The 144,179-nt window shown below is 42.8% G+C and overlaps 1 protein-coding gene across 9 annotated transcripts; it reads left to right on the forward strand.

Moving 5' to 3' along the window:
- The first annotated feature begins 2,120 nt into the window (after positions 1-2,120).
- RIMKLB (ribosomal modification protein rimK like family member B) lies at positions 2,121-116,965 on the forward strand. 9 transcript variants are annotated; one of them, XR_009757756.1, is made up of 11 exons: positions 3,854-4,587; positions 5,278-5,719; positions 16,997-17,216; positions 51,798-52,028; positions 75,967-76,053; positions 91,929-92,132; positions 93,193-93,338; positions 97,771-97,941; positions 100,105-100,263; positions 116,478-116,533; positions 116,799-116,965. XR_009757756.1 is itself a non-coding variant. In XM_061583136.1 (8 exons), the coding sequence occupies exons 4-8, from the start codon at positions 17,042-17,044 to the stop codon at positions 93,654-93,656; spliced, it is 1,161 nt and encodes a 386-aa protein (XP_061439120.1). In that variant the 5' UTR covers positions 3,774-3,792; positions 4,550-4,587; positions 5,278-5,719; positions 16,997-17,041; the 3' UTR covers positions 93,657-96,502. The 9 variants fall into 9 exon arrangements, 8 of the variants coding, with proteins under 8 accessions (XP_061439148.1, XP_061439139.1, XP_061439120.1 ...); XM_061583136.1 differs by lacking the exons at positions 97,771-97,941; positions 100,105-100,263; positions 116,478-116,533; positions 116,799-116,965 and adding an exon at positions 3,774-3,792 and having other exon boundaries at positions 4,550-4,587; positions 93,193-96,502; XM_061583110.1 differs by lacking the exons at positions 97,771-97,941; positions 100,105-100,263; positions 116,478-116,533; positions 116,799-116,965 and adding an exon at positions 6,583-6,648 and having other exon boundaries at positions 3,852-4,587; positions 93,193-96,502.
- Positions 116,966-144,179: the final 27,214 nt, after the last annotated feature.

Below are 144,179 nucleotides of genomic sequence, written 5' to 3' on the forward strand. Positions count from 1 at the left end.
GAGCTTCGGCTGTGGGGCGGCATATAAATGTAATAAATAAATAAATAAATGTATTTAAAAAAGAGAGGCTAACACAAACATTGTCTCTGACTAGCTAGAGAAGGAAGTAAAGCCTGAGGAAAAACAAGTAGTTATTTAGAAAAGAAATCAGCAAGGGAAGTACAGGTTGCCCCCCCCCCCTTTCAGGTTACATGTGACAAGTGTTGGTGCTGTATTTCTGACACTTTCCTTTTTTTTTTTTTTCAATAATTTTTATTCAGATTTTCATAAAACATACAAGACAAAATCATAAAACATTCAAAGACAAAAAACAAAATCAAAAATAGTTAAACAAAAAGAAAAAAAAGAAAAAAACAAAAAAACAAAAATAAAAAATAAAGAATAAAATATTGACTTCCCATTTGTCAAAGATCAAATCAGTTATAAGTCTATAATATATAACAATCCTGTCTCTTAAGTCATATTATAAAATCACTTTCCTCCAGTAGTTATCTTACTTAATCATCAAATCTCATAAACATTACTTTATTCTTTCCACAAAAAGTCAAAGAGAGGTTTCAATTCTTTAAGAAATATATCTATCAATTTTTTTTTCCAGATAAGCATATCGATTAATCCATCTCATTACTAATTATGATAATCTTATTGTCATAACCATAGTCAAAATAAACATTTCAATTAATCCATCACATCAGAATCTGTTAGGTTCAATAATTTCAGTAGCCATTGTTCTATTATCTCTATTAGTTCCATTTTCCATCTTCCATCTTCAGTAGTCTTGTTAAGTCCAGTAATTTCAATATCCAATCTTCCATTATCAGTATTCCATAATAATCTTGCTGTCAAAGCCATAGTCATATAGTAAGAGTCTGATGGGGATTACCTCTATCCCAAATATTTTCTTGCCATCCATTCTGAATAGGTTGCTGAAATACTGCTGTAAAATCATATCTCTGTTCTTTTTTTCAAAATACACTGGGTCATCTCTTAAAAGTTTTTCCATTGTCACATGGCTGCAGTTAATTCCATAGATTTTCTCTATATTGGGCTCCATCACATCATTCCAGTCCAGAAGATTATCCATGCCATTGATAACTTTATCTCTAGAATCTTCATTCATTTCTTCAGAGATAACATTGAGTTCCAAACAATAGATTTTATTTCTAAAGTCCATAGACTCCAAATCTTGTTCCTGTTCCACGTTGGTTCCAATCTCCGGGATCTCCTCTCTCACAGGGACCCCTATTCCAGTCTCCAGGGTCACCTCTCTCACAGGGACCCCTGTTCCAATCTCCGGGGTCTCCTCTCTCACAGGGACCCCTTCCAGGGTCACCTCTCTCACAGGGACCCTTATATCTTTAATCTCCTGCTTCATTTTACTCAATTCAATTTTCATTATCTCAATCTCATCCATTATTTTCTGAAACATAGTTATTTCCAGATTTTCAGCCACTTTCTTAATTGCCATTTTAAAAGAAAAATATAGGAAAACCACTTCTTATTTCAGCAACAATTGGGTTAATACTCCAAACTTGGTGACATCACAGTATAAACAGAGCAGACAGCCTTATCTCTCCAATAGTTAAGTAAACAAAATGCAGTTCCCAGGATCGAAACAATTAATGGCAATCGTCAAGAAACAGATTCGTCAAAATAAAATAGACCAAAAAGAGAGTAGTCTCAAAACAGTATAATATTTTTCAAAATAAAAATCTGGAATAGAAATCCCTCTTCTGTGTATATCTTTAGAATGCAAATCCAGGACAGCTTTTTGCAACAAAAACAGAGATAAGCTATTAATTAGTGCGTAGCAGAGAGAAGTTATGGCTCCCCAGTGAGATGTCAAAAACCGATCAATCTGGCAAATCTCTTTTAAACAGCAACAATTTAAGTCAAGTAAAAGAAAAATATAGAAAGAAGGGTGCTTGCCTGTTAGTGCGTTCTCTCTTAGAAGATAAGGTGAACGTTCGCTTTATCAGATAGAGCTTGCTGTTAAAAATCCGTCCCACCTCCGTCGGCTGGACCTCGTCCCATAAATTAATGAGATCTGGTCGTCCCAACAAAAATAGGCTTTGAGGTTAATCTCTTCGTTTCTCCCTACCCGGGAGAAGTTTAATCAGTCAAAAAAAAAAGAAAAAACTGACTGATATATCTGAATAAGCTTCTTTTGAGGCAGGAGCCCGTCTCAAAAGCAGGCACAGGCTAAGTCACCCTTCCCGGAAGTCATTTCTGACACTTTCCTGATGACCTTCTCTGCTTCTCATGGGTAGGAGGACATTCTGCTCACCCCTGGCTTTTATTCTAAATTTTTTTTTGAGTGGGAGCTCTATGGTTTTCTTTGTTCCAATTTATATGACCTGTTGGTTTTCATTTCTTCCAGTTCTATGGTAGTGGTTCTTTACTTTGTGGCTCTTTCTACTACAGATCATTTTTTCCCTAACTCACTATGTAATTGAGTGTACTGAGCAATTTTCACCTTACAGGAAGTCCACCTGTAATGGAATAATACTGGCCTTCTTTATAAAGTTGTTGTAAAGTGTTTAAACAGAAGGGAGTAGAAAAAGAGGAAGACCAAACAAGAGATGAATTGATTCCATAAAACAAGCCACAGACCTGAACTTACAAGATCTGAACAGGGTGGTTTACAACAGATGCTACTGGAAGTTGCTGATTCACAGGGTCACCCTAGGTTGTAATAGACTTGAAAGCACATAACACACACATGCACGCACACAGTGTTTATTTAGAAAAAATGTTTACTGGGCTTCTCTTACAGAGTGGCTTACAACAGCAAGTGTAGCATGAGCCATACAAAGCATTTCTGACGTGTTGAAATAATGGGGAAGTGATTTGATGAGGTTTTTGGGAAGTTCAGTTTAAAAATAAGAAATTTATGAGGATCAGTGCTCTGGTTTCATGTTTTTGTAGTATGGTGGCACAAGGAACACATCTATGTTTTATGTGGTGCAAACTGTGGGCATGGATATGATTTGTGATGAGTTTCGATGGAATCCTAAAGTATGCATGTGGATATGTGCACCTGATCCATGTTTCTCAACCACAGTGGTGCTGTCAAAATACATGTGATGTGTGATATGACGGTTTTTGGGAAAGCATATGTGAAAAAATAATGCAAGTTAATGGGGATTCACACATCAGATCCATGTTTTTGTGCCATGATAGCACTGAGGTAAGGGATCTGCGGTCTTCAGGGTTCAGCCGACGTGTAATTTTGCAGTGGTTTGGGTGGCATCCTGTGTAAAAACCGGGAGGATTCATTTTGTTGTGGCGTAACATTGGATGTGTAATTTTTCCGGTTGAGTTTGTAGAAACGTGAACTGTAATTTGGTGGCACCGGGTGGGGTTATTCCATTAAAATACCGTGTTTACTTAAGAGAATCAGTTACTGAATTTCTGGATCATTTATCCAGATCTCCAACTCTTGTCTTATTGTAATTCATTTGCATTAACTCCTTTTCCAGCGTGGCATTGAGACATTCATATCTTTTCGATTTGGTCTTGTTTGGTGATCTGTACTTTTCATTACAGAGGCTTACGAAATGGATAGTGGCGGTGGCAAACATTTATTGGCGAAATGGCCACAAATTCTTGGGAGAAAAATCTTCCCTTCGCTGGCGTTAAGCAGCCCGCGTGGGGAAGCGAGGCCAGAAGAACGACGGTTGCTCGGCTGGCTGATGAGCTCGCTTCCCCTTGTCCCTCACGTGCACACGCCCCCTCCCCCTTGAACGATTGGCTCCACCTCGACGGCGGCAACACAGCGGCGCGCACTCGGTATGGAGCAGGGAGGGGCAAGATCTGCGCGCCTTTCTCGCTTCTGGGGCGGGATTGGTTGGAGGAAGGGGAGGAGGCTTTGAGACAACGGGCGCGCGAGGAAAGGGCGGGCGCGGCGTTCCTGAACTCGCTCGCGTGTAGCGGCCTCCTCCTTACCACCGGCGTGCGCGCGCGCTAGCTGCGTCTTTCCATTTCTGCGCTCGTCCGTCCGTCTCTTCCATTCTTCTCTTTCCTTCTTACCCGGCTAGTCGGGCGAGCGAGCAAGCAAGCAAACAAGATCGGTGGTGGCGGTTTCTGAGGGACTGCGAGCGCGACTCAAACAGCCGCGGGAGGGCGGCGGCTCGCTCTGCGGAACAACCGCAAGGTTGTCTCCCTCCCTTTAGTCGAGAGGAGGCATTAATTACTCGCCCCTTTGGCTCATTTGTGCCTTTAACGAGGACAAGTAGCCCCTCCCCCCTTTAGGGTTTTAGTCGTGGTCTTGCGGAGGGGGGGGCAAAGCGCGCGAGGAGGGCGGGGCAGATTTCGCCCTTTTTTCGTTTTTCAGCCTACTTTGCAGTTTTCCATTTTTTAATAATTATCACCGGGAAAAAATTGGACAGGATACTAAGGAGGGGAGATCATTGTTGTGACTCAAAGGACAATCTGATAGCTTTCTAAAGCAGTTAATCCTTATCGTTCTGCTGCAGTTTCTCCCCTTCCATTGATATTTCCCCAAATTTATTTCATTAACCTTCTATCTTCCTTATCCTAAACCCAGAGTCCTGTTCAAGAGGAGTAGACGGAAAGGGCAGTCAGGTTAGTCACTTGCGTAAATTGCTGAAATTGTCTTCTGACTCATTTTCTGTGTTCAAGATGGGGAATGCACGTGCATATTTTATTTTAGAATTCTTTGTCTGACTACAAGATGCTTAAGCGTTTATATTGATGTGCAAAAGATACCCTGTGGGAAGTATTTCTAGGTAGTCCCTGCAAGTCTCTTTTTTCTTAAAGCCCCTTCTTGTGGACATTATGTGCTCTTTGGTATGCTGGCTTTTAAAAAACTGTAGTTTGTATAGAAAAGGCTTCTTGCTGTTAATAGATGTTTTGTGCTAATTATTCTCCTTATACTGTGTAAACAAACTCTGCTGCTGAAACAATGAACTTTCCTTTCTTATGGGCATGCAGTTTTGCGTATTGTTAATTTGGCTGCTCTTGTGTTTTCAGTTGGACTCTGTGTAGTAATAGTTCCCTTTAAAATATGGGCATAGAATACAAGTTTTACTGAAACAGGCACAGATTTTGTCTCTTCAATCATACTCATCTTACATATGTGTCAAAAATAAAAAACTGTTTAGGCCGATTTCTTTTCCCTTTGAAGTTGCTTTAGATTGCATGGGGCTTTGGTAATTTGAGAATTTAACCATGTAGTTTGACTTTTGCTATGCACCATTGTGTTAAGCCTTGAGTGCAGTAAACTAATCTGGATTTTTTCATTCTTTTTCTTAGGTATTGCTGGTGCCAGGTCTAGCCTTTTTAGGGGCCTAGTTTGGAGGGAACAAACACACAAGGAGTTTTCTGTACTTTAAATACTTAGAACGTAAGATTTTTAAAAATCCACCCTTCCTTGGAGAGAACAGCAGCATTAAACACATACGCGTGTGCACGCACACCCACCCACACAAAAAACTTTAATCTTCAGGGCAATAGTGAGGCATCGCCCATTGGAGTACCAGGATAATACAGTTCACATGACATCTTCCTTCTTCTGGAGGCTCTGTGACCGAACCACGCTCGAAGAGCCAAAAGGTGCTGAGAGGACTTGATTGCCTCTCTAGGGGGTGGTAAAGGGGGGGGGGAAGAGAAAGTCCCAGAAAAATCTCTTATCACTGAAGGGAAGTTGAAGCAACAGTCTCTGGATATTGCTGCCCTTCCCACCCCCAAGCGTTGGGTAAGTTACACTACCATTATTCATTTATTCATTCACTCACTGTATTCTCTCTCGCACCACCTCAACTCCATGCCATGGTGAAGAGATCTAGAGATGTGTCTAGAAGCATGGTGGGGGAAGGTGGCAGGGATGCCTGTGTGTGTTATTAAAAAGCACTGAAAAGTAAGTTTGGGATTAAAGTTATGCACTATAAATATGGAAATAGCTGGCACCTTCAACAAAATGAATACAGGTTTAATGTGTGTAGAGGGACTTTACCATAAGGCGGGAATAGGTTGCATAAGTGACTGAAACAAATTAGTTGGGTTTTCCCAAATGGAAGAGAAGACATGATAGAGAAGGAATTAGAGGAAAATAAGGAGGGTTTTATGTTTCTGTCCAGAAAAGGTTGCTGAAAAAGACCTTTCTTTCAAGACTGGTGTCTTTTGCAAAAATAAAAGGGAAGCATGGCAGCGGTGGCATTAATATATTGATGTTTTCAAAGAAGTGTTCAGTTAATCACCGGATGCAGTGGCTATTCTATAATGAAGAGAGGATGAACAGACAGAATATATCACTGCTATTCTGGCTGTGCTGGTTGTGTTAACATTTGCTTGATTTAAAAATGTGCTTCATTTTATGCTTTTCATATTTTGTGTTTTCATATGTTGTCAGCTGTCTTGGAAGGTGTGTTCCTGAAAGTCACCTATAGATATTTTAATTATTAATTTCTTTCATTTTTTATGTTCTAAGAACCCCAAATAGTTTTTTTATACGAAAGATGGAACATTTATTTCAACCAGTAAGTTATTTATGGGCTAGTTACAGTATCTGTGATGTGATGTGGAATATAAATACTGAATTAGCTTCATTGGGTTATTCAGATGTAATGCCAAACCTGGATGGACCCTAAGGCATGTCAACTTTGGTTGATTCTCCTGGCTTGCTGGGTAAGCACATATAAACAATTTGCTGGTTTAAATGAAATGGCAATCTATGGTTTACTTGGTACTAGGAGAGGAAGTAAGGATTTGCTGTGCAGGAGGCAGTGCAAATGGGAGGAGGAGTATGTGAGCCTGAGGGACCAGCCAAGCTAAGGCACAAAAGCCAAGCCATGCTTTGGTGTTTCATCTAAATGACCTCATTGCATCTAAATTCTTATATAAGTTTGCTGGAATTCTGCACTTGTGATGTGCGTCTCCTGGATTTTGTAATGTTTAAAGTAACCGTTTAGCTAAATTATTTTAACATTTATGCAACTGGGCCATGATTTTAATTGAAAATGTTGTAAGGAGCATTAATTATCTTATGTGGCAATGGATTTTTTGGGGCTTGTTCACTGCATGGTGGCTGGTGGGATTCAATCAGGCTGACCTATATCCTCTGTCATGTATGAAGTGTTGCTCCTATACATGACATTTATCGTGTAGTTGGCTGTGCAAGTTTTTCTGTCATAAATTGTTAAAGTGGGTCCCCAATCCAGACTGAGACCATGTCCTGATCCAGATCGGCTCCCACCATCTTCAGTTTGTATTGGGGGAGGGGGGGAAGTAGACACAGGGGACCTGATCCAGATCAGTAGGGAGCAAAGTGTTAAAAGTCTCCTAAACCTATGCCAGGGTTCTGTTACAGATTGCCCCCTGCCCACACTGGCAATAGTGAAGGAAAAATCTTCCACTCAAGGGCAAATTTAAATGATATTGATAAGGTACAGTAGGCTTTAATTAACCTACTTTCTCATGACTGATTTCTGAAGAAAGCATGTACCATGGAATAAGATGACTTCTCTTTTCAAAATTCCCCTTTTAAAAAGATCTTTTCTAGAAGCAAAATCCTGTGTCAGGGAGATGGATTAAGGCGTAGGGCCATGCACACGGGCTGGCTCAGTCTTCCCTTTGAATTCTGTGAGATACAGTGAACAACTGCAATTTGGAACATGGTTGAATAGATACACTGGGTCAATGGGATAGTTTCCCCCCCCCTCCACTGGTGTCCCTGAGTGCATCCATTTGCATATAGAGGGGCCATAGCTCTGTGGCAGCGCTCATACGTTGCATAGAGATTGTCCCAGGACTTTTGCATCTCCAGTTAAATGGATCAGGTAGGAAAGATCCCTGCCAAAGGCCTCAGCATTTATTCAGCAGCAGCTCCAGTCAAAGGGTGTAACGGAGCCTGAGGCCCATCCTGCAACCCAAGATTGGACAGTCAGAAACAGGTCCATCCCCAAAGGTTAGAACTAATTTAGGACACCTTCTAGTGATAAAACACCCTTGCTAACTTTGAGTTTTAAACTATACAAAACAATATTAAGGAATGAAACAGCGTAATGTAATGAGGTTAGCTAAAGGGTACTCGTTACTTCATATTATTGTTTTTGTAACATGATTGATGTCATTTCTTTACTCCCACTTTTTTCCTTCTAATGGAAAGGAAAGGCACAAAATATACATAGAAACTTACTAAAAAATAAAATTTCTTCAGTTGACTAGTTCAAATAGACACTTGTGAATCCTAGAATGGGGTCTGTCGGCAAAGAAATAATGCTGGTCTTTCTTGTTACATTTTCCCCTTCCAGATATTTGCAGAAGCAATGAAAGAGCAGGGTACAATTACAGATCATATGCTGACCTCATACCAAGTGGTGTAGAGTTTCCAGGGTTGATAATAATCAATGATTTTTAAAAATAATAATTAAAAAATCCACTTTTAAAAATTTAAATCGGAGTTCAACATTTTCTTAGAACAGTTAGTAAAAAAAAAAGAGCTTAGGTCAAAGATACCATCATGAATACTGCTAATTATATTCTGTGAATATGTTAACAGCAGTTTATGGAGATGGGAGATAATCTATTCTGCAGGTGATGTACATGAAGTGCGCGTTCTTGCTCTTGCCTTCTCTCAAGGCCTTGCCTCTCTTGTAAGTGCAAATATAGAGGAGGTCAATTAAAAGAGAATTTGGGGAGATGGAGTAGGTCTGAACAAGGGAGGAGACCACTGAAGTAGTAATTGAGCTCTTACCAGTAGCCTCTTCTGCCAGGTATAGAGAGGATTTTTTCTTCTTTTGGACTAATTCATTCTAGATTGAGAAATAAATTGCAAAATGAAAAAGCAGGAAAGCTTGTATTTCTATTCCAGACAATAAACAAGGAAGTCAAAGGTGAAGAAAACTGAGTTAACTACCACCCAACATTTTAAAGTTATCATTGACATGGTCGAAATGACCTAAATTTTATTTTTAGGGAACTTTGCATTTATCTGAAAACTGAAATAGTTTACCATTCAAAAATCCAAGCGCATGTTTTGTTAATGTTGTTTGTTGAAGAAGAAAACTACCCAGAAGAACAAACATGATCACATCATTCCATGTCCTGCACTCTGGGATGAGCGAGAAGAGATCCTGGCCCTCATCTGTATGACAAGTACTTGAAGAGTGCTATCATATCTCCCCTCAGTTTTCTCTTCTCAAGGCTAAACATGCCCAGTTTTTCTAGTATCTCCTGATAGGACTTTGTTTCTAGTCCCCTGACCATCGTTGTTGCACTCCTCTGAACTTCTTTCAGTTAGTCTGCAATCTTCTTAAAGTGTGGTGTCCAAAACTGGACACAGTATTCAAGATTAGGCCTAACCAGTGCCAAATAGATGGGAACCAATACTTCACATGATTAGGAAACTATACTTCCGTTAATGCAGCCTAAAATAGCATTTGCTTTTTTTGCAGCCACATCACACTGTTGGCTCATACTCAGTTTGTGACCAACAACAATCCCAAGATCCTTCTCGCATGTAGTATTGCTGAGCCAAGTATCCCCAATCTTATAACTACATTTGATTTCTTTTTCCTAGGTGTAGAACTTTTCACTTATCCCTGTTAAATTTCATTCTCTTGTTTTCAGCCCATCGCTCCAGCCTGTCAAAATCCCTTTGAATGTTGTTTCCGTCTTCCAAGGTATTACCTATCCCTCCCAATTTTGTATCCTCTGCAAATTTGATAAGCATTCCCTGCAGCAAGTCTGTAATAAAAATGTTGAAGAGCTCTGGACCCACTCATTACTTCCCCCATTTGAGAAGGAACCATTGATAAGCACTCTTTGAGTATGATTCTGTAGCCAACTGTGGAGCCACTTGATAGTTGTTCCATTCAGCCTACATTTAGCTGTACCACCATTTCTGTTCTCTGTCTTTTATTATGCGTTTATATGAAGAAAATGTTTTGGTTGCTTTTGGCATCTCTCACTAACCTTATTCTCAGCTTTATTCTTCCTGACAGCATCCCTGCAATTCTGTGCTATGTGTCTGTACTCTTCCTTTGTATCCTGGCCTTCCTTCCACTTCCTGTATATGTCCTTTTTTTATGTGAAGCCACATTGGCTTATTTTGCTGTCTTCCTCCTTTTTTTTCTTGATGAAATTGTTTGCCATTGCGTCTTTAGAATTTCCTCTTTAGAATAACCCACCCGTCTTGAACTCCTTTTCTCATTAGGGTTGCTTGCCACAGAATCTTACCAATGTTCTGAGTTTATTAAAATCGGCTTTCCTGAAGTCCACGGTACACGTATGGCTACTCAGCTTTTGCTTCCTTTAAAATCAAGAACTCTAGTATAGCATGGTCATTTCCCCCAGAGTTCCCGTAAGTGTCACTTCATCCATGAAGTCATCTCTATTGGTTAGAATAAAGTCAAGGATAGCTGTTCCTCTAGTTGCTTCCTCCATTTTCTGTAGGAGAAAGTTGTCTCCAACACAGGTCAGGAATTTCTTGGAGGGGCTGTGTTTGGTAGAATTCATCTCCCAAAGGATATCGGGCTAACTGAAGTCCCATATTACTACTACATAATTTTTCCTCGAAATATTGGCAATTTGCTTTTCAAAAGTTTCATCATCTTCTTGATTGGGTGGTCGGTAGTATACTCCAACCACTATGTTCCTTTTATTCCTTGCCCCATTTATTTTAATCCAGATACTCTTAGTGGAGCTACCAAGCTCATCCTTCTGTATTTCTGTGCAGGGATATGTATTTTTAACATATAACATGACTCCACCTCCCTTTCTATTCCTTCTGTTCTCCTTGAACAAGTTATATCTTTCAATCGCTGTATTCCAGTCATGGGATACATAACTGTGCACATGGCTTCTTTTTCCTAGGTGTAGAACTTTGTACTTATCGCTGTTAAATTTCATTCTGTTGTTTTCAACCCATCGCTCCAGCCTATCAAGTTTACTTTGAAGTTTGTTTGTATCCTCCAGGTTATTGGCTATCCTTCCCAATTTTGTATCACCTGCAAATTTGATAAGCGTTCCGTGCACCTCCTCATGCAAGTCATTAATAAAATGTTGAAGAGCATCGGGCCCAGGACCAAGCACCATGGTACCCCACTCATTATCTCTCCCCACTTTAAGAAGGAGCCATTAATAAGTACTCTCACAATTCTATAGCCAGCTGAGTCTACCTGATAGTTGTTCCATCCAGCACACATTTAGCTAGTTTGCTAATCAGAGTATCATGGGATACCTTGTCAAAAACTTTGCTGAAGTCAAGATACATTATGTCCACAGCATTTCCACAGTCTACCAGGAAGGTTACTCAGTCAAAAAATGAGATAAGATTAGTCTGGTAGGATTTATTCTTGATAAATCCATGTTGGCTTCTAGTAATCACTGCAATGTTTTAAGGTGCTTACAGACTGATTGCTTTATAATCTGCTCCAGAATTTCCCCAGGGATTGATGTCAGGCTGACTGGTCTGTAGTTTCCAGGTTCCTCCTTTTTGTCCCTTTTGAAGATAGGGACAACATTAGCCCTCCTCCAGTCATCCGAACATCTTAATTGAACAGTTGGAACTGGTTCATCTCTTGAATGACTTCACAAGTTCTTTCTGCTTTAGTACTAAAACAACCGAATTGTCACCCCATGTTTTGATAAAAAATTAATCTGAAAACAGTTCATAATTGCTTAGTCTACACCTGCCTTGTAATGAAACCTACATTTCTGAATATCTGTTAAGGTTATAGTAAACAATAATGTACTTCTACTAAAAATGGTGATTAAATAGAATCTTTCTAACTAGTGTTGTTTAAATTATTAAAATTTATTCCTTCAGAGAAGCAATTTAAATCATAATTTAAATCAATTTGATTTAAATCAAATCAACCCTGAGGATTTCTAAATTAAATGTGAGATGGTATCTCTACAGATGTGAAGGCCCAGAAAAAAACCAGACAAATTTGGGAAAAGCCCCTCTCTCGTCCCCCCCCCCCGAATTTTTCAGGAAAACAAACAAAGAGGCTTCAGAAAAAAACAGGGAAAACCTTTTTCCCTTAATTTTTCCATTTTTCTCCTGGGTCTTCATATCCCTAGGTATCTCTCTTAACATCTTTCATGTTTAAAACTGGCTTAAACTCAAACGAGCTAGACCATTCTTAACATGTCCTGTGTCATTCTAACTACAATTGCAGGAAGTGAAGAGAGTGTTGCAATATTGGGGTAAGGCATGGTGTCTCCATTTATAAGCATTTTTAAGCAAAACCTTAAGGTGACACTACTTTCTAGCCAGAGCAAAATTGTTAGAGGCTTTGTGAATGTCTTCATCCCTCTTAAGTAGGAAAGGCTGACACAGTTGGACTAGCAACCATTTTGAAATTCACTGAATAACATGAAGCCTCTTACAGTTGGCTGGGAAGCATGGCAAAATTAATTTCACTGTGGTTCTCTTATATGTTTTGTAATTAAGGGTGTTGAAAACACATGGTATCTAAATATCGGGTTGGGAACGAGATCATTATCTCCCCCAGTCTTTGTGGGCCAAGGGTGACAGATGGGTGGAGCCACCTATCTGTCAATCATCTGACATCAGGCAAACCTTTTTTGCCCAGAAGGTCTTCAAAAGCCCCCTTCAAAGCACTCTGTTGCCCAACGTTTTGCATAGGACTTGTGCTTGCAAACCCCCTTTCCCCTGAGCCAGATTTTTACCTGCCCCACACCTGACACCACATATAATGTCAGGTGTAGGGCAGGCGGGCGTAGTTTGGCTGAAATGACCTTGTGAGCCAAATGTGGAAGACTGGCATGCCTAATTAGGTCTGTGGACCAGTGGTTCCACACGCCTGATACGTATTTACACAATGATCTCTACATCAGACCTGTAAAGTAGGTTATCTTCATGATTATACCCTTGTTCGTCCTGTTGTTTCCTTCTTAGTTTGTCCAATAGTGCAGCAAGCATACGAGGCATACAGTGTAGCCCATGGGTGGGGAACCTCTTGCCCATGGGCCAGATTAGGCCCAGCAGAGGTCCTATTTTGGCTTGTGGGGCTGTTACCCCCAAACCATGCCCACCTGCTCCACCCCTGAGTTAATTTGTGACATCAGGTGGGAGGCAGGTAAAGGCATGACCTTCTCTTTTAAGTGTGTTTCCAAGTGGTTTCTGTTGGAAACTCCAAAGGTGTTATCACCTGACAACATTATGACCCACCTGCTGTAGATAAGGATCTTGGCTTACTGTGCTGAAAAGGTTTCCTATGCCCTGGTGTATTCCTTTGTTTCCCAGAGGATGGGTTAAAGCCCTGATAGCAACTTGTAGCATCTCTGGAATTTAGTCCAGAATTTAGTCTTGCTAATAACAGCAAATTTCAAGCAGAGATCTCAAGCAAAGAAGATCACACAAGGAAGTGAGACAAAGCACAGAATACAACTAACGTCACAATATGGAGACCATACCAGCATCTTGTGTGACATATTTTAAAGTTTGGGCATAGAGACAGATGATCCAAAAGAGTAGCCAGTTATTTGATAAGTTTCAGGGAGAGGCTGGCACTGCACTGTGCAGTGAGTTGAATGGGACCGTGGCAGAACAGATGGTCAAACAAAGAAGGAATGGAAATTCTGTCACTACCCGTTTTCCTTTCTAGGAGAGAGAACACAAATGCACTCCCGCATGCAGATGTAGGCACAGCAAGCTGTGTGTGTGTGTGTGTGTATTTGCGGGCACGCGCATTGTAGCAGTACCTGTTTACTATAAATGCGTGCCCATGTAGCAGGAGCACTTACCTTTCCCTGTGTGGCCCCCTCTCTCTAACCCAGGGGTAGGGTTTCACACAACACTCAGCGTAATGTCATACACGTTGGGGAATCTGGAAGGAGAGAAGGGCAGGGGAAAAGCCAAAATGGAAGGAAGAGCAGATTGGAAGTCCCCCTGGCAAGAACAATTAGTCACTTTCCCCAGCAGCTTGCTGGGCAAGAAGGATGAAGTTGGGGTGGTGGGAGGAGAGAAAACGAGCTAATCCCACCTCACTGTTGTTGGCTTTGGCTTCTCCCACCAGCATTTTGCAACCCTTGATAGCGTAGTAGAATAGGAAACCTTTTTTTCTAACTGCTGCCATCCACTATTGTAGTCTCTTCATTGCTGGGCCATTTTCTCTTGGGGAAACAGGTTTCACTTGGTCTCCAAGTGGGTCAGAGGAGACATGATAGAAGTGTATAAAATTATGCATGGCATTGAGAAAGTGGATAGAGAAAAGTTCTTCTCCCTCTCTCATAATACTAGAACTCGTGGACATTCAAAGAAGCTGAATGTTGGAAGATTCAGGACAGACAAAAGGAAGTACTTCTTTACTCAGCGCATAGTTAAACTATGGAATTTGCTCCCACAAGATGCAGTAATGGCCACCAGCTTGGATGGCTTTAATAGAAGATTAGACAAATTCATGGAGGACAGGGCTATCAATGGCTACTAGCCGTGATGGCTGTGCTCTGCCACCCTAGTCAGAGGCAGCATGCTTCTGAAAACCAGTTGCCGGAAGCCTCAGGAGGGGAGAGTGTTCTTGCACTCGGGTCCTGCTTGCGGGCTTCCCCCAGGCACCTGGTTGGCCACTGTGAGAACAGGATGCTGGACTAGATGGGCCACTGGCCTGATCCAGCAGGCTCTTCCATTTAGCAGTCAGTTGTGTTGCATAACTTGCCTTTAGATCAGTTAACATTGGTTAAAATGAGAATTGGAACTTGTAACTTCAGGAATACACAATAGGTTCATCAAACAAGTGAAAGGGAGAGACCTGCATTATACTTGACCTTTTTTTGGACATTTTAAATATGTCCCATAAGAGGAATTGTTTGGGCAGGCAAAGTAACCATTACGCATCTTTCCCATGGTGGGTTTGTCTGAGACCAGGTACCCCAAAGTTATTTTCTTCCAATACTACTGCACAATAAGTGTGAGTGGATTTTAAAGAATTCCCTCCTCAAATACAAAACTTGAAAACTTTGCAAAAAGGGTTAGACATGCCTTCCGCTGTGCAGGAGTATTCATTAAGAATTCACTGCATTGTTAACTTCGAGTACAATGGTATACATGTATATTTCAGAAGTAAGTCTTTATGTTTAATGGAGCTTACTACCAGGCAGAGTGGGTGCAGGGTGGCAGCCTCGGCTTTGTTTGAGGATTAACATTGGGGGAAATGGGGCTCTTGTGCATTTAACAGCTGCTTCTCCACAATCAGGAACAACAGGACATAGCTGGCTTCCCTAAGCATGAAGTTGTCTAGGGGGTGAAAAGAAGGAGAAATTACTGTACTGTCTCTAATTTTGTGTAATGCCACACACCCCATGGCAACCATTTTGTGACTGGCACCTGCAGCACTTGTTCAAAATTCAAACTATGCCCCCTGCTCCTAAAAACTTGGTGACCCCTGTCTTAAACTATAAAGCCACTTTCACAGTTCTGTAATAAAACCTAGATCCAGAGTTCTGGTTTTTGCCACATTCCAGCATGACCAGTAAATGAAACGCATGGTTGGGCTATGCAACTCATTCTTAATGACCCACTTTCTGTGGGAGGCAGTGAATGAGCTGCCTTCTGGGGGACTGTGTCTGTCTGCCAGTCAGAGGGTCCTTGGTTATTTGGGCTCTCCCACCACCTTACTGTAATAATGGGTAATAATCCTTGAGATATCTTGGGCTATCTGGGTTTGGTATATATGGGTTATATAAATGACAAAATTCTCATCGGGGGCATCCTGCCTCTTCTCCCCCTTTTGTGCCTGAGATGTTCAGCTGAGGCATTTTCAGTAGTGTTGCTAATTTTTTTATTTAATTTATTATTTGATTTATATCCCGCCCTTCCTCCCAGCAATCTTCCTGATGCTGGCATATTTTGCCGTAGAGAAACTATGTTAACTATGTGTTGCTCATCAATCTTAAAACAACCAAACAACATAAGTAGGCCCTGGATCCTTGAAGGATGTTGTCAAATACTAATTATATATGAAAAATAAGTGAATGATGAAACAAATGTATCAAAAGCTGTTTAGTTAAATGTTTCAGCTTTCTCCTTCCTCAATAACATACTTGAGATTTCAAATGAATAGAGCCAAGATGACAATTTTAAGAACACTCAGGATAGAATCATTCTAAGGAGTATGGCACATGCAAAATTAAGGACTAGATTCAAATTAAGAGTCTTCCAAATTAAGTCCATCACTAAAGATGCGAGGCTCAGAAAAAGTAGGGAAAAGGCCAATCCCCCCCCCATTTCCCCCTAAAGATTGTGTTTTGTTTGGCTTTTTCTGAAAAATTGAATTGAAATGAATATGTAAAAGGGTATAGAAGTGTGTTTCATTCTTGGCAAACCTTCAATTTTTAGAAATTCATGATAAATATGACAGATACGAAGAAGCAGAAACTGATAACAATAGCTCAGAAATAAGACTGATCATGTAGTATTCAGTGAGACTTGGTTTTCTCCTATTTTTCTCAGCACTTTTCATGGAAAAGAGTGCTTTATGTCTGTTTGACACTCTGGAAGGCCAGAGGAGACATAATTTCCATAATTCATAATTTCTTTTTTTAACATAATGTTAATGGTTACTCCTGTTTTTAATTCTGTTTTATTAATATGTAAGGTTACAAATGGAACTACAAGCTGCTGAACTGTAACAAACATTTAAAAATTTTAAAAAAGTAAATTAAATTTGTGATTATTGTGTGAATAAACTGTAATTTTAATATACCAAACATAATTTAATGGTGAACCAAGTTATACATGATACATTTTATGTTCCTAAAGTAACAAAGTGCCATTTGATCTGTAAGAGGTACTAAAAAAATAAGTATTGGATGTTTCAGTTTTCCCCAAACATTCCAATTTTTCCTGAAAACGGAAAAATGTGCTTTTTATCCATGGCTTGAAAGTGGTCAGAAATCTTACATCTCTATCCATCACATACATTGCTCATTATATACAAATAAATATTAGGAAATGGGAAAGACGCAAACCTTTTTGTGTGCTAAGTTTTTTTCTTTAATTTTCTAGACATTCCTTTCAAAGGAGACCTAACGTCTGTGAGACTAGTTCAAGATGTGTAGCTCTGTTGCTCCCAGGCTCTGGTTTTTAACGGATCGTCGTATTAGGGAAGACTACCCTCAGCAACAAATCCTGAGAGCACTGAAGGCCAAGTGTTGTGAAGAGGATTTGGACTTCCGGGCCTTGGTGATGGATGAAGTGGTCCTGACCATTGAGCAAGGAAACCTTGGTAAGAATAAAGGTGGTATGGAAAAGTGACAGTAGGGGGAGGATATGATGATCCCCAGATGTGAATCTTGGTTAAAGTTGCTCATTCTGTCATTAGAAATGCCATGATCTCATGACCTTTTGAGAAGCTTCTGGGCTTCTAGAAAATAGGATGTAAGAGAGGAGAATCTGGTTGAGATATATAATGGAGGCTGCATCATAGCGGCCCCAAAACTGGATTCATCCAGAGGGCTATATGATGTGTAGTCAGTGTCATACCAAGTGGGCAGTGTAGCGTCACCAACTTTGGCAGTGAAAACATGCCCCTTGTAGTATCAATCAGTTGTATCATGCTATCCTGCCAATAGTACAGCAGCTGGAGGTACAGTGAAAAGCTCTTGTCTTTAACACTTTCTGGATTATTGTTTTCTGTCTCCTCTTTCATTGACAGATTTTTTAAATGTCTCTGGAAAAGGTGAATTAATTCGTCGGCCACCATGCCATATTTAAATTGATATGTGTGCATTCCTTCTTACTTGGACAGACTATCCTTCTTGCAAATACGTCTGTATGTACTACTAGCCAATGACATTTTTTTTACCCTAATGTCACGTGTTCTATCAAGAGCATGAAAGAACCCATCCTCATGCTGTTCAGAAAAGCTCCCCTATCTGGTTACCTGAAGGGAATTTTAACCACAGTTAAGTTCTGGGCACCTCATTTTAAGAAAGATATAGACAAGTTGGAGTGGGTTCAGAAGAGGGCGATGAGGATGATAGCTGGTATGGAGAACAAGTCTTATGAGGAAACGTTGAAGGAACTTGGCATGTTCAGTCTGGTGAAGAGAAGGCTGAGGGGCGACATGATTACACTCTTTAAGTACCTGAAGGGCTGTCACATAGAGGAGGGTACAGATTTGTTCTCTGCTGCCCCAGAGGGTAGGACTAGGTCTAATGGTTTTAAGTTGCAGGAGCGTAGATTCAGATTGGACATTAGAAGGAACTTCTTGGCAGTAAGGGCGGTTCGGCAATGGAACCGACTGCCTAGGAAGGTGGTGGGATCCCCTTCGCTGGATGTCTTCAAGCAGAGGCTGGACAGCTATCTGTGGGAGATGCTCTAGCTGTGGATTTCCTGCTGTGAGCAGGGGGTTGGACTCGATGGCCTACAAGGCCCCTTCCAACTCTAGGATTCTATAAATGGGCCAATAACTATTTACAAACCCTAACACTGTCTTCTAAGAGCAAAATAATGTATTGTCATGTCCATTTGTTTAAGGCTTTTTTAAACAATTGCATGGTACGTTTCCAGCTACACAGGTGTATTTTTGCAGGAGAAAACGGCCATTGCATTTACTTGGAAGGGATCCCAAACTCATTTTCACTTGTCTTACTTTTTTTCTGCCTTAATTTTTGCTAAAGGGATTCTTGCTAAACTCAGGATCAGTGATCAGTATCGGCTGATGATGGTATGATTGTGGAACCTAAACTGTGAGCTCTGCATTCCCATGTGATTATGTGGCAGGCATACTTCTTAGCATAACCTTAAATAAGATAATCCGTTTTTGTTGGGCAACACCAAGATCCCCAAAGTACTGTGCGTGTTTATCCTGCTGAAGAGTTAATACAGTAGTTCTTTCCCTACCTACCAAAATGGCTAAACTTCGTGTTTGTCAGGATCTATAATTAGCGATGTCACTGAACTTTGATTTTTGTCTGGCTCAGGATACAAATTTGTTCATGTTGTACTACTAGGAAGTATTTTGAATATATCTAAGATACTTTCTTTAACTCAAATTGCAACTTCTAAGCAAGCACTTCTGTGCCTCTCTCCTTGGCATTCATCAGGAAGTGGCTGGACTCCATCATGCTGTCAGTGTGGGCACCATCATCCTACCAATAGTGACAATAAGGAGGATGATATGGTCCAAACATCACAGTGGAGTTTGGAGGAAACAAATTACTGTTTTCCAGGTTTAGTCTAGGTAGGAGTATGCATCGGATCTGTATGTGGGCTAAATGACAAGATGAATTGTGATGATTTGGGTCCCTCCCCCTGAGTTGAAGCGCAGTGTCAGTAAACCTGAGTTATATCAGGGCCTCTACAAAGCCTTGTGTTGCTCTGCTTTTCTGTTACGCCGTGCTCTTTGCTTTCTCTGTTTCTCTAGGTCTGTGGGTTTTGCAAGAAGAGAGGTGGCCCAAAATGTTACCTGCAGGGCTCTTGATTGTTTTTTGTTAAAGCACAGTAGTAGAGGTTTTTTAATAACAAAGTTAAAAGCTTCATTTGAATTTTTAAAAAATCCTATGTTGCTCTGCTTTAAGAAAAACGAGCAAACCCAGAGCTCTTCTGAACTCACCAGGCAGAATTCTAGACAACCTCACATTGTAAGGCCTATGAAGAGACCCGTAAAAGAGGGAGGGAGGGATATTATCCTATCTTGGAAAATGGAAATGTGGCCATCTACCATAACACAGAAGCCTGGGCTGTGCTTGAGCTATAACTTCCCTTCTATTGCCCCTTCAGAGAAATCTTGCTCAGCCTGAGCACTGGAGGCAACGCTAATCTGAGGAGGGGAACTCAGGGAAATGTAAGAATTGTTTGGTGTCTATTCAGAAAAGATGTCAGTTGAGCTGTACATGACTTAGAAATGGTCAATGTCATTGGTACCAAATAAATGGTTGGATTTTGGCTCCAAGTAATAACTTTCCAGAAGTCAGTTTTGCCTTGGAGCCAAAATCCAACAGTTTCAAAGTCATTAACTTCTTAGGGTCCATGTTCTCTGTAGGAAAGAGACTTATATGCCCTGTCCTTGCCTGTAGGTTTCTTAGAGGATACTTTCTTTGAAGGTTGATTTTGGAAACACAAGCCCTAAGGAGCAAAAGAAAGAAAAATAGGGAAAAAATCTTTCTTAAAAAGGGAATGAGCTGCGGTTAACATGGAGGTGAGAAAAGAATTGGGCAGAAAGGCACTTCTGCCCCTCAAGACAGGCACAAAAGGGAGGAAAGCTTCTCAATTGGAGGACAATATGAGTGCCAGTTCCTTAGCTAGAGCTGCAACGTTGGATCTGCTTATACAGAGAACCTTTACATGGAAGTACCCAGAGAACACAAAGAGCTGCCTACGTATTAGCGCCCACACCATAGGGAGTGCTTACAAAAAGCAATGGAGTATGTCACCAAAAAGGAATTCTGCAGGTTGCAGTGTGGGAGGAGCTGGTCTCTGGGGGCTGTACACAGAGCAGCCCAAGTTATATTTCCGCTCTAATTTCAGTAAAGAGGTGTGATGGCCCAGGAAAAAAAGAGAAATTTGGGCAACAAAACCCAGGTTTTTTCCTGAAGCTTCTTTGTTTTTTTTCCTGAATTTCTCCAGTTTTTTTCCACGCCTTCACATCTCTATTTAAGACTGCTGAATCCCAAACACTCTAAGCAGTGTACATAAGAAAATTAAATACCATGAATACTATTATTTACAACAAAGCTGGACAAGTACCTAAGTCCTCATTTGACAGCATCTGTCCTTTGTTTCCCCTAAAATAGTCACTGTACACATGCTGAGCAAAAGGTTTGGGACACAATATGTTAAATCTGTGTAAGGACAAATATGCGGGGAATAAAAAATAGTTTGAGGAAAGGAGACATTGAGTTGCTTATAGCTTCATCTAACAGGAAAGTGACTGTGTGTTACATGTACATATATGTTACAAATATGTCTGTTCTGAGTCACCATGTGCTCAGCTGGGTAGGTGGAAAGGCTGAAGGGGCCCTAGCAGCTTGAGTGGAAAGGGTGTGTCCTGATAGCTATTGATTGAAGGGGCATGTCCTGATAATTGCTGAGTGCAGCTATCAGCAGCTGTGTGTACTGGGAGTTTCATTCTGTTTCCCAAGTCCTAACTGAGCATTGCAGAGGACGCTGTCTCAGCTGTTCTAGAGGGTATAGTCTAGAATACTGTAGTAAGCCAGCTCTCAAAGAGCGTGTTAACAGGAGAGTTTGTCAGGGAGGTCCCTAACAAAAAGTTGTTGTAGTGTGCATGATATATATTTGGGGCTCTTCTGTAAACCTTCAAGGAGGGCAGGACAAAGCACAGGCCATTTCAATATACGTAGAAAGATTTAAAAAAAGTAATAGAGACTATGGACGGAAAGCATAGTGATGGTGACCTGCAAAGTGTGTGCAATGTTTGTTTTCTTGACCGAGAACAACATGGCTTACAAGTGCAATCTGGTTGCATTGTTGGAAGAAAACATGAGAGGCCTGGAGCAGGGAGTAGCCATACTCATGGGTATAAGAGATGAATAGCTCTTAGACAGAATGCTGGAACAACAGAAGCAAAGAGATGTACAGGAAGTGGAAGAACAACAGCATGTTGAAGCAGAAGAGGAGATAATGAAGCGGAGGAAACTCCGTGGGAAAGTGTGACAGTTAGGAGCAAGAGAGATAGAAGACACCTCGCACCAGTGGAACTGTGGAACTGCTTTCAGGTACTTGAGGATGAGATTGGAGGACACCCTGCAGAGGAAGAATTACAGGAGACTCTGTGCGAGAGTGAGCGAGTGGCTGAAGCTTGGTCAAGTCGAGGCAATGAAACCACAGCTCACAACAAGAAGAGAAAGGGAGTAGTAGTGGGAGACTCCCTGCTGTGTGTGATTGAAACCCAAGCATGCTGAGAAGACTCATGGACCTGCCAGGTATGTTGTCTCCCTGGAGGATGGATTAGAGATGTGACAGAAGGATTGCCATCACTCATAAAGCCCACTGACATATATCCCTTCTCATCCATGTGGGAATGAATGATACTGCCAAGTGGAGCTATGAAAAAATCGCATCAGACCTTGAAGCTCTGGGAAGGAAACTCAAGGACTTTGGGGCCCAGAAGGTTTTCTCACCCATCCTTCCAGTACTTAGAAGAGACGTAGAAAGGGAAAAAAACACTCCAGGTGAATGACTGGCTACAAAGGTGGTGCCGACATGAGAGATTGGAATTCTTGGACAAGGCCTACACTTCCTGGAAGATGGACTGTTGTCAAGTGATGGTTGCACCTCGCAAGGACTGGGAAGAATGTGTTTGGCCACAACATGGAGAACTTCATTAGGAGAGCTTTAAACTGAATCTTAAGGGAGAGGGAGGCGTAAACTTTTGAAGGTAATACTTGATGAGGGCTTATGCACAGGAACAGGAACTGAGAGAACGGCTCTAATGGAGCCCAATAATAGTCTTCATAGAAATGTAGGAAGGAAGCCAGACCATAAATCATATGGTCTTCAGTTTCTGTCCAGAGTATGGGAAACAAACAAGATGAACTTGAACTCTTAATACAAGAAGGTAAAAACACTTTGATAGGTATAGTTGAAACTTGGTGGAATGACTCCCATGAGTAGAATATAGCAATTGAAGGATATAACTTGTTCAAAAAGGAAGAAAAAATGGAAAGGGAGACGGAGTTGCACTATATGTTAAAAATACATATCACTGCTCAGAAATACAGAAGGATGAGCTTGGTAGCCCCACCAAGAGTATATGGAATAAAATTAACGGGACAAGGAATAAAAGGAATATGGTGGTTGGACTCTACTACTGACCACCCAGTCAAGGAGAAGATGAGGATGAAACTTGAAAAGCAAATTGCCAAAGTTTCAAGGAAGCATGATATAGTAGTAATGGAGGACTTCACTTACCTCAGTATCTGTTGGGAGACGAATTCTGCCAAACACAGCCCCTCGAAGAAATTCCTGACTTGTGTTGGAGATAACTTTCTCCTACAGAAAGTGGAGGAAAGAACTAGAGCATCAGCTATCCTTGACTTGATTCTAACCAATAGAGATGACTTGATGGATGAAGTGACAGTTACGGGAACTCTGTGGGGAAAGTGACCATGTTATACTTGAGTTCATGATTTTAAAGGAAGCAAAAGCTGTGAGTAGCTATACGTGTGCCCTGGACATCAGGAAAGCAGATTTTAATAAACTCAGAACAATGATAAGTAAAGTTCTATGGCAAGCAACCATAATGAGAAAAGGAGTCCAAGTTGAGTGGAAGTTTCTAAAAAAGGAAATTCTAAAGGCAAAATTGCAAACAATCCCAAGAAAAAAGTTGGAAGACAGCATAAGAATCCAGTGTAGCTCCACAGAAAGCTTGGAGATGACTTGAAAACAAAAAGGACACATTTAGGAAGTGAAAGGAAGGCCAGGCCAGGCCACAAAGGTATCACAGAACTGCAGGGATGGCGTCAGGAAGGCTAAAGCTGTGAATGAGCTGAGGTTAGCAAGGGGAGCTAAAAGCAACAAAAAGCTTCTTTCAGGTACATGCATAGTAAAAAAGAGAGGAAAGAAATAATGGTACAGCTACTTAGTGAGGCTGGCAAAATGATAACACGTGACAAAGAAAAGGCTCAATCCCTCCTTTGGCTCAGTTTTCTCCCAAAAGAGGATCCATGACCTGCTGGCAAACATGAAGTTGAAGGGGCAGGATTGTAGTTTGGGATTGCTAGATTGGGATTGGCTAAAGAACTCTCAGAACCACCGTCCATTATCTTTGCGAAATAATGGTGGACGGGTGACATGCCAGATGACTGGGGAAGGGCTTAATGTTATCTTATCCCTATCTTCAAAAAGGGCAAAAAGGAGGAACCTGGGAACTACAGACCAGTCAGCCTGACATCGATTCCTGGGAAAATTCTGGAGGAGATTATAAAGCAGTCAATCTATAAGCACCTTGAAAACAATGCAGTGATTACTAGAAGCCAACCAAGAACAAATCCTGCGAGGCTAATCTTATTTCATATTTGATCAGGTAATTTCCCTAGTAGATTGTGGGAATGCTGTGGACAAAATAATATCTTGACTTCAAAGCGCTTGACAAAGTGCCCCATGATACTCTGATTAGCAAGCTAGCTAAATGTGGGCTGGATGGAACAACTATCAGGAGGATCCACAGTTGGCTACAGAATCTTTTGAGTGCTTTATCAATGGTTCCTTCTCAAAGTGAGGGTGGTGGTAAAAAGTGGGGTACTGCAGGGCTCAGTTCTGGGACCAATGCTCTTCAACATTTTTGTTAACAGCTTGGATGAGGAGGTGCAGGGAATGCTTATGAAGTTTGCAGATGATAAATATTGGCAGGAGTAGCAAATACCTTGGAGGACTGAACTAAAGAGGCAGCTGGGCAGCCTCTTGTTGGGTATGCTTTAAGTTGGATTCCTGCATTGAGCAGGGGATTGAACCTGATGACCTTATAGGCCCCTTCCAACTCCACTATTGTATGATTCTATTCTAATGTGGCTAGTAGTCACGGTGGCTAGTGTTCTATCTCCAGTGTTGGAGGCAGTATGTCTCTGAATGCCAGTTGCTGGGAATCTGATCTGTGGCAAGTGCTGTTGCACTCAGGTGGTTCTTGCAGGCTTTCCATAGTCATAGTGTTCTTTGCTGTACAGGAGGATGCTGGACTAGATGGGCCATTGACCTCATCCAGCAGAGCTCTTACTATATTACTCTATTCGTAAGGGGGCAGGATGGTTCTCTCAGGTGCTAGTGCCATTCCCTATCTTAAGTTATAAATTCCAAAGAGCAAGAGCAAAAAGGTGTCATGTTTGTTTTTAAATTGGGAATGTTGTGTTTTTCTACCTGAGTGCTTTTTAAAGGAAGGGCATCAGTTCTTTAAAAAGCAGCGGCTGAGCCTCCTTCTCCAGGGTTTAAGAGAGACTAGTGGCGTACCTAGCATATTTGACACCCGGAGCAGATCATTTTTTAACACCCCCCTCCTCTATACAACAAAATTATTTTCAGTAATCATGAAATGAAACGAATAATAATAATGGTCAGAAAAGAAACTCAAGACAGTGAAAATGTTCTTTTATTGAACTTCGTATATATAATCATGCCAGTAAAAAAACCAAGAAGTAAAATAAATATCCCTATCAGGGGCACTTGATCCACTCCCAACCAGAGCTACGGTGCCTCTTACTGCCTCTCCATTCGGTTCCAGGGTCTATGCACCCCGAACTCACACCCCCATATCTCTGTTAGGCTGAGATTGAGCTAAAAGATACTCTTGGGACTGCGGGTCTTACGCGTCCAAGGTATGTGTGCTCTGGCCACGGAGGCGCAGGCGCTGAACAGCCCCCTTCCCCCTTAAAGTAAGCCCAGCAATGCAAGGCATGCCATATCCGCGCTCTCCTCCAATACACACTGGGCCCATGCTTCCTCAGCTGCGCGCTCTGCTTTCCCAGCCTTGGAAGCTGGCGCAAAGGCTCTGTGCGCCACCTCCTGCTCCGGTCAAAAGCCAGCCCGCAGCAGAGAGAGTGAAGCTTAGCCTAGCAGGCACAAAGCAAGCTCCAAAGCAGAGCACCTTGTGCCCGTGCTTCACCTACCGCTACTGTCGGATCCCCCCGGCTCGTGGAGCCAGGCTCCCCACTCGCTCCTTCTGTTGCCACCTTCCCATTGGCAGAGTGAGCCCCTACTCTAGGCAGAACGGCATGGAGTCAAGTGGAGCTGAGTGGCGGCCCCCTGCGGCAGCCAGCTGCTTAACCCCCTTGTCACATGACTTGTGTCCCTTTTTTCGTGCTACAGTTGCAAAATTCTTGGGAGTTGATAAAAATTTGCTTGGAACTGAATCACACTACCTCTGTTTATAGAGACTCTTGCAATCCAAATGATTGAGGTTTCCAGTTCTGTTCTGACTCCTGTGATTCTTAAGCTAACACTTCCCAAGCCAATGGGCATGGCTTTACTCCAGCCCAGTTGTTGCATGAGGAAGGATGAGGGCTACACTCACTTCTCTATACCCAGTGCAGCAGGGTAGGGGAGCCACAGGCAGGCTGTGGCCTCTGGCTCTCCCCATCTGCTGCACAGCATCCCTCCTTCTCCCACTCCGCTCCTGCTATAATTAGGCTTGTAAAGAGCTGTTGGAGGCTATAGAAGGCTTTTTGAAAGTCTAATTGCAGTGGGGCTGTTTGGGAGATGGAGACTGAAGTTGATAAGGGAAGTGTTCACCTTCTCCTTCCAATGTGTTGCTCCTCCCCCAACTGAAAACTCCTTCTGTGCTGCAATTTTGTTTGGGGAAAAAGTCAAGCTTGCTTGTTGGGGGATGTTCAGGGTAACTTGTAGTTGGCAACCACTAATTTTGGCTAAGTCTCTGCCCCACTTTGGAGGGGTGATGTCTTGCTTCTGTTGCCTTGAGTTCTCAAGGTTGCATCAGGAACGTCCATGCCCTGTCCCCAGCTCCAAGCTCCTGAAGAGATTGGGAAGGTCATGTTCCCGACAGGTATGTAGAACACAACTGTGGTGAACAGCTTTCTGGTCCCGTGCTTTATGCAGGTTAAAAAATGGGAGTAGACATCTATATAATCTTGGGAAGAGACTGTTATTACAGGATCTCTTAGATACATGCACAGGTTATCCAGCCTCTAAGCATGGTTTTGTGCATGAGATGGCAGAATTAGGGATTGGTGTTGTAAAGAAGGTGCCATTGTAGGACAATTGTAAACAGGACCCTTTCATGTGCAGACAAGTAAATAGTCTCCTGCTGTGCCAGCCTGGAGCTGAGCAGCTGCCCCTTTAAAGCTGTTGCAGTTGCATGGCAAACTGTCGCCACCTGGGGATATGGAGGTCAGTCACTGTGACGAAGAATGTACTTGTGGCAAGGTTACTTACACAGGAGGATAAATAAAAGGGACAGCTGGAGAGAAAGAAGAATCTTGTGTGACAGGCTTGCCAGATGCATGGCTGATGAATTGAACATGGCTCTGGAATGAAGTGGGAATGGAGACAGTTAGGCGAGATAGTCTTGCATAATCATCCTCCCTCTATAATTTCCAATGCCTAATATATTTTGTTATCTTGACTTTTAAACATATGTTGAAATCTATACATCATGTGTACTTAAGAAATCATGTTTTTTAATTGCAATTTATCTATTGAAAGCTTACGTTATATCATTTCTGGTATAACAATTATAGCCCGATGAACCGTGACCTTGAAAAATACTGTTAATCTAAAATCATTCATCTGCTTAACCATACCGGGGGGGGGGGAACAAGCCCTTAATGAAAAGAAACTTTAGATATTTTGAATGTCAGCAGAAAATTGTATTCCAGGCTGATGACTATAATGCAGTACCCAAACAAGAACCCCAAATCCTCCTTTACTGCTTCTCTGGGAACTTCTAGGTCTGAGGCAAGTGGTTGCCTCTGTACTTGAGATCTAGGATATTTCAGGTCTGTGGATTGTAGTGGCAAAGAATTGTGATGTGTGTGCAGGGAGTGGTCACTGATGTGGCATGGCTGGGGGGCAGGCATTATGGTTGGCGCAACTTGGAGTATTTGTTCTGCAAGGAACAGTTCCAGTGGTTCCACTGTATGTAGGAAAGAATTCACCATCTCAGATTCTCTTGGAACAGTGTAATTTGAATGGTCCTGCTTATTATGTGGCCATTTTGAGTCATCTCATCCTCTTACTTCCATTTCACTGACAAAACAAATTAACATGCTATCACGCAGTCTGTTAGATTGAGAGAGAGCGTGTGTGACTGGATCAATGTCCTCTAGTGAGTTTTATGAATGAGCGGAGGTTTGAACTTCCTGGTCTAAGGCAAAACGTTCTATCCACCAAACTGATACTCTCAACTCAAGACCAAAGCTTAGGGTTGAGTTCCCAGGTTCAGCCACCGGGATCTTGTATTAAATGTAATAAATGATCTCAGGAAGCAGTTTATTTATTTATTTATTTGTTTCATTTTTAAACCGCCCATAGCGAGTGGCTCTCTGGGCGGTGTACAAAAGATTAAAATACAGAATATCACAATAAAATCAACCTACCAACAGTAAACATAAACAGCAAACAAAAAAAGATTTAAAATTATAACATTAAACGCTTAAAATGCCTGGGAGCATAGCCAGGTCTTAACCTGGCGCCGAAAAGATAGAAGCGTCGGCGCCAGGCGTACTTCTTCGGGGAGGCTGTTCTACAGTTCGGGGGCCATTACAGAAAAGGCCCTATATATACAAATTCCTAGAAGTACTGTACTCTTTGCTGGTGAAAATACTACTTTCTTTTTTAAAATTACAGTTAATCAGTACATAATAAACTGATTATCTTGAGCCATTTCACTCCGGGTTTGGGCACCAACATGGCTTTGGTTGCTCTGGTTGATGACTTGTGTCAGGAGAGATGGGGTGCTGTTACAAGGCCCTTGCACACCATGTCAAATTCTGGCCTGCATCAACCCTTATCAGATCCTTTCACTTTTAATTTCAATCCTGGTTCATTTTGCTAAGCAACAACCCAGTGGAACAGGGAGGAAAACACAATCCATAACTCAAAATCACAACCACAACAAAGCCACAAACACAAAACTTATAACTGAAATGAATATACCAATCCCTGGGGCTGATGAGAGTTGTAGTTTAAAAAAGTAACTTTTCCAAGATCTGGATTCACGTGGTGGTGATGAAATGCCTTGTGCTACCATTTTACTACAGTAAATGTGTTATTACTAGTTAATATACATTTGCCATTTATGAAGAAGTCGGAATCGGAGTCGGTACATCTCTACCGACTCCACCCAAAATTGCTCCCGACTCTGACTCCACAGCCCTGGCCAGCAAGAAAAAAAGTAAACCAAAGGCAGTTCCTTTCCCCCACCCCTGGAAGATCTTGCTAACCCAAACTTTGAATATCCTTTATAATAACCGACAAACCTGATCAGGAGATAGGAATTATCAAGTAAATTTACATTAATTTCAGTGAGTATGGGTAGATCCCCATAATAGGTAATCCCACTTAGACCATTAATCTGTTTGGAACTACTGAGACCCTGCATTAGTGATTTTCCACTGGCCCCTTTGACACAATTCAGCTCTCAAAAAATGCTACCCTTTCATTTTTGTTTTGTCTGCCAGACAGCTGTATACCAGCTACTCCTTATAAGGAACTCTTTGCTGACAGCAGAAAGTGACAGTGCTAGCAGAAATGAAACAGAATGAACCAAAGACTAATCCATTTTGTTGTTCGTCAAGGCTGCTCCATTCTGTGCATCCACTTTAACATGACTGCCAGATGCAACCCTCATGGGCACTGAATTAACAGGTGCAACCCCATTGATTCTCCTCAGTCTCAGCAGTTTTTGATAACACTGGCCATGGTATCTTCCCAGAGCAGCTCTGCAGTTTGTAGGTTGGGGCCATGGTGGTGCAATGTCTGCAAGGCTCCATTCTGTCCCCAATGCTATTTAACATCTATATGAGGCCACCCTGGAAATTTCCCTTGTAACTATGCTGCCCACTTTTCCAAATATGCTGGGTTACTTGTTTTTACATGTAACAGCAAGTGATATTTGGGAAAGTGCTTCCTTTGGACAAAGATGTATTCAGAACATGTTAACTCTTAGTTTTCTTCTCTCATTATTTCTAGTAAAGCCTGATTCGTAATTTTTTTAAATTGTGGTGATTTTATTTCTCCCATATTCTGTTGAAAAGATTTTATTTGTTCTTTTATCCAGTCTTTATATACAGTTAAAGGGTAAGGTGATTGTACTGGATGCAAAACTTCCCTATATTGATCACAAGTTTCCCTATCCCAACAAATATAGCATTTTCAAATATTTCTGTATTTATATTCACACCAGCCTTGGTGGAGAAGTAGGTATGGGGAATGGCTGATCCATGACCCATATGTAGCCTCCAGTGTCTTTGGATCCAGACTTTAGCCTCTCCACTCTATCCCCCAACCCCTGCAAGACTACTACGCTTGGGGGCAGGGGAACACTCATTAGCACCAATGGAAGCTTTTTTTCTAAGCCTCATTGCTACAGATAGGGAGTGTGGCAGGGGAGGGTTGTTAATTGAGTATAAAAAATAAAGCTTATAGTATATAGAAACATTGGAACAGTTTTGGATGCATTCTAGTGCAATGAAATTAAGTAACAAAAAATATAATTGTATTCCTCATCTCAGAATTACAGTAAAGCTGTCATGTTGCAATTTCTAGCCTGATTTAATTTGTATAATGATTTAAGTCTTCACCTGAAAATACAAGATGTTGAATGCATTGTGTTAAATTATTTTGTGTAAAACACTGGGTCAAGGCCAAGGGAAGCCCCACATAGAGTGTATTGCATTAATCCAGTCTTGAAGTCACTTGTGTGATAAACAAGAAGTGGTGTGGGAGATCTGTGATTTGGATTACGCGTTGCTGTTCGTTTTAAAAAATATAAACAGTATCAGAATGTATTGGGGCTGCAGTAAATTAACAGGTCACCTGGTTCAGACAGCATCCACCTGAGTTCTTAATATCTAAAATGTGAAATTGGTGTTTTTACAACAAATATGCACCTTGCCCCTAAAATCTATCTCTGGACAAGAGGACGAGGAAGTAGAGAATATAACGCTAATCTTTAAAATTAAGTCTGAATTTATCCCCATTAACAGCTTTGATCTCTAATGAAGAAATGCATGGCTGCCATGTTCTGGGGATTGTTGATTTATTGGGGAAAATTGACTTAATCGAGTTGAAAAACTGGTGTCTAGGTGGTGACCCCTAAAAGAGTCATATCTATAGTTCCACATTTGATGTTTGCTGGAGATGCAAAGCTGATAATGCAGGATTACCCCATAATGCAGGGTTACTCCATATTCTATTATCCTGCCCTAAAATCAAAACATTTTTGGAAGAGATTGTCATTCAGACAAAAGATTTAACTGGGTATGATCTTCCCATGGATCTAATCTTAATTTTTGGTTATCTTAAGGATCCTATCCTATCTGATGATAGTAAAATGATCACCCTTCTAATGGCAGCCAGATTGGCTTTAATCAGAAATTGGAAAAAATCAATTACTCCAACAATTAATGCATGGATGATCAAAGTAAGGGACATAGTCACTCTTTTGAAACTTACTAGTATAGGTAGAATAAGGAAAGGAAGACAGTCACAAGACTCTTTTATACACAAATGGAGCTTATTTGCAATGTATTGGAATAATATCAAGCCTTGTAAGATCTTGGGAACTCTTTGATGTTACAAACTATATTTTTCTTATTCTTTTCCTTGATCTAATCTATAACGTATTTGTTTCTCAAATGTGTAAAGAACCCCAATGTGCCTACTAGAAATTATATATATATATTTATCATATAGTTGAATATTATTATTATTATTATTATTATATCCCGCCCTTCCTCCCAGCAGGAGGAATACATTTATATTTTATTACTTTTTTCTATTTTGTAAAAGGTTGGTTAGCCACGACAGTTTTGTTAATCTGTTATTTTTATATATGATTTTGTTTAATAAATAAATGCAAAAGTTAAAAAATAAAAAGGGATGCAAAGGAATCCAGGAAATGGTTAGTGGCCAGTCAGTGTGCCATAAATTGATAGAAAGTATCGTTAAGTATTTAGAAGAACAAGACTTGCTCAGGAAGATTTGACGTGGCTTCTGCAAAGGAAAGTTCTTTCTTACCAATCATTTGGTGTTCTTTGAGAGTGTTAATAACTATGTGGAGTGAAATTATTATTAGACATTATATACTTGGACTTGCAAACTCATTTGACAAAGTCCCGCACCAAAGTCTTTTGAATAACTGGCACAGTGACAGGATAAAACGAGTGGGATCTACAAGAAAACATTGCAGTGTATCTACATCCCCTAATAATGTTCCTGTTCAGGACTCTAACCAGCCTGAGTAGGGCTCCTGAGCGGCTGCCTAGTATCCATCCTAAGCTAGACAGACTTATATTCTGATCTAGTATAGGGCAACTTCCTGTGTTCCTATAATGCTAAAGAGGACTTGGAAATCTGAGTACTGCTTACCAAGTCGGAATCAACTTGAAGGCAGTCCATTTCCATTTTTCAGTGGGGGAGATTTTGGTGGGAAAGGGAAAAGGTGTCTTATTTCCTCCTGAACCATCCCTGTGTGGTACAGGGAGGAATGTGCTTCCTCATGGCACTCTTCTCAACTTCTCTCAACCCAATTCTCCCTCTTAGAATCATGGAATCATAGAGCTGGAAGGGACCTATAATGGCATCGAGTCCAACCCGCTGCTCAGTGCAGGAATCCAAATTAAAGCATACCCGACGAGGGGCTGCCCAGCTGCCTCTTGAGTGCCTCCACTGCTGGAGAGCCCACCACCTCCCTAGTCATTGGTTCCATTGTTGTACTGCTATAACAGGAAGTTTTTTCTGATGTTCAGCCAAAATCTGGCTTCGTGCAATTTGAGCCCATTGTTCTGTGTCTGGCACTCTGGGATGATCGAGAAGAAATCCTGGTCCTCCTCTGTGGCAACCTTTCAAGTACTTGAAGAGTGCTAACATATCTCCCCTCAAGGGTTTCTCAAGGCTAAACATGCCCAGTTCTTTCAGTCTCTGCTGGTAGGGCTTTGTTTCCAGTCTCTGATCATCCTTGTTGCCCTCCTCTGAACCTGTTCCAGTTTGTGTGCATCCTTCTGGACACAGTACTCAAGATGAGGCCTAACCACTGCTGAATAGAGGGGAACTAATACTTCATATACATCACCTGCAGATCAGGTTATCTCCCATCTGCATAGACTGCTCTTAACATATTCATAGAATATAATTAGAAATTGTATAATTAATATTTATGATGATAGCGCTGATCTAGGCTCTTTTTTTACTAATTGTTTTAAGAAACTTTTGAAATCTGATTTAAATTTTAAAAATCCGGTTTTTTTTTTTAAATGATTTTTATCAACCCTGCTTCATTCAATCACATCAGGCCATGCAGATAAGGAAGAACTTGGTTAAGCTTAAGTCCTGATTTTATGTATTGTTGCTGTTACGTTTTATTTGTATGTGTTTTATTCGCTCGATTACGGAGGTCTGTGGACTATGCAATAAAGAATTTGATTGATCACATATTGTTGCTATGCAGAACTTAAATAAACCACAGCATCCTGTGGTCTTAACCTTTCCTACACAAAGCAGACTGTTCAGTGCTTTTTAAACTATTCCTTGACATTACTGCTGCTGATTGATACCGAGGTGCTGAAAAGTATTTTCAGGGTATTGAAAATGCCTATTTGCTAAGGGTTTGAGTGTATGTATGGAGAAGATTGATAGAGGGAAGCTTCAACAAAACTGATAGCAGGAGATTCAGGACAGACCAAAGGAAATAATATATGTCACTTAGTGCCATGTTAACTTAACATGCAATCCTAGAGAGAGAATGTAAATGTCATATATTGGTTATTCAGATGGGTGTTCACTTTCCTCTGTCTTTTTTTTGCTAGCTCTGCTCTCACGGGTGAGGCCCTAGATCCTATAAGCCCCTGAAAGTACGCATAGTGAAGTCTTTTCAACTGGAGAAATGCTGAGGCCAATCCGGCTACTGAGCTGGAATGCTCCTTTGTCTCACTAGCCTTTCTGATCAAATCTGCTATCACTTTGAGGGCTGCATATGTGTTGCTTTGATACAGCAGGCCTTTTGAGGATGAGAATGTTGTAGTATTTATTTGGATGGGAGATGGGATGCTCCTCACTCCCATCTCTAGGAACCTTGTTGCGAGCTGGACTGGTGGAGAGTAAGATGAGGAACAGGTTCAGAAGAGGGCAACCAGAATGATCAAGGGGATGGAGCGACTCCCTTACGAGGAAAGGTTGCAGCATTTGGGGCTTTTTAGTTTAGAGAAAAGGCGGGTCAGAGGAGACATGATAGAAGTGTATAAAATTATGCATGGCATTGAGAAAGTGGATAGAGAAAAGTTCTTCTCCCTCTCTCATAATACTAGAGCTCGTGGACATTCAAAGAAGCTGAATGTTGGAAGATTCAGGACAGACAAAAGAAAGTACTTCTTTACTCAGCGCATAGTTAAACTATGGAATTTGCTCCCACAAGATGCAGTAATGGCCACCAGCTTGGATGGCTTTAAAAGAAGATTAGACAAATTCATGGAGGACAGGGCTATCAATGGCTACTAGCCATGATGGCTGTGCTGTGCCACCCTAGTCAGAGGCAGCATGCTTCTGAAAACCAGTTGCCGGAAGCCTCAGGAGGGGAGAGTGTTCTTGCACTCGGGTCCTGCTTGCGGGCTTCCCCCAGGCACCTGGTTGGCCACTGTGAGAACAGGATGCTGGACTAGATGGGCCACTGGCCTGATCCAGCAGGCTCTTCTTATGTTCTTATGTTCTTAACAGCCTTAAGAAGGAAAATGAGTAAAAGGAGAGACCATGGGTGGTGTCTAGTTGTGCGTTTAGGATCTTAATCTCCTTTTCCCTCCTGCAACAAGAGATAAAAGTGCAGCAGGAGATCTTTCTGAACCATGGAGAACGGGAGGTGGTGAGTAGATTGAAGCTCCTTCATTTGCTAACCCAATCCTGGTGGGGATGGAAGCAATCATCATCTTAGTACACTTCAGTTTGTGGCCAGCAGAGATACCAGATAGACTAAGGCAGTGACTGAATTTAATGATTTCACACACACCACCCAATCCTAACTGTTTAACCTTATGTGTATGTGGACAGGTTACAGTTGGGCTACATTCAGATACTGTGAGAATGTGTGTGTGATGCTGGTTGTATCTTTTGCCCTTGACACTGGGAATTGTGTGGGTAACTTTTGCCTCCACCACAAGAGAAAGTGTAACTTCTGCAATAGGAGTTGGCTCCATTCACTTCTGTGGCAAAGAGTTAAAGGGTAGGGTCATGGAGGCCAGGCTGTATTTTATTGGGGAGACCCCACTCTTAGGTTGTCAGTTTATGTCCTGCTTTTTGGCATCCAGGGAGCCACAAAGCAACTAACAATAACTATGGACTTATGCACACTGTACAAGTGTGACATTTAGACATTAGTCTGTCTAAAGCTGTCTTCATTTTTGTTTAATTGGCATCATCCACATGATGCCCCTCTCAAACAGCTGCTATCCCACTTGTTTCCCCCTGTAAATTTGATTTTCCTGATATGGAGCTAATCCAGTAAGTGCGGGAAAATTCAACTCCAAACCCCTTCACTCAGGACAACAGACACATTGGATCTTTTTTTTCCCTATGGGTGGATCGAGCTTCCATTTTCCCTACTCCTCTTTCCATGTCTCCTACAGTTGTTGTTTTTACTGGCAGTGGTGGTAACTAGTTCCAGCAAACTTCAGAAAGCACAACTGCAGTGGTGTGTGTATATATTTGGTCACCCAGATTTACACAGTAAAGGAAAACTGAAGGAAAAAATACTCTTTCCAAACTCCTCTTTTTTTAAAATTGGTTTTACTGACATTTATTTTTCCCATAGATAATGCAACACCTGTAGACACCACCTTAACACTAGCTTGCAGTGTGTGTGTGAGCTTCTCTAGATGTTCCTCCCTTTGCAAGAAAATTACATGAAACGAGTTCCAGGTTCAGGAGAGAAACTGGATGGGCCCTCCAGTCCCCTTCTCATTCATATTCTCTCTCTCTCTCTCTCTCTCTCTCTCTCTCTCTCTCTCTCTCGCACACATACAATATCTGCCTTTATCATAAGACCAAAGGAGGATGGGCAGAGTCTCCGCTCACTGAATATGACATGGACACAGAATAGACACTGTCAGAGTTAAGCCAATCCTGATTGCAGGGCGGGGGATACTTACTCATGAGCACCCCCTCCTTCACAGTTCAGGAAACTTCCTGGCAGAGTGTGGACCCATTGAAACAAATGACCATCGGTGATTTGCCAGTAGAGGCTTAGGAGCTGGAATGAGACTCAACAGACTCCAGTCTGATTCCCTGTTGCCTCCCACCCTCTACCAGTGAGCAGTAGGTTTGCTCTGGCAAGGTGCTTTTGTATGGACTGTTGATGGGGCCGGGGCGCCATGTGCATTTCCTGCTCTTTTGTACAAGCCTGGGAGATAAAATATCCTGTATTTTGGTTTTTAAAAAACGGGCACAGACAGGTAAGCAAATACCTGTGTGTGCCCAAGATGGACCTCAGGTTTGCAGAACTCATCAAGGGTGGGGAAGCGCTAATTGAGAGGAGGGGGAAAGATACACAGTACAAATACATTGCATCAAGCCCTGCTCACTAGTGTGGATAGGAAACATCTAGATAGAATTCTAAGGCTGTACATTTGAAACTGCTCATTTGTGGATAAAGGTGCGTGAATACACCTGCAGTAATAGCAACCCACATATATATTAATACCCTAGCTTGGACATAGCCCATTAAGACAAAAAATCATTAAAAAGATTTAAATGTTTCTAATTACAGAATAGTAATAGCAGAGGAATTTTGTACATACGGTCTAGTATGTTTAGTCTGTTTAGTATGTCTTCACGTGACACAAAGTAACTTTTAGCCTTTAGGATTTTATGGCATTATGCTTGAAAGAAAGCACAGAAACCTTCTTGTCTGACGCCTATTGTATTGTACACAGTCTTTTTATAATGTACATTTTAATTATTTAAAGGAAACACGGTTAAGGAATTTTATAAATAAAATGTAAGACAAATTATTCAGTGGGATCACTTGCATCTGGTTCAGCCCCGATTCTGATCTGAGCTAAAATCTGGGCAGTTAATTTTTTGCATGGGTAAAACTAAACACATTTTAGATGTTTTATCTAGTCTAATAAATGGATCTCTCTTCAGTGATGGTAGTCTGGCAATTATTGGCTACTTTTCATAAACTAAAACAGAGTTGCTCATTTTTCAAAATGGCAGGTTCTGATGGAACTTTCCAGACTTGTACTGCTAGAAATAGAAGCAAATAAATCATTGTTGTATGTCTCAGTAGTGGTGACTCAAATTATACATTTTGGTATTTACTGTTCTGCTTGGACTATGTTTTTTAAACTGACATTAGTGAAGAGTGTTTTGAGCTATGACCTGGATTTTATTAACTTCGTATTTACACTATAAAACAACACTGAATTTATCGCTATAACAATCAAGTTTATGAAATGGTATGGAATATGTTGTAAGTAACCTTTTAGTTTCCTTTCAACTTAATATTGTGCAAAATTGCACAAAGCTTAATGGCATAATATAATTTTATATTGAAAAGATGGCCAAAACAGTGTTCAGACTGTTAGATCCACAAATCTTAACAAAAGTTATTGTAGCGGCCCTTGATCTAAATGCTGTTTAAACAGAGGGAAGATTTTTCTATTATTCTACATTAGAGATGTGATGTTGAATCCACAGCAAAGAAACATTCTCTTCTTCCAACTCCGCCTGTGAAATACACATTGTTTATCAGTTTTAAACTTAGCTATACGAATATAAAATACTTAGCACATAAAATTGGACATATTCGACAGTTGGACGTATTCTGTTAAAATATAAATGCTCTAATTTATTTAAACAATAATTGCAAAAATATGCACTGTTAAGAGATGAATTAGCAAGCTGTGACACCCGAAGGTATGAAACATATATTGTATTTTATCAATTGGGAAAATGGAAAAAGTAGTGTAGAAAACGGAAGCCATCAAAATGGTAGCAAGCAAAGCGGTGGCGTTTGGGCTTAGAAATAGCCTCCATAGTTAGCATTGTGAAGAAAAGAAACCTCCTAAAATCTATCCACTTTCAAACTGTTTTACCCTCTGAAAAAGAACACGATTTGAATTATTGCCTAGTATATTGCAACTGTATCATATATACATAGAATTATCTTACGTAAAAATTGGAAACCATTTTGAGGAAGCAAAGTGCACCTACCAAAAATGTTTTAAAACCCTACTTGAATAAGCATTGCACTCCCTGTTTTAAAAGAGGCAATAGTGCATACAATTTTTTCACTTGCCTGGTTTTCCCCTAGTAGGAGAGGATGCATCACCTTTCTGTCAAATTGGAATAATCTTCTAGCTTTTGTAGGAGATGGTCGCCTTCTTCATTTGTAGCTATTTTGTAACTATGCTATTTTGGTTTGTGACAATGCTCGAGAGTTTGATCTGAAATTGTGTGCATCTCTCTTTGTAGCCACACTTCTTTACAAGCACACGTCAGCTGCAGTGCGGCAGTGCTTGCTTGCAGCTAATGAAGTGCGCTGCAGTGTCTGTCTCCTGTTGCTCTTTCTGTAAAATTACTAGCTTACTGCATTCTCTAAATGTGGAGGTAGAAAAATGTCCATGTGGGGAGGGCAGACCATATCCTAAGCCACAGGTAGCTAAGGCATTTTGTACCCCAGCAACAAACTGAGGTCTGCAATGTATCTTGAATGCCAAGAGAACACCATTATTATTCCAGGTGTCTGGGAGAGGCAGTTGTTTATTAGAGCTCCTTCCACAGCTTTACAAAAAAATAAACATTTAAAAACATTTAAAAACATTTTGTGTTCTATTCTCTTGCCCTTTCCTTAGCTCCAAGGAGCTTGAGGAAGAAAAATCTTCACAGGAAAGAAGAGGAGAATGCCTTGCATAGCACCACTGTTGTTTTTTCCTGCCCCCATGACTGCGGAAAGCACTTCTTGAGGCATAAATTACAGTGCCAAGATGGCTTTCTTCCTCTCCTCTCTCTCTGCCTCATTTCCCAGGAATGGCCAGTCACCATTCACACGCTCTTACCCCTTGGGTATGGTGTATTCCTGAGGCACAAGTCAAACATGAGAGCAGCCCTCTTTTTCTCCCTACACTTCACCTAGTGCCAAGAAAATGTGGCAGTAAAAAGTGGCAGTCTGGCCACTCTTTGCTTTCTTGTTGAGGGCAAGGAAGGAGAAGGCAGCTGAGATAGCTTTGCTTCCCTATAATTTCATAGGCTAAAAGAGCCTATGGGCGCTGTCTTGATGATGGGACCCAGAGACTCAGCAGTGGCAGTCATCCAAGAACTGCTAAATGCCCCTGAATGGCTTTATGGGGTCATCGTAGAAATGTAGAGTTGGAAGGAGCCTAAATGCCAATAAGTCCAACCTCCTGCTCAATGCAGGAATCCAGTTAAAGCATACCCACAATCTACCAGGGAGGTTACCTGATCAAAAAATTAGATAAGATTAGTCTGACAGGATTTGTTCTTGATAAATCCATGTTGGCTTCTAGGAAATCACTGCATTGTTTTCCCCTCAAAAATTATGTATTCTATAAAGTCCCTTAGCTCCACTCCAATGCATTAATATAGACTTAGAGGATTTTCCATTGTAGGCATTGTAGTTCCATTACATAGAGGAATATATGGCAGAAGAGATAACATTTTGTACCACTATCTTCATACGTCCAAGACCACCCTAGTAAACAGGTTGATAATTTTAGTAAGGCTGCAATCATAATCCTACTTATCTGGAAATAGGCCCCATTGGATTCAGCAGGATTTATTTCTGAGCAGACATGGCTAGGATTGCACTGGAAAAAAAGGTCTGAAAGGAAAAACACCACCCTGCACTCTTTTTTGTGTCACCACCACACTAACCCAGATTGTCTCTGTCTTTTCCTAAATCAGCACTACTAATTGATGTGATTGAAATGCTTTGTAGTATCCCAGCAAGTAAGGCATGGCCATATCTCCCTGAGATGCCTTTTTATACATAGTTTTATTATTGAGCCTAGTTCTATTATTGACCCGGTGTACAAAGTAATTGAGTATCTTTTGCCACTAAAAATATTTCAAAAGGATAACTGGTGGTGGTGTCTGAAATAAGAGTAAGTAAAAGACGTCTTCGTTGCTGGTATCCATCATAGCCAGGGCAGATTAATCATGGACCGCTTCTCTACATCCCTTTTCATTTGACTCAACACAGTCTATAGTTTAATTTTTGCAGCTAATTCAGGTTTTGGGGGATTTGAACTCCCAGATACTTAATTGCCTTTGGGCTTATAGAAAAACCTGTGATTGCTTTGATTTGCTGCTGATGCTCGGGTCCGATGGTATTCAACTAAGGCCTACTCAGAGTAGACCCACTGAAATTAATAAACCTAAGTTAATCATATCTGTTAACTTCAATGGGTCTACACTGAATAGGACTAGCATTGAATATCTCAGATTATCTCAGATTTCTCCACATTAATCTGTAAATCTGTAAATCCATTACTTTGGGTATTGATTTCAGTGGGTCAAAAGACAAAATCACATAATAAGCAAGCATCCTAAAACATGATGCTCACTATTTACCTCACTAACCCATTTTTTAAATTTTAATGTCTGCTGCTAGCAGTTTGATGGACAATGCAAAATGCAACAGGAAGGGTGGACAATCTTGTTTTGTTCCTCTTCTAGAGTTACTTTCCTGGAATTGTAGCTGTTCAGTCTGACCCAAACTTTGGAATTTTGATAGAAATAATGAATGATATTACAAAGGTGATTCCCAAGTTAATCCTTTCTAGCAAGCATTCCATGAACACCCCCCCACCACCTGATCAAATGCTTTAAAAGCATCTAAAGAGAGGGTGGGTAACCTTTTCCTTGACTTGCTAATATATGTTGCATTAAGTATGCATCTTATAGGATCCGTTTTTGCCATCTCAGCATGAGCCTGCTTTATCTGGGCCAGTATATGATGTAATAAAAAGATTCATTCATGCTGATGGAAGAGCCATAAATAGCTCTTCATCCTGCTTCATCAGGGTAATCAATCTGCATAATTTTACAAGCTCCAAACCCTTTCCTGGTTTTGCCAGAACCACTATTTTAGACCCACCAAGACTGCTATAAGTCTTTCAAGAATAACAAGTCTGCTAGATAGAAAACCAAAATTTCCTTGAATTTTTAAAATCAAAATTTTCCAGGAGACCACCAACCTCCAGTGCTTTGTCTTTTGAGTTTTCTCCTTGATTTTTCTCTTCTGTAACCTGTTCATTCAAAACAAAACCCCAAACCCTTACATTCCTCTATTATTAGCCAAATCATGACCCTGTTTAGGACCGCCTGAAGAGGTTAGGCATGGGGGGCACTGTATTGCAGTGGTTCCATTCCTTCCTCTCTGGTAGGTACCAAAGAGTGGTATTGGAGGATGAGGTCTCGGATCCTTGGCCTCTCACTTGTGGGGTGCCACAGGGTTCCATCCTCTTCCCGATGCTGTTCAACATCTATATAAAGCCGCTGGGGGCAATCATCAGGAGATTTGGGCTGCAATGTCATCAGTATGCGGATGACACGCAGCTCTATCATTTAAATCTTCACCAAGGTTGGCTGTAGAAACCCTGTCCAAGTGCCTGGAGTCGGTGAGTGGCTGGATGGGAAGGAATAAGCTGAAGCTGAACCCTGACAAAACCGAGGTACTGTTTGTGGGAGACAAGGGAAGGCTAGGGGATGTGGACCTGGTGCTCAGTGGGGTACGATTGCCCCTGAAAGACCAGGTCCGCAGCCTGGGGGTCATTCTTGACTCCCAGCTGTCCATGGAGGCTCAAGTCCCGGCTGTGAGCCGGGCGGCGCTGTATCAACTCCATCTGATACGGAGGCTGCGCCCCTACCTTCCCAACCATCTGCTCCCACCGGTGGTACATGCCCTGGTCACCTCTCGCCTAGACTACTGTAATGTGCTCTACGTGGGGTTACCCTTGAAAACGGTCCGGAAGCTGCAACTGGTACAGAATGTGGCGGCTCGTCTGATTAAAGGCAGCCACCGGCAAGATCACATCACTCCAGTGCTGAAGGAGTTGCACTGGCTACCGGTTGTTTACCGGGCCCAATTCAAGGTGTTGGTTTTGACCTTTAAAACCCTATACGGTTTTAGCCCAGTCTATCTGAAGAAGCGCCTCCAGCATCGTCAGGGATGCCGCTCAACAAGATCAGCCTCAGAAGACCTTCTCTCAATCCCACCGGTTAAAACAGCTAGACTGGTGAGGACTAGAGAGAGGGCTTTTTCAATAGTGGCCCTCACCCTGTGGAACTCTCTCCCAAATGATCTCCGCCATGCCCCTTCTATGATGAGCTTCCGCCGGGCCTTGAAGACCTGGCTCTTCAGGCAGGCTTTTGGTGTGGGTTAGGTTTTTACTGTTATGGTTTTAAATTTTAACATTTTAATGTATTGTTTTTTTATCTTGTACGTCGCCCAGAGTGGCTGGACAACCAGCCAGATGGGCAACTAATAAATTTAATAAATAAATAAAATAATCAATTATTATCCAGTGCAGGATTTCCAGACTCCTACAGTTTTGAGTAAAATTATAGATTACTTACTACCTTATTTTAATTGCAAAAAAAGTTAAAAATCCACTGCTCTTTACTTTAACCTATTCACCATTTTTGAATTCTTGTTATTGAACTTGTACTGTTTCTTGTTCAGAAACAGAAGAGCATTAGTGATCTTTCTCCATTTCTAATATTTCCACCTCCTTCCACTTTTGCACCATTTGCATATAGATCTGGTTACAGTTCATGCTCTTATGCCATTTCTCCAAAAAGCTTCCTTGTGATCATCCCTCTCTCCCCATCTTGCTCATCTCTGGGAGCTGAATGTTCTATTGTACAAGTTCCCTGATTACCACCTTCATTGTATCCTACACCACCAGTGGCCCACCTCTGGAGTTACGTTAGAAATAACTAGAGAAGTCTTCCTCTACTTTTATATATGAATCATTTCCTATGAGGTATCCTTAAGCAATTTATAGTATAATAATACGTATAAAACCTTTACATACATTAAAACAATTGCAAAACAAAAACTATAAAAACAATTTAAAACAGCACAAGTATAACATCAATTCAAATCCAAGAGAGATACCAACTGGGATAAAGATTTTAGAAGGCTTGTGCTAAAACAATGTATTTAGCAGGCACAAAAAAGAGAATAGAGTAGGTGCCTGTCTGATCTGCATTCGGAGGGAGTTCCAAAGAATAAGTTCTGTTACACTAAAGACCCAATTCCAATATTGTGTGGAATGGACTGTGATGCTCCTGTAAATGTTGTTTAGTAATTATGGTAAGTGTCAGTTTTGTAGGGTAAATGTGGTAAGTAGAGTGTGTGAGAGGGGGGAGTACATGGGTTGGAATGCTGAGGAATGCTGAGTTGTGACTGGCTGAGTGGGTGGTTGAAGGTATAATGAGCGAATGACTTGGAGAGGGAGTTAATGGTTGTTGTGGTTGGTTCTGGGTTTTGGAGGGGTGGATTTGTGTTTAGGTGGGTAGTGAGGCAGGTTTTAGGACTAAGATATATAAAGCGAAAACTTGACTGTAACCACACGCATGTTGACTGAACTTAAAGTAATCTTGTTTATTCCTTGTGTTAATAAATAAATAGTTTTGATTTAACAACATGCCTGATCCTTGGCTGGGATATTACAGACCTGACGGGTGGGCAGAGCAAATACCAAAGCTGGGAACAGTATCAATAGTGGCAGGGGTAAAGGGATAGTGTAATAGCAGCAGGTATCCAAAGCAACCCAGGGCTGTAAACTTGAAAGGCAGAAAGATACAGGGGGGGGGGTTTGTGGCCTGTAAGTGCACCCAGACACCACGTAGCAACCTGTGGAGGAGACTAAGGCACAGTCTCAGGGTAGTATTGCATTACAGAGTGTCAGGTGGTGGCACCTAGTAGTGGAATCATGAGAGACCTGTGCTGGAGCCAGTGTGAGAGCTCCATTACGAGACCAGACTCAGAGTAGGGGTCAGACATGGACCTCCGAATAGAGTATCTCCAAAATGCCATCTGCAGGATGCCCTCCTTCAGAACACAGATCAGTTGTCATGAGCCATTAAGCAATGGCTTAAAATACCAGCCAGAAGTCACTTGCACTGGTGTGTGATCAGACACCCCTGTGTGCCCAGTAGTCAAGCCTAGAGCATCATGCAAGGCCTGGATACCAAGGTATGGTCTGTACAAGAGTAGAAATCTAGGCTAGGTGATTAATATGTAAAACTTCTTAGTTCTGGATTAACAAAGTGCCAGGCATTGTAAATTGTACACCTGAAGGTGTTCTTTTAGGGCAAGGTAACTCGGCTTCTATGCACCTTTGGTGTTTCTCCTCTTACTTTACACATCCTCTTACCATATTAAGGTTTTATTTATTTATTATTTAATTTGTATTCCGCCCTTCCTCCCAGCAGGAGCCCAGGGTGGCAAACAAAGCGCTAAAACACTTTAAATAATATTAAAAACATCTTAAAATACATTAAAACAAAACAGCGTTAAAAACATTTTAAAAGAACTTTTAAAAAGGGTTAAAAACAGTATTAAAAACATATTAAGCAATTCTAACACAGACGCAGACTGGGATAGGTCTCAACCTAAAAGGCTTGTTGAAAGAGGAAAGGTTCCCGCTTACAATTACTTTGTTCTCTCAAATGGTCTAATTTGTTGAATAGCTTATCCATTCATCGGTGCTGGGCCTTACATGGTTGTAAATTGTGACTCCTTTTTTTGCATTCTGTTAAGTTTTATAAATGCATACCTTTATTGTTGGCCTCCCTTCCATTTGCCATGCAAGTGAGCTCACCAGTGGCTCTGTTTGCTTTACAAGACCCTGGCAGCAAATACTGAACCCCAAAACACTTATTCTTCAAAAAGCAGGCAGAACGTTGCAAGGTCTCTCTTGAAGATATATTATAGATGGCTTTTCCTTCTTTGCCATCTTTGATGCCCTCCTTCTTGTGATTGGATTTCCGAACCCATTAACTAAGCATATATAACTCTACATCTTAGCGGTAGAGCATCTGCTTTGTATGCAGGAGATCCCAGGTTCAGTCCCTGGCATCTCCAAGTAGGATTAGAGGGTCTCCAGTTTGAAATTCTGGAGAGTTACTGCCAGTCACTGTAGACAATGCAGAGAAATCTGTCTGGCTTTTTTTAGAGACTGTTTTGAGCTCTAAATCAGTATGAATCGATTGGGTCAACTCGACTTGTTCTGTAGCGATTTGTAGCTGCCTCAATCCAATCCGGATTTGGCACAAATCTGCCCAGTTTGGTTTGGGATTCAGCAGGATATGTTGCACTGCCCTATTTCTGACCCTTCCCCACTGCAAGATGGTCCCCTTTGTTGATGCATACACAAAACATTACTGCCCTGAGGCCTAGCTGAGTCATTAGGCTTCATTCTGAATCTCTACAAGAATTCTCACCTTCTCATGCTTCAAGTTGGGCAATAATGAAACGAACCACTATAATAATGTAGTAATGTAATGACATGAAAGAAGGCTTCTAAACTGGCTACACCAGTTCCAAAATGCCTTGTGCTTCTAAACTCAGTCTGCACCTGTGTTTTTAAGCTCCTTCACTTGCAGTTGCAATCCCTTTGTACTGTTTGCCAGCACTTTAAATTTGCTTTGGGTTTTTTTAATCACTGAGTACAATTTCTCTGTCATCCCACCTTTTTTTTTTTTACAATAATTTTTATTCAAATTTTCATAAAACATACAAAACAAAATCATAAAACATTCAAAGACAAAAAACAAAACAAAAATGATTAAACAAAAAAATAAAATGTTGACTTCCCATTTGTCGCAGATCAAATCAGTTATAGGTCTACAATATATAACAATCCTGTCTCTTAAATTATATTATAAAATCACTTTCCTCCAGTAGTTATCTTAATTAATCATCAAATCTCATAAACATTACTTTATTCTTTCCACAAAAAGTCAAAGAGAGGTTTCAATTCTTTAAGAAATATATCTATCAATTTTTCTCCAAATAAACATGTCGATTAATCCATCTCGTTAATAATAATAATAATCTTATTGTCATAACCATAATCCAAATAAACATATCGATTAATCCATCTCATCAAAATCTGTTAAGTCCAATAATTTCAATAGCCATTATTCCATTATCCATATTAATTCCATCTTCCATCTTCAATAGTCCTGTTAAGTCCAGTAATTTCAGTGTCCAATCTTCCATTATCAGTATTCCATAATAATCTTGCTGTCATAGCCATAGTCATATAATAAGAGTCTGATGGGAATTTCCTCTATCCCAAATATTTTCTTGCCATCAATTCTGAATAAGTTGCTGAAATATTGTTGTAAAGTCATATCTCTGTTCTTCTTTTTTACAAAATGCACTGGCTCATCTCTTGAGAGTTTTTCCATTGTCACATGGCTGCAGTTAATTCCATAGATTTTCTCTATATCAAGCTCCATCACGTCATTCCAGTCCAGAAGATTATCCAAGCCATTGATAACTTTATCTCTAATATCTTCATTAATTTCTTCAGAGATAACGTTAAATTCCAAACAGTAGATTTTATTTCTAATATCCATAAACTCCAGATCTTTTTCCAATTCCACATTTGTTCCAATCTCCAGGGCTTGTATCTTCCCTTTATTTTTTCTTTTCTCATCTGTGATCTCATTCTCCTCTCTCACAGGACCCCCTATTTCTTTAAGCTCCTGCGTCATTTTGCTCAGTTCAATTTTCAGCTCCTTACTGCCCTGTCGCAGGGTTTGTTTCGTTATCTCAATCTCATCCATTATTTTCTGAAACATAATTACTTCCAGATTCTCAGCCACTTTCTTGATTGCCATTTTTAAAACCACGAAAACAAAACAAAACAAAAAGAAGAACCACTTCTTATTTCAGCAACAATTGGGTTAATATTCCAGGCTTGATGACATCACAGTATAAACAGAGCAGCCTGCCTTATCTCTCTATGTTCAAGAATACAAAACAAATTTAGTTCCCAGCATCAAAACAGTTAGTGGCGTCGTGAAGAAGCAGATTCGTCAAAATAAAATAGACCAAAAAGAGAATAGTCCCAGACAATATAATGTTCCTCGGAATAGAAATCCCTCTTCTGTTTATATCTTCAGAATGCACTTCCAGGACAGCTTTTTGCAATAGAAACAGAGATAAGCTGTTAATTTCGTGAATAACAGAGAAGAGTTATAGCTCACCCAGAAGTTCTTTAAAGCTGATTCATTTGACAAATCTCTTTTTGCTGCAACAATTTAAACCAAGTAAAAAAAAGAATAGAAAGAAGGGTGCTTGCCTGTTAGTCCGTTTTCTCTTTGAAGAAAAGATAAACGTATCGCATTAATCAGATAGAGCTTGTTCGGAAGTCCGTCCGGCATTGCTGGCTGGACCTTTTCTCATAAATTAATGAAATCCAGTCCTCCCAACAAAAACAGGCTTTTGAGGTTGATCTCTACATTTCTCCCTGCCCGGGAGAAATTTCATCAGTCAAAAAAAAATGTTCTGACTGATTTATATCTGAATAAGCTTCTTTTGAGGCAGGAGCCCGTCTCAAAAGCAGGCACAAGCGAAGTCACCCTTCCCGGAAGTCTGTCATCCCACCTTTTGATGTCCTCTTAACTGCTCTGCTAAATCCATGATCTTTGATTTCCAGCAGTTAAATAGCTGCCTTCCACTTTATTTATTTATTTGTGGATTTTTAAACCACTACTCAACAAATGAAGCAGCGAATATCTCTCCCTGTATGTGTGTGTGTGTGCATTCATGTGTGCATTGTAAAAATCAGATAGCAATCTAAAAATGGTCCTTAAAAGCATCAAATTACGAAATTCCATATAGTATAAAATGGCTGAGTCACTCTTAAGGGGAACTCTTCTTAAAAAGATGAGTTTTCAGTTGCCCCCTAAATGAAAACTCTAGTTCAATCTAAAGCTGCTTCCATATTGCTAGAGCTGCAGCGCTAAAGTCTTGGTTATAGCTCATGTCAGGCATGCCTCTGCAGCATACAGAAGTCTTAATGTCTTATCAGAGGAACACAATTGCCAGCTAGGAGTATATGGGGCAAGTCAGTCTTTCAGATAGCCTGGCCATAAGTTGTATAAGGGTTTAAATGCTAAAAGCAAAACCTTAAACTGAGCCTTGGCAGCCAGTGCAGTTCTCTTAGCAGATTTGACAGGAGGTGTCCAAGAGAAGCCCTATATGGAGTGTGTTACAACAATCCAATCCTGAGGTTATTTATGCCTGGACCATGGTGCCAAGCTATCCCATTCCAGGAATGGACATGGCTCTGTTATCAGTTGGCAAAAGGCACTCTAGCCACTGAGGCTACCTGTGCTCCAGTGACAGAGGTGGATCCAGGAGCATCCCCAGACTGCATTCTTGTTCCTTCAGATGGAGTGCAACCTCTCCCCAAACAGGTAACCAAACTATTTATTGAACTTGGACACCACTCACCCATGGGACCTCCATCTTCCCAGGATTGAAACTCACTTTATTGGTCCTCATATGGTCCACTACTGCAACCAGACTCTGTTTCAGGACTTGCAGTTCAGATGTTACAGAGATATAGAGCTGTGTGATTTCAATGTAGCGACAACACTTTGTATTCAGATCCCCTAATGACCACTCCCAGTGGCTTCATATAGATATTAAATAGCATTCAGCGTAAACTGGTGCCCTGTAGCATCCAATAGCAGGAACTCGTCCCTCAGTGCTTCTCTTGATTGCTACTTCTTTTAACTACTTGTGAAAGAGAATTGATCTGCTATAGTGATGAAGAGTTGCCATTTCAGATGGCTGTTGGCGTGGTTCCCTCCTTTCTTGACAATTCATGTTGGACTTGCAACTACTTTGCCCAAAATAGAATTTTAAAACTTTTCTCGTGGGGCATAAAGTTTTTAGCTTTACTTAGTTGCTTCTGCAGTGCATTTTGGTTCCTCACTTCGCAGTGAGGGACAGAGTTCTCAAGTTCAGCTACCTTCACTGTCTGGTACATCACCCCCTCTAAACAGCATTTCTGATGGTTGTTGTGACCTGTGAGTTTCAGAGTCTGTGGCTCTTGTCCTATTAAATCTTCCATGATAAAGAACAAAAATGATACATGCTCAGATACTTTAATAAGAGAGGCTCAATGGACCAGGTCTCCTTTGTTAGGGGAGTGGGCACTTGTGCAGTTCAGGGGATGCAGTTATCCTCCTTGTAGGACACACATAATGAAGCTGCATTGTATGTCTTTACAAGACACTTTAAAGCAGACATACCTCCTTCACCAAAAGCATTTGACAGTAGTATAGTAAGTAAAATTTTATTTCAGTCACAGACCAGTACATAGACATCATAAATGAAAACCATTTAAAATACATAAAATCAGGGTTGAGTAAAAGATTACTGTCAGTACAGGCTTCCTATATAAAATCATTTATCATTTTCCGACATACAATGGTAGAAGCATAGAAACTAGCCACTCTTGCTGTAACTTGTAGATTCATGTCTGCCAAAAAATGTGTTGGGTAAAACTCATCAGATTTACCTGTAATGCACTGTAAATTTGGAGTGATAAAAGAATAACAAAGATTCCTATAAAAAGTACAATACAATAAAACATGACCCACAGTTTCCATTCCTCCCATTGTGCATGGGCAGACCTGTTCATGGTGGGGTACCCTTCTGTACCTTCCATCCAGGAGGGCAGATGGCAGAACATTGGACCTAGCTGCTGTGAAAGCTCTTCTGTATTTAGGATATTCAGATATGTCAGGTAATGCATGGGCACCATTGCTCTCCTGTTGCCCCTGAACTCGGAGTGCCTGACAGCAAGACTCAATTGATTTTGTAATTCTGTATCCCAGATTCACTGTTAGCTAGTAGTACTGTATGTACAGGCGTATGCCGCTTTAACGTATGCAATGGGACCGGAGAGTATACTTTAAGCGAAAATAACCTTTAAGTGAAGCAATTGTCTTCACTTGTACTGCATGCAGTCACCACTAGATGGCAGCGGTGTCATGCCAATAGAATCATAGAATCATAGAGTTGGAAGGGGCCTTGTAGGCCATCGAGTCCAATCCCCTGCTCACAGCAGGAAATCCACAGCTTGAGCATCTCCCTCAGATAGCTGTCCAGCCTCTGCTTGAAGACATCCAGCGAAGGGGATCCCTCAGCCTTCTCTTCACCAGACTGAACATGCCAAGTTCCTTCAACCTTTCCTCGTAAGACTTGTTCTCCATACCGGCTATCATCCTCGTTGCCCTCTTTTGAACCCGCTCTAACTTGTCTATATCTTTCTTAAAATGAGGCGCCCAGAACTGAACACAGTATTCCAGATGAGGCCTGACTAATGCAGAATATAGTGGGACTATTACTTCCCTCGACCTGGAAACTATAGCTCTGTTTATGCAGCCCAAAACCGCATTTGCCTTTTTTGCCGCAGCATCACACTGCCGGGTCATGTTCAACTTGCGATCCACTACAATTCCAAGGTCCTTCTCACACACACTACTGCTAAGCCGGGTATTTCCCATCCTGTACCCGTGCATTTTGTTTTTGTGGCCTAAATGCAGAATCCTGCATTTGTCTTTATTGAATGTCATTTTATTAATTTCAGCCCAATTTTCTAGTCTATCCAGGTCCCTTTGGATTTTATTCCTGTCTTCCATTGTGTTAGCTATCCCTCCCAGTTTCGTATCATCCGCAAATTTCATAAGGCTTCCCTCCACCCCATCATCTAAGTCATTGATAAAAATGTTGAAGAGTATCGGCCCCAGGACAGAACCCTGTGGCACTCCACTGGAAACCTCCTTCCAGTCCGAAGCAGAGCCACCGACGACCACTCTTTGAGTATGGTTTTCCAACCAGTTGTGAATCCACCTGACAGTATTTCCATGTAGTCTGCATTTGACGAGTTTGCTAATCAAAAGGTCGTGGGGGACTTTGTCAAACTCTTTGCTGAAATCTAGATAGATGACATAAAGTATACGTTATCGCGAAGTGCACGAACGTTAACCGGGGTATGGGGACGAATGGAGCATGTAAGTTATAGCGAGGCAACGTTAAGCGGGGTATGCCTGTATAAGAGAATGGTGCCCCTGCTGCCTGTAGGCTGCTGGGTATGGAACCCATCCCATGGTTGGCACTGCTTTTGTATATTACATCTGAAATGGCTTCTTTTGAAATGCTGTTTACTGAGGTAGCAACCCTATTTTCTTACTCCATTTCTGAACCATACAATCTGAGATAGGGGAGTTGGAAAGTTTCAGTTCCAGGATACTTCCTTCTGTCTGCTTCTCAATATTTTCTCCTGCATGTATTGTTGTTGAAATGTATCCAATAGGTTTGAGAGACCTTATTTTGCTGAGATTTATCTGGGGAGTTTAATAAACCTCTTCTTGGTATCGTAGCAAATTGGATGTTGCCAAGGACAGCATCAAGATGTAGCCAAGATGAGGTACTCTTTTAGATGTGATATGCCCCTCCTTGTACCTGCAGGTCAATAAAAATTGTATATGTAAGAAAATGTTTCCCTTTTCCAGTGTAGAGCATTTGCATCTGCCATCTGTAACTGCCATTTATATTGGGGCTCCACAATGATAGATCAAGAATGTGCTACAGGCAAGGCAGTATCTTGTATTTTTAACCACTCATTTCAGTCTTTTAACTCCCAAGGAAAACTAGAATACATGCACAACAATAATCAATGAACTGAATTTTAATAATAAACTTACAATTAATGAAATTCTTTAAACTCACTCAAGATCAATCCAGGAACACTAAAATGAGACCAGCCTCTACCTCCATCTCTGAAAGAATTTCTAAATAAAAACATCAAGGACATAAAGACTTCTAAATAAAGACATCTTTGTGCACTGCATAAAAATGTTGAAGGAGCTCTGTCATAGCTAAAGGTGACTTGGCTGAGAAAAAGCCCAACTCTTTATTATGCAAATCAGTTTGGAATATTTCATTGTATTAGTGATTGAATCGATAAGTAGTGTACATCCATGACTAATTGTTACATGGATATTAAAATGGTTTTGTTACCTACGAGCTGGCATTCTTTTTTATACTTTTTTGTGGGGGAGGAGAGGATTGGTCCTTGTTTTTCTCATCAGATTCTCATCCCTTTATTTATTACTGCTGCAGGTCTTCGAGTCAATGGAGAACTTGTCACTGCTTACCCACAGGTAGTGGTGGTTCGTGTGCCAACACCATGGGTCCAAAGTGACAGTGATATTACGGTTCTTCGCCATCTGGAAAAGATGGGTTGCCGGCTAATGAACCGTCCTCAAGCCATACTTAATTGTGTCAATAAGTTCTGGACTTTCCAAGAGCTAGCTGGCCATGGTGTGCCTCTTCCAGACACCTTTTCCTATGGTAAGTCACATAGATTGAAATAATATTCACTAATAGGCAAAAAACCTTGCGGTTTAAGAACGTACCTATAGCCCACAGATATTTCTATCAGACTTTAAAAAGCAGGGAAATTGGGCAGCTATAGTGAATGCACCAGGGGAGCAGGAGACCTGACCTTCTCTCTGATATATTGGAATGCCCTACAAATTTGTAAAAATGCAGACACAATTTGGATTGGTCTTTCCCAGTCTAATCCACTTCCTGTCTAGCTTGGAAGAATTTGGTAACAGGAGGGGAGGGCAGGTTTGATCATTTGCATGCTTTTTGAGTTCAGTGGGATTTACTCCTGTGCAATTGTGCTTAGGATAGGTGAAACTTACCTGGGAGAGGGGAGGGGGAGGGGAGGAGTTTGAATGGGTGGGCATTGGGCAGAGGGGAAGCCCCTTCCCTTTCCAAAAGAAAAAAATTGTGAACAGTATCATTCTTTTTCAGGGTTTCCCTCACCTTTTTATTCTACAGCAGGCACGTGTACCCTCCCACCCAAATTTAAACCAAAGCTGTGCCTGGCCACATCCACACCAGATCTTTATTTCACCTCACTGGTTTTTCTCTCTCTTTTTACACTTTGAGCTCTTGATTCTCTCTGTTTTGTGTATCGCATGAAAATTTAGAGGGTTGTTAAGCAAGCATTTTTGAGTTCAGGACTATAAGTTTTGTAAGGTTTTGTTTTGAAATGAGCTTATGGGAAGGATCAGAATGGCATGGGGGTATTTTCAATTTAACATAGCGGAATGCGAAAAATCCATGCTGGCTGTATAATTATGGTCCAGAAAGAATTGGGAAAAGAATCTGCAACTTAACTAATGACAAATTATGAAGCGGCATTGAAACTGACAAAGGCCTACTTTGCTGCCTACACTCCATCCTTGAAGAGCCATACAGCAGAGTTGTTCTGGGTAGTCTGGTGACTGCTTATACCAGAAGTGGTGGACAGACCTCTGAAGAATTCGGTAGAATGATATGAGCAGTTTCCACACTCTCAAGTTTAAAATCCCTCAGCTCCATAGTGCTCTGGATGCTGAAGTTGCAACTCCAGGTAAGGTGCTCGATGTGGCGCCTCCCCATATTGTATGGGATCAGTTTTAGTTTCTGATCAGTTTTTAGTTTCTGTAGCCTGATGATGTGGACAAAACCCCTGCAATATGACCAGCTTCTTGCTGTCTTGACACCTGGTCATCCTGGCTGGTGAAAGCAGGGGAGGGGAGCACGTAGGCTTAGGGTGTGATGAATGCAATGAATTGTCCCTCCTGTCCTTTAAAAAGGGGGTAGTGTGTCAAATTCTGCACATACCCACCCTGGACTCTGTGGTCTATAACAACTACCACCTGATCACAAGGCAAGGTTGTGGGAGACAGTGGTTGCAGATCAGTTGCTGGAGGATACTGATTATCTGGGTCCATTTTGATCTAAATTCAGGCATGGTTTTGGGACTGAATCAGCCTTGTTGCCCTGGTGGATGATGTATAATGAGAATGGGTCTGGGAGAGTGTGATGCTCCGTCTGCTCCTATGGTTGATCATAGAATCCTTTTAGGTCAGCTCTAGGGATACTGCTTTACTGTGGTACCACTCCTATCTGTAGGGCCTTGTCCAGAGAATTGCATTGCGAGGTTGTGTTTTGGCCCTATAATCCTTTGACTGTGGTGTGGCACAGGGCACTATCTTGTCCCCAATGCTGTTTCACATCTATATGAAGCTGTTGGTCATTAGGAGTTTGGGGGCAAAGTGGCATCAGTACACTGATGATTTGCATCTATTTCTCTATGACATCTGGCTCAGGAGAGACTGTGCATTGTTTGGTTGCAGTGGTGGATGAAGTGAGGGTCAGTAAGCAGAGATTGAACCTTGGGAAGATGGAAATACTGTGGGTAGGTGATTCTTGTGCTGCAAGATTAATAAGTTTCCTGTTTTAAACAAGGTTGCACTCACTCTGAAGAAACTTGTACATAGATTGAGGGGTGTTCCTGGATTCATCTTTGCCACTGGAGGCTCAGGTAGTCTCAGTGACTAGGAGTGCCTTTTACTAGTACAGTTGGTATGTCAGTTACAGCTGTTCTTTGGCAGGGATAGCTTAGTCTCAGTGAATCTTGCATTAGCAACCTCAGTACTCTATTGTTGCAATGTGTCTATGTGGAACTATACTTGGGCCTGGGCAAAAGCCCTAGCAGGCGCAAAATGTCGTAGCTAGATTATGGACAAGGTGCTTGCAATGATGTGACCAGCAAAGTGTCCTCTTGACCCTTGCCCTTCTTTGCTTATTAAAGCTTGCTGAGGGGGCTTGACTGAATAGATCCAAGGTGTGGTCAACGCATCTTTGCGGGAGGAAGTGATTCCAGCTGCCCTGAAAGAGGCGGTGATTCAACTGCTACTGAAAAAGTCCACCCTGGAACCATTGGTTTGTGACAACTACTGCCCAGTTGCAAATAACCCCTTTGTAGGGAAGGTGATTGAGAGGGTTGTGGCGCAGTAATTGCAAGTACTCTTGGATAAAACAGATTATCTTGACCCATTCCAGTCTGGGTTCAGGCCTGGTTATGGGGCTGAATTGACCTTGGTTGTCCTGATGGAAGACCTTTATCGGGAGAAGGACGAGGAGGGTGACCTTGTTATTCTTGATCTCTCTGCAGCTTTTGATACAATTGCTGATTGTATCCTTCTGGGCCGACTTGGTGAGATGGGTATTGGAGGCACTGTTTTACAGTGGTTCGATCCTATCTCCAGGGTCATTTTCAGACAATACCATTGGGTGAGTGTCTTTTGGCCCCCTGGCAGTTGTGCTGTGGGGTGCTGCAGGGTACCATTTTTGTCCTCCATGCTGTTAATAACATCTATATGAAGCCCTTGGGAGTGGATTTGGGGTGAGGTGTCTGCAGTACACTGACGATACCCAGCTCTATTTCTCTATAACATCTGAATTGGGAGAGGCCATGGACTGTTTCCTGGACTCAGTGGTGTGCTGGATGAGGGCGAGTAAACCGAGTCTGAATCCTAGCAAGTCGGAAACACTTGGTGGTTCCCAAGTTCGGATAATTGGTCAGTTGCTTGCTTGGGATGAGGTTGTACTCTCTCTCAAAGAGCAGGTCCGTGGTGGTGCTCCTGGATCCATCTTTGTCACTAGAGGCCCATTTCTGGCCCAGGAAAGCCTGACCACTGTTGCCCATGCACTGGTAATCCCTAGGTTGGATTACTGTAATGCAGTCTATGTGGGACTACCCTGGAGATTGGTCTGGAAGCTGCAGCTGGTGCAAAATGCGGTGGTGAGACTGCTCACTGAGGCAGGATATCGCCAATGTGTCACCCTGCAGCTGAAAGAATTGCACTGGCTCCTTATTAGGTACCGGGCTAAGTTCAAGGTTCTAGTTTTGGTGTACAAAGCCCCATACATCTTGGGACTAGGATACCTGAAATATACCCACTTGATTACTGTCCTCTGCAGGTGAGGACCTCCTGCAGAGAACATCTTACCAGGAGGTCCGTTCTGCACAACATAGGAAACGGACCTTTAGTGTAGTGACACCGACCCTTTGGAATTTCCTCCCCTTAAATACTGTATTAGACAGGCATAATCTCTGTTATCTTTTCGGCACCTACTAAAGACCTTCCTCTTTCAACAAGCCTTTTAAGTGGAGACCTTATCCTAGTCTGCGTCTGTGTTGGAATTGCTTTTTAATATGTTTTAAAAAGCTTTTTTTTTTAAAAAAAAAAGATGTTTTCAAAGCTTTTCTAAAAAATGTTTTTAAAGATGTTTTCTTTTAATGTATTTTACAGTCTGTTATTATGATGCATTGAAGTATTTGTAGTTCTTTTGTTTGCCGCCCTGGGCTTCTACTGGGAGGAAGGGCGGGATATCAATCTAATTAATAAATAAATAGACTGTTGGAGGGGACAGATAAACATCACATAACTCAGGTGCTTGTGTTTATGAGGCAACAATTTAGGCCCAGGTTACTTTAAAGACCATTTTATTTTACCAAAATTATTTAATAATAATAATAATTTACTGTTTGATTGTAAACAGAATCTTTAAGCAGTTTACAAAAAATAAAACAAACATTTAAATTGTCAATAAAAGACAATGTTAAATGGCATATCCTTTGCCTGATCACATAGCTGGTATTGCACAGTGGGGAGGACAGCCCGGCTGGGAGGCCAGAGTCTGTGAGTTCAAATCCCTGCTTGTGTCTCCTGGGTGTCAAGGGCCAGCTAAAGATCACCCCCAGAGTGAGTGGCTCAGGGGTTACATGCCCTGGCACCTGTGCAGCCGTGGGCAAGCTGCATAGTCCCAAGGAGCCCAGTTGCCCTCCAGCTGGCAGTTGAGGACGAGGAAGGGGCTGGCTTGTGCAGCTGTGGCGAGCTGAGCAGGCCCTAGCCAGCTGGGGGGACTAGCCTCAGAGGAAGGCAATGGTAAACCCCCTCTGAATACCGCTTACCATGAAAGCCCTATTCATAGGGTCGCCATAACTCGGGATCGACTTGAAGGCAGCCCATTTCCATTTTTTTTGCCTGATCACTGATACTGTATTGTGTTATTTTTATTGTAGTTTTAATGTTCACCGCTGCTGCTTTTCTAGGTCAGGAAGACAGGAGGTAAGGCCCAGGATGATAGCCCAGAGAGCTGTTGCTAGTCGGGCGGTATATAAGCTTAATAAAATAAATAATAAAAATAAAAATCTTCAGGGAAGTCACTATTAGTGGCCCACCATTGCTCAGACATATGGCTCATGTACACCAGGAGGTGTGTGTTCAGTATTATGGGTCCTACTCTGTGGAAGTCCCTCTTGACTGACATCACACAAGCAGGCCCTTCCCTATTGAACTTCCTGTGCTTGGTAAATACAAATTTCAGCAGAGAGGCAGCATGCTTCTGAAAACCAGTTGCTGGAAGCCTCAGGAGGGGAGAGTGTTCTTGCATTCGGGTCCTGCTTGCGGGCTTCCCCCAGGCACCTGGTTGGCCACTGTGAGAACAGGATGCTGGACTAGATGGGCCACTGGCCTGATCCAGCAGGCTCTTATGTTCTTATGTTATTTTATGTAAGTTTTTCTGATTTTATTGTTAAATTTTATTGATTTTATGCTGAATACCTTTGGTATCCCTCCTATATCTCTGCTGTACACCCTCTAGAAACTGCAGTGTTAAGCAGTATATAAACTATTTTAAAAAATAAAAATAAAAATTCAGAGGAATAGTCATGTTAGTTTTTTTCATCCCTCCACTCCTCTGCCACATCCCCAGGCAACCCCAACCCCCTCAGGCATTCCTACTCTCCTCACCAACCCACTTGCCTCATCTATTCCTCTACCACTGCTGTCCCACACAGCTTCAGACAAGCATTGCCGTAATGCAAGGCACCTGGGTTGCACACCGGCCTACGTAGGTTGTCCCTGCCTTTGCCTTCACTGCACAAACTGTGCCGCAGCCTAGGCCACACATGTCCCGCTGCCTAGGCTGGACAGCAGCCCCTGACCCACTTAGGGTGCAGCCACTGCATCGCTCCTGCCATGCCTAGGCCACCCACTCACCAAGGCTGCCACCACTGCCTTGCCTGCTTGCCGTGGTGAGCAGTACGAGTGGCATGCAGGTGTGAGGAGTGGAAGCATTTACACTGCAGTTCACAGCACTACCTGTCTGTGGCACTGTGAACTGCAGCATTACATTTTTATGTATAAAATTTAATGTGGACTATCATTCAGCCATTTTCGGCTTGCTAAATATGTAGGTAAACAAAACCTTCCTCATCTGTTACATAACATTTTGTGTGCTATTAATGGTGGTTAATGATATAAATTGTCTCACTGTTCCATGTCTTTCCCCCCTGCCCCTCAGCAGGGTAGCTGCTGCTTTTCTGGGTCAGGAAGACAGGAGGTAAGGCCCAGGATGATAGATGTATCCGTCAGACTGTATTTAAGATTCCAATCTGTGGAGGGCTTAGAAATATGTTTTTCTTTATGTGTATGTAAGGAGCTGGACTCGAGCTTTCCTCTTTCCCTCAAGCGCCAGATGGTCAAGATGTGGTGCTGCCAAGAGAAGCAAGATGTGCTACAGTGCACGTATTCCGTTTGAGCAAATATAGTGCAGAACTAATTCCGGCTTGTTATACAAGCTTTTTTAATCAGATTTTCAGTGCCTTCGTTTCTAACACTTACCTCCCCATTTACTACCCTGCTGACACCTAATTTCTCCCCTTTGATTCCACAGCTCTGGTAGTACAGAGGAACTGAAGTTTGTGTTATATGAACCTCTGCTCTAGGTCCCTTTTGTTATTTGTGGAATGCTTCTTTGACATGTGTATAAGGAATGTAGTAGGGCTTTCTTGAGGATAACCTCCATCTACTAAGCCAGGGTGGGGAACCTCAGGCCTGGAGGCCCAGTGGCTTTGAGACTCTCCAAGCCTCTCCAGCCATCAGGACTGTGCCCAAGCCACGCTGCTCATTAACTCTACTCTGTGCCATCCTTGAGTGCTTTAGCCTAACTGAAATGTGTCTTTGAACTGTGATAATGCTTGCCTTAATGTAGGAAGGAAAGGTGTACGAAAGCCTCAGATATTTGTGTGGCAGGAATTTAGTCTACGATACAAAAACAAATTGCATTGTTCCACCCACTTTTTTGCCTCTGGCCTTGCCCCTCACTGGCATGCAGTGCTTGGAAGGCTGCCATGAGGGAATGTGGTTCTCAGACTGAAAAAGCTTTCCTACATCTGTACTAAACATTCCGTTTCTGGCCTGGAAAAGAGCTTGGAGCCTCAGAAGACACATCCTGGTTGCTTGATGAAAGAGGGAAATAAAGGGAGGTAGTAGAACAAGGCTTGATAATGTTTGGTCTGTGTAGAAGGTAGTGGTAGTGAGCTGTGGCATATTTTTAGTTGGAGAGAACAGAACATGAGTTAATCTGGTAACCAAGGGCTATTACTCAATACTTTGTACTCAAGTACCTGAATACAGAATGCCTGCACAATGTTTTTAGTCAGCACTTTTCCAGCAACATGCATAGAATTGATAACTGACTTGGGTAAAAAAAGTGTGCGCATATAATCTATTTGGACATGTATGTGTATTTTGTATTTGACTGTGGACACCTTAGTACAAAAATCTGACATCCCTTGGCAACTGTGTCCTTCAAATATTGTGAAACATCCAGTTCCTACATAATTGCGGTTAAAGTTTACAACTTCTTCAGAACAATATAAGAAGAGCCCTACGAGATCAGACCAGAAGCCATGTAGTCCAGCATTCTAAGCTCACAGTGGCTAACCAGAAGCCTAGAGGGAGTCCATCAGCAGGAGATAAGTGTAATAGGATTACATGTTACCAAATGCTTCCAAGCCACGCAGGAAGTGGGTTGGAGTGTGGAAGACAAACCCAAATTGTGTCTGCATTCTGACAAATTTGTAGGGCAGTCCAATATCTCAGAGAGGAGGTCAGGTCTCCTGCTCCCCTGGTGCATTCACTATAGCTGCCCAATTTCTCTGCTTTTTAAAGTTTGATAGAAATATCTGTGGGCTATAGGTACGTGCTTAAACTGCAAGGTTTTTTTTTTACCTATTAGTGAATTTCCCTGGTTTTTAATCGGGATGTAAGAAATGGGATCCTGTACAAGTTTGCTGAGAATGGATTGCTCATTTGCTCCCCTGCCATCATGCTTAGGATAGGTAAAACTGACCACAGGGGCAGGGCTGTGGAGTCGGTATGTCAAACCCTCGACTCTGACTCCTCTGTTTTTCTACTGTCCGACTCCGACTCCTTCATAAAAAGCAAATGTATATTAATTTTTCTACTGTCTGACTCCGACTCTGACTCCTTCATAAATGGCAAATGCATATTAATGTATTAATATTAATATTTATTTTATTTTGAAGTCGGAGTCAGTACGTTTCTACCGACTCCACCCAAAATTGCTGCCGACTCCATGACTCCGACTCTACAGCCCTGCACAGGGGATGGGGAGGGCGAGGGGAGCAGGCAGGAGGGGGAGGATGAGGACAGGTTTGATCATTTGCATGTTTATTGAGATCAGTGGGATTTACTCCTGTGCAATCATGCTTAGGATAGGTAAAACTGACCATGGGGAGGGAAGCCTGGAGTGGGCAGGGGAGTAGGAAAAAGGAAGAGGGGAGGAGAGGAAGAGGAGAGGGTAAGGAGGGGAAAGGCAGGTTTGATCATTTGCATGCTTATTGAGTTCAGAAGGAAGAAGGGGGAGTGGGGAGCAGAATGAGTATGAGGAGGAAGGAGGGGAGGGGATTGGAAGGGAAGGGGAGGGAAGGGGCAAAAGGGAGGTGATGGGAGGGAGGAGGAGGGGAGGGCAGGTTTGATCATTTGTATACTTATTGAGTTCAATGGGATTTATTCCCGTGCAATCATGCTTGAGAATGAAATGGACTGCATTCAAGTCGATTCTGACTTACGGCTACCCTAGAAATAGGGTTTTCATGGTAAGCGGTATTCAGAGGTGGGTTACCATTTCCTTCCTCTGACGCTGAGAGGCAGTGAGTGGCCCAAGATCACCCAGTGAGCTTCATGGGGATTTGAACCCTGGTCTCCCAGATCATAGTCTTAGGTTAGGTAAAACTGACAACGGGGGAGGGGAGGGAGGAGGAGGGGGAAGGAGGGGATGGGGAAGGGAAGGGAGGGGTGAAGGAAGGGATAGGGAGGAAGAGGTAAGGGCAGGTTTTGATCATTTGCATGCTTTTTGACTTCAGTGGGATTTACTCTTGTGCAGTCACGCTTAGGATAGGTGAAACTGACCTCGGGAAGGGTTGGGGGAGGGGGAGGGGAGGAGATTGGGTGGGTGGGCACTGGACAGAGGGGAAGCCCCTTTCCTTTTCAAAAGGAAAACATTGTGAACAGTATAAAAAAATTAGAATGTCTTAAAGTCAGCCTTGCCAAGGGGGTACAGATTTTTACAATGATGTAGCGTTATCAACCCTTGACCGCATAATAAACTGATGCACTTCCTAACTAAAGTGGTATTCATTTATCAGCATAGATAAATAGATCACATTGAACTCTTATTTAAGTGATCGATTTTTATTATATGGCTTTAAAAGAAGATTAGACAGATTCATAGAATCATAGAGTTGGAAGGGGCCTATAAGGCCATTGAGTACAACCCTCTGCTCAGTGCAGGGATCCAAGTTAAAGCATGCCCGACAGGAGGCAGTTCAGATGCCTCTTGAATGTGTCCAGTGTTGGAGAGCCCACCACCTCCCTAGGTAATTGGTTCCATTGTCTTACCACTCTTAACAGTAAAGACATTGTTCCTGATTCATGGAGAATGGGGCTATCAATGACTACTAGCCATGATGGATAGTGCTCTGCCTCCATAGTCATAGGCCGTATGCTTCTGAAAGTAAGTTTCTGGAAGCTGCAGGAAAGTAGAGCGCTGTTGCAGGTCCTGCTTGCAGGCTTCCCATAATGGGCATCTGGTTGGCCACTGTGAGAACAGGGCTAGATGGGCCACTGGCCTGATCCAGCAGGCTCTTTTGTTCTGATGTCTCCTCAGCCGGGCAGGGAGAGGGTGATCTGAAAGTGGGGGACATAAAAACAGCCCCCATGTCATGGTTAGATCACCTGCTGGTGAGCTTTAGACTTACAGTGGCCTTTTCCCTGTGCAGGGGTTGGAGACCTATTAAGACAGTCTGTCCCCAGAGACTGATAGATCCTTTCGGTTTTTCAGAGAGCTCTAGCTAGTTGACATGGTGGGCTCTTCTGTCAAAGTTCTGGTTGATCTGTGCAATACATAGGTAACTCAGGCGATTGACAAGATTGCACCTGAGCATCCTCCCAACTGGCAGAAAGCTCCATGGTATACGCAAGAGTTAAGAGCAATGAATCAAGAAGAGAGATGGCTTGAGCACAGGTAGAGAAAAAATTTCCAACAAATATAACTGAACACTGGTACGTGCTCACAGGGCCCATGAGAGGGAGGTGCAGGGGGTACATCTTACCTGGGCCCGGGGTCAAAAAGGGGGCCCAGGAGCCAAAGGAGGGGAGCTCCCTTTTCCTCCCTTTGTTAGTCATTTCCTGCAGGGTCCCATTCTGCAAGCCTGCTTCAAATGGTGCTTTTTTTTTTCTTTCCCCCCTAACTTGTGCAAAAAAGTATGACATTGTTCAATCAACTATTTGTATTTCTGTTGGATTCTGAAAATACAAATAATCAAACTTGAGTATTTTTTTCATTTTTTATGAAACTTACTCTGGAAGAAACTGAGCATGCTCGGTGGCCAAGGTAACTAGAGGAAGAGATACTTTGACCTTAAGAGGGCGTGGTCATTAGGAAGCTAGATTAACCCTACCCCTTTAGTATGAAAGGAAATGCAGTTTGAGGGCTCATATAAGGTAAGCAGTGTGAACCTTTAAACCCTATCGCGATGAGAAAGTCATCTCTCCAAAATGTATTCTCACAAATCAGGAGCCCAGAAAAGACAAGACAAGAAAGAACGAGAGGAAAATGAAAAAAGGGGTCAACAAACACGTTCAATTTGGATTAAGTGCAGCTTCAAAAAAATTTTCATTGAACTCACCTACAGAATTGGAGCAAGAAGAAACTGTTGGAAACCTCATCCCCAAACAAGGAGCAGTTGATTTGGGTAATCATGCACAGTATTTTGATGAAGGGGCAGATGCAGAAAATGAAAATGGAAAACAAAGAAACAGACATACAGACGCATGTGGAAGTGAATTTGGAAGATGAGAGGAGTAATCATAATGTAGGCCTTGACATTGGATGTATCACAACCGAGTTTCCATCTCAAAAGGAAATAGAAAAGTATGTTACGAATGGTCACATCCCTCTGCCTAAAACATTCCCAAAAGACACCTGCAATCAAGTGTTCCCAGAAAGCATACTGAAATTTCAAAGCACTAATGGAGAACACATGTAAGAGACTGTCTTGTCTGGAGTCAACAGAAACAAGCTTTATATTGCTTTCCATGTCGATTATTTTGGCTCAAGACTAGCGCTTCTGCGTCTAAGTCTGCACTGGTATCTGCTGAAGGCTGGGTTTCTAATGGGAAGTGGCAGAAACTTTCCTACAGGATCCCAAAACATGAAAAAGGCAATAGTCACAGAGAATGTTAACCAGCTTGGCGAGAACTAGAAAGGCGCCTGCTGTATGAGACGGGAGTTGACATCATCTTAGAAGCTTCAATCAAAACTGAAGCTGTGAAATGGTACAACCTTTTAAAGCGCATCATCGATGTTGTACTCTTGGGAGAACGTGGTCTAGCATTTACTGGTTCATCCCATTGAATTGGTGATTCAAACAATGGAAACTTTTTAGGTCTCATTGAACTGCTCTCCAGGTGGGACCCCATCCTTCAGGAACATATGTTAAGTGTAGAGGAGTCACAGAAAAGGAACGAGCAGCTTCAAGTTTATTATCTGTCCCCTGACTCACAAAATGAATTTATTGCAGAATGCTCGAAACTTGTGAAACAACACATTTTGCTTGAGAGGCAATCTGCAAAGTACTTTGCAATAATAGTAAAGTATATTTATTGCATATAGCCAAAAAGCCGTTGCAACATAAACAGATAAAAATAAAAAAACACAACAAGGTTAAAAACATCTATACAGAGTAAAATTTGCAGCATGAGGGAAGAATTCTGTACATCTCAGATAGTTTTAACAAATGCAGCTCTAATCTTTTTAGCAGCCAACGCAAAATTGGCAACTGCAATTATGATTTGCTTATGTGGGGCTGACAATAAACTAATTACCAGTTGGGTGATGGGAATCCCTTCGACCGTATCTATGAGAGGCACTATAAATTTCTCTCTCGGAGACTGGTATAAAGGGCAGAAAAACATGTAATGGACTAGATCTTTGGGGACCATACAGCCATTGATACAGTGGCGTTCTGCATGTGGTGTGCCATCATACCTGCCTTGTAAAAATGCAGTCGGCATGGTATGGAATCTTAATTCCGTGAAGTCCCTGCGGAGAGGTGCACATGTCAAAATATCAAGATAGGGAGCCCAAGCGTGGTTAGGTTTAATGTATGGGAACCATAAGGAAAAGGGTGCAGTGGCTATCAAAGCCCTGTCTTGCTGCGCATCATAATCAAAGATCCTATTGCGCAGTTCAGCATGGTTAAAGTTCTTAAGATTATTTCAAGTGAGATCGTAACGGGACGCTAGCTCATCAAATTTAGCTGCCCAACCCCCTTTCTCCAATTGGTCTTCCCAACACAGTTTCACAGGAGATGGGGTCTCCAACAAGGACAATTTTTTCCCAAAACGAAGGAATGCAAGGTCGGTCCGGGCCAGTAAAGATGGTAGGCCATGCTCAGCCCTGGTGTGTGCTGAGGGGGTGCCTTTAGGAAGCCCCATAATCTTTTTCAAAAATTTTTTTTGAAGAACTTCAAGATTAGGGCGTACAGGGTACCCCCACAGTTCTATCCCATAAAGGATTTTGGGGAGAATTTTGGCCACAAAGAGTTTGGTCATTGGTCTTATTAATTGGCCACCATGGGAATAAAAGAATTTCTTTAGTTGGCCGCAAGATCTAGAGGCCTGAAGCTTAACACATTCCAAGTGGGGGGTCCACACCAGATTATTGCTGAAACAAATACCAAGATATTTAAAGGTATTTACCTGTTCTAATGGCTGACCATCTAGGGTCCAAATTGACATTGTTCTATTATACTTCCCACAGACCATGATTTTAGATTTAGTATGATTGACCTGTAAATGTTGGGCCTCACTATATTCTTGCAGTCGAGACAGCATTCTTTTGAGTCCAGTCTTATTTAATGAAAGGAGAACCAGGTCATCGGCATAAAGTAATGCCGAGATCTTCCTGAGCTTTACTGTGTGTGTGGGGGGGAAGGCAGGGGAGGTCATTGAGGGAATAATATCATTAATGAAGAAGTTAAACAAAAAAAGGGCCAGGATGCATCCTTGCTTTATGCCTCTTTTAACGGGGATTTCATGGGAGAGGGATCTGTTTAGACCTAAGCGGATCCTTAGGAATGTATCCTGGTGCAGGACTTGGAGGAGCCACAGTAATCTCTTCTCGATACCTGCCTGATTGAGTTTCTGCCATAGTAGTGTCCTGTCGATAGAGTCAAAGGCCGCTGAGAAATCGATAAATGCCAAATATAGGGACTTAAACGCCCCTGTTTTGATCTTGCTTATAAGGTGCTGTAATACAAACACGTGATCGAGACTGCTTCTGCCTTCTCTAAACCCTGCCTGTTCTTCATAAATAATGGAGCGGCTATTTTCCCACTCAAGTAATTTATTTAGTAAGAATCGCCCATATAATTTAGATGTCATGTCCAGCAAGCTGATCGGTCTATAGTTACGTGGATCAGAGGGGTCGCCTTTTTTAAATATGGGTATCACAATGCTGGTGTGCCAGCCTGGGGGAATGGTACCGGTGTCATTGATCTTTGTGAAGAGTATTGCGAGAATGGGGCTCCACCATAAGGGATCGAGTAAAAATAACTCAGGTGGAATCATGTCCTCTCCTGGGGCTTTCCCTGGTCAGAGAGAGGATATTAAGTCTCCAATATCCGCACATGTAACTGGCGGCCAGGGGGGTAAATCATCATCATCATCATAATATTATGGTCAGCGGCCACTCTAGGCGACGTACAAATTAGAATAAAATACTACATATAAAATACAACATGGTAACCAAGCTTCAATCTAAAATTAATCTAAAATTAATCTAAAACCATCCACAGCTGTAGCAAGATAAAATTAATCTATTCCCGGGATCTTGTAGGCCTGCCTGAATAGCCAGGTTTTCAAGGCTTGACAGAAACTTGGCAGGGAGGGGGCATGGCGAAGATCATAGGGCAACGAATTCCAGAGGGTGGGGGCCACAATCGAAAAAGCCCTCTCTCTGGTCCGCACCAGCCTAGCTGTTTTGACTGGTGGGACCGAGAGAAGGTCTTGAGTGGCTGATCTCGTCAGGCAGCATGTTTGGTGATGCTGGAGGCGCTCCTTTAGATAAACTGGGCCGAAACCGTATAGGGCTTTAAAGGTTAATACCAACACCTTGAATTGGGCCCGGTAAACAACTGGTAACCAGTGTAGATCTTCTAGCACCAGAGTGATGTGATCACGGCGACGGCTGTTTTTAATCAAACGTGCCGCTGCATTCTGCACCAGCTGTAATTTCCGGACCGTTTTCAAGGGTAACCCAACGTAGAGCGCATTGCAGTAGTCTAAGCGAGAGGAGACCAGGGCATGAACCACCCATGGGAGAAGATGGACAGGAAGGTAGGGTCGCAGCCTCTGTATTAGATGTAGTTGATACCAAGCTGCCCGGCTCACTGCCAAAACCTGAGCCTCCATGGACAGCTGGGAGTCAAGAATGACCCCGAGGCTACGGACCTGGTCCTTCAAGAGCAATTTCACCCCATCAAGCACCAGGTCTATATCTCCTAACCTTCTCTTGTCACCCACAAGCAGCACGTAGGTCTTGTCAGGATTTAGCTTCAGCCTATTTCCTCCCATCCATTCACTTACGGACTTCAGGCACTTGGAAATGGTATCCACAGCCACCTCTGGCGAGGACTTGAACGAGAGATAGAGCTGGGTGTCATCCGCATATTGGTGACACCGCAGCCCAAATCTCCTGATGATGGCTCCCAACGGCTTTACATAAATGTTAAACAGCATGGGGGAGAGGATAGAACCCTGTGGCACACCACAATTGAGAGGCCAAGGGTCTGAAACCTCATCCCCCAATGCCACCCGCTGATGCCTGTCTGAGAGACAGGAACGGAACCACCGTAAAACAGTGCCTCCTATTCCCATTCCCTCCAGGCGATCCAAAAGGATACCGTGGTCGACGGTATCGAAAGCCGCTGAGAGATCCAGGAGGACGAGGAACACATATTCTCCCCTATCCAACGCCCTCCTTAAATCATCCACCAGTGCGACCAAGGCTGTTTCAGTTCCATGTCCAGTCCTGAAGCCCGATTGGAATGGATCTAAATAATCTGCTTCATCCAAGTGTGTCTGTAATTGTTTGGCCACCACTTGCTCGATCACCTTGCCCAAGAATGGTAAATCGGAAACTGGGCGGAAGTTGTTCAACTCTTGGGGATCCAAGGAGGGCTTTTTCAGGATGGGTTTTATTACCGCCTCCTTGAGGGCTGATGGCATTGCTCCCTCTTCTAAGGAAGCATTCACCACTGCCATGATCCCTTCAGTCAGTTTCTCTTTACAGCTCATAATGAGCCATGTGGGGCAAGGATCCACCAAACAAGTGGTCGGCCTCACAGTAGAGAGCACCTTGTCCACTTCCTCAGAGGGAAGAGGCTGAAACCAATCCCACCGGACCGGAAAGCAACTGGCCGACTCTGGCCCACTTCCTGTATCCACGGCATACGGAATCGTGCTCTTCAGGTACTCAATTTTATCAGCAAAGTGTTTAGCAAATGCCTCACAGGAGGCTTTAGAATGTTCCATGGGTTCCTGCGCAACTGGACCGACCAGACTGCGGACCACTTGGAACAACCTCCTGGGACAACACTCTGCAGACGCAATAGAGGCAGCAAAGAAATCCCTCTTTGTTGCCTTTGTTGCCACTTGGTAGGCTGCTATTGCTGCTCTAACCAGTGTCGGATCATCTTCGGAGCGAGATTTCCGCCACCGGCGCTCTAGTCGTCTCACCCACAACCGTGGTGTATACCAGGGTGCAATCTGAGTTCTATTCAGGGGGAGAGGACGTTTTGGAGCCACCCAGTCTATTGCCCTGGTGACCTTCCTATTTCACTCCATCACCAGGGTGTCGACCGGGTGACCTTCAGGCAACTCCAAATCCCCCAGCGCATTCAGGAATCCCTTAGGCTCCATCATGCGTCTGGGGCGGACCATCCTAGTAGGTCCCTGTCCCCTGCGGAGGTTGTGTGGCATTGAGAAGTCCATGTTTACCAGATAGTGATCTGACCATGACACGGGGTTAAAAGAAGCAGCCCCCATTTTCAGAGCACTCCCTCCCCCTCCCGAGACAAACAAGGTCAAGAGCATGACCGGCTACATGGGTCGGCTCAGTTTTACTAAGGTGCAGTTCCCAAGAAGTCATGGTTTCCATGAAATCCCGAGGGGCTCCTATGAGAGCCGCCTCGGCGTGCAGGTTAAAGTCTCCCAAAACCAATAGGCTGGGGGAGAGTACCCGCACGCCCGAGACAACCTCGAGCACCTCGGTCAGGGAGTCTGCCGTGCAGCGGGGTGGGCGGTACACAAGCAGAATCCCTAAACTGCCCTTTGGGCCCAACCTCCAGTACATGCAGTCAACAAACTTGGTCTCGTGGAGAGGGGCCTGGCAAAAATCAGAGGGAACTACCTTAGTGTTTGGGGATATTGAGACTGAGTTCCCAAAAATTAAGCGAAAATGGGAAGTCCAGGTTTCCGGGAGGATTGGTGGCACCGGTACTGAAACATTTTGGGACAACCCTCCCCGGGCCAGTCTCCAGAACTCCACATCATTCCCTTGCAGAGCAGCAAGGCACAATGAGCGCCAACTACTGGCAATAAAGATTAGTTTTTTCTCATTAAGAAGTTTCTTATATTCCCTTTTCAAAAAAAGGAGACAAGAAACTGCTGCTTCTGAGTGATGGCGTCTAGTGAATCTTATTTGGGTACAGAGTTCTCTTTTTTTGGCTTGACAGACCTTATCGTACCACGGTTTGGAGCCCTGGGAGGGTCTAGGGGCAATTGATGTAGAGACTAGGGGTTTAAGGGTTGAAATGACCTTGTACGTCGGGAGGATAGCATTTGGAGAGGAGAGGACCTTTTGGCGTAGCTCAGTTAGCTTTGTGGCCGCCAAGGATTGTCTTATGGTAGCCTCTATAGCTTGAGACCATTTAAGGCGCCTGGTCCATCGCAAATCATCTAATAGCGGCATCGATGGGTGAGGAATGACGTGGTAAGAGGGCTGCGGAAGGATAGTTTCAGGGGAAGATGGTCACTGTCAGGTCTATCTCCTATAGATAGTTCCCCGACAAGGCTAATCAATGAAGGGGAACCCAATACATAGTCCACCACACTAGCTCCCTTACTAGATATACAAGTGAAGAAACCTTTGGAGGAATCCAGGTGGGTGCCATTTAGGCAAATTAGTTGGAATTTGATCAACCTCCTGAATAAAGCTAAACCGTTTCTATTGGTTAGCCTATCTCGGGAAGCTCAGGGCAGAAGCACTAGCTCGCAGGGGGTGAAGTCAAGAGTATCATAAATTCCTGGATAGCTAACACCCATCCTGGCTTTGAAATCCCCTCCCACAAGCAAAGGACACGGGGAATTCACATAGAACATTATCGATAAAATAATCAAATTCCTGCCACTTTAACATCATTTGTGAAGAACGTAAGGGAGGGAGATAGACATTGATACAGATAAAAGGTGGGAAATCTGAGGTAGGTGTTATATGAAGAGGTTGACAGAAATCGGGAGCTGCACAGGGTAATTCCACGGCGAGCACATCCATAGAAGTGGCTATCAGAATTGCAAGGCTGCCACTGCTACGGCCCATGTTAGCAGAGCGCTTCGCCGGTTTAGACTAAGATTTAAAGCCATCAATGAGGATATGGTTTTCTTCAAGTAGCCATGTCTCTTGTAAGCAGACCAAGTCAAAAGTTTGGAGAAAGGTGGTTAATTCCAGGTCTGCCACCTTATTGTTCCAACCTGCTATGTTCCAAAAGACGAAGTTTGTAAGGGACAGAGGCGAAACAGTGCTGTCTAGGGAGGACTTTATTGGGGGTAAAGTCGACACAACAGAAGGCCGATCTTGTCATTCCCTGTCGTCTCTCAGGGGTGTGATTTGATCCATTTCTGAACTGTGAATACAGATGTTGGAGAATGGCGGGCTATTGTAACATAATGGAGATTGTGGTGCGTGGGAGATCTTGACTGGAGACCCCAATTCCTCCAGGTCCAAGCGGGTCATGTCAATCCATGTCGGGTTGTCAAAAGATTTTGGTCTAGCAGCAATTGTAATCCTGTCTCGGAGGGCTGGAATGTTGTCGGTCCCTCCATGTTTGCTTTGTTTAGGATTGTTGGCTTGCAGATCTGACAAATCCATTCTAAGACGGTCTAGTCTACGGATTATTGCCAGCTGTTCCTCCTTGGGTAAGTCCCCAAAAACTTCCAACAGCTGTAGATCCTCTGGTTCACATGGATCATCGGAGGGAGCAGTTGGAGGAACTTGAACTTCTGGTGAAGTAAGAGAATGTAAAGTGACTGGAGGATGGGTTGGCAGATTCATCTCAGGTCTGACCAATTGTGGAATAGTTCTTGGCTTATAGGTCGGAGATGTATGAGGGAAAGGGAAGAGAGGCTGCGGGGGAGCCGCATTTTTGAAATACCGTCAAATGTGTATACCAGAGTTTCCTAGGCGCTATTTTAGGCTATAGACCATTTTTACAATGGCTGGATTCTTAAAGGTAACAATTGTTTTCACAGTCTTGTAGCTGTTATAAAGAAAGTAGATATGTAGAATATCTGAAAGATGGAGCTGTGCTGGAAAAAAGGGCTCCAAAATTTCCCAAAACTGAAATTTACTAAGATGTTGCTCCTGCTTTCGAGGGGGTTAGGATAATTGAGGAAGACCAGTTTGTTCTGTACCAGGATCAAGTTCCAGTACCGTTTTGCCTGGAAAATACATGGCGGGGCCTCCTGTACTGCCAAAGAAGAACTAGGACTGGGAGCCGGTTTATGGGACAGGGGCCGGGCTGGAGGAGGGGAGGAAGGGACGCTCACCAGTGGAGTTGGAATAGTGGTAGTAATACCAGCCTCGTATTTCCCTTTAGCACTTCACTGTTCCTTAAAATTCGCTGGAGAGCGGGTCCCTCTGGGGGATTGAAAAGTCCGTTGGATAGAGATTTTAGGAGAGCAAAAGCGGTTTAAAGTTTAGTTTCTTGTAGTGAGGTTGTTTAAAGTTCTTAATATTCTTTGTTTTCGTTTGTGATACGTTCCTTCGACAACAAGAAGTTGGATGATGTTTGGTCTTTCCTAGCCTCGAATAGGGAGGCTGGAAGGTGGGCTTCTTTGGCTTAGTTTTCAGCTTCCTGGGGTGCTTAGCGCTAACATCTCCTGCTTGGGTCACGTTGTCAGACTTAAGTGTTTTGGCAGCTGACACCAGTGTATTTAGGAGGGCGTTGCACTCAGAGAGGAAGGTTTTAATACTTTCTAATTCATCCAAAATCAAAAGGGACCATCCTACCAGGGAGGAGTTGTTAGATTTTACTTCCAAGGAAGGGACTTGCAGACTTGGCAGAATCGAGAGAAAGTAGGGATGATCGTGCTGGTTCTGTAGCAAGGAGCATGGGTTCTGGAGAATGATGGTTGTCTGCCAGTGCAAGCTCCCCTGCCAAGGACAGGGAAGGAGGGCCTCCTTTCAGCTCGTAAATATCATTTATGTGGTCCAAGGACCAGTCCATGACAGGAGGCGGAGGAGGCAAGTGAGGGAGGCAACAAATAAGTTTCCATTGAAGATGGGAAAAATTGGGTGATCTTTGGCTGTAAATCAGGTGGAGGAGTTTCAACCAACTGAAATTTCCCCTCAAGTTCTTTGCACCTTTTCCTGGTTAAAACCATGTTGTAGGAAACATAAAACAGAGAGACAAGGTGGAAAAATTATCTGTCTTGGATAATGACTTTATCAGTAGAAAAATGCCTTGCCTCTGGGTTTCTGCTTCTGTTTCAGCTTCTACTAGTAGAAATGTTCGGCGCTGGGCACTCCCCAAACGCTGCGTTTAATGGTGACAGGTTTATGCCCGTCTAACAATAAAACAATAAAACTCTGAACAGCAAAAACACATTCCAGAGGCAGGGAGGCTAAACCGGGAAACTAATAGCCTACTATCTGCTGCAGTAGCCCTTTTTTAAACTGTTAAAATAGTTCATAGGAAGAGAGCTGTAAAATGAGCTGCGTACCTGCCTCCATCGTGCCCGGACGTCTTTGCAATAATAGTAGATTCCACACCAGATTCTTCCCATATTGAACAAACAACATTTCTTTTGAGATACGTACTTTTAAAAGAAACGCAGTATGAGATTCAAGAAAGATTTCTCAAGTTTGGAGATTGTTGCAACAAAAGGGGGGAAGAAATTGCTCAGTTGATAACTGTTACATTGAAAGAACATGCTATTCCTCTCAGTGATTGTAGAGCTCCAGGCTACGATAATGGCACAAATATGGTCGAAAAATACAACAGCGCACAAGCAAAAATACAAGAACAATGCTCAACAGCAATTTTTCACCTTGCGGTTGTCACACACTCAACTTACATGGAATTGCTGCTGCTGAATGCGTACCTGAAGCAATAACCTTTTTCAGAACAATTCAAACTGTGTGCCACCTGTTCAGTTCCAGTGCTAAGCAGTGGGAATTACTACAAAACCATAGTAACTAGAACTAAATTTGATGGCCAAAACAAGAAATGAAGTCCATGAAGTTTTATTATATGTGACATCTTTTGCCTGTGTGTTAATCTCAGCCGTGTGGTACAAAATATTAGCTGGCATAGATATTTGCAACAAGGTCATCCAAGCTAGAGATTCCACACTGGATGTTGAAGTAGCAAGCACAGAAACTCTCCTCACAGAGCTGACAAAACTTCGAAAGAACTGGAAATACATGTGGAATGAAGCCAAATTGGTTGCATTAAACCTAAATATAGAAATAAAACTCTCCCGTAGATGTGATGGAGTTTGGCGCAAGAAGGCAAGGCCACATGACAGCACACCTGATGCTAACTTGGAAGAAATGAATAACACAGATGATACTCCAGAAGAGGCCTACTTCAGAAAGTGTGTGTTTTACATTTTGGTAGACAATGTTATAGCAGGATTAACTGTCCGCTTCAATGCTGTTAAGCAGTTGGCAGAAAAATTTGATTTCTTGTGGAAATATCTCACCATGTCTGAAAGTGATGTGGAGAGAAAAGCTTTATCTTTAACAGAGCAATATCCTGCTGACCTTAATGGTGATGATTTTAGAAAAGAAATGCAACATTTATCCTCAGTACATAAAGCAAATTTTGTAAATGCACAGTTAAAGCCATTAGATCTGTTGAACTTGTTAACAGAGTACCGACTTGGTGACCTGTTTCCAAATGTTTGTGTTAGCTTAAGAATACTGTTAACCATTCCAGCAACAGTAGCTTCTGGAGAGAGGTCATTTAGCAAACTTAAGCTAATTAAGAATTATTTAAGGTCTACAATGTCTCAGTTCGAAATTTTTCACACAAAAAAAGGCCAGGAAAGCTCTTTTTTTAAAGTAAATAGTAAGTTTATCTACCTTGTTTCAATGTGAATTTTTTCTACTTATCTGTATTGTAGCATAAACAAAGATGTTCAAATCAAATGTGCTTTCTTATCTCTGATCCTCTTTTATTTTATTTATATTTATTTATATTTACCATGGAGGGAGTATAAGAGCATAAGGCCTTAAATGCAGAAAATTAACAGAGCGCTCCACTCCACCCCTCTTTCGTCTTCCATACCCTTTTTGACCTTACAGGCTACAGCTCATGGTATAAAACTGTAGTGGATAAAAACAGAATGACTAATGGAGAAGGGAAGGGGCCCAAAAGAAACTTTGTACCCCCTGATAAAATTCCTCTCAGAGGCCCTGCGTGCTCATGTTAGAGCTTACTCAGTGGCAGGGAAGGTGGCAAAGAAAACTTACCCGCCTCCATTGCTTCCTCAGGTTGCCGTCCTGCAGAGCTGTCCCTCTGAAGGAGCAGGTTCGTAGTTTGGCAGTTCTCTTGGATCCATTGCTGTTGCTTGAGGCACAGGTGGCCTCAGTGGTGCAGAGTGCCTTCCATCATCTTAGGCTGGTGGCCCAACTGTCACTATCTGAACAGGGATAACCTGGCTATAGTAATCTATGCTCTGGTAGCCTCAAGGTTGGATTATTGCAATGTGCTTTACATGGGACTGCCTTTGAAAACTGTTTAGAAGCTTCAATTAGTGCAGAATTTGGCTACCCGATTCTTGATGCGTTCAAGGCGAACAGAGCATACAGTAGGGCCCCTCTTTGCAGCGTTTTGCTTTACAGTGTTCCGCTAATACAGCGGTTGTGAATTGTAGAAAGGCCCCACTTTACAGCGCTTGTTCTGCTTTTACTGTGGTTTTTTGCCGCCAGGTGCCATTTTGGTCAATGTAAGTCAGTGGGATCCGCTTTACAGCGGTTTTCGCTTTACAGTGGGGGTCCGGAACGTAACCTGCTGTATGAGCGGGGCCCTGCTGTATAACATCAATACTGTTCCAATTATACTGGCTGCCTATATGCTTCAGAGCCCAATTCAAAGTACTGGCTTTGACCAATAAAGCTGTTTATGGCTCAGGATCCCAGTATCATCTAGAACGCCTCTCCTGATATAGGTTTACCTGGACCCTTAGATCTTCTTAGGAGGCTGTTCTCCAGGTCTGCCCTCTGAGGGAGGCTTGAAGAGGGGTGACAAGGGAGATGACCTTTTCAGTTGTGGCTCCCCATCTGTGGGATCCTTTTCCCAGTGAGGATCACCTGGTGCCTTCATTGGCATCTTTTTGGCTCCAGGTAAAGACATACTTTTTTCCCAGGCATTTGATAGATTGAGATGAAATTATGTATGTTATTTGCTGCCAAAGCTTCCTGTTGCTGTATGGGGGTGTTGTGTTTTATGGTTTTGCTTTTTATAGAATGATATGTTTGTTTTTGTTTTAATGTTGTAAGTCACTTGGAGACCTTCAAATATCATGTGACTAATAAATCTAATAATAATAAAAATAATAATGTTCATCTCTGAGAGTGGGGAAAGTTTCTTAGTCTGAGACTACCACAAAAAAGGCTCTGTCTGTCATGGCCACCAAACAAATTGACTTCACAGAAACACAAGCAGAGTCTCTGAGGCAGATTTCAGTGCCCAGAAAGATTCATATGGGTGTAGGCAATTCTTCACGTAACTCAGTCCCAAATAATTTAGGGCTTTTAAGGTTAAAACTAGCACTTTCAAATGGACCTGGAGGTGTACCACTAACTAGTGTAACTGGTACAGAATTGGTGTTACGTGCTCTGATGACCTTGCCCCCACCAGCAACCTAACAGCATTTTGGAATTTCCAGGGTGTCTTCAAAGGCAGCCATATTTAAGGCACTAAGAAGGCCCTCTCTCTGGTCACCATGTACCTAATTTCAGATGACACAGGATGAGGAAGAGAGACTCAGATGATGAATGAAAGGTTCAAGCAGAATTATGTGGGAGAATATCTTCCTTCAAGAAGCTAGGCCCCAAGTCATTTAGGACTTTATACAGAATGACCAACATTTTGAATTGTGCTTGGAAATGGACTGGCAGCCGGTGCAGCTCTTTAAGCTCTGGTGAGATCTGTAGCCAGTCCTAATTAGTAACATAGCAGCTGTGTTGTGTACTTAGGTTTCTGGGAAATTTTCAAAGGCAGTCGTGCTTATAGTATATTGATGTAGTGCAGTCAAGTGGGTATCAGGGTATGGATCACTGTGGCCAAGCTATGTGTGTCCAGGAGCAGTTCCAACTGGCACACAGCCTTGGTTGGTAAAAGGCACTCTAGCGAAATCTGAATTGAGCTGCAAATCTGATCCTTTGGGAGAAATGTATTCCTATCCAAAACAGCTTGGACACCACCTTACATTAGACCTGTGATTGTTTCTACTATATTCTTAGGCCTTTTGAGATTGGAAAAGGAAAATGGCATGTCAAGGCTATAACATAATGCTGGATGATTTGACATTAGAAAGATGCACTTTAACCAACATGTAAATTAATAGGAAATCTACTTTATCTAGGATACACCCAGAATAGGTAAGTGTAGAATAGACTGCCTTCCTAAATGTTGGCTTTTAGGATACGCTGTTGCTAGAAAGTGGCTGGAGAGTACCCTGGATACTTCATTGGCAACATGTAATTTTTTTCATCCTAGGTGGGCATGAAAATTTTGCCAAAATGATTGATGAAGCAGAAGTGTTGGAGTTCCCCATGGTTGTAAAGAACACACGTGGTCATAGAGGTGAGTGAATCTGTGCATAATTTCTATAAAGTACTGGATGAGGATTCTGCTTTGTCCAAAGCTTTCAAAAAAATTAGAACGTCTTAAAGTCAGCCTTGCCAAGGGTGCCAATCTGTAAAATACAGATTTTTACAATGATGTAGTGGTATCAACTCTTGACGACATAATAAACTGATGCACTTCCTAACTAAAGTGGTATTCATTTATCAGTTTAGATAAATAGATCGCATTGAACTCTTATTTAAGTGATCAATTTATATTAAGATTACTGAATATTTATAACAAAACTTCTTTGGTTTTCCATATTTTTACTGTATTTTATTTTATTTAAAACTATTTATAAACTGTTTAGTATTTTAAAAATCTCTAGGCAGTATACAATATAAAAAACAAACAATAGCATTACAACAAACACACAACCTAATAACAATAAAACAGCACTATAAAACGTGAACACCTATAAAAGCAAATAAAGCAAATCCATGTATTTCAAGCACATAAAACAGGGTCCAGTCTTGTGAGTCAGGGAGAATCTGGGCAAAGAGAAAGTCTTTAGAAGACATCTGAATCAACTGAGTGGCTGCTTCATGTACGACAGAGGCAACAGTATTCCGTAGTAGAGGGGCAAGAGCAGAAAATGCCAGTTTTCACATCGTCACTGCCCTATAATAATCTGTAGAGTGCAGTGGCACAAGTGTTGTTGTTGTTGTTGTTACTCTCATCATAATCATTAAAATTTATTGCCTGCTCTTCACCCAGAGGTCCCAGGGTGGCTCAAACAGTTTTAAAATACATCATAGTTGAAAACAAATCACATCACAAAAAATAGGGTGGGTCCTAAAACTACACATCCCAGGTGTCAAAGACCAGGGTACACAGGTGCATCTTCAGCATTCACCAAAAACTGTACAGTGAGTTTGCCAAATACATGGAGTTCCGGAACTTAGGAGCCGCCACAGAGAATGCCATCTGCCTGGCCACCCCCCCCCCAGCTTCTGAGGGTGGCAGAACTACCAAAAGGACCCCCTCTGCTCATCTCAACACCTGAGATGGTCTGTAGGGAAGGAGGCAGTCTTCTAGATATTTGGGAACGAAATCATTTAGGGCTTTAAACACTAAACGAATTGGCAGCCAATACAGCTGTTTTAAAACAGGTTAAATAAGTTCTAAAGGGAACCCCAGCCAATAATCTGGCTGCTGTGTTTTGTATCAGTTGAAGTTTCCAAGTTGTCTTCAAGGGCAGCCACACATAGAGCACATTGCAATAACTTTCTGGAAGTTACCAGAGCATGGTATGGCCCAAGTCATCTCGATCCAGAAGGGACCAAAACTGGAGAGTCAGCCAGAGCAGGAAAAAGACACTTGTAGCCACTAAGGCCACCTGAGCCTCCAGCAACAGTGTTGGATCCAAGAGTACTCTGAAGCTGTAGTCCTCCTTCTAAAGGAGAGCAACCCTATCCAGAATAGGCCGTCTCCCCACCTTCTGGACGTGAGAACTCTGGTCACATAACACCTCTGTCTTTTCAAGATTCACCCTCAGTTTATTGGCCCACATCCAGTCTATCACCACCTCCAAGCAGCGTTTCAGCACCTCAGCCACATCTCCTGATTCAGATGGAATAGAGAGATAGAGCTGGGAGTCATCTGCATATTGATGGCATCTCACTCCAAATCCTCCTGATGACAGCTTCCAGTGACTTTATATGGATGTTAAATAGCATGGGGGGCAAGATGGAACCCTGTGGAACACCACAGGACAGTTTCCATGGTGCTGAACAACAGCCTCCCATAATTACTTTTTAGAAGCAACTCTGGAGGTATGAGTGGAACCACAGTGCCCCCAACCCCCACCTCTCTGAGACACTCCAGAAGGATACTGTGGTCAACATTACTGAAAGCCACTGTGAGATCAAGGAGAACAAGCAGGGTCACATTCCCTTTTATCTTTTCCCCAACAGATACCATCAGCCAGGGCAAACAAGGCGGTTTCAGTGCCATGGCCAGGCCTAAAGCCAGACTGAAATGGATCCAAGTATTTGGTTTCCTCCAATCATGCTTGAAGCTGGATCACCAGCCACCTTCTCAAGCACCTTGTCCAAAAAGGGGATATTTGCCACTGGGTGATAGTTGTTTAACACTTCTGGGTCTAGGGAGGTCCTCTTAAGCTACGAGCGGACACACCACCACCTCCCTTCAAGGTTGATGGTGCCTCAGTATCCTCCAGTGAAGCATTAACCACTCCCTGGACCCACCCAGTCAGTCCCCTATGGCTTTGCTTCTATCTTCCGAAGATGCGAAGATAGGCAAAGGTCAAGGGGGCAGGTAGTCAGCCACACTTCTTCAAACTGATCCAGTACAGATGGAACAGATGGTGCTCTGGACACCTCCATTGGACTTGCTCCAACTGTAGCATCTAGCTCTATCCAAATCTGAGCACTTTTGTCCCTAAAGTGCCTTGCTATTGTTACAGCAGGCCTCTGAGGGTGTCAGAGCAAAGTTCTCTTGGCCAGATGACAAAAAAACATTCACCACTTGGAAAAGCTCCGCTGGGTGGCTAATTGCAGACACAGCAGTAGCAGAAAAGTAAGTTTTCTTTGCCGCCGCCACTGCCATGGGGTACTGCCATATGGACTGAGATTTATGCCATCTGTATTCCAGTCGCTGACCCTCCTGTTTGATCGCACACAGATCACTGGAGGACCAAGATGACCTGCATGCTCCAGAGCAACAGCAGGAGCACGCAAGAGCTACTGTGTCAATGGCTCTCTCTACGCATCTGACCATTGCACAGAGAGACAAGAGCCTTGACGGCAGTACCAACTATATCAGCCAGAAAATACCCCTGATAATTCAGGAATCCATCAGGTCTCTGAGGGCGGGCAGAGTGGAGTAGCTACATTCAACCCAAACTGTATCAGGGAATTATCTGTCTATTTATTTATTTATTGCACTTGTATACCGCCTCATAGCTGAAGCTCTCTGGGTGGTTTACAGCAATTAAAAACATTAATACAAATATACATTTTAAAACACATATTTTAAAAACAATTTAAAACACAATTTTAAAATTTAAAACAATATAAAAACAATTTAAAACACATGCTAAAATGCCTGGGAGAAGAAGAAAGTCTTGACCTGGCGCCGAAAAGATAACAGTGTTGGCACCAGGCGCACCTCGTCACAGAGGTCTGTCTATGGCAGCTGATTCACATGCCCCCAATCAATGGAGTATTTCCAGTTGGCTCTGTGACAAAGACAAGGTCAAGGGTATGACTGGCCATATATATTGGGCCACTGATGTTATGAGATAGCCCCATGGTTGTCACGGAGGTCTTGAAATCCTGAGCTGGCCCATTTGAGGCAGCCTCAGTGTGGATATTGAAGTCCTCCAACACCACTGTGAAAGGGTTCTCCAACACCACCTGTGAGATTACTTCTGCCGGCTTAGTTAGGAAGCTGGTAGCGCAGTAGCTCCTGGTGAAGGAGATGGAATATTTATGGATGATTGCAACTCCCCCCCCTTCCTCTGACTTGGAATGGTGCTGCACTATGTACCCAGGGAGGCAGAGCTGGGTTAGCAGTGGGCCACTGAGGTCATCCACCCAGGTCTTAGTTATACCTGCCAAGTCTGCCCCCTCATCCACAATCAAATTGTCTATGATAGACGTTTTATTTTGGGCAGATCTGACATTTAGCACCACCAGGAAGTCAGTTGATCAGCATTCCCATATTCTGAAACACAACAGGAGAAGCAGAGGGGACAAGGGTTTTGATGAAACTAGCTTTCCTTCTTTCTCTCTGTGTACCTTTGCCTGCCATCATATCTCCCCCTGCCTACTATCACAGGGATAGCAGTCCCACTCCCAGCCCTTCCCGGTCGCTGGCCAAGACACATACTTCCTGACCCATCTCTAGTAAGACAAAGGAATACAGCAGAGGTTAGCGGCAGTAGAATTTCCCCAGATGGTAAGTGATCTTACAGGTCTGTAAAGGGTCAGGCGGTATTTCAGGTAATCTTATCCTATATGCACAATGGGACATTTTCCCTGGATGCCAGCCCATCACGTGGATAGTAGTGTGTCGTCTGGTCCAAGGACAGGAAATGCGCTGACGTTTGCAGTCTGAGGGGGTGTCGCTGGCCTGCAGACCCCAGTTCATTTCCTGTCCTAGTCCAAGGCAGACGTCTCTGAACTACTCTCCACGTGAGTTGTTTTACTTAGGGTTAATTCCTTGCCTTTTTATTTTAGGGGCTAAGGGGGTTGGAGTTTTCTTCCCCCCGTCCCTCTTTCTTGTGCTTTTCGAGGCTCCCAAGCTTCCCCCTTTGTTTTTTACTGCCCCCTTTAAGTTCAGGGGACCTTTAAATTTTTGGCACGAACGGGCGCCATCGTGTTGGGGAGTCCGACTCAGGCCTTGCTGCCTGGAGGAAGGGGTATACCCCTGGGGGGTGCCTCTTGCCCCAGATCTGACCCTCGCCACCTCACCTCCACAGTCCTACCGGGACAGAACGGCGGCGACCACTCTCTTGGTGGCGATGCTCCCCTTGCAGCTGCGGCTATGGGCTGGGGAGCCAGACAGGATCTGTTCCCCGCTGCAGCAGCTGCCGGCGGAACTGCTCAGCCTTCCCTTGCGGGAGTTGTTGTAGCTGCGGCTGCTGCTGGCGAGCCGCCAACGAGCGGACTCGCTCCTTGTTGCAGCCACAGCCAATGAACCCGAGCAGCCTCTGGGCAACAGGATCCGCTGGCCAGCGGTCCGTTGCACCCTTCCGGCTCCAGCCGATACAGCGGGGCCATGAGTTTGTTTTCCCCGCCGACCAGCGGGGTCCATGTGGCTCGCCGGCGCCCAGGTCCTCCAACTTCGTGGCTGACAGTCACCCGACGCGACCCTGCGGCCGCCTCCTCCCAGCCCCAGCTGGCTGGTGGACCGCTGCAACCACTTCCCAAGTATTCATTGAGGAGGAAGCAGACTGCTTAACCTGCAGCGCTCCCTCCTGGTTAAATAAGTAAATAAAAAATTATAAATAAATAAAAGGAAACAAATTAAAAATAAAGTATATAGAATAAAGAATAGGGGAAATAAGGACTATACAGGTCCTGGCCCAACATTCTCAAGCTCTGGGCAGAGCGCGCCTTGGTGAATTTTTCAGCTTTTCATGCTACCACCGCATACCAATTGCGGTACTGGGCAGAGTGAGCCGTTGCAGACGTTCAGACGTCACATGCTACCACTCCATACCAATTGCGGTGCTGGGCAGAGCGGCACTTGGCCGGTGCTTAGACGTTATGCTACCACCCCATACCAATTGCGGTACTGAGCAGAGCAGCGCCTCTTCAAGCCTTCTGACTACACTCCGCTCTTGAGGAGAGTTAGGACTACCTTGGGCATGGAAGACCTGGGGGTTGATAGGGCTACTGCTGCGGGCTTAGATCCGGTATGGCCTTCACCCAGTCTTGCAGCCCCCATCCCAGCTCCGGTCTGCAAGTCGGACCTGGCGGAATGAAACAATCCCTTACAGTCCCGTAGAAGGAGAGCCCTGGCCAACAAATTATATGTGATTGAAGCTGATGTCATGGAGTTTCTTCAGATCCCGACAGTGGACACTCCAGTGCTGGGCCTTGTTTCTAGATCCGTTCTCCCGAGACACAGCTAAGGGAATCCTACTGAGCGCCGACTGGACTATGCTTTGAAACGGACTCACAAGGCCATCGCCATTGCCTTCAGAGCTTCTAGCACGGCGTCAGCCTTCGCTAGGGCCTCCTTGGTCTGGCTGGACGAGCTACTGGACAACCCAGAGCAGGATCCAGAGCGCACTAAGAAGACGCTATTAAAGCTTCATACAGCAGCGTCCTTCATCGCAGATGCCACAATGGACTCCTCTCAATTCACAGCCAGAGCCTTGGCCGCCGACATCGTGGCACGGTGCACTGTCTGGCTCAAGCATTGGGAGGCCGACAACAGTGCCAGGGCCAATCTCGCTACTAGGCCTTTCGCCGGAGGCAAGCTGTTCGGTGACGAGACGCTCAAGGAAGTCCTTGTGGACCCCAAGGAAAGGAGAAAGTCATACATGGCGACTGCGAGACGCGAGGGGAGTTGCTTCCAGAGAAAATACGCCCCCTACAGCTCTTTCTAGTTTTTTCGAGCCTCTAGACAATCCACCGGAGGTAGAGACTACAAACCCTCCTCCCGCTACTCATGGCCTAGACCCCACTACAACACCAAGCAGCATCCACCTCAGGGAGGCCGCTCAGACTACACAGCCGCCGCCACAATGTGTTGCAGTTGGGCCCATCATCAGTGATGCCTTACACATCGGGGATCGTCTGCTACGCTTCGCCCCTGCTTGGGAGGACATCGGGGCAGATGCCTGGGTCCTCAACACAGTCACTGGAGGTTATGCACTGGAATTCTCCCACCCACCACGTCCCAGATACATTCCCTCCAGGCTCCCAAGGGATCAGTCACGAAGGCTCAATCTGTCAGCGGCTGTACAACACCTGGTGGAGATCCAGGCCGTAGAGGAGACAGAGCAGTCTCAGCATGGCTCAGGCGTCTGTCTTGTTTCTCGTGCCCAAGTGGGACCTCTCATGGAGGGCAATCCTAGATCTCAAGCATCTGAACAGGTCATTGAGGCACCACAGGTTCAAGATGGAAACCCTAGCCTCCATCAGGGAAGCCCTGCAGGAAGGCGATTACTTGGCGTCCATAGACTTGAAGGAGGCATATCTCCACATACCGATCCTTCCTGGGCACAGGAGGTTTTTGAGGTTCTCACTGGGGCACTGTCATCAGTACAGAGCCCTGCCTTTCGGCCTTTTGTCAGCCCCGAGGGTGTTCACAAAGATCATGGCAGCCACAGTGGCTCATCTCCGGCTTCAGAGAGTACACATCTATCCGTACCTCGAGGACCTTCTTTTGAGGGCAAGCACTTTACAGCGCGCCCGGGACCATGTCCACCTTGCCTTAACTCTCCTCAACAGACTAGGGTTCTTAGTCAACCACGAGAAGAGCCACCTAGCCCCTTCTCGACAGCTGCAGCATCTGGGGGCCCTGATAGACACAGAGCGCGGCCTCGTTTGTCTCTCCTCTCAAAGGGTACAAACAATCAGGGAGACTGCTTCCTCCCTCCAACGAAGCAAATCAGCGGACATCATGAGCCTGGCAAGGGCCCTGGGCCTCTTTGTATCAACCATTCAGATAGTTCCGTGGGCACGCCACCATACACGTCGCCTGCAGTGGGCCCTGCTCCCCCACCAGGTAAGCACCACAAGTTGTTGGCACAAGCAGATTCCTCTGTCCAGGGAGCTCCAAGGGTCCTTCCATTGGTGAACAAGGAGGGACAACCTGCTAAGGGGTACCCCCTTCAGGGACCTCCCCAGGACCATAATCACAACGGACGCCAGCCTGCTGGGTTGGGGAGCGCACCGCAACACAGCATACACACAGGGCACCTGGTGAGAGGAGGAGACAAATCACAGCATCAACTGGCTAGAACTCCGAGCAGCCCTTCTCGCCCTCCTTCACTTCAGCCAGCTGTTTCGTCTCGAGACTGTCTTGGTCTACATCGACAATTCAACGACGAAGGCTCACATCGTCAGACAAGGGGGAACTCGCTCAAAGAGCCTACAGGCGGAGGCCTCTCTTCTCATGCAGTGGGCAGAGCAAAACCTCACCTCCCTGTCAGCAGAGCACCTCAGCGGGGAACACAACATCACGGCAGACTGGCTCAGCCGCCAGAGGGTCCTGCCATGGGAGTGGTGTTTACACCCGCAGGTGTTCGCCAGAATTTAGTTGAGGTACGGTCGGCTAGAGATAGACCTCTTCGCATCAAATCTCAATCACCAGCTGCCTCACTTCTTCGTGCGGCACCGGTCTGTGGGAGTGGAGGCCGTGGATGCCCTCTCACAACCGTGGCTGAAGGGCCTTCTGTATGCATTTCCTCCGGTCCCTCTCCTGGGCCGCACCCTACGAAAGGCAAGGGAGGAGAGGGCCCACCTAGTGCTGACTGCTCCTTGGTGGCCACGGAGACCATGGTTCTCGGAGCTCTTCAGCCTCTCAGTCGCAGATCCGTGGAAGCTACCACGGAGGCAGGATCTTCTGTGCCAGGGGCCACTTCATCACCCGGATCCGGATTGGTTGAGCCTGACGGCGTGACTCTTCAGCGGAGAGCCTTGAGACGTTCTGGCCTTTTGTCAGGAGTCATCAATGTCATTTTGTCAGCACGGCGGCCATCCACGACTAGAATCTACCAGGTTATGTGGAGGACATTTGCAGCCTGGTGTCACTTCAGGAAAATTCGCCTGTCTAAGGCCAGGGCCTGCAGATTCTCGAATTCTTGCATAAGGGGCTCCGACTTGGCCTGAAGGTTGCCATGTTAAGGAGGCAGGCATCTGCCATATCTACCTTCCTCTCACCCACTTCCGGTCAGCCAGTTGGCAGCAATCCGCTGCTCTGGCGTTTCCTCAAGGGAGTGGCGGCTTCACAGCCTCTGACCACCCACCGCTTCCCCTCTTGGGATTTGCAGAAGGTTTTGTTTGCACTGCAGAGATCACCCTTTGAGCCTCTAGAGACCATCCCTCTTCAGCTCTTGATCTATAAGGTCCTACTCCTCATTGCCATCACATCAGCCAGATGCGTCTTGGAGCTGGGCGCCCTGTCGGTTGCACGTCAGCTCTGCATCTTTCACGAGGAGTCCGTTGTCCCTAGAATGGATCCAACCTTCATTCCTAAGATCAATTTCACCTTCCACAGGGAACAGGAACTGATCCTACCGTCCTTTTGTCCCAGACCAGTACACCCAAGGGAAAGAGAGCTGCATTGCCTAGACATCACTAGGGCACTGAGGGTGTACATAGACAGAACAAGAGAGCTAAGGTCCATGGAGGCAATGTTCATATCGCTCCACCCCAGGTCTCTGGGCAAAAAGGCCACTCCAACCTTAGCAAGATGGCTAAGAACTTGCATCAGGCTGGCCTACGAGTCCAGCAACTTAGCACCACCACAGGGCATTACAGCCCACTCAACGAGGGCAGCCTCCTTCTCAGCAGCCTTCTCCACTAACGCCTCTCTGAGAGAAATCTGTAGAGCGGCAAATTGGTCTTCTCCTTCTACCTTCATTAGACACTATAAGATAGACCGTTACACCTCGGCTGAGGCCTCCTTCGGGAGACGGGTCCTGCAGTAAGCAATCTCTACAGATTAGTGGGCTCACCCGACCCGCCCAGCTGGTACGGCTTTGGTATGTCCCACGTGATGGACTGGCATCCAGGGAAAATGAACCATTGGTTCTCACCTGAAAGGTGATTTTACTGGATGCCAGTCCATCACGGCCCGCCCGGTTCGGTACATTGGGGCTCGTCCACTATTTCTGGTTTAGAGTTCAAGCTGCTGCCAGTGCATTCGATGGCTCTCATAGAAAGAGAGAGAGAGAGAGAAATTTGAGCTTCCGATCAATTTCCTTGCAATTTATGCAACACTTATTGCCTACGTTATCACCATAGCCATTTCTTCTCCATTAGCTATGCTAGGCCATCGCTGGCCGCAGTATTTTTAACCTTTCTGGATTCGTGCCAGGACTGTACATAAGCTATTCCAGTATTACGCCTCCAGCATTATGCCTCGTTGGACAGCGTCCAGAAATGAACTGGGGTCTGCAGGCCAGCGACACCCCCTCAGACTGCAAACATCAGCGCATTTCCTGTTCTTGGACCAGACGACAGACTACTACCCACGTGATGGACTGGCATCCAGTAAAATCACCTTTCAGGTGAGAACCAATGGTTCATTCTCAGTAAACATTTCAAGTAAATCAGTCTTAATTTATCTAAATTTTACTCAAAGCTGTTAGGTGGTTCTTACTCTTTAAATATAAAACAAACCCAATGTTAATTTAATAGGAGAGTACCTAATTGCACTTAAAATCATGGTGTATTGTTTTTATCTGCTTTCCCTTCCTCTCTGTTTTTTTCAATAAATATTTTGAAAGGTCAAGTAAATGAAATTTTGTTAAACTTACCAGAAATGACTTTTTCTCTAGCCCCTCAAAAAGCAAGAATGTGAAATCTTTTGTGGCATTTGCCCTCTCCTCTGTTCCAGGCAACTTGTTGACTTTAGTTGTATGCCCATAATAAAATAAAAATAGGTTTCAGTTAAATTGAGGGAAGCTGCATCTGATTTTTCCAAATAGCATCTAAGGAAGTTAATTTTGAAAAGCAATCCAACATGGGAGTAATTAAAAGGATGGCATAACCAACATGAATGAAAACTGATGGCAGGCAGTATGAAGTAATCGAACTATGGATCAGGGATTTTTCTTGCACCCCAATACCCCACTGATTTGGGCAGCAGAAGCAAAAATGAGGAAAAAAAATAAGTAGACACAGTACTGGGGTGTTGAGTCTCCTGATGGGGTTGGAAATCACCCCCTCTCTGCTGATCAGATTAACCATTTAATGAGTAGGGAGAAGTGATAACCACCTCCTTAGCTAATCTGCATGGATCAGCTGAGAGGGGACTGTGTGTGTTTGTGCATACGAGAATGTAGGGTGGCATGAGCCGAAAAAGGTTAGCTACTCCTGCTCTAGATACTGTAGAGCCACATGCAGTTCCTTTTGAGGATATCCTGCAGGATAATGCTGTCAATAGCTAGTAATCATGATGGCTGTATCTTAGCTCCAGTATAAGAGCAAGTGAGCCTCTGAATACCATTTGGTGGGGAACACTAGTGGGGAGAGTGCTATTGCACTCATGTTTTGCTTGTGGGTTTCCAGTAGGCATCAAGTTGGCCACTATAACAACGGGATGCTAGACTAGATAGACATGTGGCCTGATCCAGTAGGGTTCTTTTCTCCACATAAAATCACAGATTACATTAACATTTTTTAGATTAAAGCTATTCATTAGTAAGCAATGCTACAGTAGTTGACAGGGAAAAATAATATGCAGATTTAAAATAACAGTAATTGTGATATTATTACACAGGCACAACCACCATATGGCCCCCCTCTCTCATTGGCCAGCTAACTGAAGTGTTACGTTAGCATAGTTTAAGGTGCTATGTACTCCGAGAAGCTAATTTTGAAAAGAAAGCAATTCTTTCTGATGAGAGCTTAAATCTTCTTATACCACATCTGCACTTTTACAGTCTGGAAGAAGTTTTGGAAAGGGAAAAAACAGGGACAGAGAAGGGACAGTTCTGCAGCTCACTGTGAAGAAAGCATGAAGGGACCCATGGGCTCCCAAGAAGGAGGTTTTAGTGCATCCATGAGAACAATGAGTTTTTTGCCAGGCATAGGGAATGGAGAACAAGCAACGCTGGAAGACAAACGACATTTTCACAGGAAACAAACCCATGAACTCAGCAGTAGCTCAGCTTATGGAAAACAGGAAACAAGAGTTGAAGTCCTGCTGAGTGGGGAATGTGGAATTCAGGTAGAACCTATAGTTTGGATGTCTAGCCAGCAGCAATCATGGAATGAGCAAAAGGAGGGGCAGGCAGGGCTAGCATTTGGGCTTCATAGGGCAACTTTCTGAACACAGAAGGACGATACGGGGCCTTACTCAATCCACCACATGCCAGGCCTGCAGACCGAGCCGTGTGCCCTGGACTGAGGTGGTTGCAGATGAAATTGTAGCTGTGTAGAACACCAAGGCAGGTGAAATGTGCTACACACCCTCCATTGAGAGGGTTGTGTCAGAGCTCATTTATTTCATGGACAACACCAGCTACCTAGTTGCCTCTCCCTCACATGATCCAGGAAGTCTTTCATTTTGGCCAACACCTTTATCCTACATGCTTACCTTTGTGGATCATTACACTAACAGTAACCAGTGGGTTATAAGCTTTTAAAGCCCTTGCCCTTGCACCCACTCTAATCCTGGCGCTTGTGGCTGTCTGGCTAGTAGTTAACCCTATTGCACAGACAGCACTAAAACAGGCCAAGCTTTAATTGAGCAGCATATGCAATAGAATGTGATGAACAGAATTACCAACTTTTGTGTTCTAGCAGGACTTGCATTCCTTCTCAAACTCCGTGACAGAAAGTAAAAATAGCAGATAAGGCATTGCTATGTTAGGTGAGGCATCCCCTGCCACTGGGAGGATGGAGCTTCCAGTCCTACTCCATGATCCCCACCAGCATCGGGTCATGGGCTGTGACTGGACAGTGGCATGAATTGCGGAGCAGGAGCTCTGCTCTCCTAGCCAACATCACCCCTGCACATGTGCGGAGCTGGCAGGGGCTTAAATACTCCCATTCACTTCACCTCGGGCATTAGTGTACATGCCTGCCATCACCCAAGATGTTAGCGGGGGCATCAACATGCCCCACTGCCTTCTTGGGTGAGACAGGCATGTACTCTGATGCATGAGGTGGTGCAACCAGACATATTTAAGTGTGTCTGTGCGCATGCGCACACGTTGGGCAGGCAGGGTCTTTGCATCCCCAGTTGAAGCAGTGGAGTGGATGTTGAATGTGTGTGCCTGGTGTCTTGAGGCAAAGAAGAGAATATAATGAGAAGTCAATACAATTTTTCAAGTTTATCATAAAGCAGTGCTGTTTTGTGACGAGTGCTCCTTACCACAATTGCTAACATGAAAGTTTCTCTGTGGGCGCTACAGGTTCTCTAGATATCAGGTGAGGGTGATGTAGCTCTTAAACTCCACTAATGCCACCCATTTTTGGCTCCTTTGCAGGCAGAGTTTCGCCAGTGTTAAGTTTCAAGTGTCAAGTTTACATAGAGTCCACAACACTAGTGCAACCTTAAGTACTATTTGCCTGGTTGTGATAGAAGTCGGGGAATTTCATGCAGGCGAGCATAAGGAATTTCATCCCTGCAAGTGAGTGGACTGACAGATCACTCCATCTCTCTTATGCCAGTTCTTTTGATTTCTTTGATGACCACAAAGACATGTGAACCTCTTTGCATTCAGCAGGAAAACCAAGAGTGCTGACAGATTTGGAGAAGGCAAGATTTTTTTTTAAGTAGCCTGCTAAAGTTTTCAGGGGAGTAACCTTTCTGGTCTTGTATACAAGGCTGCACCAGTGCAGGAGGCTTAGTTTCCAAGGGGTCTCCAACTTTTGGGGGCCAGTGAGCACATCTGGAATTTGAAGAAAGTGTTGTGGATGATGAAGTGTTGTGGATGATGGAGGGGCATGACCATTCACAAAATGGCTGCTGTGGTGGGTATGGCCATTCACAAAACATCCACTTCACAGAAGGCAAAGTGTTGAGGCTGAAAGATGAAGTGGGTTGCCCAGGAATTGGGGATGGGTCTTAGCTCCTGCCTGAAACCCCCTGGAGAGCAGCTGCCACTCACTGTACTGAGCTAGATGGACCAATGGCCTGACTCAGTATAAGGCAGCTTCCTAAGAGCCTGCATACAAAGCAGAGGTGGGTTCTGAGCCCCATAACAAAAAACACTCCTCTGAACTCACAGTTCTCAGAGAACACCAATTTCACAAAAGTTAAAATTTCCCCAGATCACCTCTTTCTGTAAAATCAATTTATTTAGCCAAGTTTAATGGGAAGACTGTATGCTTTGATTTGGATTCCTTCATTGAGCAGGGGTTGGACTTGGTGGCCTTATAGCCCCCTTCAAGCTCTACTAATCTGTAACTATCTTAAAATCATTTCCCCCCACATTCAATGCCCAACCCAGTTCTTGTTCAATTAACTCTCAAACCAGTCTTCCCGCTTTGCCAGCCAACTAACCCCCCCCAACTCCAGAATCATCACTCATACAAATATGCGCATCCTTTCTTTCCCCAGATCCCTCCTTTCGCTCTTGCCTTTCCATTTCACCTTATTTTTATTAAATTCATCCCCCCCAACCTTGACCTCCTATTATCTACTTTTATTTCCTTTTCGTTAGACAAAGGCATAAATCTGGGCACAGGCTCTCTGTGTCTTTTCTCATTGGACACCAGCTATTGCAGCTAGTGACAACAGTTCTGTACTCTCCTCTTCTTCCGTTGGCATTGCTGGATCTAATAACAATGGAAGGGGATCAGAATATTGGAGCAAGGATGAATTGGCACTGCTGCCATTTATAAAGTTAATCTGGTTGTGGAGGGGAGGGGAGACCCTTGTGGGTTCTGTAGTAGTGACGTGGGTGTCTCATGGCGATCCCAGCAGCTAATCTTTTGTAGCCTCACTAGTTTAACTGGACATGGGACTTCGATATTGTCAATATTGTGTTAGTTTGTCACAGCAAAAACAAAGAGTCTTAGGGCCCCTTAAAGACTAACACATTTATTATGGCACCAGCTTTTCATGACTAAAAACTCATTTCATTAAATCCAAGAAAGAAGCGTTATCCTGAGCTGCCAGATACACATGCAGAGAAACAGACAGACAGAGATTGTTTTGTAAAATGTGGGTTTAGAGCTTAAATATATGCAAAATAAACACAGTGACTGCTTAAAACAGTAGTAATTGGTGATGACACAATTATCTCAGTATGGCTCAATAAATTTGCATCTGTAATGGGACAGGAAGCCATTGTCTGTATTCATACCCGAATGAATAGAATGAAACTTTGATCTTCTGCTGGGTTTTCCCTTAGAAATTCCTCTGTTGGAGAATGCTTCTGTTACGTAGCCTGTTGAAAGAGAGTATCTCTTAGATTAGAGGGCTGTCAGCGAGAACTAGCCTACCTCCCAAGGCCTATGAACATAGGATTGTACAAATACAGGGATGAACAATCAAATTCCCTAATGTAAACATTTTAAATAGAGATAACTTGCTTGCCGCTATTGATAGAAGGAATAATGTCTCTTAATTCCACTAGGCTGTCTTGTGTTTCGTGTCAATAAGATGGGTCAAATAGGTTGATTAAGATGGTGGTGTGGGAACAAAAGGCTGGAGATCAAGGATAGCGTGGTGTGGTTAAGACTGTTTCAGAAGCAATATATTGTGAAGCCTCACTGTGCTGAAAGGTATTTTTGATTTTATAGAATTCTCTTACTTTATGAATACACACTCTTAATTATGGTTTATTCAGGGATGTCTGCCTGAAGTGAAGACCAAGTTTGTGCCTTCCCGTTCCACACAGAGAAGCTGATTGGAATGGCAGTTGAATTTTGCTTCAACACTGGTGGTGGGATAATATCCTTCACTGCACCTGAGGGCAGCAGGCTAATTTAGGGGGCACCACTCCGCCCCTGCATCTGCTACCTGAAGCAGATGTCTCACTCTTCTTTTTGTTAGGCTGGCTCAAGGTTCATTTCCCTGGTGATTTTTTTTTCTAAATTTGGTTGTATTCAGCTAAAGGATATTTACAACTAAAGAATGTTTGACAGTTCTAAGTAATATCAAGAACTTATATTTACCATGGATTTTGTATTTGGCAAAAAAATTAAGTGAGCTTTGTATTTTCAATTGCTGCACTAATTATTAATATAATTGGTAACTACCAATTGGAAGTGGTTTATTTTGGGTTCATCAACTAATCATACACAGCACCTTGGAATCGCCCATCATCTCTGGACTGTGATTGGCGCAACCCTCTGTTTTATGTGTCTAGTGAAACCAAAACTTACTGCAAAACGCTCTTGCACCCTAGTACTAGTGGAATAGCATGGAATGGCCCAGGCCAAGCTTGAAGGATACTGGCAGATCTATTCTTCAGGGAGTTGAGAACTGGAATAAACGTTTGAAATTGTGGGTTTTCTTTAAGGTAACATTTTTCAAATTTTGCTAATTTTATAGCATTAAATGTGCAAAGTGCTTTACTATTTTTATTTGTATTCATTCATACACCAGTGCTGCCAGCACACTCTTTACAGCACTGAGATTAAGGCTATACAAATACACTGTTTTTCCTATCCTTCAGAAATATGTAGAAATTTCCCTGACCCTCCTATACCTTCTTGATGCAGGTAAAGCTGTGTTTCTGGCAAGAGACAAGCATCATTTAGCAGACTTGAGCCATCTAATTCGTCATGAGGCCCCTTATCTATTCCAAAAGTATGTCCAGGAGTCCCACGGCAAAGATGTTCGTGTGATCGTAGTAGGAGGTCGTGTAGTGGGCACTATGCTGCGTTGCTCAACAGATGGTAGAATGCAGAGTAATTGCTCGCTTGGTAAGAATGGGAGTCTGCTTACTCTTGATTGAGTGCCTATACAGGAGAGTTCTGACCCTAAATTTAGTGACATGTTTCCAGACAAATCGTGCTATATTAAAAATGAGACCTTGAAATTGGGAATTTTACCTACTTCAAAAGAAATGACAAGGCATTTAGAATACAATATGGTGAGCTGCCTTCAAGTTTATATGGTTGTATCTAGTCACAATTACAAAAGAATAATAATATAGCATAATGTTGTTTCTGTAGTCACTCGGTAAGGCTGGTGCAAACTTACTGCCAATGGACCGTGGTTAAGTGACTGATAATAGGCTGAACTATCACTGATAGAAACTTTGTCTCTTTAGACCACCTCTTTCTTTTTATATACAGTAGGGCCCCGCTTTACAGCGCTTCACTAATGCAGCAGTCTCAATTAGACGCAGTTAGACTAAAGCCGGCACTTGCTCTGCTTTTACGGCGGTTTTCGGGCATCGCACGCCATTCTATTCAATGGGTTCCGCTTTACAGCGGTTTTTGCTTTACAGCGGTGGTCTGGAACGTAACCTGCCGTATGAGTGGGGTCCTACTACATGGCTTTAATTATCCCACCAGGTTTTTTAATGGTTACTTTTATTTCATTCATCCCTTTTGCTTCATCTCACATGGATGAGATGCTGAACCAAATGTGGGGGCACTATCATCTGCCTATAAATCTAACTATTATTGTGAACCATTTTCAGAATCAGTGTGGTTGAAAAGGAGTATACAGATATTGTTAAATATCGTCAGGGTCTGTTTATCTTCTCTCTCCCTCCTCCGCTGCTCCCCCCCCCAGCAGAAATCTGTAAAAAAAGCTTTTCTGTAACCTGTTGGGTTTTAAGCTTTTTTTTTGTTACCCAGGTGAATTCCCATCTTTTTGATACCGACTCTCACACACACTTTCCAGTGGCTAACCAATTTATTCAGTATTAACTCCCCACAATTCTACCTACATGGGTTTTTATAGATGTTCTATAGTGAAAAATAGGTCGTCCTTCAGTAATCCCATTCTAAGATTTATCCTCTCTTTTGTCAGGTGGCATAGGAATGATGTGCTCGCTGAGTGAACAAGGCAAGCAGTTGGCAATCCAGGTGTCTAACATTTTGGGGATGGATGTATGTGGCATCGACCTCCTAATGAAGGATGATGGCTCGTTCTACGTCTGTGAGGCCAATGCAAATGTAGGTTTCATTGCCTTTGACAAGGCTTGTAATCTAGATGTAGCTGGTATCATAGCGGAGTATGCCGCTTCCCTTCTTCCCCCCGGTCGCTTGACACGACGCATGTCCTTGCTCTCTGTGGTGTCCACGGCTAGCGAAACTAGCGAGCCAGAGCTGGGCCCTCCAGCTAGCGCCACTGTCGATAATATGAGTGCGAGCTCCAGCTCTGTCGACAGCGACCCTGAAACCACAGAGAGAGAGTTGCTCACCAAGCTCCCGGGGGGTATATTCAACATGAACCAGCTAATAGCCAATGAGATTAAGCTCCTGGTGGAGTGATGCTACATGTAAATAAAAATGACCAACTTTCTTGTATATATATATTTTTTAAAACAAGAACCAACTTGTAGTGCTGTATATCAGAAGCAGCTTATGGAGGTGAAGGGAGGTTTAATCTGGGGATCAAGATCAAAACGCATGTTCTGTGAATGTTGCTTTTGCTACTTGTTAATTTTGCAGAACATATGTTCAGTTGATATTTTTTACAGCCAATTTTCCTTTGGTAATGTCCAGTTAAAAGCCTGCATTTGCGTGGGGGAGGGGGTTTGAAATCTTTGTTTCATTAGAGATACCACTGTGACTTTTAAATTCTTTGCAGGGTTCATGGGGAAGTGATTCAGCTTGATTTGTGCTTTTGGAGCTTGGAAATTTGAGTTTTCCAAAAGCATTTGTGAACTAATGTCTGTAACTATCCCCTCACCTCATTAGCACACAATCCTGTTGGCTGCTGTATGTCCCTTGCTCCCATGTCCCATAAGAGTTTATAAGTTAGGGCAGCCAATTTTTGTTTCTTTCAAAGGTTCTAAATATTGGCATCTCCCATTTAACATCTGCAGGATCTGAGAACTCGCATTCCTGACAAATAGTCTGTAATGACCTCGGAGGTCTGGCCCTTAAGCAGTTTAACAGGGTGCAACATATATTAGTTCAGCATGAGCTTTTGAAACAAACCTGTGACTTCTGCCATTTCAGTATTAACAGATGGATTTATGTCCATACATTTATATTTAAAACAAAACCATTTTCTTCAGGAGAAAGACTTTAATGTGTGTGGATTTTAAAAATTATTTTAATCCCTGGGGTGGGAGAAGATATGTCTAAATTTCAGTCTTGTTCATTGATGGCAGAAGTGGCATGTTTTCTTTTGCACAAAAAGCAAAGATAAACAGCGCTGTTAACTTTTGGTGTACAAAATAGTGTTTAATCCAATGTGAAAAAGAATAACACTAGTTTAAAACAAATGTGCATTGACTTGTATTTGTTAGTGTTTTAGTCCTTTTTGCAAGATATATGCTATGTTAATGTTTCATTTTTAATACATGCTCGTCGCAACACTTCCTTCTCCATGCCTGCATCTTTAACAGTGGCCAAACTTGAAAATACCCATACTATTTAACATCACCACTATTTAACAAACGAAAACTAGACACTTTTTTATCTGTTATCCAGAAAAATGGGGGAGGGGTGTGGAGGAGGGTTGAAATGGTTGCAAATTTCAAAACTGCTATGGAGTAAACTTAATGTGTTACTACTATTAGTAACTTTTCTTTATAGAAGACATTAAAATCTAAAGTAAAATGTAAAGTGACTTCCTAAGAATAAATCCTGAAGAGAAATAAGCAGGTTTTGGGAAACAATACAGGATACTTTGCCAGTAAGGCCCAGCCAGAATTGGAATATGATTTAGGCCACGCATATGTTGATCTCAGGCCCCTATGTATGTGTCTGTATTTTGCTTTGTTTTGTCATTGGTTTTTTTGTCTGTCCAGTTCGTCACTCTTTTTTCCAGAATGCCTGATGATCTCCTCTCCCAACCCTCATCCAACCCTGATATTTCTGGCTGTGCATTTTCTTATTAAATTTGATAAAAGAACCAAAACAGCAGCTTTGGGTCTGTTTTAATGGCCTCACCTTCCTCCTCCTCACCCATTTCTCACTCATTTATTTTCTTTGGGGTGCATACAGCATTGAAACTATATATACAAAACCCTATTTCTATGAAAAAAACCCACAAAGTAAAATGTTTGCAACAGGAAGATGGTTTATGGAAAGGTTTTGGAGGGTGGGCAGCTTATGTGTGCAATGCTGCTTTTATCTGAATGCTTTAAAGGAATATGTCCTCTCTGAGGCTCTTGGCATTACCCTTCTGGCCCATCCTCTCCACTTTGCAGTCTTACCTTCACTTGGATCCTAAATATACACCAATTGAGGCTAACCATGCAGAGAGGCATCAGGCGGCAACAAACAGAAAAATGTTAACCTGCTTTCATGGAGGTTTGGTCATGCCTGGTTATATGTTTTTAAAAAACAAAAACAAATTTGGATTTTTTTTGGTAGAATTAGATATTATTGAAATCAAGCGGAAGATTGACTGTTGACATTAGGAGGTGAAGCAAAAAACATTTTTGAGTGCCCAGGTTGGAAAGGTTTTCATTTAAAAAACCAACACCAGGCAGAGGATATAACCAAAGCCCAATCTTTTAAGCGTTTTTTTTCCCTGACTCATGATTCATCAACCCTTTGCCAGCTAAACGTGTGTCTTCTAAAATAGAGGTTTCTCTGAAAACCCAGTTGGGTAATGTTTTCCTTATGTGTGCTTTAAAACACTGAGCATGTTACAGGAATCTGAGCAAAGAATTAGCCCTCTGTTAGCTGATAGAACTTTATAAATCTCTGAATCACTCACTCAAAAGAAACAGTGTGAACCCAGGAAGGAGCGGGTAACTTTCTTTGACACTTCTGATGCAGGCTATATTAAGTCAACAGTCTTGAGCAAAACAGATAGTGACAACTGAAATTTTCATACTCATATTTTTTCCCCCTCTCTAAATTCCTAGAACCAGTTTACATCAATATAAATGCAGTGCAATGAAGCACATGCTTCTTTCTGAAACACACATGCAAAAAAAATGAAGGGTTTTTCAAACTCTGGTTTTTCCGCTTGTCATGAGATGGTCATGGGTGCACTGTGAGATTGGAGTAAACTCTGGATACTCTGTGGGAGAAGAAAAGCCACACTAAAATCTCACAGAAAATTGTACTTAAAGAAACAAGACCTTTTTTACCTTACCTATTATATCTCCACCAGGAAAATGTAATGGTAGAAGGTTTTAAAAACATATCTCTCATAGGTAAAGAAAATGAATCAAGCTCGAATCAGGGTGAACTTCCACACAAGTTAGCGCTACATGTTGCACTTTTCTGAAGAATGCTGACTTTCCATTTGGAGCACCAACATTGCTTATCATAGTTTGAACCTTTATGTTGAAATGAGCAATTGGTAAGGCAGAAGCCATAGTATCAGCATAGGCAACGGCGTAACATAAATGGGAGCAAAATTACAGGGAAGTGTGGTGGTGGGTGGAGCTTGATGAATTTCATATTTTTGTGTGTGTTTTAATATGTATATATTTATATATAGCAAATTCTGCAGATAAAAAGTTACACTCATGCACTGTTGTATTGTATAGAATTGCAGATTGTGTTTATAGCTTTGTATATTTTCAGATCTTTCTTTAATGTTTTAATGTTTTGATACATTTATAAATCCTCTCATTCTGGAACACTGTGATAGATCATCAGTAATAAATGGTGGAAGGACAGCACACTCATGGACTACTTTTGTTATTGTTGGGTTGCGCTCACCTTTGAAACTGTGTGATCATACCTCAATGACTTTGCCCAGCAGTGCGTCATATGGAAGATCTGCTATGAAAATTTTTCTGGAACTACGATGCTTATAAAAATAAAAAGGACTCTACTAAAGGTGCTGCACTGGACACTTACCAGACTCAACAAGTGGAATAAATAAATTTAAACTTCTACTAAGCCTCCCAGTTTAAAAAAAACAAAGCCCAAGTAGGTTAAATGTCTAAGGGCTTAAACTCTGTAAGACGTATCAACATGTACAATTCTTTCTCATGGCTCACTCTTTTTGAGAAGGTTATGAGCTATTTGGCTGGTGTGAGACTCACGACCCACTCCTGTTCTCTCTATGGAATTGTAGGTGCTCGGACAGGTAACCTCTGCTGCTACTGTCTCTTTTTATTTTTTAATTTTTCTCTGTTCTAGGAATTCCTAAAGTACAAATTATTGTAGGATTAATAATGAAATGTTACCTTTTTCCTTTTGTTTTCTTTTACTTTTGAGTCTCCTGACCTTGGAGGGTGATTTCTGGGATGTTCTGATGGTGGCTTGGACCATTGTTGGAAATTTCCATACCCCTCATGTACCAGTTTTCAGTTGAATGTCTTTTATTTACTTAATGCACTGTCAATGTTTTGGGGTGGGAATTTGTAGTTCTTAATGTCAATTTTTATATACATATAATCCTTTTTTTGCTTAAGTTTCTAACAGTTCACACTTTCTTACTGTTCTTTGCAAAACTTTTCAGGAGCCAAAAAAGTCAAACAATCCAGAGAAAAACTTCCCTTCTCCCCTTTCTGATGGCAAGAGAAAGAGCTTGTGAAAAAACCTTGAGAATGTTCCTCCCTAAACTTTTCCCCCCTGTGGTAAAACAGTAAACGCAGCAGTTTGGTGGCATCCAGTACCGACCTGTTGGCAGGTAACTTTCAGCTCTTTTGATCACTCCATGTTGCTAACGTTGCTTTCCTTTCTCCTTACACCGTAGTCTTAATGTGATTACTGTCCAGAAAGAACGATACTTAGGAAGATTGTGGAGTTTTTCTTATTTTGTTTTTTACTAGAGCCAGATTTTAATAAACCTTTTTCAGGATCCGTGTGTTCAAGTAGGATCATGGCAAGGATGAGTTTAAGCAACGTTCACTGTGTCAGAAAGGAATGATGGGATGGTGTATAATTCCATAAATTCTACCATCTCTACCCTCCCATGTGCCTATCTTGCTCTTCTCACTCCCCCTCCCATACACATTCTTGGCTTAAGTTTTTACAGGGCTTTGGTGCTTTCCAGGGGCACAATCAGCACAAAACTAATCGGCATCAATTAATAACAGGTATGAAAAAACTAGCTGTACAAAGTTGTATGTAAAATTCATTTCTTCCAGTATAGCTGGGGTGGAGGGTGATTATATTCCTTTGTGAAGACAATTGGAGAGTGGCTTTTTCAGGCATTTTTCGTGTGTGCTACTGAGGATAGTACTTACGTCAGTAATAGTTGGTGATTCAAATGATCTCTTGGTACTTTGAAAACAATTTATTAACAGCCCCAAACCTGTATGGAACTGGAACTGCAGTGATGCAGCGTACATTGATGGGACGTTTTAATCAGGAGGAATATAATGCTTCAGATGAACATTCCTCAAATCATTTTTGAATATACAAGTTGGAAATGTCATTCTTTTTCTAAGGTGCTGTTGAACCTAACAATCATATTTAACATTTTGTGTTCACACTGCCTACAGAAAAATGTGTCTCTTTTTAACCTTACACCAAATGTTTTGAAATTCGTAGCTGGGCTATCTTTTAAACAGGGCCAAATTCTTCTGAACAGGTACACTAGTGCAGCATTTGCCTTTTTTATGTTTCAGATTTCACAGGTGGTGTTGAATATTATTTTTATTGCTTATCCTTTCAACAAACACGAATTTTTCTCTACACATCCCTTGAAATGGTTACTCCCTTAAACATATGCTGAAATAATGGTTGTACCTAGTAGAGCTAGCTGAAAAGGGGATGATAGTCTTGCAAACACTTCGCCAGATGCACCCATTTTGTGATTTTTGTTTTCTAGGAGGCAAAATGGGACAAAAGCATTTGTTTAGAATCAGCTGGTGAAGGGGGCTGTTTTTGCAGTATAGTCCCTCCTTGTCAATTTTCAAGCACTTAGTCAATTTAAAGGAGGTGGTTGAAAGCATAATGGACAATTCAAACCATTCTCTTCCTTTTGACTTGCAAATAGAAAAAGAAAACCTTATGCTGCAAATTGCTTCCTTTAAATTGGCAAAGGCCTTGGGAATCTGAAAGTAGGTAATCTTTCATGGGATTCCTCTCTGTTCTCATCCATTGCAATCCCTTTGCCAGAAGAAAATGTGTTCCTCTTGTTTGGGGATAGTTCAGGAAGCATTGTTGCTTAGGCTCCTTGGGATTACAGGCAGGGTATAAATTTTTAATAATAAATAAAAATAAGATAAAGCATTGCCCCTGCTCTGAGTCATATTTGTCATCGGTGATGTCATGCCCACTGTGTAGCCCCTAATTAGCTGGGATCATTCTAGGGGGGAGAGAAATCCAGGAGGGTAGGTGAGGGATGAGAATGATGTTAACGCAGTAGGAGTCTGAGGAAGCAGTTGAAATGAGATGTGACGTTTTTAGGGAAAGTTCTTTGTTTTATGATGTTCTGTCTGCCTCAGGTCTGTGCCTTTCAGATCTGTCACTAGCAATATACTAGAAGAAAGAATTAATAGCCCACTAGAAGACAGGGTGCTACAGTAACCTGAAACTAGATGAGCTCAACCCAACCAACAAAGCTGCTGCATATCCCTTCTTACTGACATGTATGGAAGTCACATGGTGGCAACACCAGGCGGTATTTGCCTATCCTGTTTTAAGTGGTCCTTTGTCCAAATAGCTCTATCTGTACAGATGGCTTCCGGACTGGGTTTTCTTCTGTCCAGAGCTTTTTTGAAGGGTGTGGGTGGTTATGGGGGAAAGCTTGAAATAAGCCTTGGTGGCTTAAAAGGATCCCATTTGTATGGTTTTTCTGCAAGCTGAACAATAACTTCTTCTATATACCCTTGTGCTGCAACAGAGTAATAAAACGGGTAGGTGGCAGCAGAAGAAGGAACTAATGCAGATGGCACCCGTGAAGTGAGAATGCTGCCATGTGTGAAGAGATGAATTCCAAAACAATTAGCTGGTGTAACGTGCAAAGATGAGAGGCAGCTTTCCTGACTTGTCAATCTGCACGGTGAGTTTGACTCTTGGTCATTTCTTATCCACAATCATGGATCTTTCCACATTTCTGCTTAATCTGGAATGCTGACTAAAAACCATTATGGATGGCTGACAAACCTGTGTGCGTCCCTGATTTTATGTTACAAAAGAGATTGCGGCTGAGCAAACTGCCCCTGTGGCAGCCGTTTCCTCATGGTAAACGTGTAATTCTTCCAAAAAACACTGCTAGATGTATGTACTTTATTATTCCATTTCAAGGGCATTTTCCATGCAATCTTGATACTTATTATGTATTTTGAGGTGAAGGAAATGACTGTATACATATTTTGTTATAACAAACAGGAAGTGAAATTTGACATTTTATCTCACTGTGGTCCAGAGTTTCAATTTCAAGGAATATTTTGCATCATAGAATCATTTGCTCACACTTCATGGAGGACAATGCAGTGTAGAACAAGTAGTTAGAAATAGAAATGTTTTATCTTTTATGTACACCGCCCAGAGAGCCTTTTTGGCTTAGGGCGGTATATAAATTAAATAAATAAATAAATAAATAAAAACCTATTAGAGGAAATGTTCATCAGCTGTATCAAATAAGAAGCAAGTATTTATGATCTTGAAACATGTTAGAATAAGATTCCTTGGGCTTTCAGACTTTCCTTAGAGAACTTTACACAACCATCCATTGAAACTTCCAACATATGGAAACCAATTGTGCAAATGGCTGCAAGAGGTCTTTATAACTATTTGCTAATGATTGCTACTGCATGATGGCCATGTCACAGTTAATCTGGGAGTTAATTTACCACAGCTTTTAACCACAACACAAACATTAGTGTTCTTTGGTGCAAACTCCTCACAGATTTTCTGTGAACACAGTCTGTCATTTTATCAGCTTTGTGTAAAATAAGTATAATTGTCATGCAGGCGAATGGCTGCTATGATTGCAGGAGTTGCTAGAATCCATGCAGTACTACTTGTGGAAGATGGGATTCTATGGAAGCAATTTGATTGTGCTGCCACGTGTGAACTTGTTCTGCGTATGGTTAGAACAAGGTGCTCCCTGCTCCTCAAGAGTTTGAGTGTCTGAAATAAATATTATACTTCTGAGAAGCACAGTGTAAATTGGCTATTGGGTTGCCTGCCTTATTTCATGTTAAGCGTTCCATGGAAATGATGGATGTGCTTACAGGAACAAGGCTTCAGTTAGTAACCATTTCACATTACCAACAAGAAAAGCAAGGCAACCCTGAATGAGATCATCATGCAACAAGTTACCTTTTTCCAGACACAGGATATTATTTCTGCCTTTTATTTGCTTTATCTCTTTACATTATTCACTTTCTCTTGCATGCCATGTGCACTCTGTATATATATATATATATATACATACACACACACACAATTCTTCTTCCCAATTGTGAGAGGATGTATGAAATCTAGACTGTAAAGCACTTTGTAGAACTGATGGCCACTAACAGCGCAAAAGAGAAAAAATGGCTGTGTTACTGACTGGTCTCCCCAAATAGAACAGTTGTGGTGAACTTTTCCTTTGAAGTCATTTAATTAAAATGCTTTGAAGTCATTTAATCAAAATGTTTTCAGTGTAGTGACCCCAAGCTGTGAAACTCCCTCTCAACTGTGATTAGTCAGGCATGTCCTTGTTGAAGTTTAGGCACGTGACTAAGACTTTCTTGTTCCAGCAGGTATTTTAAGGCAGTGTTTGGTTTTATTATGAATTTATTGCTTTGTTGTTTCATTTTATGTATGACTTGTTTTTATGTACATCACTTAGAAATGCAAGTTATTAAGCAGTGTATAAATATTTTAAATAAAATAAATGAAACGTAAGTGGAGAAAAATACTGGGCAAGTCCAACCATATACAGGTTACAGCTCACTTTAGAGTCTACTCTGCTGTGGAGATGGTGGCAAAGAAGTACTTTTGTGTCACTGTCATGTCAACGCAGAACTGTACAGGAAGCTATTTTGGGTGGCAGGGATATGTTTCATATAGATCCTCAGGGTGATCAAATAAAACCCAGTAAGTCACTGAATTATTTGCCAGGCATTTTATAGACACAGTTGCTTGCCTCCAATCAGACCTAGAAGCCAGGTTGGATATAATACATATACCGGACATTCATCCATGCCACCATTGGTTGCCTGAGGATGTTGACAGGGTGCTTGGACAGGAGCAGCGTCCCATTTGTTTTGCTTAACCCTTTCCTGAGCGGGCGATACCTTACCAAAAGAGTAACTGGTTGGGGTTAACAAGATGGTTAGTGGTTACGCTAACTATTGGCTGGTTGTATACCTTCTGTTTGAGGCAAAGCATTGGAGTGGGTGATGGCAACTCCGTCTCGGACTGTTTTAATGACATGGATTATCAGAAGTAATTTCAATTCTGCTTCCAGCCCAGGTTTGGTATTGGAAAATACATGGCCGCTTTCTCCTTTGCTGGAAAGGAGTTCAGCAACTTTCAGTATTACTGGTAAAGGTTTTCTTGTGGGCCACCTTTTTGGGTTGAGAATGGAGGTTAGTAACCTCTGATGATCCTGCACCTACCCCAGGTGTGTGAAACCTGTGGCCTTCTAGTTGTTACTGAACTGCAACTCCCATCAACCCCAACAAGCATGGCCAGTGGTCCGGGATAATGGAAGTTGTAGTTCAGCAACATCTGGAGGGCCAAAAGTTCCACATACCTGACCTACTCTGTACATGGGTTCTAGAAGGTGGTGCTTAAGGATTTCTGCTCTACTCTATCGTATAAAATCATAGAATCGTAAAGTTGGAAGGGGCCTATAAGGCCAAAGCATACCTGATTGGTGGCTGTCCAGCTGCCTCTTGAATGCCTCCAGTGTTGGAGAGTCCACCACCTTCCTAGATAATTGGTTCCATTGTCGTACCGCTCTAACAGTTAAGAATAGTCCTGATACCTGAAATCTGGCTTCCTGCAACTTGAGCCCATTATCCTGTGTCCTGCACTCTGGACAATCAAGAAGACATCTTGGCTCTCTTCTATGTGGCAGCCTTTCAGCTACTTAAAGAGTGCTATCATATCTCTCCTCAGTCTTTTCTTCTCAAGACTAAACATGCCCAGTTCTTTCCGTCTCTCCTCATAGGGCTTTGTTTCCAGTTGCCTAATCCTCCTTGTTGCCCTTCTCTGAACCCGTTCCCGTTTGTCTGAATGCTTCTTAAAGTGTGGTGTCCAGAAATGGACACAGAACTCAAGATGAGGCCTAATCAGTGCCTAATAAGAGAGGAACTAGTACTTCACACAATTTGGAAGCTGTATTTTTCCCCAGGTACATGCCATCCTGATGTCCAAAGGCAGGAATGAACAGGAGTCAAGACCTCGGCTGCTCCTTCTGGGCTTCACCCCAGTCCATTCCTGCCTTTTGTCCTTAGCAGATCGTTTTAGCCTTAGCTCTGTTAGCTTGGTGTGAGTCAATCAATCAATCAAATACTTTATTGCTTCTAGCCATTGGCCATCGCAAAAACACATTTAAAAACACAACAATAACATTTATACAATAAAATGCAATATGTTCTGTCTTGGGAAATCATGGCTGCTCGGCTTTGTTTGTATTGTCTTTCACTGTTTGGGCTCTTAATCTCTTCGCTGCCATGGCAAAGTTTGTAACCGCAATGGTCACCTCCTTAAAATTGTCAGCCAATAGGTCGGTAAGTATAAATTCCTGTGCTAGGCCCTCTCTAGGTTTTAGGAAGGGATCTAAAAATTTATTTCTCGGGGAATTGTAGAGAGGACAGTAGAGCATGTAATGAGGGAGGTCCTCAATCATATTATTCCCACATATGCAGAAACGTTGGTTTCTTGGCACTCCCTTATACCTTCCCTCTAAAACTGCTGAGGGCATTGTCTGAAACCTTATTTCTGTAAACGCTCTGCGTTTCTGTGGACAGGAAAGGGTGGAAAAATAAGCGGCGGGAGTGTGGTTTATTTTGAAGAGCGGGAACCAGATCGAAAACTGGGAACTCGACAATTGGAGTCTATCTTGAGACTCATCAAAATTGAGTACCCAGTTGTTCAGCTCTTTTGGGGTGAATAATTTAAGATCATAAGGTGCTAGATTGTAATGCTCAATTAAGAGTTTCGTAGATTGCGCCCATCCCCCTTTTTGAATTTGTTCCTGCCAGCAACCTTTGACTAATGCGGAATCGTCCAATAATAGGATTTTCCTCCAGAATCTTAATGCTGCCAACTCGATTTTTGCAGTTAATGAGTGGATTCCCACTTCTGTCCTTACATGTGCTGAAGGGGAGCTGCGTGGGAGGCCCAGGATCTGTTTTAGAAAAGAGTTTTGTAAAGGCTCTACAGTGCGTTTGAGGGCATGTCCCCACAATTCTGCCCCATATAGTAATTTGGGAATTACTGCAGTTTTATATATTTTTAGGAGGGGAAGAATTAATTGGCCTCCTCTCGTATAATAGAACCTTTTTAGTTGGCCAAGTGTTTTAGCACTGGTTAGTTTGATGGCTTCCTCTTGCGCTTTCCAGGTGAGTGTATTTGTAAAGACTATGCCGAGATACTTGAAGGACTTCACTTGTTCAAGTCTGCGTCCATTTAAAGTCCAAGTGTTTTTTGTCCTCCTGTATCTACTGCAAACCATGATTTTTGATTTTGCCTGATTTACTTGGAGGTGGTGGGTTTGACAATATTCTTCCAAACCGAGGAGTAATCTTTTTATACCTATTTTGTTCATGGACATTAAAACCAGGTCATCCGCATATAATAGTACTGAACTTTTTTGGGAACCTACAGCGGGGGGAAAGAACTTGGGTGCGGACAGTGCAGGAATTATGTCATTTATAAAAAAATTAAAAAGGAATGGCGCCAATATGCACCCTTGTTTCACCCCTTTCATTATAGGGATGTCACAGGATAAGGCGCCATTCCTTCCTAAAGCTTGGTGTGAGTCAGTTCTCTGTTAGTTTGTTAATTGTTGAATCTCATTTCGTGTTTGTTGTGGCTTAGTCCTGTTTCGTTGTTTGTTTTTAAAGAAGGATCTTTGTGTGTCGGTTCTCCATTCGCAGGCTTCCCTCTTGCGAGGCTTCCTACTGCACCTTCTCCGCATCTTCCTTATACTCTTGTCAGGAGGGTGCCTGCCCTTCCTCTCCAAGCCCCGTGCAGCCCCCCGCCGGACCGTGGAGCTTGTGGCTACGGGTCCGCTCCTTCTCCCATCCTCGGGAGCAGCTCGGGAGCTCTCAGGCTTTCTTCCCTCACTCCTTTGGGTCTCACTGCAGTGGCTCCCTTCTTGGCAGGCTCCAGGCTCTCTCCTCTCACCACCCATCACTTGGAGCTCACTGCTGCGGCTCACTGCCCTTCCTCTCCAACCCCTATGGAGCCCGCTGCTGGGCCTTGGAGCTCACAACTGCAGCTCCACTCCTTCTCCCATCCCTGGGAGTGGTTTCTGAGCTCTCTTGCACTCTCTCCCTTTAGTAACTGCTGCCCGCTGTCCCACACAGCATGGTTCCTTTCCTCCTCTCGGCTACCCATCCCAGCAACCTGCCTCTTCTTCAGCAACTAGGGGTGTGCAGGAGCATCTCCTTGCTCAGTCTGTCATTTTAAAAGCCGTTTGTTCCAGCTTTTTTTACTCTGGTCCTCTTTTCTCTGTCCACCATTTTCTCTCTGCTTTTCCCCTGCTCTTTTTCTCTACTGATTTCTAGTTCTGTATTGAGTTTTTTGTTCCCCCCCCTTCCCTTTCTCTCATCCTGGACAAAGGGAGAAGTAAAATAAGGGGAATTTAAGGAATAGAGAGGATGGAAGCTTCAAGTAGAGAAACGTTTAAAAAAATGCTGTCTCCAATCTGAGGTCAGACCACACCTTTCTCCTGTGTTTGTGTTATTCTGGCCCCCATTAGACCACTGCACCTCTCTACCTGTGTGTGGGTTGATTTTGAACATAGTTTTTCACTATAGTGACTACAGTGCCTCCTTACCTGACTGCTTCTCTCTACTATGCGCGTGTGTCTTTGGCCTTTACAAACCCTCCACACTGTTATACCTGTGCGTGGGTTGATTCTGGATGCCGAATTTTGTGCCTCTACTGTGTACGTGTTGCTTGGCCTCTACAAATCCACTGCACACCGCTACCTGTGCATATGTTGAAGTCTGGGTAGGTTGTGCTGTACTGCTAAGGCTGCTGTTAAGATTGTTCATCTTCTCTTTAGGGAGTCAAGATGTGTGTTTATGTCTGTTGCTGCTCCTTGTAGTCTCCGTTTGTCTGAGAGATGCATAGATCCAGTATACGGTTTGTCTGGCTTGGTGCGAAGCCCAGAAGGAGCAGCCAGTCTTGAGTCCTGTTCATTCCTGCCTTTGTACACTAGGCGTCACTACTACCCACCTGATGGCATGAAGCCTGGGAAAACCACCTTTCAGGTGAAACCAACAGTCCATTCTGTTAATGCAACCTAAAATAGCATTTGCCTTTTTTGCAGCCACATTACACTGTTGGCTCATTCAGTTTGTGAGCAACTACAATTCCAAGATCCTTCTCTTATGTAGTATTGCTGAACCAAGTATCCCCCATCTTACAACTGTGTGTTTGTTTTCTTTTTCCTAGGTGTAGAATTTTGCACTTATCCCTGTTGAATTTCGTTCTGATCTATCTAATTGATTTATTTATATCCCGCACTTCCTCCTAGTAGGAGCCCAGGGCATCAAACAAAAACACTAAAAACACTTTAAAACATCATAAAAACAGGACCCTGTTTTCAGCCCAATGCTCCAGCCTATCTCGATCACTTTGAATTTTGTTTCTATCTTCCATGGTATTAGCTATCCCTCCCAATTTTATATCAACTGCAAGTTTGATAAGCATTCCATGCACCTTCTCATCTAAGTCATTAATAAAAATGTTGAAGAGCACTGGGCCCAGCACCAAGCCCTGCTCTACCCCATTTGTTACGTCCCCCCTCAGTTTGAGAAGGAACCATTGATAAGCACTCTTTGAGTACGTTTATGTAACCGACTGTGGATCCACCTGATAGTTGTTCCATCCACCCAACTTTTAGCTAGCTTGCTATATCGTGGGACACTTCTTCAAAACCTTTGCAGAAGTTGAAATATATTATGTCCACAGCATTCCCACAATCTACCAGGGAGGTTACCTGATCTAAAATGAGAAAAGATTAGTCTAGCAGGATTTGTTCTTGATAAATTCATGTAGGCTTCTAGTAATCACTGCGTTGTTTTCAAGGTGCTTACAGATTGACCACTTTATAATTTGCTCCAGAATTTTCCCAGGGATTGATGTTAGACTGACTGGTCTGTAGTTCCCAGGTTAGTCCTTTTTGCCCTTTTTGAAGATAGACACAACATTAGCACTCTTCCAGCTATCCAGCTCTTCACCCATCTTCCATGATTTCACAAAGATAATACACAGTGGTTCTGAGAGTTTTTCAGCCAGTTCCTTCAATACTCTAGGATGCAGTCCATTGGGCGCTGCAGATTTGAACTCATTCAAAGTGATTTGGTAATCCTTGACCATTTGTCTATCATTTTTAGGCTGCAATCCTGCCCCTTCAACTTCACATTTCCCAGTCTTTTGGGAGAAGACTGATCCAAAGTAGGAACTGAGTCCTTTTGTCTTGTCTTTGTCATTTGTTATCATTTTGCCATCCTCATTGAGTAGCTGTACCACCATTTCTTTTCTCTGTCTTTTACTATGAATTATTTATTTATTTGATTTATTTATTGTTTGATTTATATCCCACCCTTCCTCCCAGCGGAGCCCGGGGTGGCAAACAAAAGCTCTAAAAACACAGCAAAACATAAAAACAGACCTTAAAATACATTAGAACAAAACAACTTTAAGAACATTATTTTTAAAAAGCTGTAAAAAAAATCTTTCAAAAAGGGTTAAAAAACATTGTTTTTCAAAAAAAAAATTAAATGAATCTACCTGAAGAAAGCTTTTTTGTTCCCTTTGGAATCTCTCGCTAACCTCAGCTCATTCTCAGCTTTAGCCTTCCCGATGCCATCCCTGCAATTCAGTGCTACCTGTCTGTACTCTTCCTCTGTGGTCTGGCTTTCCTTCCACTTCCTTTATGTGTCCTTTTTTGTTTCCAGGTCTTCTCTAAGCTTTCTGTGAAACCACAGTGACTTCTTTTGCTGTCTTCCCCTTTTTTCCTTGATAGAATTGTTTGCCATTGTGCCTTTAGAATTTCCTCTTTTAGAAACTCTCATCCATCCTGGATTCCTTTTCTCATTAGGGTTGCTTGGTCTGAGCTTATTAAGATTGGCTTTCCTGAAGTCCAGGGTACATTTATGGCTACTCTCAGCTTTTGCTTCCTTTAAGATCAAGAACTCCAGTATAGTATCATCACTTTCACCCAGAGGTCCCGTAACTGCCACTTCATCTACCTGTCTCGGTTGGTTAGAATCAGTTCACCCGTAGCTGACCTCTAGTTGCTTCTTCCACTTTCTGTACGAGAAAGTTATCTCCAACACAAGCAGGGCTGTGGAGTCGGTATGTCAAACCTTCGACTCCCGACTCCTGTATTTTTCTACTGTCCGACTCTGACTCCTTCGTAAATGGCAAATGTATATTTATGTACATTTCTACCAACTCCAACTCCACCCAAAATTGTTTTCGACTCCACGACTCCGACTCCACAGCCCTGAACACAAGTCAGGAATTTCTTGGAGTAGCTGTGTTTGGCAGAATTTGGCTCCCAACAGATATCAGGGTAATTGAAGTCCCCCATTACTACTATATCATGCCTCCTCGAAACATTGGCAGTTTGCTTTTCAAATGTTTCATTCTTCTCCTTGATTAGGTGGTCTGTTGTTGTTGTTGTGTTCCTTCAAGTCAATTATCATTATGTGTCCAAAGTATGTTAACCTAAGTTTCATCATTTTACCTTCTAGTGATAGTTCTGGTTTAATTTATTCTAACACCCAATTATTTGTCTTTTTCACAGTCCATGGTATGCGCAAAGCTCTCCTCCAACACCACATTTCAAAGGAGTTGATTTTTCTCTTACCTGCTTTTTTCACTGTCCAACTTTCACATCCATACATAGAGATTGGGAATACCATGGTCTGAATGATCCTGACTTTAGTGTTCCGTGATACATCTTTACATTTGAGGTCCTTTTCTAGTTCTCTCATAGCTGCCCTCCCCAGTCCTAGCCTTCTTCTGATTTCTTGACTATAGTCTCCATTTTGGTTAATTACTGTGCCAAGGTATTGATAATCCTTGACAAGTTCAATGTCCTCATTGTCAATTTTGAAGTTACATAACTCTTCTGTTGTCATTACTTTAGTCTTTTTGACATTCAGCTGTAATCCTGCTTTTGTGCTTTCCTCTTTAACTTTCGTCAGCATTTGTTTCAAATCATTACTGGTTTCTGCTAGTAGTATGTTATTGTCTGCATAAATTATTGATATTTCTCCCTCCACTTTTCACACATGTTCCTTTAGTTCCTTGCCCCATTTACTCTCAGATACTCTCGGTGTAGCTACCAAGCTCGTCCTCCTGTATTTCTGTGCAGGGATATATATTTTTAACGTATAGTGAACTCCGCCTCCCTTTCTATTCCTTCTGTTCTTTTTCAACAAGTTATATCCTTCGATTGCTGTATTCCACTCATGGGAGTCATCCTACCAAGTTTCAGTTATATCTATGAAGTTGTAGTTACTCTCCTGTATTAAGAGTTCAAATAAGTCATGTTTGTTTCCCATACATTGGCCATTAGTATACAGGCATCAAAGACCTGGCTTCCTTCCTACATTTTTATGAAACTATCACTGGGCCTCATTAGAGCCATTCTCTCAGATCCTCTTCCTGTGTACAAGCCTTTGTTAGTCGTTACTGCCAGGTTTATGTCTCCCTCCCCCTTAGGATTCAGTTTAAAGCTCTCCTGATGAAGTTCTCCATGCGGTGGCCAAAAACATTCTTCCCAGTCCCTGTGAGGTGCAGTCCGTCTTCCAGGAAGCATAGCCCTTGGTCCCAGAATCCAAATGTCTCTATTGGCACCACATTTGTAGCCAGTCACACCCGGAGTATTTTTCTTTCCCTTTCTTTTCTGGAAGGATGGATGAGAAAAATATCCGGGCCTAAATCCTTTGAGTTTCCTTCCCAGAGCTTCAATGTCTGATATTTCTTCGTAGCTCCACTTGGCAGTATCATTCATTCCCACATGGATGAGAAGAAAGGGATATCTGTCGGTGGGCTTTATGAGTGATGGCAACCCTTCCGTCACTTCACTGATCCATCCTCCAGGGAGACAGCATTCCATGGATCTTCTCAGCATACTTGGGTTTCCATCCCACATAGTAGGGAATCTCCTCCTCCTCCTCTTTTCCTTGTCATAGGGTGTGGTTTCATTGCCTTTGCTCAACTGAGCTTCAGCTTCTCGCTCACTGTTGCATGGGGTCTTCTCTCGTTCTACCCTGCAGGGTGCCCACCAGTCTCATCCTCAAGTGCCTGAAAGTGCTTGCATAGTTTCACCAGTGAAGGGTGTTTTGTCGCTCTTCTGCTCCTAACTGCCACCCTTTCCCATGGAGTTTCCTCCACTTCGTTGTTGTTCTCCACGATAGTCTCTTCTTCTGCTTCAACATGCTGTTGTTCTTTCACCTCCTGTACTTCTCTTTGCTGCTGTTGTTCCAGTGTTGTATCTAAGAACTCTTCGTCTTCTCTTAATACTCTTCAGTGTGGCCACCTGCCATTCCAGGGTCCTTACTTTTTCTTCCAACAGTGCCACCCACTTGCACTTGTTGCACATGTATGCCATTTTGTTCTTAGGCAAGAAAACAAACATTACACACTTTGCAGGTCACCACCACTGGAGCATCTTTCCCGTCCATAGTCTCTACTGCCTTTTGTTTCTTTCTTTCTACATGTATTGGAATGACCTGTGCTTGCTCCTGCCCTCCTTTAGGGTAAAGAGGAGAGTCCCCCTGGTATATGGTGCGCCATACAAGAAAAAAAATTTAGGGACCTCCCCAGTCAAGTTAGTTATCCCTGTTTGCTTGCTCTCTGAGAGCTGGCTCACTTGTATCTCATCTGGACCAGCTGACACAGGTCTCTTTGCTCTGCTCAGTTAGGAGTCAGGAAACAGAATGAAAAATCATAGCACATACAGTTGCTCTTTGTTGCATTCAATAGCTATCAGGCCACACCCCTTCAGCCAGCAGCAATCAGGCTACACCCCTTGCAATCAAGCTGCTATGGAACCTTTCAGAGCACATGGCTTCAGAGCCCTCTTTATCTTTTCCTCCCTATACCTTCTCTGCCAAACTCCTGTTTGTTCGCTCTCTGAGAGCTGGCTCACTTGTATATCCTCTGGACCAGCTGACCCAGCTCTTTCTGCACTACTCAGTTAGGAGTTAGGAAAGAGAATGTATTTGTTTTCTGGAAAGCCTCAGGGCTGTGTTCTCCATGAACCAAGGTAAGCCACTTGGTTGAGGTGATGGATTACACCTGTCCACCTGCCACTTCTGTTGACCACCTACAGGGCCACCCATATGCCAGGTCTAGGTGTGCCTGCTGGCCATTGAGCAGCTGTTGCCAGCCAGTGTCTAGAACCACCACTGCTTTGCAACAGCAACAAAAACTATTTACAATTATGGGATGCTTGGAGACAATTTTGCCTGGTCACCCCAAAACCTCACTCCGAGAAAGGACCGTACATCATAGTCTGTGGTCTTTTCTGGAGCGTTATGGGATGAGATGGTTCCAGAGAGTATCCATGCTGCTGCTGTTTTGCCTTGGTGGCAGAAGCTGTTCAAAGTTTATGAATTTAAACTTTTAAACAATTTTTACAATGACAAAGTTGTGGCCATGCAGAGACACCTACAGGCTCATATTGCCTCACACTTAAGAAAGGGATCCTGAGGGGGGAGAGGACGAAGAGCAGTATGCAGCAGTCATACTGGAGCTGCAGGTGCACCATGTGGGGGGGGGCGAGAGATGCCGGAGCAGGAGGAAGCACTGGACTACGTGGCAGCTGAGCAACATTTGCTGATCTGTCTGAAGCATGTCTTTCGTGACTCTGGCTCGGCTCTTTCCCCATGCTGTTTACATAAACTTATTGAATGATGTCCAGGAATTTGGGATGAGATGACATCAGTATGTGGATGTCATCCAACTCCCTCTAATCCAGATGTGCAAGTGGCAAACTGATTTCCAGTAACGGACTGGATGAGGGCTAATAAACTGAAGCTCAATCCAGACAAGATGGAGGTCCTGTTAGGTCAGTGGTTAGGTGGCATTCAGTTTGTGCAAAATGGGGTAGTGCTCCCTCTTAGCTGGATGCCCAAGTGGCACCTGTGGCACTATATTGTCCCTCCATTTTGGTTGACATTCCATCTGCATTCCCTCTTAGATAACTTTATCACAGTTACCCATGTTTTGGTGTAATATCTAGGTTAGGTTAGCTTAGTATAATGCATGCTGCTCTGGGCTGCCTTTTTAAGAACATTTGGAAACTGCTGCTGATTCAGAATTCAGCAGCCAGGTTATTAATAGGGTCCCACCAATGAGAACATATTTTGCCAGTGGCTTGCTGTTTGTCTCTAGGCACAATTCACGGTTCTGGTTTTCGCCTTTTAGAGTTCTAAATAGCCTAGGACCAGGATACCAGACTGACACAGTGGAAAGTCAAGAACAAACCTTGTAGTTCATTTGAAGAGTGACAAACCACGAGCCCAGCGTCAGATGTCAAATCATGGCTTAGCTCCCAATACCTCAGCACAGCAGGATGAGGGGAGGAGTGAAGTGGCCACATTTTTCTCCCCACGCGCTGGCATGCTGCACGTTTACCTTTAAGCCATAGTTAAGCTTAACTGTGGTTTAAGGTGACATCTGACCTGGAGCATTGATTTTATGCCACTTTAAGTACATTTTGTGCAAAGACTTGAAAAAAACCATTTTAAATAATAAAATAAAGTAGTGAGGTGTTGCAGTAATATGTAGCATACTACACGTCTCTGTGGTGTAGTAATTCTATGAGCTAGTATCCAACTGCCCAGGAGGGAGGCTCATAAAAAAGATGTTTTGCTCCCTGTCTTTGTTTGCTCACAGCTTCTTGTTGTTGTTGTTGTTGATGTGGCTAAAGAATCCTGCTGTCTTTTTCTAGACTGTATTGTGTTCAGAAGACCTTTACTTCTAGCAATATTTTTATAAGCTATGTTCTATGTGCAGTTGTTTGGGAGGCTTTTATTTCATTGTCCACTTGTAATTTGGGATTTTGTGTTCCTTCTGCAGAAATGCATTCTATCCCAATCATACGCCCCTATCTGGACAGGGATGACCTCGCCTCAGTTGTTCATGCTCTGGTAACTTCTAGGCTGGATTACTGTAATGCGCTCTACGTAGGGCTGCCCTTGAAGACAGTTCGGAAGCTTCAGCTAGTGCAAAACGCAGCAGCCAGACTGCTGACGAGGACCAGCCGGTCAGCACATATAACACCTGTTCTGGCCCGTTTGCACTGGCTACCTATTTGTTTCCGAGCCAGATTCAAGGTGCTGGTTTTGACCTATAAAGCCTTACACGGCGTGGGACCGCAATATCTTGTGGAACGCCTCTCCTGCTATGAACCTACCCGGTCACTTCGCTCAGCATCTAAGGCCCTCCTCCGGGTACCAACCCATCGAGAAGCCTGGAGGACAGTTACTCGATCTAGGGCCTTTTCTGTAGTGGCCCCCGAACTGTGGAACAGCCTCCCCGAAGAAGTACGCCTGGCGCCTACGCTTCTATCTTTTCAGCGCCAGGTTAAGACCTGGCTATGCTCCCAGGCATTTTAAGCGTTTATGTTATAATTTAAATTTTTTTCTTTTTTTCTTTTGTTGCTGCTTGTGTTTATTGTTTGTTGTCTGATTTTATTGTTGATATTTTGTATTTTAACCTTTTTGTACACCGCCCAGAGAGCTACTCACTATGGGCGGTCTATAAATGAAACAAATAAAATAAATAAATAAATAAATAAAATAGTAATGGCAAGGAAAACTGAAGGGAGTGGAAAGACTGCCTAAAGCAAGTGTATCATCCTTTTATAGCTGACTTTATTTAAAGCTCTTCTGTACTGAAATAATGGCTGGTTGTAAAAAAACCCAAAAAACCTCCAGTGTTTGTGATTCCATCAACTGGCTGGAAGAGGAAGAATTTGTGTTTAGAAATATGACTGGCAAGTTTTAGCTATCAGGACATGCCTAGCCCAGGAGGAAGGATATATATGCAATTGGAATGTAACAAAAATAACATTAAGGAATTAAGCTTAGCAGGCCAGACTGAATGATACAGGCTGAAATGAAGTGAAATGACAGATAGTAACAATATGATTAAAACAACCTGCTCTGTTTTCAGAAGTGATTTTAAAAGTTATTAAATAAAAACACTTTTTCTAGTTGTGATTTTAAAAACGATTGCCTGAGTGCCCAGATCTTTCCTTCATTCACAATATTATTAGGTAAGGAATAAGGACAGAAGTACTTAAGATGGAGACCCAGATCTGAAAATGCTAGTCTGAATAACTGCAAAGCAGGAGAGAAGTGGTATTAACCTTTTCATTGCCTGCCATTTTTCTATTATACCTGCTCCATGCCTGATGTATATCTCCACATCACGGGGTGGGGGAGAGGACAGGGGAGGCAGCTGGAAGGGTTTGTAGGTGAAAAGAAGTGGGGAGTATTAAGCACCAGCTCTGCAGTCCTCCCCTGTTGCTGTGCAGTTATTAGATAGAGACCCAAGGCACCCCGCAATATATAGCTCTGTCTGTGTACTGTATATCAATCTCTTGGTTTACTACTTGTAGTAAAAGGTGATTTGTGCTTAAAAGGAGAAGAAAAAGGCAAGGACTCTCCACCCTCAGATATTTTTATAATATTTAAATTTATTTCTATAGTTTGTAGAGAGCCAAATCCTTCACTACTTGGTTTCATATGTGAAATTCATCCCCTCCCTCCCATACAGTCTCCCTCAGTTTCCAAAGTTACTTTGTAACTTTTCCCAAATCCATACTTCCCTTTGCTATTTTCATGGTCCTGTACAGACGTTGGTCCTGCTTTTTAATGGTCTAAAGCTACATGATGCAGTAACCTTGCTCCACATACCTTCAGTCCCATCATGGCAGAAATGTGTGACTTTAAATAAATAATCCAGCTTTTTACACTGCCCTTTTTCTTCCGCCACCTTGCCGCCTCTTGGGTTCTTCCTTTGTGCTTCTAGGGCTCCCTTCTAAGACTTTGCTACTTTCTAATTTCACACAGCCTCTCCAGTCATTGGGCTTTGTGTGAAACTTTTCTTCCACCCAAATAGAACTTTTAAACAAAAGGTGACATGACCATCTATGGGTCAAACTAGGAACACACACTAGATGTGTGTTGTTCATATATAGAATGGGGTTGGGCTGGATCTATGTTTACATGAAATGAAGTGCGGGTGAAGGGAATAAAACCTCTCTTGTCTTAGCCTGCTACATTCCATTATTTCAAGCACTTTCCCCCCAGTCCAGCTCTGTTAGCCAAGGAAGCTAAACTGTGGAGAATATGTTTTTCTTGAAGCAGTGGAGTGCAGCAAGGTAAGGGGGAGGAAGGGTTTAGCTTCCTTCAAATGCTTCATCTTGCATTGAAAAAGAATGCATTCTAATTGGCTATTTAGGAACATAGGAAGCTGCTTTATACTGAGTCAGACCATTGGTCCATCTAGCTCAATGTTGCCTCCACTAACTGGCAGAGGCTGGACAAGATTCTCTCTCAGCCCTACCTGGCGATGCCAGGGATTGAACCTGGGACCTTCTGCCTGCAAGGCAGATGATCTACCACTGGGCTAGGGCCCTTCCCCTGTGTGCAATCTTCACAATTTATTCCACTTGGGTTTCAACATATCTTGAGTTCTTGGGCTGCTGGATTCTCAGTTTTGATGTAAACGTACTCTTGACCTGTAAGTAGGTTAGTCTGCAAGTACCAGCAAATACTGCAAAATCCATTCACATGATTTCACACAGACTCACCTATCCCATAGAAACAAGTAGCAGAGGCCCCACCAGTACTCTTATCATATTGTGATGATCAAGTTTGGAGGAATAAGCAAGATTGCAGTTTGCCCTAGAAGACCTATGAATTCCAGAACTGTTTTTGTTTGAAATGACAATTCCAGAGGCAAGCGCTGGTAATTGCAGGAGAATAGAGTATTGTTGTGCTTGTGAAACACATGTAGTTATTTACGCACAATTTTCCTTTCTATGAAATATTTTCACAGGACTTTGATCCTTAGTCAGCAGTCCCACAGACTGAAGCTATCTCACTGCAGGACAGGTAATGTATGACAGGGGGGTAATGGCAGCAGCATGCTTATCCAGTCTGAGCTCATCTTTTCTACTGTACCTCTTTTCCCCCCAATAATGAAGAACCATCTTCAAGGCTAGTCAGTATCCTTGATGAGTCTCTGGTGGCTACCAGTGAAGAGGCCAACTACTCTGATGGTGGTTTTCATTATACTTGTCTTTTCATTTCCCAGCCCCCCCTCCCTCCTGAGTTTTGTATTACAGTGACCATTTCTCTCTCTGACTTATTTCTGTAGGGTGTATGAAGCATCAAGAGACCTTCCTCTTCTTTTTATGCATTTTGCTCGTTGCCCTTTGTTTCTTCAGTTCTGAAGGGAATGGTGCAGGGTGGCATAATGTCCGGATTCAGACAAAATGGCAGCAGTGGTAATAATGTGTTCATATAATAGAAGATATTCAATAAAATGCAATTTTTTTAAAAAAATATGGTTATGTATGCAGTGCTTCTTCTGTATCTAATTGTAGTCATATGTTTGTTGGTTACTCCAGTAAGTGTTTTTTTCATCAAGCATGCATCCCATTGTTAGTACTATGCATGGGTACTCAAGTTGTATAGGAATTTGTCAGCTATTTAGAGTTGGTGTTCAGAACATGGATGTTAGGGTTTTTTAACTTCTTGGGTTATCAGCACTGTATAGGAACTTAACCTGATTATTTAGAAGTTCTCAAGCTTTGTCATAGTGAGATTCCCTAAGCTGAATCAAATAGTTTGTGCCTCATTCCACCTAATCATGCATCCCAGCCAAGGCATATATGATCTGGTTTTGGAAGAGGGTTCAAGAAGGAATCTGTATCTCACTTTAGCAACTCATGTTTCTTTAGAGACACCTTCCTCACAAAGCAGGATCCTTTGATTGTTGTAATTATTCATTTCTTTTTGACGAAGTCCTAGATGGCCTTCAAATTCTTGCTGCCATGGGAAATCATCTTAGCAACTATGTCCATAAAATATTATTGTTATTGAATTTATTATTATATAATTTCATTTATAAATCACTTCCCATGAGGCATCCTGAAGCAATTTACAATATAATAACATATATAAAACAGTTGCATACATAAAAACAGTTTAAACAATTGCATGTATAAAAACAATTTAAAAAACAATTACAAATATGAAAATAGTTTAAAACAACAACACATAAAATCAGTGCAAATCCAAACAGATACCAACTGGGTTACAGATTTTAGAAGACTTGTTGAAATTGGTCTTTAGCAGGTGCCAAAAGGACAATAGAGAAAGTGTCTGTCTGATGTGCAATGGGAGGGAGTTCCATACAATAGGTGCTGCCACACTAAAGGTCCAATTCCAACACTGTGCAGAATGGACCTCCTGATAGGATGGTATCTGCAAGGTGCCTTATCCAGCAGAACATGGTGATCAGTTGGATATGTAGGGGATAAGACAGTCTTTTAGGTATCCTGGTCCCAAACTGTATAGGGCTTTGTATACCCAGTATCATAACTTAGCCCAGTAGCTAATTGGCAGCCACATGCTGATGGACTAGTTCATCATGAATACTATCCATGACATAAGCATAGCCATAACCATCTCAAATATTTAATATTTTATACCTAACTATTCCAGATTTAGTGGTATCTTTAGCTACAAATCCATGGCACTGTGATAGGTACACTTATGACACCTCTGTATGCTAACTTGAGGTATCTTGAACAATGTTTTCTGAATAACTATACTAACCCAATTGGTATTGCTCAGGTACATTGATATAAACATCATTCCACGATAAGGAATCTCTAACATTTTCACTTCCTTTTATCCTACACTCAGCTTATGCCTCAACTATTCATCACAATATCTCAACTTTCCATATACAGTTATATCACACACACATATGTTACTTGAAGACCACCTTATGAAAAGAACCAACTGATAACTGGTGGCCTGGTTATAACTATGTTCTGCATCACTTCAAGACCTATCACTTATAGCCAAGCAATGATCTTCAAATATATCTGCTCAGATCCAGCTACCCTTGTTTAGAGGAAAGGATTCCAAAATAACTATCCACACACAGACTTTGAAGCTCTGCACATGGTAAAGCAGATGTGTCCATCATATGCAATATACAGTTTTGATATTCTATATTGTTTGGTTGCTCAGATGCCATATGAAATGTTTATGGAGGTTGAAATCCTTCTAATTATTTAGCGTAATAGTGGGAATTAGTTTGGTGAACCTTACAAGGACTTGCTACTTGCTTTTCTAATGAGCAAACTACAATGTGGCTAACTAATGTGGAATTCTGCCTTGACTTATGCCTTTTATACCCATCTTTATACACAACCCTGCCCATTTAGAAATGCTAATATGAGAGAGGAATGTTATATGCATGTCATTCCACCTAGTGCTACAAGGAACAGCTTGCTGCATTGGAAAGCACTTTTCTGACAGAAATAGCTGGAATGGGACATTTATAACACTTGTCTTGACCTGATGAAGGCTAACTCTATATGATTGGGGCAAGAACCAGAATATAGCTTCATGATGCAGATGGCTCTGGAAGACTTAAGAGCTCAATTTTTTTACTGATACTTTGTTTTTACTCAGTAGATTGGTTTCAGTAAATTCCAGATACTGCTCCTGCTTCCTGCTAAAAGACATTCCTGCATCTTGTTTCCTGCCCTCTTGTCTAACCACTTTGTTTCTAGTAACTGCCCTCTCATTCTCTCTGGCTCACATTATTATTATTATTATTATTACTACTACTAGTAGTAGTACCACCTCCATCACCACCACCTGCCTTTCACTCTGAGGTCCCAGGGCTGGTTACAACAGTTTAAAATACATAATTTAAAAAAAATTAAAACAACTTAAAATTGCACCATCACAAAAAATGTCCTGAAAACAAGTGCCAAAGGCCCAGGTAGAGGTGCATCTTTAGCACTTGCCAAAAACTATACAGCAAAGTTGCCAGACTCATCTCTGTGGGGAGGGAGTTCTACAACTTACTTAATGCAGTTTGTCACAAACCTGAGTTTTAAATTAGGAACTGATAGTCCTTTTTGTATAATATAAGACAATAACTTTGATTCTGATTTTGGGCGGGGGGGGTTACCATTCCACATATACTTTAATAGAAGTGCTAGTCTTTGAAAGAAGTTCCTCAAATAGAACTATATGCTCTTGGCTGCCCTAAGGTGTCTTCCACCAGCCAGCTGCAAAATGCTTTACCCAGGATCAGCTACCCTTGACCTAACCAATAGAGATGACTTGGTAGATGAAGTGGCAGTTATAGTAACCACACTATACTTGTTCTTGATCTTAAAGGAAGCAAAAGCTGAGAGTAGCCATATGCATACCCTGGACTTCAGGAAAGCTGATTTTAATAAACTCAGAACAAGCAACCCTAATGAGAAAAGGAATCCAAGATGGGTGGGAGTTTCTAAGAGGGGAAATTCTAAAGGCACAATGGCAAACAATTCCATCAAGGAGAAAAGAGAGAAGACAGCAGAGGAAGCCAAAGTGCCTTCACAGAAAGCCTAGAGATGAACTGAAAACAAAAAATGACACATAAAGGAAGTGGAAGGAAAACCACACAACAGAGGAAGAGTACAGGTAGGCAGCACGCAATTGCAGGGATGGCATCAGGAAGGCTGAAGCTAAGAATGACCTGAGGTTAGTGAGGGATGCTAAAAGCAACAAAAAAGCTTTCTTGAGATACATCCATAGTAAATGACAGAGAAAAGAAATGATGGTTCAGCTCGTCAGGATGGCAAAAGGATAACAGATGACAAAGAAAAGGCAGAAGAGCTCAATTCCTACTTCGGCTCAGTCTTCTCCCAAAAAATGACCCTCCTGGTAAACATGAAGTACAAGTTGAAGGGTCACAATTGCAGCTTGAGCTTGATAAATAAGGGGTCAAGAAATATATAATTACCTTGAATGAGTTCAAATCTCCAGGGTATCTCTGCATCCTAGAGTAATGAACTGGCTGCCCATTTTCTTTGCAAATCATAGAGGATGGGTGAAGTGCCAGATGACTAGAGGAGGAGAGCTAATGTTCCTATCTCCAAAAAGTCAAAAGGAGGAACCTGGGAACTACAGATCAGTCAGCTTGACATCAATCCTTAGGTAAATTCTGGAGCAGATTATAAAGCATTCATTCAGTCTGTAAGCTCTTTGAAAACAATGCAGTGATTACTAGAAGCCAACATGGATTTGTCAAGAACAAATCTTGCCAGACTAATCTTTCATTGTTTGATGTTTCTGGTAGACTGGGGGAATTCTGTAGACATAATATATCTTCACTTCAGCAAAGCGTTTGACAAAGTGCCCCATGATATTATGATTAGCAGTCTAGATAAATATGGGGTGGATGGTGGATCCACAGTTGGCTACTCAATTGTACTCAAAGAGTGCATATCAATGTCCAACCCCATGTTCTTTGCAGGAATTCAAGTTAAAGCCATACCCCAAGAAATGACTGTCCAGCTGCCTCTTGAATGTCTCCAGTGTTGGAGAGCCCACCACCTCCCTAGGTAATTGGGTCCATTGTAATACCACTCTAACAGGAAGTTTTTCTTGATGTTCAGTCAAAATGATGCTTCCTCTAACTTGAGCCCATTATTCGGTGTCCTGCACTCTAGGATGATCAAGAAGAGATCCTGTCCCTCCTCTCTTGACAACCTTTCAAATCCTTGAAGAGCTATCGTATCTCCCCATAGTCTTCTCTTCTCAAGGCGAAACATGCCCAGTTCTTTCAGTCTCTCCCCATAGGGCTTTGTTTCCAGTCCTGTGATCATCCTTGTTGCTCTCCTCTGAACCTGTTCCAATTCGTCTGCATCCTTCTTGATTGAATGCAATATTCAAGATGAGGCCTAAGCAGTGCCGAATAAGGTGGAACTAGTACTTAATTTGGAATCATGAAATAATGCATTTGCCTTTTTTGCAGCCACATCACACTGTTGGCTTATATTCAGCTTTTGATTGACAACAAGCCCAAGATCCTTCTCGCATGTAGTATTCCTGAGCCAAATATCCCTCATCTTATTTTCATAAGTTTTACCCAGCTCACAGCAACCCTAAGAGGTACACTAAGAGCGTTCGGAGTATTTGGTAATCCTAGTTAGCAAACCCAGAGCCACCAAGTGCCTCCTGCCTGTCTTCACCACTGTGTCTTTTCTTGCCACCGCCCTCCCCACTGGGCCTCTCGTCGTCCAATCCAGCCATGATGGCGGACTCATACCAACTCTCTGAAGATATGAGCTCTGGTGCTGGGGACTCCCCTGTGGGCAGATCCATCTACACCAAGCAGGCCTCCACCCCTTTCCTCTGAGAGCCCATCATTTCCATCTCTCCCATGGGCAGACCCACCCACACTGAGCAGGCTTCTACTTTCCTCTTTTTTTTTGAGCCCATCATTTCCACCTTTGCAATGACCTGCGATAGCCAGAATGTCGACTGCTTCGTCCCCATGATCACGTTGAAGTACTGCTTGCCATGGATGTCGTCTGTGTTGGCAAAAAGCTGTACTGCTCCTTTTCCTATATTTGGACTGACAGATGCAGTATCAGCAGGACAGCTCAGTGGTATTATGTTTTGATGTCAACGTATTGATGTAAGAACTAGTAGACATTGTCTAATTGTTAGGAAAGTGTGATTTATTTATTTTCATTGAAAGTTATTGTTGCTTTTTAATGTTATCTTTTTAATTTTTGTAAATTGTTTTGTTTAATTGATACAGAATTTGTGTTTATTTTTTGTAAGCATCTTGAGGGCCTTTTGGTCCAAAGGCTGGATAGAAGTAAACAAGCATCATCATCATCATCTTATAACAGTGCATTTATTTTATTTTTCCTAAGTGTAGAACTTTGCACTTAGCCCTGTTAAATTTCATTCAAATACAGGTTTTCTGTATCTTTAAAAGTTGTGCAGGGAGAAGGGAGAATTCCACCTTGTGGTTTTCCCCATTACAGAGTTGCAAGAACACCTGCACTTGGCTGACTTTCTCTTCTAAAGATACAGGATCAGTCTCAGGCCATGAACCTGGCAACCCTATTCCAGACTCCTGTCATTTAGGATTTGCCATCCTATTTTAAGCAAAACCCATGCCTATGTAGTCTATACGGCTATGGTTTCCAGGCTATGGTCTGAAGGCACATGAGGCCAGCACCCTGCTGAAGCTAATCAAGGTCAGGTCTGGTCAGTGCCTGGATGGGAGACTGCCTGGGAACCACATGTAAGCTGCCATGGGTTTCTATGATTAAAAGAAATGTGGGGTATAAATGTAATAAATATTAATTAGGCCTGTTACTTTAAGGAGATTCAAGGTTCTCAAAGCTCTTGTATGCAGACTGGGGTGGGAAGGGGGAGCACATAGGAGGAGAAGATGGTTTGCAGGCTGGAATTCAGGCCTCACCTGACCTACCTAATTACTTTAAAGGGTGAGCCCTATTTACCTAGCTATTATCTTTGAGGGTCTCTCAAATCCATAGGGCAGGAGGAGCGTGCTTAAAATTAATGTGCATGTCATTTATAAAAATATTTGTATATCGCTATTTCATTAAAAATATCAAAATGATTTACACCATGTTTAAAGCAACAACGACCATAGAATTAAAAACATGAAAAATAAAATAAAAACAAAGGTCAATTGTGGAAAAACCATGTTCTTAATTTTCTGCATAAGCCTAGCATGACATAAAGGTTTTCAGGCACTTAAACATTAAAACAGAAGGTGCCTGCTGAAAGTTATGGCAGAGCATATCAGAGAGCTGGGCAGATGACACTGAAGGTTCAATTTTGTGTTGATGTTAAATGAGCCTTGCCAGCTCAGGACAATCAAAGCCACTCCTGCAGATCTCAGTGATGAAGCTGGGATATAAGGGTTCAAGCAGACCTAAGTTGTTCAGGGCTTTGTAAATTAATACAAGGGCCTTGAACCTGGCTTGGTAGCAGATAAGCGGCCAGTGCAGATGTTTTAAAAGTGATGCCACATGTTGTCTATGTGCTCCCAACAGCATTTTGGCTGCTGCATTTTGCACTAGTTGGAGCTTCTGGACCAGGGCCAAGGGCAGCCCCACATAGAGTGCCTTGCAGTAATCCAGCCTTGAGGTTACCAACACATGGACCAAAGAGGTCAGGCTATCCCTATACAGGAATGGGCATGACTGATGAACCAGACAAAGTTGGTAAAAGGCGCTCGTAGCCACGAAGGATACTTGGGTCTATAGTGACAAATATGAATCCAGGAGTACCCCTAGGCGATGGACCTGGTCCTTCAGAAGGAGTACAACTCCATCCAGAACATGCCTATCTCCCGGACATGGGAACCACCTACCCAAAGAGCCTCCGTCTTCCCAGGATCCAAGCACAATTTATTGGCCCTCATCCATTACAGCATTCAGATCCAGAGCATTCACAGCCTCTCCTGATTAAGATATTATGGAGAAATAGAGCTGTGTGTCATCAGTAAATTGCTGACACCTTGCTCCAAAACTCCTTATGACCGCTCCCAACGGCTTCATATAGATGTTGAATAGCACTGGGGAGATAATAGTACCTTGCGGAACCCCATAGCACAAGTGTTATTAACTGTTGTTTCTAGAATATAATTTCCTACCAGGCTCCCCAGCTGGGACTCTTCCCCTTTCTATGGAAAAATAAATGGAGGCTCAAGGTTCTGGATGGAAGAAGGTTTTGGCTCAGGGAACTCTGTTCTTTTGAACTCTAGTTAGAGCTTTAAAAGCCAGCATTGAAAGATGTTTGAAACTTTGATTCCACATAGGCTTTCTACTTTTTGTGAAGTCCGAGCTTTGGTGACTGGAGGCCCAAGCCGAAGGGGGGGGTACCTGATTAAGGATAGCAAAAAATATGCATTGTACTTGCCAGGGAAACTGCTTGTCCGTAGGGAAATGATGCTTACTCATAAGGAACTCGAGGTACTTGCTGATAGGGGAACCAGACTGTTTCCCTGTTGGCAAGTAATGTTGCATGTTTAGTATCTACTGTCTTGTTTGTGTCTGAGCACGGGAGTCTCCTGCGGATGGATCTGAGGAAAAGCGTTGCTTTTCTACCATTAAAAGTAACTCATCCTCCCAACCCCCAGTTCACCACCACTGAATGGCCGGGGAAGTTTCAGGCCAGGTCTGTGATGGAACCTTAATGCAGGGCAAGGTGGGGACCAGGAATTCAGGGCATGCTAGATCATTCAGAAATCGATGTTTAGGTTAGGTGCAAATGTCAAATGCTGAAAGACATGCAGAACAGAAACAAAGAATTTCAACATGTTGTGGCAAAATGCCTTAAGTTGACATGTATTGTGTACCAGAGTCTTCCCAGTGCATTTGCAGATGAAGCATGTGAAGTAATTTCTGAAATGCCCCATCTCCTACATGGGAGTGATTTAGGGTGTTCAATGCTAGTGCATCTGTGCCGACTGTTGCCCATGGTGCAAAAACCCTGGTAGCAACCACACAATTCTCACCACACTCTGTGCAAACTGAAAGAATGGTGTGCCTTCGTAATCTTGCCGTGGATGACACACAAGCAATTAAGGCAACACAAATAGTTAACGCATGGCTTACTGGGTGACCTTGGGCCACTCACTGGCGTCTCAGCCTCATGAAAACGCTATTCAGAGGGTCGCCATAAGTCAGTATCGACTTGAAGGCAGTACATTTACATTTTTAAACAGGTCTGAGTGGGATTGGCAAACCTATTGTGATCCTTGGCCTGCTGTTTTCTACTTTCTTTCAACCAGAAACAGGAGGCAACGTCAGTCAGTTCCAGATTGCAATTTTGTGTATAGATTATATATATATATATATATATATATATATATATATAAGACAGTTTTGAAAGCAACAAACAGAACTTCACTCAAGCTTGCTCTGGATCCTATAAGGATTCCGTTAATCACCTAAAATATATATAAACGTAATTGTGATTAACCAAACAGAGGTTTTTATTATATTAACAAAACGTTTCAGCTTCTGCCTTCATCAGCTGCTAACATAGAAATGCTGTTACCAAAGTGGCAGTTATAGAGCTTCGAGGATGGAATGCTCAGAGGGGCTTCATTTGCAGATTCAGGTTCCAGGTTCAGGCCATGTGGTGCCAGTGTGTCCAGAGTATATCCAAAAGCTCTCCCTTTTGCTCAATGCTCTAGATCTGCTGGCATCTCTACCGCTGTTATGGAAAAGTCCAACAGGCTGTGACCCTCGATGTTAAAATGCCCTTTCTCGTTATTTCAAAGTGCCCTTTTGAGTTCATTTCCCCCAGTGAAAATTCTTTTTAGAAGCCCTGCATTTATTATTTTATTTATTTATTTCGTTTCATTTTTAGACCGCCCATAGCTAATAGCTCTCTGGGCGGTGTACAAACAGGATTAAAATACAATAGTATAATAACATCAATAACACATAACAGCAAGTTAACTAACAACGTTAAACATGAAAACATTAAACATGAAAATGCCAGGGAGTATAGCCAGGTCTTAACCTGGCGCCTAAAAGAAAGTACCGTAGGCGCCAGGCGTATCTCCTCAGGTAAGCTGTTCCAGAGTTCGGGGGCCACCACAGAAAAGGCCCTAGATCTAACAACAATCCTCTGGGCTTCCTGATGAGTTGGTACCCGGAGGAGGGCCTTAGATACTGAACGAAGTGGACGGGTAGGTTCATAGCGGGAGAGGCGTTCCACAAGGTATTGCGGTCCCACACCGTATAAGGCTTTATAGGTCAAAACCAGCACCTTGAATCTAGCTCGGAAACAGATGGGTAGCCAGTGCAGGCGAGCCAGGACAGGTGTTATATGCGCAGACCGATGGGTCCTCGTCAACAGCCTGGCTGCCGCATTTTGCACTAGCTGGAGTTTCTGAACAGTCTTCAAGGGCAGCCCTACGTAGAGCGCATTACAGTAGTCCAATCTAGAAGTTACCAGAGTGTGAACAACTGAGGCGAGATCGTCACTGTCCAAATAGGGGCATAGTTGGGCTACTAGACGAAGATGGTAAAACGCATTCCATGCCACCGAGGCCACCTGAGCCTCAAGCGACAAGGAAGGGTCAAAAAGGACCCCCAAACTACAAACCTGTTCCTTCAAGGGGAGTGTAACCCCATCTAGAACAGGGTGAACATCCACCATCTGGGCAGGTAAAGGGCTCACCAACAGTGCCTCTGTCTTGTCTGGAATGAGTTTCAGTTTATTAGCTCTCATCCAGTCCATTATCGCAGTCAGGCAACGGTTCAGCACATCAACAGCCTCACCTGAAGAAGGTGAAAAGGAGAAGTAGAGCTGCGTGTCATCAGCGTACTGATGACAACGCACTCCAAAACTCCTGATGACCGCACCCAGAGGCTGCATGTAGATGTTAAAAAGCATGGGGGACAGAACCGACCCCTGAGGGACTCCACAATGGAATAAACTATTAAGACTGATCCAGGGATCCACGCAGAAGAAAGATTGGGGTCTGATGTTCAGTGAAGACATATATGGGATTTACAATACCTTGTTACTTCAAACAAAATTCTTTTGGAATTCCTGGACCTTTTAAGTTAACTTTTAAATGCTTTTAAATAGCAATCATTTTCTATTAAACAACATTTCATGACGTCTCATTAAATAAATAAATGTGTGTTTATTTTGAAAGGTTTAAAATGCCCTTTCACATTATTTTAAAGTACCCTTTTAAATTTTCCCCTTCCCCTGCCCTGGTAAAAAATCTTTTAAACTCTGGGCCAAACTGAGGTATTTGTGGTATATGATGAAACCAGCTATACTAGGTTCCTAGTCTTCTGCTTCTCTGGCTCATTTTTCCTCCAGTTTAGTTTGAACTTCCACTCTCATTGCTTGCTTCACTCTTCCCCCCTCCAACAAAATGTCATTTCCCCCTCCCATACATCCCAGGCCCTTCTGCTACTCAGAGGCCAGAGGTTCATTGCTGATGTTAGACACTTGATCTTAACCTGGTGCTGCTCCTTTCATGAGACCACTTTGCCGTACCAAAGTAGTCATTTTAGAATTGGAATGCATAATCCAGTATAGTCAGGATATCAGGCCTGACCATCCACATGTGTGCTGCCTTTTCATATGCAGTGTCTTCCTGAGATTCGTTTTGAACCTCTGGGTCAAAAAAGGATGATATATATATAATTACTTGCTAAGCTTGTAATTTGTACTGTTTTGTGAAGTACCTGGGAGAACTGCAATGCTCCCCTTTGCTCCAGATTTTTGATCATGTGCAGTATGTTTTTTATTTTGCTGCTTTTTATAGACAATAGGCTTACTAAGTGCTTGTATTCACTAATAGGCAAAAAAACTTGTGGTTTAAGAACGTATCTATAGTCAACAGATATTTCTATCAAACTTTAAAAAGCGGGGAAATTGGCCAGCTACAATGAATGCACCTGGGAACAGGAGACTTGAGCTCCTCCCTGAGATGTTGTGCTGCCCTACAAATTTGTAAAAATGCAAACACAATTTGGGTTGCTCTCTCATAGGCTAATGCATTTCCTATGTAACTTGGAAGAATTTGGTAACATGTGCCTCTGAGCATATGGTGAGTGGTGGCAACACCTGCAATCAGGACTACATCTCCAAAGATGGAGAATTACATTTTTGTACAGTAGGGCCCCACTTACTGGCGCTTCGCTTTCCGGTGTTCTGCTAATGCAGCGGTGGGAAATTCCCTGGTTTAAAGCCAGTTTGGGCTTTTGCGGCATTTTTGCACGACGTGCCCCATTATCCTCAATGGGTTCGGCTTTACAGCGATTTCTGCTTTACGGCGGTAGTCTGGAACGGAACCTGCCATATAAGCGGGGGCCGCCTGTATGTTTGTTGGTGTTCTTGCTTTGCTTTCCTGTGTTACTACTGTTTCTACAGAGCATCTAATGTAGAAAATTATATTTCTCTCTTTATTCATCCTAGAAATCTGTCAAATTTTAAAGCCTATTTATTGGTCAGTGTCATATGATGGTGAAGATAGCTTTTTGTGTTTCAAACTGGAGGTTATGTTATGTTTCTATTTTGGGTGCATTAACAGTTGAATCTGAAACCACAGTTTGATGTAAAATCAGACTGATTACTGTATGTGGCTAGTTAAGCAATGAATCTAGCTGTTGGAAAAAACAAACTTGTCCTGCCCAAGACGCATGTTTTCAGCCTGCTATGCTTTAACTACCCCACTTAAGGAAGGGTGGGCATGGTCAATTAAAAACATAGAGCACACCTAGAAATTTGCTGGAATATACTGTTTTATCTTGTGCAGCTTGAGACACTCCTCATATCCATTGAAGACTATTCTGCAGAATAGTCAGTGCCATTATTCCACAATTGTTTTTGAAGGTTTTTAGTGTAAATTGTACAAGGTATTGCTATACTTCACATATTCACAGAAACAGAAGCAAAAGAAAATGCTTCACTAAAATTGTAAAGTAAATCGAACATATTTAAAGTGTTTATCTGAACTATATCAACTAACTTAATATTGTTGCTTCCTCGCTGCTAAACAAGATCAACACAACACATGTCTTGTTTCTGTTATTTGGGCTGATTGCAGGTGTTGCCACCACTCACCATATGCTCAGAGGCACATGTTACCAAATTCTTCCAAGCTACACAGGAAGTGGATTGGACTGAAAGACCAACCCAAATTGTGTTTGCATTTTTACAAATGTGTAGGGCAGTACAATATCTTAGAGAGAAGGTCAGGTCTCCTGCTCCCCTGATGCATTCACTATAGCTGCCCAAGTTTCCCTGCTTTTTAAAGTTTGATAGAAATATCTGTTGGCTACAGAGACCTTCTTAAACTGCAGATTTTTTTCTTAATTTTGAATTTCTCAGTTTTTTAATCTAGGATGTAAGAAATGGGATCCTGTGCAAATTTGCTGAGAATGGATTGATCATTTGCATGTTTTTTGAGTTCAATAGGATTTACTCTGCAATCGTGCTTAGGATAGGTGAAACTGCCTATGGGGGAGGAGGAGAATAGGGGGGAAGGAGGGCTGGAGCAGGCAGGAGAGGAGGAAGAAGGAAGAGGGGAGGGAAGGAAGGAGGGGACATGGGGAGGGGGAGGCATGCGGGGTATTTTCAATTTAACATTGCAGAATGTGAAAAATCCATGCTGGCTATTGCATATAGACACTCTCGTGGCTGTATAATGTATGTTGTCCTTTGAGAACTGATGGCTTAAAATCTCAATGGGTTCATATAGATATTAAATAATCCTGCTATGGTCTGTTGACTATGCAATAAAGGCTATTGATTGATTGATATTAAATAATATTGGGGACAAAATAGTGCCTTGTGGCAGCCTGCAGCTAAGCAGTCAGGATGTACACACATAATCTCCCAATACATTTATCTAAGACCAGCTATGCAGGTGATATTATTGTTATTAAATTTATATCCTGCCCTTACTCCCAGAAGGAGCCCAGAGCAACAAACAGGTGATAAAACAGGTAGGAGTAGGTCCACTATAACAGTGCTCCCAGCTCCCAAAGAGATTGGCCTTCAAAAGGCCAGTGAGAGATCCAACAGCAGCGACAGGATTGCACTTTCCCTATTTCTCTCTCAAAGGTCATCCATCAGGGTGACCAAGGCTGATTCTGTGCCAAATCCAGGCCTGAACCCAGACCTAAATGGGTCCAGATCATGTGTTTCCTCTAGAAGTACCTGCAGCTAAACTGCTGCTACCTTCAAGCATCTTGTCCAAAAGAGAGTATTAGCAACCAGGCAGCAAGTGTCAAATACCTCAGGATCCAGGGAGGGCTTTCTCAAGAGTGGGCATACCACTACCTCCTTCAAGGCGGTAGGGTTGCATTCCTCCTTGGATTCACCCTCTCAGCCCTTCTGACTTACATGGACAAGCCAGGATGGACAAGAGTTGAGATGGCATATGGTAGGATGGACTAGCACATTGGGAAGCATTTTGTCCACATCCGTAGGCCTCTATAAGAGGCAGTGTGGTGCAATGGTTAGAGTATTGAACTAGGACCTGTGAGACCAGGGTTCAAATACCCAATTACAATGCAAAACCAACCATAACTTCCTTGTTTTTTGACCTAGGGTCATGAGATTTGGAAACATGGTAGCTGCTATATGGGGGGGGGGGAGAATCTGCCTAGCTGCAGGGATTTTCATCTTGTCTTATAGTGGACAGATTGCCAACAGCAGGGAAAAGTTAAAATACTATTTAATCACTGCAGTTAGCAATTGGAAATAATAATGGTGCACAGCCCTAATTAACAGTGGCATCAAGGTCAACATGAGGGCAAATGGTTTTGTCCTCAACGGGCCTGTTGAACTTAGCACAGCAGGCCTTTGATGGTTCCAGTGGGGCAAGTAGCACCAATTGTTTTACCATACAAAAGGTCTCTGTTGGGCAGCCACTTGAAGATGCAGTGAGGCAGTCATGCAAGTGTCTTTGATTAGCAAAATCGCTGCATGGTAGATGTGGTTGTGCTCTTAACCACTACTCGGTGTTTGACAATGAGGTAAGGTCTCGACAGGTTCACAGACTTTGGCCACTGGAAAATCCCCCATAGTATTCAAATCTATCAGATTCCATAAGTCTCCAGTGCTGGACCATCCAAACTGGTCCCCCCCAACCCTACACAGGGTGAGCCCAAATTTTACCAGGTAGTGGTCTGACCACGAAGAAGTGATAATTTCCATCCTTTCAATATCCAAACCTCTTACTCATCCTGAAGTGAAGACTACAACTAATGTATGGCCTCTCCTGTGTGTTGGCCCACTGACAACCCCAATGGTTGTCATGGAGACCATGAAGTCCCAAAGTGGTCCAGACAAAGCAACCTGAACATAAATGTTGAAATCGCCCACAGTCACAGTTCAACACCACACTCAAGACCGGCTCTAACAGTGAGAACAAGGTGGACATTAGACCAACAGCATTCCCAGTCTGTCCCATTGGCCCAACAACTATCCCCACTCCAAGGCAAGGGGATTTCCTGATAAAAAGCAACTAGATACCAAGGGCCACAGCAACTCTCCCTCCCCAGCCTCCCAGTGTTGGTTGTTGGTTGGCACAGTTGAGTCAGATCTACTCCACCCAATTTGCCTACCCAGGTCTCAGTTATACAAGCCAGGTCAGCTCCTTCATCCATGATTAAATCATAGATAAGGGTGGTCTTATTAAAAAGGTGGTTTTTAATTGTATTTAATGCCATATTTTAAAATTGTAACCTGCCCTGGGACATCTGGGTGAAAGGCAGGTAATTGATGATGATTAGTAAATATATATTTTTTCATTTATTTATAATGGTATTTATATACTGCCCTCTCACAAAACATCAGGGTGGTATACAGCAACATAAAAAAACCTTTAAAAGCAGTACAGAACAATCATAACAATGACTGGCTACATAAGAAAATTTTAAATAACTGCATAGGCCTATCAGCAAAAAACATCTTCAAGAGTTGCCTGCAAGTCAGAAGCAAGGGTTCCTGCCAAATCTCTGCTGGAAGAGCATATCACAGCATGGGGCTGGTGACACTAAATGCCTGATTTCTGGTTGAGGCCAGTTGGGCCCCAGTAGCACAGGGGACAACTAAAAGTGTTCCTGCATATTATCTCAGTGATTGGGCTGGGATGTAAAGGGTCAGGGGGTCTTTAAGCTATCCTAGACACAAGTTGTTCAGGGCTTTGTATATCAACACAAGGATCTTGAACCTGGTCCAGAAGTTCCATTGTAGATGCAGCTCCCCCTCCAGGCTGGCATAAGGGCAGCCTCACATGGAGTGCATTGCAGTAATGAAGTCTCAAGATTAGCAATGTATGGACTACAGTGGACAAGTTATCCTGATCCAGAAAAGGGTGTAGCTGGTATACCAGACAAAGCTGGTAAAAAGCACTTCTAGCCACCAAGGTCACTTGGGCCTCCTAATGACAAAAAATGTATTCAAGAGTACCCCCAAGCTACACAACTGCTCTGATTTAGAGGGAGTACAATCCAATCCAGAATGGGCAACTCCTATCTGCTGGACAGAGGAACCATTTACTCCAGGATCACAGAAGGTGGAAATATTCAAGTTTTGTTTTCAAAGAGGAAATTACATAAGATATTTAAGTACACTATTCTGGATCTGCAACTCTGTAATCTGTATTTTATCTGAGTAATGACTTAAACTCCAATATACAATTTTGTTTTTATGCAATTCTGTTTTTTATATATAAAAGTATGTATATATATACTGTCCTTTCACAGAATATGAGGGAGGTTTACAGCAACATAAAAAACATTTAAAAGCAACACAACAATCATTGAAATGATTGGCTACTAAAAAAAAATAGACAACTGCATACAGTTGTCGGCATAAAAAAGTCTTCAAGAGATGCCTGCAAATCAAAACAAGGTTGCCTGCCGAATCTCTGCTGTAAGAGTGTTCCACAGCATGCAGCCGGCAACTCTAAATGCCCAACTTCTAGTTGAGGTCAGTCGGGCTTCTGTAACACAGGGGACAACTAACAGTGCTCCTCTAGATGATCTCTGTAGGCTGATGAGGCTGGGATATAAGGGCTCAGGCATCCTGGACCCAAGTTGTTTACAGTGGGGAGGAGAGCCTGGCTGGGAGCCCAGAGTCTGTGAGTTCCAATTCCCTCTTGTGTCTCCTGGATGTAAAGGGCCAGCTAAAGATCACCCCCAGAGTGAGTGGCTCAGGGGTTACATGCCCTGCCACCTGTGCAGCCATGGGCAAGCTGCATAGTCCCAAGGAGCCCAGTTGCCCCCCAGCTGGCAGTTGAGGACGAGGAAGGGGCTGGCTTGTGCAGCTGTGGCAAGCTGAGCAGGCCCTAGCCAGCTGGGGAGGACTAGCCTCAGAGGGAGGCAATGGTAAACCCCCTCTGAATACCGCTTACCATGAAAGCCCTATTCATAGGGTTGCCATAAGTTGGGATCGACTTGAAGGCAGTCCCATTTCCATGTTCAGGGCTTTGTATATCAACACAAGAGCCTTTAACCTGTCACGGTAGCATATAGGCAACCAGTGTAGAAGATATTTTAGCAGAGGTGTCACATGCTGTCAGCCATCTTCCCCTGTCGGCAGTCTAGCCTGTTGCAGTCTGCACCAGCTGGAGCTTCCAGGCCACACTCCAGAGCACCCCCACATGCAGTGCATTGCAGTAATCCAGTGTCGAAGTTACTAATGCGTGGATTATAGTGGGCAAGTTATCCTGATCCAGGTACGGCCATAGCTGACATACCAGATGAAGCTGGTAGAAGGTACTCCTAACCACCAAGGGCACTTGGGCCTCTAATGACAAGGCTGCATCCAGAAGTACCCCCAAGCTAAGTACTTGCTCCTTAGAGGGAGTATAACCCCATCCAGAACAGGCAACTGGCCTATCTTCCGGACACTGGAACCATGCACTTCAGGATCACAGAAGGTGGTGCCCCTGCTGTCATTACTGCCCACAGGTCTGTTCTTCTTGGCTGTTTCCTAGAATGTGCACAATGTACACAAAGGTAAAGAGTGTTGAATGGTTGCTTAGGCAATACCTCTCCCCTGCTCTCCCAATATGATTTCCAAGCAGCAGACACTAAGGACATTAGAAGCACATGACTTCTCCCAAATAATCCTAGGAACTGTAGTTTGCTAAGGGTGCTGGGAATTGTAGCTTTGGGAGGGGTAAACAACAATTTGCAAGATTCTTGGGAGAAAGAAATGTACTTTAAATGTATGGTGTAAGTGTGATGTTATGTACAAAAGGTTTACAAATCAGGTTAGAACTCCCCCCCCCCATTTTTCTCAGATTACCCTTATCTGATGAGCAAAGTACAGTTTGAGGGCAAGAGAGTTTATTAATTACGTATTTTAATGTAAAAGTTCTAGACAGCTTAGGTTCAGCATGTATTTGAGACTGTGGACACCTTTTTAACCCAACACCTGGGCTGTGAGGTTTAGTTAACAAGGGCATAGAGAGTTTTTCCTGGTGACTTTTCATCATTTATGGAACACCTGTTTATTTATTTTATTTATTATTTCAATTTATATTGTTGCAGGATTATGGCACCACAGGATGGTATACTTGAACTATTAAAGTTTAACAGGATTGGATAGGATTTTGTACTGTTTTGTACTGTCTTTCTGCCTTGGCTATCTTTTAGGAAGGTATAACTACTGACTGATTAACACTCCTTGAAATTTCCATTCCTCCCAATCCTTTCCTCCTACTGTCTGAATTCATTTACTCTCAGAGCCTGAATGGGTACAAAAAAATAAAAAGTGGGGAGAGGGACATTGTCAGAGGTGAACTGTTGGCTGTGGAGAAGGGCTAAGCACTGCACAACCCACCTATTATCATCTTTGAGTACATGGAATTAGCCTTATGATGAAAACATGGAGCTAAGAACACTATGGTCTCCTTGTGCTGCTGTAATGTTCTGTGCTTACATCTTGTTTTCACATCCCCAAAAAGGCATGGTTGCTCCCACACATCTGAGTAAGATTTCTACCTATGTGGTCCTTTTAACATATGACACACCTCCCAAGGGGCTGACTGTGGAAGTACCATGAAAGAAATTGCAACTGTACCTCTGGGGTACATGTCAAGGGGGATTCTAGAAAATTACCAGTAATCTTGACCCATCCTGCCAACTAATGAGAATTTTACCACATTTTGGCACCCGGTCAGAAATCCAGGGAAGCAACAAAGGAATAGTAGAATTTTTCACCAGGCCGAACAATTCACTGGCTCTCTTACTGGCTCTGGTTACTTTATTAAGTTATCACTTGATAAATAGCTGCCTTTATTAAGTACCCTTCCCTTTTCTCTCTCTCACATACAGAGATGTGTGATGTAGCAAATAAGTCCATATTTTCTTTCTAAATTTTTGTTCCATCTTTCACCTCAAAAGGGTTTCAAAGTAGTTTACAGAAAAACAGATCAAAACAATAACAAAACATTTTTTTAAAAAAGCCAAGTAAAACCAAGAACAAAAAACAGAAAAAGCAACAAAAAATTATACATATACATTGTAAAAAGGGTTGCTATGAGTAATTACATGTTTTAAAACGGCAGCTTCTACCAACTGCATGACTTTATACTGAAAACAAGGAAAGCGTGAAACACAAGAAAAGAGGCCCTGTGGAAGGGGGGAAGAGAAAGGAAGTTAATGCATTTTTCCAGCTGTTGGGCTTAGAGGATCATGTACGGGCGTGTACAGCAGTACATACAAATCAGTAATCACCACTATGCCTCTGCAGCAATACATTGATCTGAAGGTTAAAGCAAACCAAACAAAGCAGGGACTCTGGGAGAACATGTAGAACCAGTGGATTTTAATATGACCAATAGTTTTCTGTGAAAATCTGTTGGCTGTATCTCAGAAAAGGAAACAGAACTTGATGGGATTCCTGTAGGTTATGTACGCCTCTACTAAAAGCACCTCAGAAATAGAAACTCCGCATGTCTATCACATATTCCCTTAACCCTACCTGACTAAACTTTATTACATTGCTCTCTGCACACAGACTCCCCTTCCTGCTCTCTCTAATTGCCAGTTTGGTAGGTAAGGTAGACCTCATCCCTAAAGATCCAGACTGGCTGGCTGAAGAACACTTCTTCAGAGCCTGAAGACAAGGTCCAGTCTGGTGACAGCAACTTTGCCAGCATCCACATAAATGAGATGGCTTTAAAACAGTATTAGACAAATTAACAGAGAATAACGCTATCAATGGCTACTAGCCATGATGATTAGGCTCTGCCTCCACTGTCTCTGAGTATCAGTTACTGGGGAACACAATTGGAAAGAGTGCTGTTGTGTTTGGGTCCTGCTTTCAGTCTTTATATGCGCTGGTTGGCCACTGTGAGAACAGGATGCTGGACTAGATGGGCTTTTGGCCCAGTCCAACAAAGCTTTTCTTACATTCTTAGGAGAGCTAAAACTAACAAGCAGAAACCCACATTACTGACTCTCATTTCACACTGTAAGTGGGGGACTGATTTTTAAATGCTCCCCCATGTAAAATACCCCCTTCCATGAACAAAGCCAAAAAAAGTAAGGAAAATTGCTAGCCCAGACTTCTCTCTGGCACGCTAGGTTGTTTTTTGAAAATGTGTAGGAAAAACATTACAAAGGAAACATTTGAAACCTTTGACCTCTCCCAGTGTACGGTGTGAAGCAGTGTACATTAGGGATTGACAAAATTTCTCTCAGTGTCTCATTTTTCTGGTATTAGGGCTCATCTACATGGGAGCATTTCTTCACAGAAAATACCATCTTTTCCTTCACTTTTCATTTGCATCATCCGCAGTTCCTGCTCAATGTTAGCTGCCAATTTTTTTATTTTAAAAAAAAATTTTTTTATTAAATTTTCACAAAGGACAACATATTGCATGTTGTATTAACTTGTACAAACTTTTCTCAGGTAAATAAATGAACGTAAAGTACAAACCTATGCAGTGTGGTTCTTTGAAGATGTAAAGTTATCAAATAAATTCATTGGAGAACATTATTCATATTGTAAGCATCTTGCTGACATCGATGTTTTTCTCGTAATACATGTACATAACCTCTCCACATAGTCCCATGCATACATGGAGGACAAATGGTCCTTTCTTGTTAACAAAATTGATGAAAGGAGACCATATTTTCTCAAACTTGTCATTTTGTGTTAGACCACAAGCCACCCTTCTAGACTGAGTCAAGTGTTCTGATAAGGCGATCTCCCACACGCTTTCTAACCAGCCCGAGTGTGAGGGACCTGTAGGATCCCTCCAGTGTCTCGCTATTTGCATGTGGGCTGCAGTAAACAGTAAAGCAACTGTTTTTACCTTAGGATTCAAATTGCATCCCAGTGATATCAGTGCCAAGGACGGGTCTTTAAACACGTTCTGAAGTGTCATTTGGGATACTTCAGTGAATATACATGTCCAAAACTTGGACACCATAAATTGGACAATTCCATCATAAATGCATGAACATTCGTTGTTCACTGCAACCCCTCCAACATAGTGGTGACACTTGACCTGTAATACGAAAGAGTCCAACTGGGGTCCAGTGCCATCTTAATAAGATTTTGATTACTGCCTCTTGTATATGAGCGGATGTAGTTTTCAAGGGGGGAGATGACCACAGATTATTCCATTTAGTTTCTTCTATTTAGATGTTTAAGTCATCTTCCCAAGACTGACAAAAGGTATCAGTGTTTCCCATTTTATCATTGACTAGTATCTTATATATAAAGGAAGCTGATCCTTTCAATGCAATGTTTGAGGAAGTGCAGTGGTGCTTGAATGAAGTGAGGGAGCGAGGAAGTGCCCCACCTCTTAATAACTTTTTGGTAAAAGTCAAGACCTGTAGAATGATAAACCAATTGATTTGGAGACCACATAGTTTATTTCTCAAAGAGGCTTCAGTTATTGGGCAACCCCTCTCCACTAGGTCTCTGATCCTGAACAAACCTCTCTCTTTCCAGTCTCGAAACTGTTGGTATTTTTCAAGAGAGGAGAATTCTGGGTGGTCAAGAAAGGGAATTAGGGGAGAGTCCCTTGGAGCTAATAATTTTTCCCATCTTTTCCAAACCACCAGGGTGGCATGTGTAAAAGGATTTGCTATTTTATGGATGGCAGTCCAAGACAAATGTAGAAATGGGACTGCTTCGAGAGAGGGGTGCCCTGGGGTTAATTCGATTTGGACCCATGGAATATTTCCATTTCCATTAATGATATGTATCATTTGCTTTAATTGAAACGCTTCATAGTATAGTTGTAGATTAGGCATAGCAAAGCCACCTTTATGTTTCAGTCTATATAATGCAGACTTAATGAGCCTGCTTTGCTTTCCCCTATGGACAAATTCATTAAGTATCTTTTGCCAAGCATTTATATTTTTAGCTTTTAAGTAGATAGGTAGGGTTTGGAACAGAAATAAAGTTTTTGGAAGAATAGACATCTTAACAGCCTCTATCCTTCCTAACCAGGAGAGATTAAGGTGTTTCCAAGAATGTAGCTCATTTAATACTGAATTGCAAAGGCTGCCAAAATTTATTCTATATAATTGGTTGAGATCTTTTCGGATAATTACTCCCAGATAGCAAAAGCCCCCATAGCATGGAGTCCCAATCTATGATCTAAAAATCTGATCTCTCTCCCATTTAGGCATATTTAGTGGAAGGACTAGCGACTTAGAATAATTAACTTCCAGGCCCGCCACTTTGTGGAAATCTGCTAGGACTGTCTTAAGGGGAGACAGAGCCTTCACAGTGGGGGTCTCAGCATTAAAAGCATGTCTTCGGCAAATAGATTGATTCTGTGTTCTACTCTCCTGACGCTTACTCCATTTATTTCTGGATGAGATCTGATGTTATTTGCCAGTACTTCTATAACAAGTGCAAACAGCAGGGATGACAGTGGACACCCCTGCTTTGTGCCTCTGCAGAACTTAATGCTTGAGGAGTCAAGCCCATTAATACCTATTGTCACTTTAGACTCTGAATAGTACTGATGAATAAGATGTAAAAATTTCTCCCCAAAATTCATTTTATGTAGTAGACATTTTAGGAAGCTCCATTCGATTCTATCAAATGCCTTGAAGGCATCTAGTGATATCAGGGCTGCCTTCATTTTTTTATTGGTAGTCTATAGACTATGTTTAACACTCTTTGAATGGAGTCTGCTATGTTATGTTGTGGAATGAAACCTGTCTGGTCTGATATATTTCCCAATAAATACATTTAAACGGGCTACCATAACTACAGATAGTAGTTTTTTGTCTATATTGATTAGACCTATCGGCCTATACGAGCCTACTACAGTGGGGTCTTTGCCTGGTTTCAATATAACCGCAAGCCTGGAGTGCTGCCATGTTTCTGGTATTCCCCCCCCTGATAATATGTCATTGAACAATTTAGTGAGCCATGGTGTTAGCTCATTACTCAAGGCTTTGTAGAAGTCCCCCAAGAACCCATCAGGCTTCAGAGACTTCCCAGTTTTGAGGGTTTTTTTATAATACCTCTCACTTTGTCCTCAGAAACTGGGCCTTGCAAAAACTCCCTGTGCTCCTCTGACAGTTGACCTATCTTAGTAGCATTTAAGTAGTTTTCTATAGCACTAGCGTCAGGTCTATCTGAGGAGTATAGGGAGATATAGAAATTTGTGAACTCCTGCATGATGTCTCTAGAGTTTGAGAGTAGATCCCCCTGTTGATTGTATATACCTAATATGATATTTCTTGAGCGCTTCCTTTGGAGTGCATGGGCCAACAATTTTGAAGTTCGATCCCCAAACTCATAGTACTTACTTTTGGTGTAAGCCATCTGAGCATAGATTTTCCCCGTCTCCAGATGTAAATCTGAACATTTCGCTACCAATTTACTATAGATCTTCTTAGATAATGTTTTTTAAAAAAATGTCATCAACAATGTCTCTATCTTCCCTTTTGATTTCTCATATTTTTCTCAATCTGACCCTCTCATTAATGCAATGGCCACGTGCCACTGACTTCATCGCGTCCCATAGTACATGTGTTCCCATGCCTGGTGTATCATTCTCCCGGAAGTAATGCTGAACGGCCTGTGTAATGTTGGTCCGAGATATCGCATCAGCTAGTATCTCTGTCGGGAAGTACCACTTTCAAGATTGCTTGGGACAATCTGCCAAGCAAAAGTCTAGCAGAACTGGCGCATGATCAGACACTGTGATGGTATCGATGGCCAAATGTGAAATCATGGGGTATAGGTCTGTTGTTGCAAATAGGTAATTGATGCGTGAAAAAGACTGAAACCTGGAAGAGAAGAATGTGTAATCACTTGTGGTAGAGTGTTGCTCCCTCCATATATGTATCAGGCCATAATTGTTGAAAAGAGTTTTTAGTCTTGATCCTCGTTTTGTAGATTCCGCTATGGAAGTGCTCCTATCGATGGTTTCATCTAAGCATGCATTCATATCACCTCCCAGGACGATTGCTCCTTAACTAAAATGTTGCAAATGAGACATGTCTTTGTATTTTATTTATTATTTTATTTATTATACTTTTAGACTGCCCTTTAGCGACAAGCTCTCAGGGCGGTGTACAACAGAATAAAACTACATTAAAATACAGGTGAGTGTGTGTACAATACAACTATAAAAACATTTTAAAAGCAAGGTTAAGACAAAGATTAAAATACAATTACAATTAAAATTAAAAATTAAAATGCCTGGGCAAAGAGGTAGGTCTGGTGCCAAAAAGATAACAAAGAAGGCGCCAGGCATATCTTGTCAGGGAGGGCATTCCATAATTCAGGGGCCACCACTGAGAAGGCCCTAGATCTAGTTATTGCTCTCCGGGCCTCCCTATGAGTTGGGACCCGGAGAAGGGCCTTCGACATCGAGCGTAGCGAATGGGTAGGTACATAGCGGGAGAGGCATTCCACCACGTATTGCAGTCCGATGCCGTTAAGGGCTTTATAGGTAAGAACCAACACTTTGAATCTGGCCCAGAAACATATTGGTAGCCAGTGCAGTTGGGCCAGGACAGGTGTTATATGGTCAGATTTTTTAGTCCAAGTAAGAACTCTGGCTGCAGCATTCTACACCAGCTGAAGTTTCCGAACCGTCTTCAAAGGTAACCCTACATAGAGTGCATTACAGTAGTCCAATCTAGAGGTTACCAGAGCATGGATAACTGTGGTGAGGTTGTCCCTGTCCAGGTAGGGTCGTAGTTGGGCTACCAGCCGAAGCTGGTAGAATGCATTCCGTGCCACCGAGGCTACCTGAGCCTCCAGTGACAGGAGCAGATCTAATAAGACCCCCAAACTACGGACCTGCTCCTTTAGGGGGAGTGTAACCCCATCTAGGGCAGGTCGGACATCAACCATCTGGGCAGAGAGCCCCCCCACCAACAGCATCTCAGTCTTGTCAGGATTGAGTCTCAGTTTATTAGCTCTCATCCAGTCCATTATCGCGGCCAGGCAGCGGTTTAGTACATTGACAGCCTCACCTGAAGAAGATGAAAAGGAGAAGTAGAGTTGCGTATCATCAGCATATTGCTGGAAACGCACTCCAAATCTCCTAATGACCTCACCCAGCGGCTTCATATAGATATTAAAGAGCATGGGGGACAGGACTGAACCCTGCGGGACCCCATATTGGAGTACCCAGGGACTCGAGTAATGCTCCCCAAGCACCACCTTCTGGAGACGATTCTCGAGGTAGGAGCACAGCCACTGCCAAGCAGTGCCTCCAACTCCCAAGTCCGCAAGTCGCTCCAGAAGGATACCATGGTCGATGGTATCAAAAGCCGCTGAGAGATCAAGGAGAACCAACAGAGTTACACTCCCTCTGTCTTTCTCCTGACAGAGGTCATCATACAGGGCGACCAAGGCTGTTTCTGTACCAAACCCCGGCCGAAAGCCCGATTGAAATGGATCCAGATAATCAGTTTCATCCAAGAGAGCCTGGAGCTGGCGAGCGACCACACGCTCTAGAACCTTGCCCAGGAATAGAACATTTGCTACCGGTCTATAGTTTTCAAAGTTGTCAGGGTCCAAGGAGGGTTTTTTTAGGAGCGGTCTCACCACCGCCTGTTTCAGGCAGAGTGGTACCACTCCCTCTCGTAAAGAGGCATTGATCACCTCCTTGGCCCAGCCGGCTGTTCCATTCCTGCTAGCTTTTATTAGCCACGAGGGGCAAGGATCCAGAGCAGAAGTGGTCGCCTGCACCTGTCCAAGCACCTTGTCCACATCCTCGAGCTGTACCAACTGAAATTCATCCAATAAAACAGGATAGGACTGTGCTCCGGACACCTCATTAGGTTCAGCTGCTACAATGTTAGAGTCAAGGTCCCGGAGGATGTTCATGATCTTATCTTGGAAGTGTCTCGCAAACTCATTACAGCGGGCTGTTGATGGTATTATTGCGTTCTGAGGACCAGAGTGTAAAAGTCCCCGAACAATTTTATAAAGCTCCACTGGGCGGTTAGAAGATGACTGAATGGAGGCAGCAAAGTACTGCTTCTTTGCTGCCCTCACCGCCTTCACATAGAGCTTGGTAGAGACCTTCACAAGTGCATGGTTACAGCCGTCGGGAGTTCATCTCCATTTGCACTCAAGCCGTCTCCTTTCTTGCTTCATCACTCTTAGCTCTGAGGTAAACCAAGGAGCCAATTGAGCTCTGCAAAGGAGAGGGCGCACCGGGACGATCGCGTCAGCTGCCCGGGTCATTTCCGTATTCCACAGAGTGACCAGGGTTTCGACAGGAGCGTCAGTTTTATCAACCGGAAAACTCCCTAGAGACTTCTGAAAACCCTCAGGATTCATTAGTCTCCGGGGACGGACCATCTTAATTGGTCCTCCACCCTTGCAGAGGGGAGAAAACATTGTGAGTCTAAACCTCAATAGGCGGTGATCTGTCCATGACAAAGGAATAGATGTAAAATCCCTCACTCCCAGATCACCATCCCCTAATCCAGTGGCAAAAATCAAGTCTAGAGTATGCCCCGAGATATGCGTAGGGCCAGTAACAAATTGAGACAGCCCCATGGCTGTCATGGAGGTCATGAAGTCCTGAGCTGCCCCAGACAAAGCGGTCTCAGCATGAATGTTGAGATCCCCCAATACCAAAAGCTTGGGGGATCGCAACAATAAATCCGCGACCACCTCTGTCAGCTCAGATAGGGAGGTTGTTGGGCAGCAAGGTGGACGGTACACCAACAGTATTCCCAGTCTGTCTCGCTGACCCAACGCAATGTGGAGACACTCCAGACCATTAGCCACCTGGATAGGGTGCCTAACAAGAGGGATGGAACTTCTATAGACCACAGCGATTCCCCCTCCCCAACCCTCGGATCTACCCAGATGCTGAACTGAGTACCCAGGTGGGCATAGCTGGGAGAGATTAATGCCTCCCAGATCGCTCACCCAGGTCTCGGTAATAAACGCCAGATCGGCCGCCTCATCCACAATTAAATCATGGATGAGGGAGGTTTTATTGTTTACCGATCTGGCATTAAGAAGCAGCAACTGGAGATCCGAGAGTTGGCTGATAGAACTACCAGCAATCCTGTGGATGTGGGGGGGACCGGAACACGGCACAGCCACCAATTGTCTGGGTCGAGTTCCCCTCAACTGGCATGTCCTCCTCACAACGCCGTACCTCCCACTACCCGTCACTACGCTAATAGGGGGCCCCTCTGGTCCTCCCTCCCAATGCACTATCCTCCCGCCCAGGCATATAATGAAAATAAAAATAAAATAAGTAACAAAACTCATAATAAACCTTTCTTGTCCTGCTTTGGGGCCATAAATGGAGCCTAACATTTGTTGAAGTGGACCGAGCGAGCCTCTGACAAATATATAGCACCCTTGTGGGTCTGCCAGAGTGTTGGATGCCAAAAAAGGGCACATCTTGGCCAACAGTATAGCTATGCCCCGTGCCTTGGAAGTACCTGGAGCATAATACTGGTCACCTATCCAGGGGCTCTTTAGCAATTTGGCTTTGGGCTTGTGATGTTAATGAGTTTCTTGCAATAGCACTGGACGTTTTTGTTTGAGCAGTGCTTCTATTTGGGCCTATTTCACTACCTTGCCAAGGCCATTGACATTAAGCGACAAGACTCGCACGTCCAGAGATTCTTGCCTAAAAATCATAATTCCTGCATCTGGTGAGTGCTTTCATTCAGAGTAACAAAAAATGCTGCATCTCTCACTGCAT

Source organism: Rhineura floridana, chromosome 1 (assembly GCF_030035675.1).
Source record: "Rhineura floridana isolate rRhiFlo1 chromosome 1, rRhiFlo1.hap2, whole genome shotgun sequence".
NCBI lineage: Eukaryota > Metazoa > Chordata > Lepidosauria > Squamata > Rhineuridae > Rhineura > Rhineura floridana.

What these genes read in the sequence shown, in the direction of transcription:
- RIMKLB (XM_061583164.1), top strand. Translation starts at nt 17,042, where the DNA reads ATGTGTAGCTCTGTTGCTCCCAGGCTCTGGTTTTTAACGGATCGTCGT. An exon ending in CATTGAGCAAGGAAACCTTG is followed by an intron (nt 17,217 to 51,797) that starts GTAAGAATAAAG and finishes TTACTGCTGCAG; the next exon opens with GTCTTCGAGTCAATGGAGAA. An exon ending in TCCAGACACCTTTTCCTATG is followed by an intron (nt 52,029 to 75,966) that starts GTAAGTCACATA and finishes TTTTCATCCTAG; the next exon opens with GTGGGCATGAAAATTTTGCC.